Source organism: Dermacentor albipictus, chromosome 1 (genome assembly GCF_038994185.2).
Source record: "Dermacentor albipictus isolate Rhodes 1998 colony chromosome 1, USDA_Dalb.pri_finalv2, whole genome shotgun sequence".
NCBI lineage: Eukaryota > Metazoa > Arthropoda > Arachnida > Ixodida > Ixodidae > Dermacentor > Dermacentor albipictus.
The window spans coordinates 454,471,801-454,615,979 of NC_091821.1; the positions used below are offsets into that span (position 1 = coordinate 454,471,801).

At 47.2% G+C, this 144,179-nt stretch overlaps 2 protein-coding genes, 9 non-coding genes and 1 pseudogene across 11 annotated transcripts; 10 read left to right on the forward strand and 2 right to left on the reverse strand.

Annotated features, from left to right (window-relative positions):
- Positions 1–1,936: 1,936 nt before the first annotated feature.
- On the reverse strand, positions 1,937–2,637 carry LOC139054777 (cytochrome b-c1 complex subunit 6, mitochondrial pseudogene; annotated as a pseudogene).
- A 10,038-nt stretch (positions 2,638–12,675) lies between these two features.
- Positions 12,676–99,712, forward strand: LOC139054774 (transmembrane 9 superfamily member 2-like). The gene is made up of 17 exons (XM_070532373.1): positions 12,676–12,931; positions 65,450–65,517; positions 67,000–67,093; positions 69,079–69,206; positions 72,831–72,963; positions 75,733–75,878; positions 79,281–79,392; positions 83,381–83,460; positions 84,610–84,718; positions 86,442–86,574; positions 87,513–87,574; positions 88,734–88,791; positions 90,048–90,265; positions 92,551–92,702; positions 95,049–95,160; positions 98,340–98,508; positions 99,385–99,712. Exons 1-17 carry the CDS (start codon positions 12,746–12,748, stop codon positions 99,450–99,452), a joined length of 2,028 nt encoding a protein of 675 aa, XP_070388474.1. The 5' UTR covers positions 12,676–12,745; the 3' UTR covers positions 99,453–99,712.
- On the forward strand, positions 19,054–19,125 carry TRNAM-CAU (transfer RNA methionine (anticodon CAU)). The gene has a single exon. It is a non-coding gene; the product is annotated as a tRNA-Met (tRNA).
- On the forward strand, positions 22,645–22,716 carry TRNAM-CAU (transfer RNA methionine (anticodon CAU)). Its single transcript has one exon. It is a non-coding gene; the product is annotated as a tRNA-Met (tRNA).
- On the forward strand, positions 26,678–26,749 carry TRNAM-CAU (transfer RNA methionine (anticodon CAU)). The gene has a single exon. It is a non-coding gene; the product is annotated as a tRNA-Met (tRNA).
- TRNAM-CAU (transfer RNA methionine (anticodon CAU)) lies at positions 33,636–33,707 on the forward strand. The gene has a single exon. It is a non-coding gene; the product is annotated as a tRNA-Met (tRNA).
- Positions 42,432–42,503, forward strand: TRNAM-CAU (transfer RNA methionine (anticodon CAU)). Its single transcript has one exon. It is a non-coding gene; the product is annotated as a tRNA-Met (tRNA).
- Positions 48,172–48,243, forward strand: TRNAM-CAU (transfer RNA methionine (anticodon CAU)). The gene has a single exon. It is a non-coding gene; the product is annotated as a tRNA-Met (tRNA).
- TRNAM-CAU (transfer RNA methionine (anticodon CAU)) lies at positions 50,604–50,675 on the forward strand. The gene has a single exon. It is a non-coding gene; the product is annotated as a tRNA-Met (tRNA).
- Positions 51,362–51,433, forward strand: TRNAM-CAU (transfer RNA methionine (anticodon CAU)). Its single transcript has one exon. It is a non-coding gene; the product is annotated as a tRNA-Met (tRNA).
- On the forward strand, positions 54,572–54,643 carry TRNAM-CAU (transfer RNA methionine (anticodon CAU)). Its single transcript has one exon. It is a non-coding gene; the product is annotated as a tRNA-Met (tRNA).
- A 30,276-nt stretch (positions 99,713–129,988) lies between the features above and the next one.
- On the reverse strand, positions 129,989–135,826 carry LOC139054778 (uncharacterized). The gene is made up of 4 exons (XM_070532375.1): positions 135,667–135,826; positions 133,204–133,336; positions 130,995–131,083; positions 129,989–130,238 (listed from the first exon to the last, which is right to left on the reverse strand). Exons 2-4 carry the CDS (start codon positions 133,330–133,332, stop codon positions 130,097–130,099), a joined length of 360 nt encoding a protein of 119 aa, XP_070388476.1. The 5' UTR covers positions 133,333–133,336; positions 135,667–135,826; the 3' UTR covers positions 129,989–130,096.
- Positions 135,827–144,179: the final 8,353 nt, after the last annotated feature.

Here is a 144,179-nt window from a genome sequence, read left to right on the forward strand (position 1 = left end):
CACGTTTATACGAAGAGGCATTGTGCCTGGTAAGAAAAAAAGGAAGGGAAATGGCAAACAAATATGTTTGTATTGTATCGTACTGCTAGCTTAGCTTGGATTCTGCTCTTGCAAACGGGTAAAGGGGGGTTAGGTTAGGCCTTTTATGGGGGCGGGATCGCGCGTGATGCTGGTCATCCTGCAAGTTCTCTGCCTATACTTCCCATCTTTGACGTCCAGAAGTGGTTCTTGGAGCACCCGGTACAGCGTAGGGAAGAAAAAAAAATCTGTGAGGAAGTTTGTTTTAAGAAAGAGCTAGATTTAAACACTGCCGTGTTCGGGTCTGGATTTTGGCAGCTACACACAGGCTGCCGGTGCATGATGTTTCTGCAAGCAACTGCTGCTGCACCAAAAGCAGCCGTGTTAGCGCCATGAAAAGGTCTATAATGCAACAAACGTGCCCATGATGTTGGGCCAATATGGCGATGAAGATCGGAGCTTGAGGAAACTGTCTGCAGGTGACGTGCGACGCTAACATAATGACTAATCTGAATGACGAGCTCGGTCGCTGTTGCGTCGCTTCGAAGCTCTGGGCGGAGCACCGTGTTCATCTTGGGTATGCGACGGCTACACTTGCACATGCAGCCGCTGGTAACTTTCAGCAGACTTTACGTATGAACCTTTGAGGTATTTTCTATGCTATTTGCTGGGACTGCTGGTTTACTTCTGAAGGGCGCTGATGTTGGTTAGAGCGGCTTCCTCCTTCACTCGCCACAGCCAAATGTAATGTAATACACAGTTTTACGTGCTCGCCTGGAAGTGTTGTGATTAAAAGCACTGCTGCCTCTTAAAGGGGCCCTGACTCACCCCTCAGGCTTAACATAGACAATAGACATAGTAACATAGAGAATTGGTAGCATACGCAGCTGTGAACATCGGCCAAGTTTTGCCAAGGTACGCGGTACATGGAGCTCACAAGTGGAGCATGAAGTCGCCTTTCTTTGAAACCCTCAACAGAAGCCTGCTCCTCATTCACTCCTTGGGAAGTATTCTGTAAGAGCACCTAGTGGACATGTCCAATTCACCTGCTCCTGACATGCCGATTAGCGGTGGCATCTCGCTGCTGCGGATGCGCAGCCCAGCCCAGCCAATTAGAACTTCAACAGCAAACGAAATGGACATATCCACTAGGTGAACGTACCCTTACAGAGTACGACCCCTGGACGCTTTGTTTCGTAAGAAAGCGGATTCCCATACGCGACTGCTATTGGCAGCTGCGGTCGCCTACGTAGCGTAGGTACCGCGGCCGCCGCGGGGTGCCGCCACGAGTCCACTGGATAAGCGCACTGCGGCTCGCTGAGGACAACCGCGTTTGGCTTGCATCTAGCGCGTCATAGGTTAGTCGTGGGCACCAAAGGCGGTAGTCGAGGGGTCTACGTTAACATCCAAAATAAAATGTGAACAAATTCGAAAGTTGTGGGCACGCCCCACTGCGCCGTAGCCTCGGAGTGCAAGGCATTGAAGAAGGAACGGGAGCACAGCGGCGGCTGTGTCGTTGATCGTCAATAACTCCGCTTCTGCTGAACGTATTAGGGTGCTTTTCGCGGCAAAGTATTCCTGAAATAGCCTATTTTCACTTCAAATGGCTTTCTCCACTTCAATTAAAAGTTGTTCAGGGCCCCTTTAATCGATTTTTTTTTTTCAGCGCGCATCTTTCCGCTACACCTCTCCGGTACAAATTGCTTGAAGCGCTAAACGCTTTAAAATTTACATGTTCAGTGAACTACATGCCAGTGACAGCATACCGATCTAGGACTTCTTGTGTCGGGCAGGTCGACACACCGGAGCGCTTCACTGCCGATCGACAGTAGCGCTGTCAACGACAAAAGGCGCAGCAGGAGCACGGTAAGCAACGCGCACTAGTGATTCACCGGCAAATGAATTGACACGTTAAATGTTATTTTCTCTTCCCCCTGTGCGTTTCGGGAGGGGTGTGGCTTTATTGCTCTTCGCAACGCTGCGTCTTGTTGCTTCCGTCACATGCAATCCGGGCGCGAGTCGCAACACGTGGAAGATCTCCAATTCCTCGAGTCGTCTTCATACCGTACGGTAGGCGTCCACGAAACGTGCACGCAGCGACCGAGACACTTCGAAGGCTACTTGAGGTGCTTGAAGACATCCCTGGAGGCACAATGGTCGACGCAGTGCAGGAAATCGAACAGTTCCTCGGTGCACGTCTCCAGCGTCTCTGAGCGACTGCGGACGCGTGCGTTGCACTCGTCCAGCTTCTGGCTGTAGGCGGCACACTTGTCTCTGGCGCGGCACTCGGCTCGTAGCGTCTCCAGCGGGTCCACCAGGCCTTCGTCGGAGGGGGCCGCCTCCTTCTTCTTCGCCTTTTTGTCCATGGTATCCCGTTACAAGGACGCACGTACCGTTTCCGCTAAGGCTAGCGTTCCACGAGACTGGGGTAGTACGTGTTTGCTACAGAGGTGACGTTCGGTGTTCGGGTTAGCTTAAACGACGTCTGCGGCCCAGCTTTGGCAGAGAAAAGAAAATCGACGCAGCGACGATGATGATGATGATGGCCTCAAAGGGCGCCACGTTGGCCACGTGTCCATGAAAGGAAATAGAACTCGCACGCAGTTGGACCGATGACCCAATCGCCAGAACGTTAGTGCGCCGTGCTCGTGAATACGATAGCGAAGTGGATCGAAATAATTTTTCGCGTAATTGCGTCCCCACGAGCAGGCATGCGACGCTGAACAGCGTCCCGTTTGCACTGTGGTCTGCTAGAAGTATATACGCAATTTGTACCGCTCACCCTTTATCTACACTGTACACTTTGGATGCGGATGCTTTGTAGAGTCCTGTACAGCATACAGCAACGCTCTTTCGCTGTTGCGTACGTCACTGCATGATCATTGCTGCTCGGCTACATCCGATGGGCCCAACGCTGTTGCGATCGCCCCGGTCGAACCAGGAAGCGACGATTAAGTGCAATTTAAAAGAAAATGACCATTTAATTGTTTTGTCAACAAAACTATGGTGCCGCAGAATATGCGGCCGCTGATTCCCATATATAGCAACAATGAAAGTAGTCGCAAATAGGTTTGCGAGTATTGGCAGCGAGAACTTAACGGAGTCGCCATCTGTCGCAACGCCGCCTCGCTTGCGCAATATGGAGGATAACGCGGTGCGCTCCTCGTAGGTTTGGCTGTCGGCACTCAGTAAGGACTCCACGCGGGAGCCCTCCTGGAGATTTCCGTAAGTACTCTCTGTTGTGTCGGCAGCGGCAGGCAAGCGGGGGGCCCCGACCAGCGAACGCCCGGCTAACGCCGGCGCAGTAAAGGAGACGCGGAGCGAACTGCTCCCGTTTAAAACCGGAACGAAGACTCCGCCGACCGGCGGCTGTTTATTGCTAATAAAGGGTTCACACGCCAGATGACACCTCCCAATTGGTCCAATGTTCGTCACATGACAGAAGGGGGTGCGCCATCTAGCTAAACAGCTACAAAACATACATGTGCGATGACACATAGATCTGACAGGGGGCGACACTATACTACACTCTCGAAACGACAGAAGTTTTTTTACTGTGAAAATAATCTTGGGCGAACAGAAATCACAGCATGGTTTTCAGACGCTATCTCTTTACCGAATATGCACAGTGAATGCCCACTGCGCGCGGACGCGTCGATGAAGTCCCCCGAACCGGTTTCTAGCGTGAAATGTAGGCAAACGCCGAGAGCAAACTATGTGAAATACGTTCTTATAGTGGGCCGTCTGTATAACCGAATGGAACATAAGAGAATGAGGCCTCAATGCAGCGATCGCACGGGTTCGCAGCGACCTATGCGCGCCTGCATGCATGTCCGCGCACAATGTTTCGTTTTCGCGGCGAGCGTGTTTTCGCACCGTGCCGTGAGCTTTAGGCCGTAGCATATGAGCATTTGACAGTACAAAAGCAACCACTGTTGCGTGGACGCTATATCAGAGTTGTTGAAAAATGTCCCGTTGCGGTGGTTCAATATTTCTTTTTTTTTCAGTTCAACATGAATTCAATATTCACTATCATTATTCCTCAAGTTGCACCGCGCTGTATGTTTATATCGGTCTTCCCTGCGAGCAGTTTCCCGCTGCTTCTTTTGCTATAATCTAGTACATTCATTGTTCCGTGCTAAGACGAGCATGAGCATATGTCATGCCTTTTTCTTAATGTGCTTATACCGTTACCTTTCCGTTGCAGTGAGCTTGCCAGTATCTAGCGTCAACAAATTCATAGATCAACGCTGCCTGACATTAGCCGGTCAGCGCGCGCAGGCGAGCGTCTCAGTGCGCGCTTTCTGCTATTCACTGAACATCGAAGCCTCGACACCGCAGAAGAAACCTTCCTCGCGGAAGTGCTTGCTATACTTACCGAGTAGCCGATGGCTCCTTATCGGTTTCGGAAGTTTCGGAATCCCAGTTTCACGCAGCTTCTTGTCCTGCGGGTACGAGTAAGGCTGACACCGGACTCCGTTGCGTACGTCCGGCACTGGGGTACCGAGTCATGCTCGTCACGTAGCCTACCATGTTGGACGCCTCCAAAGGCAGCCAATACCTTTTATAGTGTTTTCAAGTGTTGTCAAGCAGGCACCCGAAGCGGGAAAACCTCCCCACTCCATCAGAATCGCAGCGCAGGTGGAACTTTTAACTTTCGTTTTCAGCTTGCTTCGGCGCTTCCGAAGCAGCCGACGAAGCCGCTGTGTCCACGTGATCCCTCATGCCACGTCACGCCGACGACGGCTTTTCCAGTGGTGGAGCTCGCCCCCGATATGGAATTGACACGTGTATCACCCATTTTGGCGCATCTCAAGAATAGGCGCAATGAACGTGGCCCGGATAGGCGCAGAAACGCGACACAGCGCTACGGCATGTAGCCTTTAAGACGCGCATATGCCTCCCCCGCGATCAGAGCTGTGTGCGTTCGACAACGAACGGCGTCCCGCAGCTCGGGCTGCCGTTCTGGGCATCGTCAAATTCGCCAGCTTGCGCCAGCTGTGATTCGCCCAGAAGGCTGCGTGCTGCCTCTGTGATTGGCTCAAGATGCCACCATTATCACGGAATTAAACATAATGGCGGAATTTCACGAAGTCGAGAAGGTCACACTCGGTTGCACAAGAGCACGCGTGCACCTTGTACGTCGCCGGCCACCGCCTGCAGGAAAAGGGGCGAAGGAGCCAGAGAAAGGTAGTCGCTGAAGAAAAAAAAGAAAACATGCAGATGCATGCGAGCCGTACATGTACGGCCGCTGGATGGAAATGCCCACCGTTTGCCTTTCTATAATGTGGCCACATCAAATACGGCAAAGCTTACAGTGTAAGAGAGTTTGCACATCCTTCGGAGGTCTGCCACTGCCTGAGATCTACCCGAGACTTTATCAGGCCACGGTCGGTCTAGAGTGCGCGCCTGGTGTTACGTCCTTTATTGCCGGAGGCTGGGTACAGACTGACGGGAAGCCACCGTCACGTGACACAGGATACACACAGGGTTGCTTAGCCCCAAGACTGTCCCGCTATAACACTCCTCCCCCCTACGTCACGTAGTCCTTCAGATACGCAGGACGGTTGCGTTGGCGCTGTGGTCGCTGGACGTGAAGGGGTGCGCTCACTTCACTGTCCTCACCACAGGAAACAGGTTCGGCACTGGGTGTTGCAGCCTCTTCTCGTATTTCTCTCTGGTCCCGGGATGCGCTGACTTCACTGTCCTCACCACAGGAAACAGGTTTGGTACTGGGTGGTGCAGCCTCCTCTCGTACTTCTCTTGGGCTCCGTCTTCCAGGGTACTCTGGGCTTGAAGGAATGCCGCTTTCGGAACACCCTGCCGGGAAAGCAACCAACGATTCCTCCTCCTCGCACATTCCAGTGTCCAATGCGTAGCTGGCAGAACGACTTCTGAGTTGGTCAACATGCCGTCTCCACCGACGTCCATCCTTGGTGACGACCAAGTACGACACTGGTCCAGTGACAGAATCCACAATGCCCGGCAACCACTTGGGCCCATAGAGATAGTTGCGCACAAACACTCGATCCCCCACTTCAAACAGTCGCACTGCCTGGTTACGGCGCTGCATCACCTGCTCCTGTTTCTGCTGCACAGTGGACTGCAGGTCAGGATGCAGACGCTCTAACACAGTTGAAAGTTTTCTGCCCATTAGCAATTCGGCTGGGCTTTTGCCTGTTGTAGCATGAGGCAGGATATGCTGGGTCATTAAAAACCTAGCCAGACGTGTGTCGATATTGCCTCCAACCATGCGCTTGAGTACTTCTTTGGTTTCGCGCACCATCCGCTCTGCTTGACCATTTGAAGAAGGGTGATATGGGGCAACGGTCACATGTCGGATTTGATTTCGGCACATGAAGTCTCTGAATTCCTCCGAACAAAATGCGGTTCCATTATCCGAAACGACAGTCTCTGGAATGCCATGGGTAGCAAACAAAAAACGAAGCTTCGCACAAACTGCAGCTGCCGACATGGAAGTCATTCGGCACACTTCCAACCACTTCGAGTGAGAGTCCACCACAATGAGGAAGACGTTGCCTTGGAATGGCCCAGCAAAATCGATATGTAGTCTTGTCCAAGGACGCTTGGTGAATTCCCAAGGGTGAATTTTTGCAGCTGCTGGCGCAGACCTGGATTCTTGACAACGTGCACAGTCCCTCACCTTCTGCTCCACGTCTCTGTCAATTCCTGGCCACCACACGGCTCCTCTGGCGAGCCCCTTCATCTTGATAATTCCTGGATGAGCTGTGTGAAGAATGTCCATGACATATGGTCGAGCTGGCTCTGGAATGACGACACGACTGCCCCAGAGCAAACAACCTTGATACACTGACAGTTCATGCTTGCGGATCACAAATGCTGCAAACTCTTCCGGTAGCTTGCCCTCTGGCCACCCATGCTGCACCCAATTGCAGACTCTAGCCAACAGCTTGTCCCTTGACGTAAAACTTGCCACCTTCCTAGAGTTCCACGTTACTTCTGGTGCCATTTCTAGCATTCCTACTTCCCAAAGACGCTGCTCCTCTTCCTCCACCTTACTGGCCCTCAGTGGTAAACGACTGAATGCATCAGCATTGGAAAGCTTCTCTGCTGGTCGATACTCAATTTCATAGTCATATGCTGATAACATGAGGGTCCACCGCAGCATCCGTGGTGATAGCACCTGGGGAATAGGCTTGGCATGGTGCAACAGTCCTAAGAGGGGTTTGTGGTCCGTCACAATTTTGAAATGCCTCCCATACAGAAACTGATGGTATTTCTTAACGCCAAAGCCAATGGCGAGCGCTTCTCGGTCTGTTTGGGCGTACTTTCGTTCTGCCGCGCTCATAGTCCTTGATGCATATGCAACCGGTCTCTCGCTACCATCTTCCCCCACATGACTTAACACAGCACCCAGTCCATACGGGGAAGCGTCACAGGCAAGCACTAGGGGCCTGTTGACATCATAGTGCACAAGAACATGCGATGATTGAAGCAGATCCTTCGCCTGGCGAAATGCGTCTGCCTCTGCTCCCGTCCAACGCCACTCGCGACCCTTGTCCAACAGCCGGTACAGTGGCTCCAAGGTATGTGCTGCTCCCTTAAGAAATTTGTTGTAAAAGTTCAGAGCTCCCAAAAAGGCTTGAAGCTCCTTTTTGCATGTTGGCTCCGGGGCCTCGTGAATAGCACGCACCTTGTCTTCTGTCGGCTGCACACCTGCAGAGTTCACGATGAATCCCAAGTAACGCACTTCCTCAACACAAAATTGACATTTGTCAAATTTCAGTCGCAAACCGTCTTCGTGGATTCTTTTGAGCACCTCTTGCAAACGAGCATAATGCTGTGCCTCATCCCTTCCACCGATCAAGATGTCATCCAAGAACACCAGCACACCATCAATTCCATGCAACAGTTCTTCCATGTACCTCTGAAAAATAGCCACTGCCACTGCCACGCCAAATTGAAGACGGGTTACGCGGAAAAGTCCCCGATGTGTTGTCACCGTCAACAAGTCAGCTGTTTCTTCATCAACAGTCTTCTGTTGATACGCTTGTCCGAGGTCTAGCTTTGAAAACTTCGAGCAACCTGCCAGCCTGGCAAACAGCTGCTCTGGTGTTGGCAGAGGATACGTTTCCCACTGCACCACACGATTGACGGTGCTCTTGTAGTCCCCGCAGATCCTTATCGATCCATCTTTTTTGACAACTGGAACGACCGGTGTTGCCCACTTCGAGTGCCGTACAGGCTGGAAAATGCCTTGGCTCACCAACCTGTCCAGTGCTTCGTCGACCTTCGGTCTCAATGCAAACGGTACTTGCCGTGGCTTCAAAAATCGCGGCGGAGCTGCCGGGTTCACCTCTATGTGTACAGGAGGCCCTCTACTTGTCCCAAGTCCAGGCTCAAAGACTGAAGAATACTTCTTGAGCAAGGCCGTTGTTCCTTTACTGCCAGTTCTACTCGGCTCACACACACTGTGAACGCCACTCAGACTTATTCCCAAGGACTTGAACCAGTCTCGACCGATAAGTCCGATACTAGCACCCTTAACCACCACCAATCGCAGGCGATGTTCCTGCCCCCTAAATTCCACCGTCACGGTCAATTCACCCAACACTCGTAGTTCCTTGTTATTGTAAGCTCGGAGGTGAAGGCTACTTGGGCGCAACGCCCTTTTCGATATTCGCAGCTTCCGCATAGTCCGGTTGTTGATGACTGAACACACTGCACCCGAGTCCACCTCCATCTCTAGGGGACTTCCGTTGACGCGCACTTCCACTCTCACGGCTGGCTCCTCACCAGACAGTACGAACACGTCGTATACGTCCGACGCAGCATTCTTGTGACGGCCTCCATTGGCCCGTTTTCCGTTCGGAGAGTTCGGTTCAGCCGAAGCGCGAGCTGTAGCCTTCCTCCTGCATGCTCTTACTATGTGCCCTCGTTGCTTGCAGAAGTGGCACTGCACATTAATGAATGGGCAACTGCTTGGCGAATGCGCACCTTTGCAGCGGAAACATCCACTTGTGCTCCCAGGCGAACCCGCCTGCTTCTGGGTACCCTCCTTGGCTGTCCCCGGCGCCGAGACCTTCGTAACACATGGGTCGAAACGCTTCCCGCTCACGCTGCATACTTCAGACGATGTGGCACTGCCGCGAATTTGCTCAATCTGTCGCTGCGCAGATTCCATGGCAATGGCTTTCTCCCGAGCTGTCGCAAACGTAAGCTCCGGCTCCGCCAGCAACCGACGCTGAAGAGTCTCGCTTCGCACCCCACACACCAGTCGGTCGCGCAACATGTCGTCGAGCGACGCACCGAAATCACAATGTTCCGAGAGACGTCGCAGTTCTGCGATGTAGTCCGCAATTGACTCACCGGGCTGCTGCTGACGCGTGCCAAACTTGAAACGCTGAACTGTCACCGACGGTCGCGGTGAGAAGTGGTTTGAGAGACGCCTGACGATCTCATCGTAGGCCACCGCCGACGGCGCGTCCGGAGAACAAAGGGAACGCACGATGGCATACGTTGCTGGGCCGCAAACGCTGCAGAGCGTTGCTCGCTTCTTCTCGTTACCGTCGATGTCGTTTGCTTGAAAGAAAAATTCGAGGCGCTCCAAATACAAGGGCCAAGACGGCGCCTCCGTCGGAACGAATTCCCCAATCGTGCCCAGTGCAGCTGCCATTTCGGCTAGCCCTACGCCTAATCAGGCCTAACTTTTGATCCTCGTCGCCAATTATGTTACGTCCTTTATCGCCGGAGGCTGGGTACAGACTGACGGGAAGCCACCGTCACGTGACACAGGATACACACAGGGTTGCTTAGCCCCAAGACTGTCCCGCTATAACACCTGGCTTTTGGTGCGCGTCCAGACGCGGGACACGACCCGGCACCGGCCGCTCTATACGGACGCCACCGGTGCCCTGTGACGCACTCCGACGGTCTTCATTGTCCCGTGGTCTGGTCCAGCCTCTTCCTGTGCTCGGGGCGTGTTAAGGGTGTGTGTACAAACCACTCTGGTCCGGTCGTATACGTCCGCTTCAGGGCTGCGAGTTGCTGGTTGTTTCCTGGCTGGCACTGACCACGACCCATGACCACGACGCAGCACGTTGCCGCCGCGGTTCCAACAAACGCCGTTGGCACTTCGAATATGGCAAACTGTGGTTGACTTCTACGCAATGCGAAGCACTCAAGATTTGTGGAGAGCTGTTGTAACTGTTGTGCAGCGAACGGCGTTATGTAGAGGTTGTCTATAGACTGTAGGCCATATGGTTATATATATAATAGGTATAGGACAGAATGTTTGTAATATTAAGATATTAAGATTGAACGTGAACTAAAACCCAGAGTCACAAACCCTGTGGCCTCAGTGCATGTATCTCCCCAGTGCACATGCCGGTCGGCCCTGCGGTACAAAGTTATGGACGGCACAATCACAGGGATCGGCCCAAGAAAACGGCGGCATAGGCTTGCTTGTCAAAAAGTGGCTGGATTTTGAGAAGAATGCTTCGCATTGAAAACCTCTCGACTCTTGATGGTCGGAGCCAGCCCACCTGCGTATTCGCGACGGTGAATAAATGGCCAATAATTGGCCTATGGTGATGGAGGCAGCTCACGCACCATGGTCTCGCTGTGTACGAGTGACTCATCATCAGCATCATCAGCATCATCATCATCAGCCTGGTTACGCCCACTGCAGGGCAAAGGCCTCTCCCATACTTCTTCAACAACCCCGGTCATGTACTAATTGTGGCCATGTCGTCCCTGCAAACTTCTTAATCTCATCCGCCCACCTAACTTTCTGCCGCCCCCTGCTAGCTTCCCTTCCCTTGGAATCCAGTTCGTAACCCTTAATGACCATCGGTTATCTTCCCTCCTCATTACATGTCCTGCCCATGCCCATTTCTTTTTCTTGATTTCAACTAAGATGTCATTAACTCGCGTTTGTTCCCTCACCCAATCTGCTCTTTTCTTATCCTATAACGTTACACCTATCATTCTTCTTTCCATAGCTCGTTGCGTTGTCCTCAATTTGAGTAGAACCCTTTTCGTAAGCCTCCAGGTTTCTGCCCCGTAGGTGAGTACTGGTAAGACACAGCTATTATACACTTTTCTCTCGAGGGATAATGGCAACCTGCTGTTCATGATCTGAGAATGCCTGCCAAACGCACCCCAGCCCATTCTTATTCTTCTGAGTATTTCCGTCTCATGATCCGGCTCCACCGTCACTGCCTGCCCTAAGTAGATGTATTCCCTTACCACTTCCAGTGCCTCGCTACCTATTGTAAATTGCTGTTCTCTTCCGAGACTGTTAAACATTACTTTATATAGTAGTGACTATATAAGTATATTGTGACATTATACCATTGGCGACAGGCATGAAATCGCACTCTCGTGTGCGCTCACAGAGATATTTGCATATTTTAGGGCTTGTACAAATGTTAACCGTCACCTAACGTCATGCCCGTATCAGCGTTCCTGACAGGAAATTTTCGAGCGCGCAGCGCTATAGAAATTAGGCGCATGCAAGATGTATTGGCGATTATTGTTTGGGTACTATACAGGGTGTTTCAGCGAACACTTCCAACAATTTTTAAAGGTTGCCAGTGGTAGATAGCTCAATGCTAGTTTATGAGCCGGTCTACTCGAAGCGGCGGACACTACTTGTACCAAAAATTGAAATTTGAAGTCGTCTAATTCACAAGAATTCACTAATTAACATTTTAACTAATCATCGTATGACCCATATTGCAATTTACAAATTCTAGCAGTGTACTTCTCAAGGCGGATCCACTTGAAAGGAATTCTCAGGACGACGCCAGTTTCGACATATGAATTCCCGAACTTTGCGGAGAAATGCATTGGTGTTCCAGTTACTTGTGTGCTTCAGTGCGTGAAACTACGTTTTTTTTAACAAGTTCACTGGAATGTACAGCATGTTGCACGTAGAGCACCGCACTTTTCTCATTCAGCGAACACGATCATAACAACGTACGTGCATCGCGGTAACATGTGCTGTTCCGTTTCATTTGTGTTATTGCCACGGTATCACAGATAATCGAAGGCTGTTCATTATTTAGAAGCTCCTCAGTTTCCCGGCTGTATAATTGTGAACTATATATGGCATGCGCGCATCAGTAGTACAAGCAGTCGACTTTCCTTTTCTTATTCTTATTATTTTTAACCAAGCGGACTCCGCGCGAACTTCATATATTATGTTGCTTTAAATGTGATAAAAGATTCGGTTATGGGAGGTCGCTTTTCACGCACGTTCGCATTCGATTCGGAAATATCGCTGTTCGAACACCGCTAGATTTAGGTGCGTGTAAAAAGAAAATCTTGGTTGGCCAAAATTGTTCGGGAGCCCTCAGCTATACGGCGTCTCTCGTAATCCACTGCGATGTTTCAGGACTCAGCAATTTTTTAAGGAAAATATTCGGGCGAAATCTTAGACGAGGTAGCTCGTGCAGTTCTCCCTCCTGTGCTGTAGCGTGGCCGTCACGGCGAACAGCACGCTGTCGCAATAAAAAGAAATGCAAATTCACTGCAATGTAGTGTGGCCAATCCCCCTTGTGGGTACGAGCCATGTTTTTGCCAACAACAACTACAATCCACTTCAGAACCACGGCGTACGCGGATTCCCTGGAGGAGGAAGAAGAAGATATCAAAGGGGGCTCGAACCGGAGCGGCGCGCAGCGCTTGACCCCGAAGGAAGAAGAAGAAGAAGAAGAAGGACATTCTCCGAAGACGCTCGATGGGCCTGCGGAGTGCTGTGCGGGCGTGGCCCATGGCGGAGGCCGCCGGGAAGCCGTCGCTGCCGCTGTTGGTGCTGCTGGTGCTGCAGACGGGCTCCTGGGCACCGGGGGCGGTGGCCTTCTACCTCCCGGGACTGGCGCCGGTCAACTACTGCAAGCAGGACGCCACCACCGCCCAGTGCCAGGTACGCGTGTGCGCGCACGGCGGCATATACTACACGCTGGCATGGCATTCTATATAGACTTTGTGTGTGTGTGTTCGGTGAATGGAGGTCCAAGCGATTAAAAAAAATGAAAACAAAAATACAGAGACAAGCCGTCAGAGCGCCCTAGCTTAATCTCCTTTCTTCGAACCAGTAGTTCAAGTATAGCCACGAGGTGGATGCGTCGATCATGACGTCGTGATCGCTGGTCCGCTTCGTTCGTGCGATAATTGTGGCTGCCACACGCGAGAGAAGTGGCAAGAAACACTAACACGCGCAGAACTTTCCTTTGTTTGTTCTTATAAGAAACCTGATCATACCTAGCCAGCATTGCCGCACTACGTCAGCAGATTTAGATGCGTGTCATGACGTCACGATAATGTCATGCCCGCAAGGTCTGCCATTTGGAGACCACATTAAAGTGAAATATTAGAGCGCGGCTCCTAGGCGCTCTTTCCTGCGGCGAGTGTCGGCGTTGTTCCTCGTAACCGAGAGAACGAACACGGCAAAGGATGAAAGCGAACGCGGAGCGAAGCGGAAAATGAAAGACGGTGATAGCGAAGAGAGCGCGTGAAGGAAAGCGGAGCAGAAGGGTGCAGCTGAACCATGAGACGGAAAGCGGAGGAGAGGAGGAAGGTATGGGGAAAGCGTGAGAGGAAAAGCGTAGTGCCGTGCAAGACGGTCTTTGCGGCGACGATGGCTACGAGATGGATCCAGAATAGCGCTCGTCGTCTGTATGGGAACAAAGCGCTGCAAGAGCGGAGGTCTGCGTCGTTTGATGTGAATCGCGCCCACGCGTCAGCCACGCGGTGCCTTTCGCGATCTCCCAATAAGCGAGGCAGTCGATCGTGCCACATTTAGCTCCGTTTGCAACGTGCCGCGCATGAGACAGATTGTCCGCGCCAGCCAATATATCGCGAAATGAAAACACGTATACAGTTGCGTTCAACTTTGGCATTACAGGGTATCGTAATCGTCGGTGAACCTCCGTACGTGCCTATAGTGTGTACGTAGGTGATGCGGCATATATACGTAAACCAACCTCTGATGATATCCTGCAGCATTCGCTAGGGACCGTGGAAATGTGTGGTATCGGTTAAGTGCGTGTTCACGTTGGTCCCGCACAGTCACGCTTGTCATATACGCGTGCGGCACCAAAAAAAATATAAAAATAAAATAAGAGAAGCGCAGAAGATGACTAAATGCCAATCCAAGCAATGCGTACATAAAATACACGTGAAGCACCCTTCGGAAGTACTAGAGGACTGCATTACTACTGCCGGAAATCTACACTGGAATTGTAAACGCTTCACTATCAGTACACCCGAGATTTTTTCTGTGTTTAACATAGCACGCTCGAGAATCTCAGGTGGTCCAGTCGGATCGTGATTCTGGCACGTAATACCCCAAAATTTAACGATTTTTTTTCATTATATCTAAAGTTATGACTGAGACCTGCGTATGTTCTTTAAAAATACATGCATAATAAACTAAAAAGGCTTTCAAAGCAAACTCGGGGCTCCGACGCATGCATGGCTGTGTTGCTGCATGCAGCTGTTCTTTGACATTTGATGCCCACCACGTCACCATGTGCAGCCGAGTGCTGCGGAGCTGCCTTCAGCAGGTTCGTACTCGCTGTAAAATGTTCGCGCACAGTGTTATGAGATATAAGGACAGCAGTATCAACCTAAGAATAAAAAATATTATATGGACGCTGCTAAACTGAAACACAATTTGCGTATATGCTCCAGCCTATTTGCTGATTTCCGTGACTTAGCCGTTTTGTACGTCAGCCGTTTCCAGCGTGCATGCAGATGTGTCTGTGTCACTGTTTTTCGTGTCAAACCTGAACGTCTTGGGCTAATTTTATGGTTGTTACTGATATCAGTGCTCAGCAATATTACTTTAGCTTGAAACAACGAGTCTTTTTTTCTTTATTTCCAATTAACCTTGCATGTACATCAGCCGATTTAACTTGTTAAGCTGTGAGTGGACCCCATCTGATTCGGCTATCTGTCATGGGCGAAAGACAAGTGCACTACGGTTTTCTGGGCGGAGCTTGTTTGTCACAGACGAGCAGACGAGCTGCGCCATGGAAGCGGTGAGCCTTCCGCCCTGAGAAACCGGACTCGTTTGTCTTTTTCCAGTGGAGCTTGCCGAGAACCGAGTGATGTTTTGGCCGTGCGTTGCAGTGTACGGTAACCCCCTCGTTTCGCTTTTCAAGCAAAAGAAAACACGCAGTATACCTCTCCTCGAGTACATGCGTATATAATTTTTCATGTATATTATGGTGAAAGTTGTTCACCTAATTGTGATTTGCTGCAAACAATAAGTGCTGACAATTTTCAGTTACCACAATTAACACATTCCATAGACAGAGTAGTAGCTTGTAGTGACTTCTGTATATAAACTTATTCAAACACTTTTTAGAGTTAGAAAAGAAGCGAGGAAGCACTAATATGCATGCATTCACGATACCCAACAGACTGCCTTTAGTTCTTGTAAGCTTCCAAGACGCGAAAGGCTTCCCACTTTCGACGTTTGCAAGCACAGGCCCTCAAGCCTCCTATCGCCTGCGTTGCTGCGATTTTACCCGCCGACGTACTACCCAGTAAAGAAAAAGCCGCAGTAGTACGCTCACATACAGATCGAAACCAATTCACATTTTCAGCAGTTTGGAGCTAATCTCAATTTTACCGGATTCTTCCGCCGCAAAATGCTCGACAAATTATACATACACGTCCTTGGGCACCCCATGCACGCTTCTTTTAAAACACGCTTCATTCGCTGCGAGCTCGCAAAGTCAAGACCGGAAGTTTCTTGGAAACGGAGGCCATAAAATAAAGAACCAAGGACAGAAGGACAGCTGCCACGGTGCATTGGAAATCATTTGAGCGAGAATAGTCGCAAAAACCAAAAGAATTTGAATCTACTGAAATGGCAAAACGTTCAAAACGGCAAATTTCGACATTGAGCGGTCACCTAGCAGAGTGGCGCAGTGGAAGCGTGCTGTGCCCATAACCCAGAGGTCCGTGGATCGAAACCACGCTCTGCTAAACTTTTTTTTTTTTTTACCTAGCGTTTTTTTTTAGTTTTATTTTTAATGCGGTTATTCAATGTCTTCCCGGCTTCATATTTTTCCGCATCTGAACATGCAAACATGTTGAACACAGCGGCGTGCGGGCATATACGGGGTGTCCCAGCTATCAAGCATCACGTGTTTAAAAAAAAAAACTGGTCATTCTACGCCAACCAAGTCCATATTATTCGCGGTCGTGTAGAGCAGCGGTCAGTAATATTATCTTGGTGTCATTCAATTAATCAATTAATTATTGCAACTAACTACTTTCTAATTACTGCTCTGAAAGCCAATGAAGCATTTGTGGAAAAATGAAATAAACTTAATACTGGCCTACTTCCAGCCAGGCACTTCCTTGCTCGTTTATTTTTTCCTGCTGATAAATAAAGCCCGGGAAAAATGAAAAATGTCGCGTGACTAACCGTTCGCCCGCATCAGAGAGAAGCGCTGTCTCAAATACGCTACTGGACCGCACTCTTTTCACGACGCATCAACCATCAGCTAACGCAAACATGACGACTAAAACACCAGTGTGCATTTCGTTATTGGAATTACTTGCCGCAAGACTGTCTTCGCAACAGACGCGACATATTCGTGCTGAAGAGGCTTTTTAACTTGATCTATATACTGTATATACTGTATACATTGGCCTGTTTATTTTTGTTCTTTTAATTCATATACTTACTTGCTTTATTACTGCTGCTGTTAATGACAACTCAGGTACATATTTCTTTACTGTGCAATAAACACTATTCCATTTGTTTATAATGCCCGAAATGTGCCCTTAGCCTATCCGAAGAAGTTAACAAATCCACAAATTTCACAAATTTATTTCTAATAACGGTGCGCTTCTTCTATAAAAATTAAGCGGAGTCTAACTTATCCGTAAAAGATATATTGCTCCTTGGAATACTCGATTAGGGTAGTCGTGGACGGCAGATGATGATGATGACGATGACAACGACGACGTGGTGCCTTTGCCTTTGTAACTTGTTGCCGCATTTCCAGTGGCTTGGCAATAAAAAAAAGGGAAAGAGAGGGAGAGGGGAAGGGGAGAGGAGGGTCACATTATGGTTTAGCAGCTCACTTTGTGTACTTCCGTAGGCTTCACCCGGATCACCTCCCCACAATTGAAGCTCTCGAAGCGCCGCTTAGTTCGCTCTACGGCACCCTTCGTAATCTCCCCACCATCGCCCTCGAAACCTAGTCCAACATGGACGGGAATGTCTCCTAGACACTGGGGCTCAGTATCCTTGCACTGCATCACAATGTGCTGCACAGCTTCGCCAGCACCACCACATACGCGACACGTCACATCCGGCTGCTCACTTGCAATCCTCCGTTGGCGCGCCAGCGTGCGCAGTGCCCCAGCTCATGCCTCGAAGAGCAGGCGGCTCCTAGGTCTATTGTCAAAGATCGGTACCACGCCAATGGCTCCCTTGTGTCGGCCATATATAGAGTCACTGTGGCCTTTTAGCTAATCGCGTGTAGCCATAGCGCCTCCTCCTTTTCCTTGACGCGGTCGCGCACAGGGCTGTCGTGTAAATTGTGAATGCGCCGCAATGCTGCCGCTGACAGTGGAGTCTAACGGTACCGGGCTCTGCAATCGCCTCGACCTTTTCTTTCTCCTCTTTTTTGTTTGTTCTTTACATTCCCCTCCCCTTCCCCAGGGCGCTGAGTCGTGCTCGCTAAAAGGCTGTAGAAAATACCGCCTCTTCCTCTTCACAATCACACACTCTCTCTCTGCCTGATATATTGATTCACTGAGTCCGCCTGTACGGCTGCCGTGAAGAAGCCACATTTCTTATCAAGGCCGTACATGCGGTCTGTCCATGGTCGGTGCGGTGTCCATAGTTGGCAGCCTTGTCGTAGCCCTTTGGACAACACCACTGATTCCATCATCACCCCAGCAAAGGACGCCGTAACCGTGTTGCTGCTGTACAGCTGTCTTATCGTAGACAGTAGAGCTTCTGGGAGACCCAGGTCACTCAGACAGTTGAAGAGACTAGCCTGTCATACATTATCATACGCTTTCTCCACGTCCAGGAAGCTGCGTAGCAAACCGCGGTTTTCCTTCCCGGCGATCTCGGCACACTGTGTTCGCACGTGAGGTTGTATTCCAACCGCATGCCCTTGCGGAAGCCATCCTGTACCTCTGTGAGGAACTCTCTGGACTCTGCCTAACCATATATCCAGTCCTTTAACACGTCTGTAAAGGCTCTGCACAGTGTGCAGGTGAGTGTCAGTGGTCTGTAGTTGCAGAGATGACCTGCGTTGCCTCCTTTCTTGGGGATCAGCACCACTCTGCCGAGTCGCCATTCTTTTGGTAACTCCGCGTGATCTGACACGGTGGTGAAGAAGCCAGCAAGTTGATCCTTGGAGATCGCACCTAGGCGTTTAATTAGGCGAGCTAGGACCATCTGGCCCTGTGGCTGTGTGCGTTCGAAGGTGGGACAGCGCACGATCGACACTGCTGTGACAGAAAGCCCAGTTTGTTTCCGGGAGGTATGGAAGGGCTGGTACGCTTCCGAGACTTGATGTGTGTAGGGCTGTCACTAGTTTCTGCAGAGCCATACAGGGTCTTTAGGAACCAACTGGTTTTCCGGAAGCAATGCGGGCAGAGACATCTCGTAACGCTTTATTCAACTAGAACGTATTTGAAATTTTTATAATGTTGCGTAAGCGCTCTTGTCTCAGGAAAATCATAAAATAGTTGCTTGTTTACGATTATGCCGCGGCCGACGCTTAAATTTGCATCAGCAGTTAAGTGAAAGCTTTGTGTCGCCTCTTTATTTACTCTACGCTACTAGGTGGCACTACCAGCGGCAGCTAAAAACTCCCTATAATAAAAGAACGAAACGGTATACCCACAGTCGAAGTTTGAGTGAAGCGCATAAATGTGGAACCTGCATGCGAAGTCGTAGTTTCGGTTTTGCCGTGCAGGCTTCATTCGTGTGGAACAGTAAACGCGCTTGCAATGTGTGCACGTGTGCTGCAGACGACAAAATTGGCTTCATTGGCGTCCAGCAGAGTGGCGCAGTGGAAGCGTGCTGGGCCCATAACCCAGAGGTCCGTGGATCGAAACCACGCTCTGCTACACTTCTATTTTTAACTTCTGTTTTCTTTTTAAGCTGTATTTTTAAAACGGTTCTTCGTCAGCGACTTGAATTTCCATTAATATATATATATATATATATATATATATATATATATATATGTATATGTATATGTATATATATATATATATATATATATATATATATATATATGTATATATATATATACACACACACGTTTGCACAGATGCAAACAGTCGCTGGTAAGACGGCACAATGATGATGATGATAAATTGCAGCCCCTTTGAAGCAGGGCGGAGACAAGGAGTCACCTAACCCGCTTCATTTGTTCAGGTTTTACTACATTTATCGTCATGCATCTATAGTCTCTTGCCTATGTGATCTCTATATTAACTTTTGAATTTAAAACCTTTATCGCTACATTGTACCATTACCTACGCATGCCTACTCCGGTTTGATCCATCTCTTCCCCGCATTTTATTCCACCAATACTGTCATCATCTGTCACCTAAACTGCGGCGACGGGCTGCGGTTGTGCTACAGGTAGGGTCACACTAGCATAAACTTTTGTTGCCTCCTGGTTATGGCACCATATCCTGCTGGCAGCTGCAGAAAGTAGCCGTTCGGAGAGGCCCGGGTTGCCGCGTGTTCCAGCGGAGCAGGCGTGATGGCGGGGCAGCACGCGGCAACAACATATTTAGGCACGTGGGAGCAACCCTCACCGAACGGCTGCTTTCGGCCACTTTCTGCAGCGGCCAACAGGTGGCGACATTGGTTTCAATATCAAGAACGTTTACTTTTGCGACGTTTTCATGACGCTTGCACTCATATTTCATACGTAGAATATTGCACGGAGGCTCCCCAGTGTATGTTTAAAGGGAGCCTTAAATCAAAATAATAAATAAATTTAGGAAATATTAACAGTAAGGCTTTACGTGCCAAAACCAAGATCTCATTATTAGGCACGCCGTATTGGAGGACTCCGGATCAATTTTGACCAACTGGGGCTCTTCAACGAGCAGCTAAATCTAAGTATACACGAGTGGTTTTGCATTTCGCCCGCATCAAATAATAAATCAATTTAGACTGATAAAGCATTATTTGAAAACCGTGTTGTAAATTGCATGATAATAGGTGTCCTATTAGAAGAGAAAATGGAGCTCAAAGCTGTTTTTTTTTTCAAATCTTGCGCCGGAATCTCAGCGCCGGTACGCCGGTGTGACGTGAATGATTTCAAAGTATTTTTTTTTTATCTGGGCGGCGATGGCTCAATAAAGGTTCGCGAATCTTTCCATGTTCAGTCTTTGGCTCCTTTAGCACACAGTGTAGTCTATCTTTGCCGCTAACAAATTACGGGCTTTAGCAGACGCTGTAATATCGATGACGTCACGGCCGGTGAGCCGGTGCGGGAACTTCAAGGCGGCGTCACCACACGTCTTTTGTGTTTTTTTTTCTTACACCAACAAGCATCTTCTCGTAGTCAAAATGGTGTTTTTTTGTTGGTATTGTGGAACAGTAATGTACTGATGCAGAAGAAATAATTTTTCTCTTTAGTGTCGCTTTAAACTAAACTATTTTACGCCGTCAAAAATTTCTTTGCATCTGGCCTTTAAAGGGGTGGAGACATCAAAATTTTCGTTCATGCGTTTGTTGATTCAAACGTTGCGTCATGCTTCAGGGAGCACGATATACACAGCGGGATTCATATATATCCGATAAATAATTTAATAATGGCATTATTATACCGAGCGATTTTGGTTTCGGTTTCTGGGCTCCGGGGGATGCTATGACGTCACAGAGGACGGGCCCGGGACCTATTTGTGCGGCAGCCGTACGGCGAAGCGGCCAATCAGCGACCGAGTGGTCACTCTGGCACCGACGGCAGCTTCACCGCCTCTGATCGTTCGGCGCCGCCGATATCGTCCCTAGGCCTTTTCCGGTTCACTTCAAAGCTAAAGCTTACGGCGCTTTGGAATGAATCACCGACTCTCACAAGCCGCAATATTTTCTTACCGTTGTTGTCGCTCTTCGCAATAATTATAATAATCGCGACAGGCACTTCGAATCACCAGTTGACTTCTGCTGGCAGAGCACGCGTATGCGCGAGCAGACGACGCAGCATAGTTTTACGCCAGTATTTTTTGTGGCCCACGTGACCAACCCATGTTGCGTTTCCTCCTCTGTGACGTCATAGCATCCCCCGGAGCCCAGAAACCGAAACCGAAATCGCTCGGTATAATAATGCTATTATTAAATTATTTATCGGATATATATGAATCCCGCTGTGTATATCGTGCTCCCTGAAGCATGACGCAACGTTTGAATCAACAAACGCATGAACGAAAATTTTGATGTCTCCACCCCTTTAAACTGAGGATGAACCGCACTAACAAAAATGGTCAATTAACTGAAACTCAAACATATGATGACTGAAACACCAGTGAGCCTTTCGTAATTGGAATAACTTGCCAAAAGACTGTCTTCGCAATGCACGACACATTCGTGTGTAAGCTGAAGAGGCATTTTTAACTTGGATTTATATAACGTATACATTCGCCTGTTTATTTGTATTGTTTCATTTTATATACTTACTTGCTTTCTTCGCTACTGCTGTTAATGACAACTATGGCGCTTTTTTCTTTCTTTATTGTGCAATAAACACCCTCCTTTATTTATTTGTAATGTAGAATTTTAGTGCGTCCGGTATTTCGTCAAGCGCGGGCGCTTTGCCGGATGAGTGGGGTTGTAAGCGTGAGCGGCCAGATTTGTGGCGCCAGCTGGTGGTTCAGAGCTCATCCACGTAAACACAGAGCCAATTACTATATATTCTTCTTAGCTGCTGGTGTAAATTTTCTACACCGGCGTAATCATGTTCACAATTACGTCGCTGCCGAAAATTTGCACCAGCAGCGAAGCAGAATATATTAGGTTGCTGCAATTTTAGCTCTGTGTTTGTCTGGTTGAGCTCTACGCCATCAGGCGGCTGCACCGCTCCAGCCGCACACTTTTACGCCCCCGCAAATCCAGCAATCCAACAAACCGCCCCTGTTTGCCGGAATAGCGCACACGCTAAAAGTCTTTATAATACTCCTTGGAATACCCGATCACTGGAGTCGTGGACGGCAGAAGCAACGCGGGCAGAGACATCTTGTAAGGCTTTGTTCAACTAGAACGCATTCGAAATAATTTTAATGTTGCGTAAGCGCTCTCGTCACAGGGAAATCATAAAATAATTGCTCGTTTACCATTACGCCGCGGCCAACGCTTTGCATCAACAGTTGATTTAAAGCTTTGTGTCTTCTGTTTATTTAGTCTACGCTGCCAGATGGCACTACCAGCGGCCGTTTTTAACCTCCATAATAAAAGAAAGGAACGGTGTATCCACAATGGAAGTTTGAGTGAAGCGCAGAAATGTGGAACCTGCAAGCGAAGTCGTTGTTTTGGCTTTGCCGTGCAGGCTTCGTTCGTGGGGAAAAGTAAATGCGCTTGCAAAGTGTGCACGTGTGTTGCGGACGACAAAATTTGCTGCGTCGTCGTCCAGCAGAGTGGCGCAGTGGAAGCGTGCTGGGCCCATAACCCAGAGGTCCGTGGATCGAAACCACGCTCTGCTACACTTTTTTTCTTAAGACCTGATGTTTCTTTTTTAAACTTTGTTTTTAATGAGGTTCTTAAATGTCTTCCCGGCGCCATATCTTTGCGCACCTGAAAATGCAAAATGTTAAACACAGAGGCGCGCACGCACACGCAGGATGTTCGGGCTATCACGCATCACGTGTTCAAAAAACATGGGCCATTCTACGCGAAAATAACCAGGTGCATATTGTTCACAGTCGAGTAGAGCAGCGGCCAGTAATTTTTTGTTGCTGCCATACAATTTATTATTTAATTACAAGCAGTTCTTTTTTTAAATTACTGCTCTGAATGGCGCGCTGCCAATGAGGCATTTGTGGAAAAGTGAAACTTATTTTCAGCCAGGTACTTCCTTGCTCATTTATCTTTTCCTGATTTAATATTTTCCTGATTTTGGACTGCTTCCCTGACCCCTTCGCACAGCCTGCACGTAAAGCTAGACTCCTCCGCGTCTGCTAAGCTCTGGAAACTGGTGTCGTCGAGGGAGCACCAGCGTAGGCACTCGTCGCCCTGCACTTGCTCCGCATCCCTCGCGGCCTTCCCTTTGTTTGGTTTCATCGCTAGGCCTACGTGCTTAGGCTCAACGAGCACGTCCGCCAAATCACTTCGAAGAGCTAGCTGAGATAGTTAAATAGGCTTATCAAATAGGTGCCGCCTAGCACCTAGGCCTAACGAGGGAAACCGCCAGACCTAGACAAAGCCGGTACGACAAAGCCGGTACACACAGCAATCGCCTGTCCCGTCTCGCTTGCTGTGTGTTGTGTTTTTTCGGCGCTATAACCCTCTTCTGGAAACGTTTACCACGCTTACCATGAATTCAAAATTTACGCTCCTGCTCCATGCAAAATAAAACACTTCAAAACCATGAGCTAATAAGAAGAAAAAAGAGTACTTAGCTACGAACGAAGTCGCTGAAGCCCCGACACAGGAGCGTCCGCACGCCCAATTACTATCTAAATGCAAAAAAAACCAGCAAATAAAAACAGAAGCAAGCGGAACATGCACAAGAACTTATGATTTCGTCGTCGCCACGGAGCCCCCAAAAGCACGTGCATCCGCCACAAAAAATCCCCGCAGCTTTTCCACTAGCGTAAACTTATGTCGCCTCCTGGTGGCAGCTGCAGGAAAGCAGCCGTTCGGGAATGCTTGCCGCGTGTCCCATGGGAGCAGGCATGATGGCGGGGCAGCACGCGGCAACAACATATTTAGGCACGTGGCGGCAACCCTCACCGAACGGCTGCTTCCTGCCACTTTCTGCAGTTGCCAACAGGTGGCGACATGGGTTTCAAAATATAAGAAACGAAACGTTTACTTCTGCGATGTTATCGTGAGGCTACCACTCGCATTTCAAACGTAGAACATTGCACAGAGTCTCCCCAGTGTATGTTTAAAGGAACACTAAATCAAAACAAGGAATAAATTTAAGAAATCTAAACGATAGTGCTTTACCTGCCAAAACCACGATCTGATTATGAGGCACGCCGTATTGGCGGACTCCGGATCAATTTTGACGAACTGGGGCTCTTCAACGTGCAGCTAAATCTAAGTATACACGGGTGCATTTGCATTTCGCCTGCATCGAATAGTAAATAAATTAAGACTGATAAACTATTCCTTGAAAACTCTGTTGTTAATTGCACGATATAATAGGTGTCTTATTAGAAGAGAAAATGGAGGTCAAAGCGTTCTTTCTTTAATATTTTGCGCCGGAACCACCAACGTTACTAGATTACTTTCAGTTGTCAAACTCCGCCGCGGCACCTGACCCCTTTCTGTCGCGCCCGCGGGGTGGCGCGCGCGACACTGTCAGCCCGAAGGCGGGTGGTGCGAACAACGTTTGCGTGGGTGGACAGAGACGCGGATGCGTGCAGAAGCGTGCCACGTTTTGCTCGTGTTTCTTATTTGTGTGCCAGGAAAATGCTGCTCGCCTTGTGAGCAAACATACCTGCAATGGAACAATGAAACGGCAATGAAACAAGAAAAAACACGAGAAAGAGACGAAGTGATAGCTAGGGAGGGTGCAGCGCTCTTCCTATCACTTTGTCTGTTCTCACTCCTGTTTTTTTGTGTTATTAAATATTTGCGAGCATTCTACGTCAAAATAGTGTACCAGACCACCGCCTTTGAACTTCGTGCGCATTTCCTAAGGGACATAAAATTTTTACACTACTATGTCAGGTCATCAAATATTTTTTGGAAATGCTGAACTTGAGAGAACAGAATGCAATTCAAAAGAACCTGAAGCTTTTTGCATCACAACAAACGACAAAGCCGCTGCGAGTAACTCTGATGTCGACTTTAGACATTGTCGATGATCTGCCGCGTCCAGGTGCGCTCTATGTTTCGACAGCCATGTTACATCAAGATCCACTGGAGGTAAGGCACACTGTTCACATTTGTTGTGACTACATTCACATTGCACTGTTTGCTAGGAAATTCTCTCATGTTTTTTTCAGCAATGCATTAGACTAGTGCGTTCCTTCGGTTGAGATGAGTCCCATCCTACTATACCCAACTTCACGCAGATATTCCGCCTTCTAAGCCTGTATACACCTGTTAAAACAGCGCTACGTGGTAGTGTGGACGGTGTGCCAGGACCAGTGCTCGTCGGCATGAACAACACATTCAAGTAGACGAGAGAAGCCTGCAAGTAAAAAAAAGTAGTCTTCGCAATGCCATTGAGGCGACGTTGATAAGTTGCCTGGAGCGAAGCAGCTCACCAGAATGTGCTTAATTTCGCAATGAGCATAGCAATGAGCAATGAACATAGGGGGCAATGTTGTTTATTATCTGTCTGGATATGTTATTCGTAAAGTCACAAAGGGCGCCCCATGTGATCTATGCATAACGGACATAAGCTTTCAAACCCCAGCAGTTGGCTGCGACAGTTACTTGAGTGCAGAAGTCTCAAGCAAGGTTCCTTAAAGCACCCGACGCCAAAGATGCTGAGCTTTATGAAGACTGCTAACAAAAGTGTGTCGGCTTCCCTGGATGAGGCAGGCCTTTGCGGAGAGATATTTTGGAAACCTTTAGATTATCTAGAGGGGTGCTGCCTGCCTATTCTTGGTTGTGCAGCGCATATGTTCGCGTTCACGTGCGAAGTACTGAATTTCTTCATTGTTATGCGGATGCAGTTTTACTCCAGGGATACAAACTGTCAACTAGAAAGCAGTCACAAGGTAGCTGTAGCAACCAGGAAAGCGCGTCTTTTGTGAATATCGATGCATAATGCTTAGATTCATCAATCCGGCGTTGTACTGGTCCTATTCTTTTTTTCATGTGTGCATAATACATGCCACTAACGAAAAGCCTCACTGTCCTCTTCATTCGCCTATTAGCTGCTTTTTACAGAGTGCACAATGTAAAAAGGCTATTCTTTGAATATTTAGCGCCACGAAGTGCATCAAACAAAAAAAATTGTGGCATTGAGTCGGCGGCGCGCTGCTGCTTTGGGAAAGCTTCCGCAGCCAACCGGGCCAACCTAAGGTCATGGTGGCAGCGCCACCTCGCGAGAGGAGACGGCAGAGGGTCACCTTCTCGCGCCGCTCCCAGGCGGAGTTTTACAACTGAAAAGTATCTAGTAGCGATGGGAACCACAGCGCCGGTACGCCGGTACGTGACGTGACGGATTTCAAGGTATTTACTAGTTTTTGTAGTTAGGCGGTGATGGCTCAGTAAATGTTCGCGAAACTTTCCATGTTCAGTCTTTGGCTCCTTTAGAACACAGCGTTGTCTATCTTTGCCGCTAAAAAATTACGGGCTCTAGCAGATGCTGTCAAAATCGATGACGTCACGGCTGGTGAGCCGGTGCGGGAACTTCAAGGCGGCGTCACCACCCGCCACGCTTCATTCGTGTAGAAATGTAAATGCGCTTGCAATGTAAATGCGCTTGCAATGTGTGCACGTGTGTTGCAGACGACAAAATCGGCTGCGTCTGCGTCCAGCAGAGTGGCGCAGTGGAAGCGTGCTGGGCCCATAACCCAGAGGTCCGTGGATCGAAACCACGCTCTGCTACACTTCTTTTTCTAAGACCTAGTGTTTTCTTTTTAAGCTTTATTTTTAAAGCGGTTCTTCAATGTCTTCGAGCCGCCATGTTTTTGGGCACCTGAAGATGCAAACATTTTGAGATGTTTGCACAGATGCAAGCAGTCGCTGGTAAGAGGGCACAATGACGATGATGTTTAATAGCATCGCCTTTGAAGCAGGGCGGAGGCAAAGCGTCACTAAACCCGCTTGATTTTTTTCATGTTTCACTACATTTATCGCCATGCATCTAGTATTTTGCTGTCTGATCTCGATCTTTCCCATTTAAAACCTCTGTCGCTACATTGTACCATTACCTGCGCTTGCAATGACTCCAGGTTCTATCAATCGCTTCCCTGCAGAATTTTTGCCACCAATATCCCTCACCTGGACTGCGCCGACCGGCTGCGGTTGTGCTACACGTGGGGTCACACTGGATGGATGGATGGATGGATGTTATGAGCGTCCCCTTTGGAACGGGGCGGTGGGTTGCGCCACCAAGCTCTTGCTACTATACTGCCTAATATTCTACCTAGGTTAAACAATGAAAAAGACACAAAAAACACTATGAGCTACCACGCCCAAATTTTCTGATCCCCTATTGCGAACTGTGCTTTCGTACGTCTCCGTCTTTTGTCGTTTCCCTACTTTTCTTCCACCAATCCTCCAGTCGCCTCTTACTAATGTCTATTGCGGGCATGTTTGCTTTACCACTGCCCCTTCTGAACCCAAGGGCTTCAAGGAGGCCAGTGGTGCCTAAATCGACCGCTGGGTAGACGTCTTCACATTCTAATAAAACATGCTCCGTAGTTTCCCTAGCTTTACCACAGCAAGCACATGCTTCTTCTTCCTTCTTATATCTCGTTTTATAGGTGCGTGTTCTAAGGCATCCTGATCTCGCTTCGAAAAGTAATGAGCTTCCCTTTGAGTTATCATAAATGGTTTCCTTCCGGATTTCGTTTTTTCCTCTCAAGTAGTTACTCATGGCAGGTTTCTTTTCCATTGCCGCCACCCACGAGATTAATTCAGCTTCTCTGACTTTCCACTTGACCTTTGTTGTTGTGTTGTCCACCCTACAGGCCGCATACTTGCTGGTAAGCTTCCTAGTTCTTTTCCTCCACTGTGAATGAATGTTTTTCCTGTACAGATACCTGAACACTCTCCCAGTCCATTTACTTTCTTCCATATTCCTCAGCCGTTCTTCATACTCAATTTTACTGCGAGCTTCCCTCACTTCAAAACTAGTCCAGCCCATATCACCCTGCACAGCTTCATTTGTAGTCTTCCCGTGAGCGCCCAATGCGAGGCGACCCACTGACCTTTGGTTCCCGTCGAGTCCTGATTGTACCCCTAAATTATAGCAAACAACCGCATTTCCAAAAGTAAGTCCTGGAACCATTACACCTTTCCACATACCTCGGAGGACCTCGTACCTATTGTATCCCCATAGCGCTCTGTGCTTCATTATGGCTGCATTTCTCTTCCCCTTTACTGTTATGATTTTTTCCTGTGTTTCCATATATCCATTGCCTTCGTTTATCCATATATCAAGGTATTTATATTCTGTTACCCGAGGTATTTCTTGGCCTTGTATCTCCACTGTCTGTTCACTGTTTTCATTGAATAACATAACACCTGATTTTCTAAACACTAGCACAAACTTATGTCGCCGCCTGCTGGCAGCTGCAGAAAGCATCCGTTCGGAGAGGCTTGTCGCGTGTCCCATAGGGGCAGGCGTGATGGAGGGGCAGCACGCGGCAACAACATATTCCATGCACGTGGCGGCAACCGTCACCGAAAGGCTGCTTTCTGCCACTTTCTGCAGTTGCCAACAGGTTGCGGCATAGGTTTCAATAACCACGTCGCATTGCAACCATGCTGCAATGACTCCAGTAAGAGGCGATTGGACGATTGGTGGAAGAAGAGTAGGGAAACGAAAAAAAAAAAAAAAACGGAGACGTACAAAAGCACAGTTCGCAATAGGGGATGAGAAAATTTGGATGCGGGAGTTCATAGTGCTTTTTTTCTGTTTTTGTTTAACCTAGGTAGGGCATTAGGCAGTATAATAGCAAGAGCTTGGTGGCGCAACTCACCGCCCCGTTCCAAAGGGGACGCTCATAACATACATCCATCCATCCAACCATCAGGGAGCCAAAGGGAAAAGAGTAAATTCAAAATGTCACGAGCATCTTTGGTTATCAGGTACAATGAGTGGGAAAAACTTGCCTAAGCGTTGCGGACTTGTGGGCCGCAAATAATTGCACAGAGAAAAAGTAAGCAGTGGAATGCAAAAGGGCTGACATTAAGGAGTTTCGGAAATGATTCCAAAATTATCCTATTAGGTGACATGAATGCCCACATACAGGATTTACATTGCTATACCGACAACAACGGCAAGTGCATGCTAAAACAACATAACCTTGCTATCGTGAATACAACGCCTAAGTGTGAAGTGAAGATCACGTGGGAAGGGAGAAACCGACAATCTACCATTCATTACTGTCTGATGACAGAAGGAATTCATGATAAATTGAGAGAAATGATCATTGGCGAGGAAGGGTTCAGCAGCATAGGGAGTGACCAAAAACGCATCATTTTTGAAAATGAGATATGTAGTTGGGAAAGAGAGCAGAGAGTGCGAAATGGCCAGTCCAAATTTGAACGCTGAAAAAATAACAAATATAGTCACTAGAGTCGAGGAAGAACTTGGCAAATAGCCAAATAAAGAGTGGGAATATAATGAGCCTCTAAGAATAAGAACGACAGAGATACGGAAAGGAAAACAGTTCGTTGGAAGGGAAAAAAGAAACCGAAAAGCTGATGGAACAGAGAGATAAGAGAGGCGATTGCCGAACGACAGAAAGCATCCCGAGAGCATAGGCAGGCAAAGAAGGCTCAGTTGCCGCAGGATTAAGTAGCCAGTAAATCGGAAATACAACGAAAGAAAAAGTCTGTGGTTCAAATACTGGTGCAAGCAAAGATAAAAGGTGAAAGTGAACGTTGGTGGTCAGAAATACGTGAGAAAGAGAAGGCCGCACCTAAAGTATTTTGGAACCACATAACATTATTAGGCAGGAAGTCAACAACAATACAACATCATATCCTAGACGAATAGGGGAAACAAATTGGAAGGAAAAGCGGCAATATATTAGATCCGAAAAATAACAGTTGAATCTTTCCAAGGCAATGACGACGTTGTATTTGAAGAAAAAAAGAGCATGAAAGAGACCCAAGTGGGAAAGGAGCTGGTGCTGACAAATTTCAACTGGAAGAAAGCCGAAGAGAAAATTCCTAAGCGCACAGCCACAGGGCTAGACGAGGCTCCCGTTAGGCTAATTAATGTAGTAATAACAAAAAGTGAGGAAGCTCTAGTGAAAGAAGTGGAAAAAACTTTAAAAGATAGACGAATACTAGACAGTTGGCGACAAAGCAGAATCAATTTAATTTATAAAGGTAAGGACGAGAAACATAGAATTCACTCGTATAGACCGTTAACCATTACATCGGTAATATACAGGCTAACAATGCAGGCAATCAAATTAAAGCTTCAAGCATGGGCAGAGAACAATGGCATTTTGGGAGAACTTCAGAATGCTTCAGAATAGGTAGGCGTTCGGATGACAACTTGTTTGTTCTTACTCAGTGTATTGAAATATCAAGAGTAGAAAGCAGACCGTTATATGTGGCCTTTTTAGACATTTACAGGAGCGTATGACAACGTAGACTGCAACATTTGTGGGATATTATGGAAGGGGAAGGCTTAGGCGAAGATCGTCTACAGCTTTTGACAGAGATTTACCTAGAAAATACAGTTTGCGTTGAATGGGAAGGGATGAGGAGTGAGGAGAAAGTTGATGTCAACAAGGGACTGAGGCAGGGGTGCCTTTTATCTCCACTGCTGTTTATGATGTACATGGTGAGGATGGAGAGGGCGCTAGAAGGAAGTAATATCGGGTTTAATCTCTCATACAAACAGGCGGGTACAGTAATAGAGGAGCGGCTTCCGGGTTTATTTTATGCGGACGACATTGTGTTGCTAGCTAACAAGCAATGGGATTCGAAACGTCTGGCTAATATCTGGGGGCAGGAAGGCAACAATTTAGGTTTCAAGTTTAGTGTTAGAAAATCAGGTGTTATAGTATTCAATGAAAACAGTGAACAGACAGTGGCGATACAGGGCCAGGAAATACCTCGAGTAAAAGAATATAAATACCTTGGCATATGGATAAACGAAGGCGATACATATATGGAAACACAGGAAAAAACAATAACAGTAATGGGAAAGAGAAAGGCAGCAATAATGAAGCACAGAGCTCTATGGGGATACAATAGGTACGGGGTGCCCCGGGGTATGTGGGAAGGTGTAATGGTTCCAGGACTTATTTTTGGAAATGCGGTTGTTTGCTTTAAATCAGGGGTACAAACAGGACTCGACGGCAACCAAAGGTCAGTGGGTCGCCTTGTATTGGGCGCTCACGGGAAGACTACTAATGAAGCTGTGCAAGGTTATATGGGCTGGACTAGTTTTGAAGTGAGGGAAGCTCGCAGTAAAATTGAGTATGAAGAACGGCTGAGGAATATGGAAGAAAGTAAATGGGCTAGGAGAGTGCTGAGGTATCTGTACAGAAGAAAAAACATTCATTCACAGGGGCGGAAAGAACCAGGAAGCTTACCACCAAGTATGCGGCCTGTAGGGTGAGCAACCCAGCAAAAAAAAAACGTCAAGCGGAATGTTAGAGAGGCTGAAATAATCTCATGGGTGGCGGCAATGGAAAAGAAACCTGCCATGAGTAACTACTCAACAGGTAAAAAAAGTAAATGAGGAAAAAAACAATTTGTGATAGCTCAAAGGGAAGCTCATTACTTTTCTAAGCGAAATCAGGATGCCTTAGAAAACGCACCTGTAAAGCGAGATATAAGAAGTAAGAAGCATGTGCGCGCTGCGGTTAAGCTAGTGAAACGACAGAGCATGTTTTATTAGAATGTGAAGACGTCTGCCCATCGGTGGATTTAGGCACCACTGGCCTCCTTGAAGCCCTTGGGTTCAGCGAGAGCAGGGGAAAAGTAAACATGTCCGCAACAGTGATTAGTAAGAGGCGATTGGAAGATTGGTGGAAGAAAAGTAGGGAAACGACAAAAAATGAAATTGTACAAAAGCAGGAAATTTGGTTGTCGGGGCTCATCGGGCTTTTCCTTTTTTTAAACCGAGGTGAGACATTAGGCAGTGTAATAGCAAGAGCTTAGTGACGAAATCCACCGCCCCGTTCCAAAGGGGACGGTTACAATATTCATCCATCTATCCAGGAGAAGGTTCATTTTTTTGCGACCTTATCGTTACGCTTCCACTCGCATTTCAAACGTTGAATATTGCACGGAGGTTCCCCAGAGTATGTTTAAAGGAACACTGAATCAAAACAGTGAATAAATTGAAAAATTAAACAATGTGGATATAACTGCCGAAACCACGATCTGATTATGAGTCACGCCGTAGTGGGGGAGTCCGGATCAATTTTGACCAACTGGGGCTCTTCAAGGTGCAGCTAAATTTAAGTATACACGGGTGCTTTTTCATTTCGTCCGCATCGAATAATAAATCACTTTAGACTGATAAAGCATTACTTGAAAAATCTGTTCTTAATTGCCCGATAATAGGTGTCTTATTAGAAGAGAAAATGGAGCTCCAAGCTTTCTTTTTTTTTTTTAATTTTCGCGCCGGAACCTCAGCGCCGGTACGCCGGTGTGACGTGACGGATTTCAAAGTATTTTCTTTTTTTTTGTATTTAGGCGGCTTTGGCTCAGTAAATGTTCGCGAAACTTGCCATGTTCAGTCGTTGGCTCCTTTAGAACACAGTCCATCTTTGCTGCTAAAGAAACTACGGGCTCTAGCAGACGCTGTCAAAATCAATGATGTCACGGCCGCCGAGCCTGTGCAACAAATTTAAGGCGGCGTGGCGTCACCGCCCACCTTTCGTGTTATTCTTTTTTTTCCCTAACCCTAACAAGCACCTTCTCGTGGTCAGAGTGGTGTTTCTTTTTGTATTGTGGACGAGTAATTTACTGATCCAGAAGAAATAATTTTTCTCTTTAGTGTCGCTTTAAACTAAACGATGTTACGCCGTCAATAATTTCGCTGCATCTGGTTTTTAAACTGAATTAAGATGAACCGCACTAACAAAAATACACAATTAACTGAAATGCAAACTATACGACTGAAACACCATTGGGCCTTTCGTCATTGGAATGACTTGCCACAAGACTTCGCATCAGACACGGCACATTCGCGCGAAAGCTGAAGATGCTTCTTTAACTTCGATTTATATAACGTATACAATTTGCCTGCTTATTTTTATTCTCTTAATTTTCATACTCATTTCCGTTCTTGCTGATGCTGTTAATGATAACTCGGGTACATTTTTCTTTCTTTATTGTGCAATATTCACCCTAACATTTGTTTGTAATGCCCATAAATTGCCCCTAGCGTATCCGAATAAATTAAGAAACCACTAAATTCACAACTTTGTTTGCAGTAACGGTGCGCTTCTTCCCTAAAAAGTAAGCGGAAATTGACCCTAACTGCCATTATCCTATAAAAGCTAACTATTACTGACGCTTTGCATCAGAAGTTGAGATAAAGCTTTGCGTTTCTCTTTATTTACTCTACGCTACTAGATGGCACTACCAGCGGCAGCTATAGATTCCCTAATGAAAGAAAGAATAATCCACAGTCGAAGTTTGAGTGATGCGCAGAAATATGTAACCTGCAAGGGATGTTGTAGTTTCGGCTTTGCCGTGCAGGCTTCGTTCGCGTAGTAATGTGAATGCGCTTGCAATGTGTGCACGTGTGTTGCAGACGACAAAATCGGCTGCGTCGTCGTCCAGCAGAGTGGCGCAGTGGAAGCGTGCTGGGCCCATAACCCAGAGGTCCGTGGATCGAAACCACGCTCTGCTACACTTTCTTTTTTTTTCCGTATGGGTATACTTTTATATCAGTTTGCTTATTGTACCCTTCTTTCATATTTGACGTTACATCTTTAGTAGGGGCATTCTACAATTCCAGCGAACAGTATAAAATCTTGCTAGCCTTTGTTAAACTTTAAGCATCATTACATTCACTGTTAACTGCTTGTACGGTAATAATCAGTAGCCTTGTTGTCCTGCTGTGATGGACCACAGCATAAGCATAGCCTGAACGTTGAAAGGAAGCGTGATGTCAGCCAAATGCACGAAGAGGTTGAAAGTGAACAGAAAGTGTCACGAGCACGCTTCGTGCATGCCTTAATTGACGACGTGAAAGGTCGTTCACGGTGCGACAACCTTTTTTCCCCCTTTTCTTTTTTCTTCCGCCGTGGTTGCTTAGGGGCTATGGTGTTGGGCTGCTAAGCACGGGGTCGCAATATCGCATCCCAGCCACGGCGGCAGCATTTCAGTTGGGGTGAAAAGAGAAAACACCCGCGTACTTAGGTTTAGGTGCACGTTGAAGAACCCCGGGTGGCCCAAATTATTCGGAAGTTCCCCCACCACGGCGAGCCTCATAATGAGATCGTGGTTTTGCCGAGTAAAGACCCATAATTTAATGTTAGCCTTGTTTTTTCGGGATGCCAGGCATTGTAGCGGAAAATTTATTGCAGTCGGGAAATTTTTTTTATGTGATTAACAAAACTCTAAAGCTCAAGCTAGCATGTTCACGCAGCTCGAGCACATATGATTGGTCGCTTCGAACAACAAAGCAAAATCAATCAATCAATCGATTTTATTTTATTTTTTACCTTGAAAAAGAGGAGACAGGACTAAAAGCTCGGGTACAGCTTCACGAGGGTCCTGCCCCTTATACAGTTGACAGCACAGCACTGCCGAACATCACAAAAATGCGACACTTACAAAGAAAATAATGCCTGGAACGAAATGCACTTTCAAGCAAAAGAAACGCGTATATTTTTCTTAAATACCCCTATACATACATACAAATATTTACACACACACACACACTTTCGCAACGATATATATATATATATATATATATATATATATATATATATATATATATATATATATATATATATATATACACAGGTTGTGCACGCATGCATGACTACAATGTTACCGAAACAAACGCCATACACAACACTAGTTGCATATCTCGTGTTACTGACAAAATAGTCTTGTTGTATGGTTGCATGGTCTGGATTCCAAAAGGATCACAGTCTCGCTTTGCGAGTTTATTGAGTAATAAACTCACAAATACGCGACCAATAGTACTTAAATTCGCAGCTTCCCAAAACCAAGGAACCAGTTTTTTCTTAGCGTCCTTTCCTAAAGGGAAGTACTGCGACTGTGAACGAATACTCCTCTAAGATGATGCGAAATATGAGAATGAAGTAAATTAACCAAATACGGTGAAGGCCTAAATGGGCCCTTCAAACTTTGGTACACGATGCTAATCGTCGCGTGGAAAGGTTCTACCGCTACTACCTGTCCAACGAAGCTGTCTGCGAAATAGAGCGGCCACCAACCGAATTCAGAACTCTCGAACTCTTCACTCCGGTCGTGTTTTACAAAACTCGCAATAACAAAACGTGAAGAGAGACGCTTCCAATTACACTAAACTTGTTTCTTCTGTCGCGTTCATTAACATAGCTTGTTCACTAAAAGAGACGAATGGACTTCTCTAATTAAGGGCCTTGACGCTAAAATAATACCGATAACTGAAACTTGGTCGACTAACACAATATCAAATGCTGAACTGTGCTGAAATGTTGTGTAAAGGAACTACCGTCGATTAAATTGGTAGCGTTATATATCGCTTGCCATATTAGCAAAAAAAAAAATCGGAATGTTTTTCTATCCCAGTAATTTCTGAAATAGAATCAGGCTGGTGTCGTTCAAACGTTGACGTCAAGAAAATCATTTAAGGCGTCTGCTACCGGGGCCACCTTCAAATATTTCGTTTTGACTCCGCTTGCGTGACTGCTTCAATCAGGTTACAGTCGGATTCCCGGGACCGTATGCCCAATTCTCATGGGCGACGTTAAATTTACTAACGTTGACCTGGTCGAGTGCATGTTCCTTTTCGGACCCGTCTTGTAATGAACCTAATCAGCTCATCACTATTTGTTCTGGCTTCACCCTATATCTCAGACGGTCACCGTTCCAACGCTTATAACCGGCACTATACGCCATCCTTACTCGATCTTGGGCGAACCTCGGCGACTGATATGATATACCCGATGACGCACTTGCCTGGCATAATTATTCATTTCGCACTCGCCGTTTCGCAACCACTGACGCGTACAAAACGATTTAACCAAATGAAAGATTATCGAAAAAAAGCAGAATTTCCTGCAATAAACAATGAACTTGCCTCATTTCTTGACGCGTTTTTATTCGGGCATCTCGAATGCTCACTCGAAATAAATTAGTGCCTCCTAAAAAAGAAAAAAGAAAACTCACCTAATAAACCGTTATGTCCCTGTCCTAGGCATATATTCAAATAGCAATGCGCCATATAAGCGGCACCTAAACAGGCTATAAGTAACAACTAAACGCCTATCTCGTATCTCTAAACGATCACTAAAACCTGCGCACTGGTTCTCATACAAAACCACTGCGCAACGTGCATACGCCTCTAAACTATTATCATCAACGTTTTATTTTCTACAATATAACTGGAGTTACATTTGCAAGACCTTGCCAAGCTATCGAACCCTAGCAGTGTAAAAGTATGGAGTTATTATTCAGGGAAACAACACTACACGCAACTCGAACTACTGACACTGTTACCGACCACGCATACGTTGAAGTGCTCAAGGACACCTTTTCTCGGGCCTTTTCAGCGTCCTCACTCGTTACTGCTCTTCGCGAAATAAATGCCTGAAAACTACTCTCCGCTGGATCCCATGGTATTTAATTGTAACGGCAATAAAGTAATTGCAAATATATATAGTTACAATATTCATTTGTTGGAGGTTGAATTAACGCTAAGTTTTTACGCAGCACTAATGAATATCGCTAATAAAAGAAATAAACGGTGTACCCACAGTCGAAGTTTGAGTGAAGCGCAGAAATATGTAACCTGCAAGCGAAGTCGTAGTTTCGGTTTTGCCGTGCAGGCTTCATTCGTGTGGAAAAGTAAACGCGCTTGCAAAGTGTGCACGTGTGTTGCAGACGACAAAATCGGCGGCATCGCCGTCCAGCAGAGTGGCGCAGTGGAAGCGTGCTGGGCCCATAACCCAGAGGTCCGTGGATCGAAACCAAGCTCTGCTACATGTTTTTTTTTTAACGTAGTGTTGTCTTTTTAACCTTTATTTGTAAAGCGGGTCTTCAATGTCTTCCCGCCGCCATATTTTTGCGCACCTTAAGATGCAAGCATTTTGAGATGTTTGCACAGATGCGAACAGTCGCTGATAGCACGGCACAATGAGGATAATGTTTAATGTCATCCTCTTTGATGCAGGGCGTAGCGCGGAGGCAAAGAGTCACCTAACCCGCTTGATTTGTTCAGGTTTTACTACAGTTATCGCCATGCCTCTAGTCTTTTGCCTATGTGATCTCGATCTTAACTTTCGCATTTAAAACCTCTGTCGCTACATTTTAGCATTACCTAAGCTTGCAATGACTCCAGGTCCTATCAATCTCTTTTCTCCATTTTATTCTACCAATACTGTTATCATCTCTCACCTAGACTGCGGCGATGGGTGGTGGTTGTGCTACAGAACAGGGTCACACTATAGCGCAAACTTATGTCGGCGCCTGCTGCCAGCCTGCAGAAAGCAGCCGTTCGGAGAGGATTGCCCCGTGTCCTACAGGAGCGGACGTGATGGCGGGACAGCACGCGGCAACAGTATATCGGCCGTGGCGGCAAGCTTCACCGAAAGGCTGCTTTCTGCCATTTTCTGCCGCTGCCAACAGGTGGTGGCATAGGTTTCAATAACCATCAGGGAGCCAGATGGAAAAGAGTAAATTCAAAATGTCAAGAGCATCTTTTGTTATCAGGCGCAATGAGTGGGAAAAAAACTTGGCTGGGCGTTACGTATTTGTGGACTGGAAATAATTGCACAGATAAGAATAAAGAGTTAGTGGAATGCATAAGCGCTGATATTAACCGTTTCGGGAATGGTGCTGAAGTTGTCCTATTAGGTGACAGGAATGTCCGCATACAGGATTTAGATGGCTATACCGACAACTACGGAAAGTCAATGCTACAGCTTTGTGAGCAACATATCCTCGATATTGTGAATACATGGCCTAAGTGTGAAGGGCAGATCACGTGGGAAGTGGGAAACCGGCAACCGACCATTGATTACTGTCTGATGACAGAAGGAATTCATGATAAGTTGAGAGAAATGGTCATCGATGAGGAAGGGTTTAGCAGCATAGGGAGTGACTATAAACGCATCATTTTAAAAACGGGATATGTAGTTGGGAAAGAGAGCAAAAAGCGCACACTGGCCAGTCCAGATTAGAACGCTGAACAAATAGCAAATATAGTCACCAGAGTCGAGGAAGAACTTGGCAAATGGCCAAGTAGAGTGAGAGGATGGTGAGCTTCGAAGTGTAATAACGACAGAAATGTGGAGAGTGAAACATTATGTTTGTTGGAAAGGAAGAAAAAAAAAGGAAACCGAAAAGCTGGTGGAACAGGGAGACACTGGAAGTGATCGCCAAACGATTGAAAGCATCTCGAGAGCACAGGCAGGCAAAGAAGGCGCAGTTGCTGCAGGATGAAGTAACTGGTAAATGGGAAATATACCGGGAGAAAAAGTCTATTGTTCAAACACTGGTGCAAGCAAAATTAAAAGGTGAAAGTGAACGTTGGTTGTCAGAAATACATGAGAAACAGAAGGCCGCACCTAGAATATTTTGGAACCACATAAAATTATTATGCAGGAAGCCAACAACAATACAACAAGATATCCTATAAGAAGATGAAAACAGACTGGAAGCAGAAACGGCAATAAATTACATCCGAAAAATAACAGCCAAATCTTTCCAAGGCAATGACGATGTTGTATTTGAGGAAGAAAAGAGCGTGAAAGAGAACCAGATGGAAAAGGAGCTGGTGCTGACAAACTTTAACTGGAAGAAAGACGAAGAGAAAATTCATAACCGCACAGCCACAGGGCTAGACGAGGTTCCCGTTAGGCTGATTGTTGAACTTGGACCAAAAAGTAAGGAAGCTCTGATGAAAGCAGTGGAAAAAACTTTAAAAGATAGACGAATACCAGACAGTTGGCAGCAAAGTAGAATGAATTTAATTTATGAAGCTAAGGGGGAGACAGATAGAATTCACTCGTATAGACCATTGACCTTTATATCGGTGATATACAGGCTAGCAATGCAGGTAATCAAATTAAAGCTGCAAGCATGGGCAGAGAATAATGGCATTTTGGGAGAACTTCAGAATGGCTTCAGAATGGGTAGGTGTTAGGATTATAACTCATTTGTTCTTACTCAGTGTATTGAAATATCAAGAGTAGAAAGCAGACCGTGATATGTGGCCTTTTTAGACGTTACAAGAGCGTATCACATTGTAGACCGCAACACTTTGCGGGGTATTCTAGAAGGGGAAGCCTTAGGCGGAGGTTGTCTACAGCTTTTAAAAGAGATTTACCTAGAAAATACCGTTTGCGTTGAATGGGAAGGGATGAGGAGTGAGAAGAAAGTTGATGCCAACAGGTACTGAGGTAGGGGTGCCCTTTATCCCCACTGCTATTTATGAGGTACATGATGAGGATGGAGAGGGCACTGGAAGGAAGTAATATGGGGTTTAATCTCTCATACAAACAGCCGGGTACGATAATAGAGCAGCAGCTTCTACTTTTATTTTAGGCGGACGACGTTGTGTTGCTAGCTAACAAGCAAGGTGATTCTCAACGTCTGGCTACTGGAAGGCGAGAATTTAGGTTTTAAATTTAGTGTTCGAAAATCAGCTCTTTCGGTATTCAGTGATCACAGTGAACACATTGTGGCAATACAGGGCCAGGAAATACGTCGAGTAAAAGAATGTAAATGCGGTAGTATATGGATAAACGAAGGCAATATATATATGGAAACACAGGAAAAAACAACAACAACAGTAATGGGAAAGAGAAATGCCGCCATAATGAGGTACATAGCTCTGTGCAGATACAATATGTACGGGGTGCTTCGGGGTATGTGGAAAGGTGTAAGGGTTCCAGTACTTACTTGCGGTTGTTTGCTTTAAATCAGGGGTACAAGCAGGACTCGATGGGAACCACAGGGCAGTGGGTCGCCTCGCATTGGGCGCTCATGGGAAGACTACAAATAAAGCTGTGCAGGGTGATCTGGGCTGGACTAGTTTTGAAGTGAGGGAAGCTCGCAGTAAAATTGATTATGAATAATGATTGAGGAATGTGGAAGGAAGTAAATGGGCTGGGAGAGTTTTGAGGTATCTGTACAGGAAAAACATTGATTCACAGTGGAGGAAAAGAACTAACGGCCTGTAGGGTGAGCAACACAGCAACAAAGAACGTGAGGCGGAAAGTTAGAGAGGCTGAAATAATCTAATGGATGGCGGCAATGGAAAAGAAGCCTGCCATGAGTAACTACTCAAAAGGGAAAAAAACGAAATCAGGAAAGAAACAACTTATGATAACTCAAAGGGAAGCTCATTACTTTTCGAAGAGACATCGGGATGCCTTAGAACACGCACCTATAATGTGAGATATAAGAAGGAAAAAGAAGCATGTGCTTGCTGCGGTAATGTTAGTGAAACGATGGAGCATGTTTTATTTTAATGTGAAGACGTCTACCCAGCGGCCGATTTAGGCACCACTGGCCTCCTTGAAGCCCTTGTGTTCAGCGAGAGCAGGGGAAAAGTAAACATGCCCGCAATAGAAATTACTAAGAGGCGATATGAAGCTTGGTGGAAGAAAAGTAGGGACACGACAAAAAATGAAGACGGAGAAAAGCAAAGTTCACAATAGGGGGTCAGGAAATTTGGTTGTGGGGGCTCATCGGGCTTTTCTTCTTTTTTTAAAACCGAAGTAAGAAATTAGGCAGTATAGTAGCTAGAGCTCCGTGGTGCGACCCACCGCACCGTTTCAAAGGGGTCGCTTACAATATCCATCCATCTGTCCGGTAGAACGTTCATTTTTTTCCGACCTTATCGTGACGCTTCCACTCGTATTTCAAACGAAGAATATTGCATGGAGGCTCCCCAGTGTATGTTTAAAGGGCACCTAAATCAATATAATACATAAATTTAAGAAATGAAGCGATAGGGTTTTACATGCCAGAGCCACGATCTGATTATGAGGCACGCCGTAGTGGGGGACTCCGGATCATTTTTGACCAACTGGGACTCTTCAACGTGCAGCTAAATCTGAGTATACACAGGAGATTTTTCATTTCGTCCGCATCTAATATTAAATCAATTGGGGCTGATAAACATTATTTGAAAAATGTGTTGTTAATTGCACGATAATAGGTGTCTAATTAGCAGAGAAAATAGAGCTCAAAGCTTTCCTTTTTTTAAATTTTTGCGCCGGAACCTCAGCGCCGGTACGCCGGGGTGACGTCACGAATTTCAATGTATTCTCATTTTTTTGTATTTAGATGGCGTTGGCTCAGTAAATGTTCGCGAAACTTGCCATATTCAGTCGTTGGCTCCTTTAGCACACAGTGTAGTCCATCTTTGCTGCTAAAGAAACTACGGGCTCTAGCAGACGCTGTCAAAATCAATGATGTCACGGCCGCCGAGCCTGTGCAACAAATTTAAGGCGGCGTGGCGTCACCGCCCACCTTTCGTGTTATTCTTTTTTTTCCCTAACCCTAACAAGCACCTTCTCGTGGTCAGAGTGGTGTTTCTTTTTGTATTGTGGAAGAGTAATTTACTGATGCAGAAGAAATCATTTTTCTCCTTAGTGTCGCTTTAAACTAAACGATGTTACGCCGTCAATAATTTCGCTGCATCTGGCTTTTAAACTGAATTAAGATGAACCGCACTAACAAAAATACACAATCAACTGAAATGCAAACGTGACGACTTGAACACAATTGGGCCTTTCGTCATTGGAATAACTTGCCACAAGACTTCGCAACAGACACGACACATTCGTGCGAAAGCTGAAGATGCTTCTTTAACTTCGATTTATGTAACGTATAATTTGCCAGCTTATTTTTATGCTTTTCATTTTCATACTCAATTCCTTTCTTGCTGATGCTGTTAATGATAACTCGGGTACATTTTTCTTTCTTTATTGTGCAATATTCACCCTCCTATTTGTTTGTAATGCTCTAAAACTGCCCCTTCCGTATCCGAATAAATAAGGAAAATCACGAATTTCACAAATTTATTCGTAGTAACGGTGCGCTTCTTCCCTAAAAATTAAGTGGAAATTAACCCTAAAACCCATTATCCTATAAAAGCTAACTATTACTGACGCTTTGCATCAGCACTTGAGTTAAAGCTTTGCGTCGCCTCTTCATTTACTCTAGGCTACTTGATGGCACTACCAGCGGCAGCTGTAGATTCCCAAATGAAAGAAAGAATAACCCACAGTCGAAGTTTTGGGTGAATAGCAGAAATATGTAACCTGCAAACGAAGTCGTAGTTTCGGTTTTGCCGTGCAGGCTTCGTTCGCGTAGTAATGTGAATGCGCTTGCAATGTGTGCACGTGTGTTGCAGACGACAAAATCGGCTGCGTCGGCGTCCAGCAGAGTGGCGCAGTGGAAGCGTGCTGGGCCCATAACCCAGAGGTCCGTGGATCGAAACCACGCTCTGCTACGCTTACTTTTTTTCAGTTTTTTTTTCCTTATGGGTATAATTTTATATCATTTCGGTTGTTGTACCCTTCTTTTATATTTGACATTAAATCTTCAGTAGGGGGATTCTACAATTCCAGCGAACGATATGAAATCTTCCTTGCCTTTGTTAAACTCTTAAACTCATCATTATTATTGACTGTTAATGCATTGTACGTTAAAAATGAGACGCCTCGTGTCCTGCTGTGACGGACCACGGCATAAGCATAGCCTGAACGTTGAAAGGAAGCGTGATGTGAGCCAAATGCACGAAGAGGCTGAAAGGGAACAGAAAGTGTCACGAGCACGCTTCGTGCATGCCTTAATTGACGACGTGAAAGGTCGTTGAGGCTGCGACAACCTTTTTTCCCCCTTTTCTTTTTTCTTCCGCCGGGGTTGCTTAGGGGCTTTGTTGTTGGGCTGCTAAGCACGGGGTCGCAATATCGCATCCCAGCCACGGCGGCCGCATTTCAACGGAGGCGAAAACACCCGCGTACTTAGATTTAGGTGCACCTTGAAGAACCCCGGGTGGTCCGAATTATTCTGAAGTTCCCCCACCACGGCGAGCCTCCTAAGTAGATCGTGGCTTTGCCGCGTAAAAACCTATAATGTAATGTCAGTCTTCTTTCTTTCGGGATGCCAGATATTGTAGCGGAAAATTTAATGCAGTCGGAAAAAAATTTGTTGAATGTGATTAACAAAACTCGAAAGTTCAAACTAGCATGTTCACATAGCTCGAGCACATAGGATTGGTCGCTTCAAACAACAAAGACAAGATCAATCAATCAATCAATCAATCAATCAATCAATCAATCAATCAATCAATCAATCAATCAATCAATCAATCAATCAATCAATCAATCAATCAATCAATCAATCAATCAATCAATCAATCAATCGTTCTTATTTTATTTTTCACCTTGAAAAAGAGGAGACAGGACTAAAAGGTGGCGTACAGCTTGACGAGGGTCCTGCCCCTTGTACAGTTGACAGCAGAGCACTGCAGAACTTCACAAAAATGCGACACTTACAAAAAAAATACTGCTTGGAACGAAATGGAACGAAATACGTATATTTTTTAAATACCCGTGTACATAGATACAAATATTTACACGCACGCACGCACGCACGCACACACGCACGCACGCACACACGCACGCACGCACGCACGCACGCACACACACACACACACACACACACACACACACACACACACACACACACACACACACACACACACACACACACACACACACACACACACACAGGTTGTGCGCTAGCACGCATGCAGGACTACAATGTAAGCGTAACAAACATCATACACAACACTAGTTGCATATCTCGAGTAACTGACAAAATAGTCTTGTTGTATGGTTGCATGGTTTAGATTACACAAAGGTTCAAGGTCTCGCTTTGGGAGTTTATTAAGTAATAAACTCACGATATACGCGACCAATAGTACGACTGTGAACGAATACTCCTCTAAGATATGAGAATGAAGTAAATTAACCGAATACGGTGAAGGCCTAAATGGGCCCTTCAAACTTTGGTACACGAAGCTAATCGTCGCGTGGAATGGTTCTACCGCTGCTACGTATCCAACGAAGCTTTCTGCCAAACAGAGCGGCCGCCAGCCGAATTCAGAACTCTCGAACTCTTCACTACGGTCGTGTTTTGCAAAAATCGCAGTAACAAAACGTGAGGAGATACGCTTCCAATTACAGTAAACTTGTTTCTTCTGTCGCGGTCATTAACATAGTTTGTTCACTAAAAGACACGAATTGACTTCGCTAATTAATGACCTTGACGCTAAAATAATGGCGATAACTGAAACTTGGTAGACTAACAAAATATCAAGTGCTGAATAGTTTCATTGCCGTAAAAAAAAGTATGTCGTGTAAGGGAACTACCATCGACAAAATTGGTAGCGTTGTATATCGCTTGCCATCAGAAAAAAAAATCGGAATGTTTTCAATGCCAGTGATTTCTGAAATAGAATCAGGCTGGTGTCGTTCAACCGTTGACTTCAATAAAATCATCTGAGGCGTCTGCTACCGGGGCCAACTTCAAGTATTTCATTTTGAGTCCACTTACATGACTGCCTAAATCAGGTTACAGTTGGGTTCCCGGGATCGTATACCCAATTCTCATGGGTGACGTTAACTTTACTGACGTCGACTGGTCGAGTGCGTGTCCCTTTTCGAACCCATCTTGGAATGAGCCTAATCAGCTCATCGCCATTTGTTCCGGCTTCACCCTATATCTCACACGGTCACCGTTCCAACGCATATAACTGGCACTATACGTCATCCTTACTTAATGTTGTGCGAACCTCGGCGACTGATATGATATACCCGATGACGCACTTGCCTGGCATAATTATTCATTTCGCACTCGCCGTTTCGCAACCACTGACGCGTACAAAACGATTTAACCAAATGAAAGATTATCGAAAAAAAGCAGAATTTCCTGCAATAAACAATGAACTTGCCTCATTTCTTGACGCGTTTTTATTCGGGCATCTCGAATGCTCACTCGAAATAAATTAGTGCCTCCTAAAAAAGAAAAAAGAAAACTCACCTAATAAACCGTTATGTCCCTGTCCTAGGCATATATTCAAATAGCAATGCGCCATATAAGCGGCACCTAAACAGGCTATAAGTAACAACTAAACGCCTATCTCGTATCTCTAAACGATCACTAAAACCTGCACACTGGTTCTCATACAAAACAGCTGCGCAACGTGCATACGCCTCTAAACTATTATCATCAACGTTTTATTTTCTACAATATAACTGGAGTTACATTTGCAAGACCTTGCCAAGCTATCGAACCCTAGCAGTGTAAAAGTATGGAGTTATTATTCAGGGAAACAACACTACACGCAACTCGAACTACTGACACTGTTACCGACCACGCATACGTTGAAGGGCTCAAGGACACCTTCCCTCGGGCCTTTTCAGCGTCCTCACTCGTTACTGCTCTTCGCGAAATAAATACCTGAAAACTACTCTCGGCTGGATCCCATGGTATTTAATTGTAACGGCATTAAAGTAATTGCAAATGTATATAGTTACAATAGTCATGCGTTGGAGGTTGAATTAACGGTTATTTTTTACGCAGTACTAATGAATATCGCTGTATCTTACTGCCCAGCTCGTGCCTCGAAGAGCAGGCGGCTCCCAAGACTATTGTCAAAGGTCGGCACCACGCCAATGGCTCCTTTGTGTCGGCCATATATAGAGACACTGTGGCCTTTTCGCAAATCCCTCGTAGCCATAGCGCCTCCTCCTTTTCCTTGACGTGGTCGCGCACAGGGCTGTCGTGTAAATTGTGAATGCGCCGCAATGCTACCGCTGACAGCAGAGTCTAACGGTACCGGGCTCTGCAATCGCCTGGACCTTTTTTCTCTTCTCTTTTTTCTTTGTTCTTTATGTCGCCCTCCCCTTCCCCAGGGCGCTGAGTCGTGCTCCCTAAAGGGCTGTAGAAAATACCGCCTCTTCATCTTCTCAATCACACATCTCTCTCTCTCCCTGATATATTGATTCACTGAGTCCGCCTGTACGGGTGCCGTGAAGAAGCCACATTTCTTCTCAAGGCCGTACATGCGGTCTGGCCATGGTCAGTGCGCATAAATGTCGCTGTCAAGTAATCGAAGACCTGTCTGGCCGATCGCTCCTTCCGCATAAGATACAGGCGGCCACGGCAGGTAAGCTTGCTTGCCGGCTCACTCGCTTCGAAGGTGGAGCACCCGCGAGGTCTCACTGGACTGCCTCGTTGGCTGCCGCCCCGTGTGATGCCAAAGCAGTGCGGCCGACTTCCCGCTGCCGTCGCTCCAACCACTCCATAGTATCAGGTGACAAACAGACAGTGGCATTGCAAAACGTCAGCCCGGGCACATACATGCACATGCTGTACATACATGTACTTGTACATAATTGTACATACATACTTGTACATACATGTACAAGCTTCCACATGTCGCGGGCCATAAGGTATCGGTTGAAGTCCCAAAGGCCCCTGCGCCGGAGAACACATTGTGCCCGCAGAGCTATCCGCCTTGTGTTGTCCTCGTGCTGTCTATACCTGACGCCACCTGAGCACAGCGTCGCACCCAGGTATTTGTAAGATGAGGCTACTTCTAGCGCATTTTCTGACAGTGTCAATGTTAGCATTTCACTGTCTCGCGTCACATCCTCCAGCTGGACAACAGTTTTCTAGGCATTGTAGCGAAGCTCCAGCTTTGCGATTTCTCATGCATATATCTTCAGCAGCGCTTGCATGTCTCTTGGAGTTTCTGCTATTAGAACCGTGAAGTCCACAAAAGCGATAGAGACCCGGTATCCTGTGATTTTCATCCATCCCTATGGTGCTGAATTTCAGGCCGAAGCCAAGCGAAGACATTACTATAGCTCGCTCGAGGTCAGACACTTATAGTAGGCATAGGATTGGTGATAGTTGGCAGCCTTGTCGTAGCCCTTTGGACAACACCACTGATCCCATCATCACCCCAGCAAAGGACGCCGTCACCGTGTTGCTGCTGTACAGCTGTCTTATCGTAGACAGTAGTGCTTCTGGTAGACCCAGGTCACTCAGACAGTTGAAGAGACTAGCATGTCATACATTATCATACGCTTTCTCCACGTCCAGGAAGCTGCGAAGCAAACCGCGATTTTCCTTCCCGGCGATCTCGGCACACTGTGTTCGCACGTACAGATTGTATTCCAACCGCATGCCCTTGCGGAAGCCATCCTGTACCTCTGTGAGGAACTCTCTGGACTCTGCCTAACCATATATCCAGCCCTTAACACGTCTGTAAAGGCTCTGCACAGTGTGCAGGTGAGTGTCAGTGGTCTGTAGTTGCAGAGATGACCTGCGTTGCCTCCTTTCTTGGGGATCAGCACCACTCTGCCGAGTCGCCATTCTTTTGGTAACTCCGCGTGATCTGACACGGTGGTGAAGAAGCCAGCAAGTTGATCCTTGGAGATCGCACCTAGGCGTTTAATTAGGCGAGCTAGGACCATCTGGCCCTGTGGCTGTGTGCGTTCGAAGGTGGGACAGCGCACGATCGACACTGTTGTAACAGAAAGCCCAGTTTGTTTCCGTGAGGTATGGAAGGGTCGGCACACTTCCGAGACTTGATGTGTGTAGGGCTGTCACTAGGTTCTGCATAGCCATACAGGGTCTTTAGGTATGTTGTGACATATACTCTCTCAGGTCACCGACTGGTTTTCCAGAAGCAATGCGGGCAGACACATCTCGTAACGCTTTGTTCAACCAGAATGTATCTGAAGTGTCTTTAATGTAGCGTAAGCGCTCTCGTCACAGGAAAATAATAAAACAATTGCTTGTTATCCATTACGCCGCGGCCAACGGTTAGGTCAGCAGTTAAGTTAAAGCTTTGTGTCTTCTCTTTATTTACTCTACGCTGCCAGATGGCACTACCAGCGGCCGTTTTTAACCTCCATAATAAAAGAAAGAAACGATGTATCCACAATCGAAGTTTGAGTGAAGCGCAGAAATGTGGAACCTGCAAGCGAACTCGTTGTTTCGGCTTTGCCGTGCAGGCTTCATTCGTGTAAAAAAAAGTAAATGCGCCTGCAATGTGTGCACGTGTGTTGCGGACGACACACTCGGCTGCGTCGGCGTCCAGCAGAGTGGCGCAGTGGAAGCGTGCTGGGCCCATAACCCAGAGGTCCGTGGATCGAAACCACGCTCTGCTACACTTTTTATGTTTTTAGACCTAGTGTTTCTTTTTTAAACTTTATTTTTAATAAGGTTCTTAAACGTCTTCCCGGCGCCATATTTTTGCGAACCTGAATATGCAAACATATCAAAAGCAGCGGCACGCACGCACACACAGAATGTTCGGGCTGTCACGCATCACGTGGATGTTTGTGACTGCCATACAAATTATTATTTAATTCAAAACAGCTTTTTTTTTAATTACTGCTCTGAATGGCGCGCTGCGAATGAAGCATTTATGGAAAAGCGAAAGAAACTTAAAACTGGCGTGTTTTGAGCCAGGTACTTCTTTGCTCGTTTATTTTTTCCTGCTGTTAAAAAAAAAAAGCCCATGGAAAATTAAAGATGTCACGTGACTACGTAACCGCTCGCCCGCATCAAAAACCTGTGCTCTTAAAAACACGCTCCACTGAAGTTAGCGAGCGCACGCTTTCCTTGACGCCTCAACCATCAGTTACCTGCTGAAAAAAAAAAAACAAGAAAAAATGGGCAAACATTACCTGGCTGAATACGCGGCAGCGTTATGTTTCTTTCAATTTCCTACAAATTCATTTAAAGTACAGCATTCAGATCAGTAATTAGGAAATAGCTAATTGCAATTAATTAATACGTTGAATGACATAAACAACAAAAATTACTGGCGGCTATTCTAGTCGACCGTTACCAATGTGCATTTGGTTATCAATTCGCATAGAATGGTCCTTCTTAAAAAAAGACCCGCCGTGGTTGCTCAGTGGCTATGGTGTTGGGCTGCTGAGCACGAGGTCGCGGGATCGAATCCCGGCCACGGCGGCCGCATTTCGATGGGGGTGAAATGCGAAAACACCCGTGTACTTAGATTTAGGTGCACGTTGAAGAACCCCGGGCGGTCGAAATTTCCGGAGTCCTCCACTACGGCGTGCTTCATAATCAGAAAGTGGTTTTGGCACGTAAAACCCCATAATTTAATTTTTCTTAGAAAAGAGAAAAAAAAACGCGATGCATGATAGCTAGGACAGAAATCTCCAGGGACCTGCATATTTAGCTCAAGATTTCCGAAAAAAAAAAAGTTCTGCGCCTGCTGCTGCACTGTTGTGCTCAAAATATCACATTTTGAAGTCTATCTCGTTCAATGCAATACTTACCTTCCGTATACAATTTCTGTCTTATATGAAATTCGAACTTGCTTTCTTTATGGAAATACAAATCGCTGATAAGACCGCACAATGATGATGAGAGTCCATATCAGAAACGTTTCGTTCTGCGACGTTATCGTGACGCTTCCATTCGCATTTCAAACGTAGAATATTGCACAGAGTCTCCGCAGTGTAGGTTTAAAGAGACGCTAAGTCAAGACAATAAATATATTTTAAGAAACATAAACGATCGGGCTTTACGTGCCAAAACCACGATCTGATTATGAGGAGGCCGTATTGGGGGACTCCGGATCAATTTTGACCAACTGGGGCTCTTCAACGTGCAACTGAATCTAAGTATACATGGGTGCTTTTGCATTTCTCCCACATCGAATAATAAATCACTTTAGACTGATGAAGTATTCTTCGAAAATTCTGTTGTTAATTGCACGATATAAAAGGTTTCTTATTGGAAGAGAAAATCGATCTCAAAGCGTTCTTTTTTTTTTAACTTTGCGCCCGAACCTCAGCGCCGGTACGCGGGTGTGACGTGACCGATTTCAACGTATTTTCTTTTTTTGTTTGTAGTTAGGCGCCGATGGCTCAGTAAATGGTCGCGAAACTTGCCATATTCAGTCTTTGGCTCCTTTAGAACACAGTGTAGTCTATCTTTGCCGCTAAAAAATTACGGGCTCTAGCAGACGCTGTAAAATCGATGACGTCACGGCCGGTGAGCCGGTGCGGGAACCTCAAGGCGTCACCACCCGCCTTTTGTGTTTTTTGTTTTTTGTTTCTTTTTCTAACCCTGACAAGCATCTTCTCGTGGTCAGAGTGGTGTTTTTTTTGTTGGTATTGTGGAAGAGTAACGTACTGATGCAGAATAAATAATTTTTCTCTTTAGTGTCGCATTAAACCAACGTTTCTAGAACCAATCTAAAAACATTGCATTAAACTAAACTGTTTTACGCCGTCAAAAATTTCGTTGCAACTGGCCTTTAATGTGACGATGAACCGCACTAACAAAAACGGACAATTAACTGAAACGCAAACATGACTACTGAAACACCATTGTGCCTTTTGTCATTGGAATAACTTGCCATAAGACTTCGCAACAGACACGACACATTTGTGCCAATGCTGAAGAGGCTTTTCAAACTTATGTAAAAGCGCTTGCAATGTGTAGACCTGTGTTGCGGATGACGAAATCGGCTGCCTCGGCGTCTAGCAGAGTGGCGCAGTGGAAGCGTGCTGGGCCCATAACCCAGAGGTCCGTGGATCGAAACCACGCTCTGCTACGTTCTTCTTTTTAAACCTAGTGTTTTCTTTTTAAAGTTTATTTTTAACCCGGTTTTTCAATGTCGTCCCGGCGCCATATCTTTGCGCACCTGAAAATGCGAACATATTGAGATGTTTGCACAGATGCAAACAGTCGCTGATTGGACGGCACAATTATGATGTTTACTGTCATCCTCTTTGAAGCAGGGCGGAGGCAAAGAGTCACCTAACCCGCTCGATTTATTCAGGTTTTACTGCATTTATCGCCATGCCTCTAGTCTTTTGCCTATGTGATCTCGATCTTAACTTTCGCATTTTAAACCTGTATCGCTATATTGTACCATTACCTACGCTTGTAATGACTCCATGTTCTATCAATCTCTTTTCTGCATTTTATTCTACCAATACTGCTATCATCTCTCACCTAGACTGCGGCGATGGGCGGTGGTTGTGCTACAGAATAGGGTCACACTAGCATAAACCTATGTTGCCGCCTGCTGGCAGCTGCAGAAAGCAGCCATAAAAACTATAAAAACTCCATAAAAACTACTACTGACGCTTTGCATCAGCCGTTTCCTATATGTCCCCTGCAAGCGCAATCCAGGTTTCAATTTTGCCGCGCAGGCTTCATTCGTGTAAAAAAGTGAATGCGCTTGCAATGTGTGCACGTGTGTTGCGGACGACAAAATCGGCTGCGTCGTCGTCCAGCAGAGTGGCGCAGTGGAAGCGTGCTGGGCCCATAACCCAGAGGTCCGTGGATCGAAACCACGCTCTGCTACACTTCTTTTTTTTCAAACCTAGTGTTTTCTTTTTTAAACGTTATTTTTAAAGAGGTTCTTCAATGTCTTCCCGCGGTGCCATATTTCTCTGCACCTGAATATGCAAACATTTTGAAATGTTTGCAGTGATGATGATGATGATGTTTAATGTCATCCTCTTTGAAGCAGGGTGGAGGGTGGAGCCAAAGAAGCACCTAACCCACTTGATTTCTTCAGGCTTTACTATATTTATAGCCATGCATCTAGTCTTTGCCCTATCTGATCTCGATCTTAACTTTAGCATTTAAAACATCTATCGCTACGTTGTACCATTACATACGCTTCCAATGACTCCCGTTCTATCAATCTTTTCCCTGCATTTTCCCCCCACCAATACTGTTATCATCTCTCAGCTAGACGGCGGTGACGGGCTGTGGTTGTGCTACAGGTAGAGTCATGCTAGCATAAACTTATGTTGCCGCCTGCTGGCAGCTGCAGAAAGCAGCCGTTCGGGGAGGCTTGCCGCGTGTCCCATAGGAGCAGGCATGCTGGCGGGGCAGCACGCGGCAACAGTATATCGGCCCTGGCAGCAGCCTTCACCGAACGGCTGTTTTCCGCCACATTCTGCAGCTGCTAACTGGTGGCGAAATAGGTTTGAATAACAATTCAGTGGGTCGTCGGTGGGTTGCCTTAAAGCCCCTCTATCCACGCGCCAGCGCCGCTTTCTTGTAGGCGGAAACGTGTCTGGAGGGGCTTTAGGTCGTCTCGCATTGGGCGCTCACGGGAAGACTACAAATGAAGCTGTGCAGGGTGATATGGGCTGGACTAGTTTTGAAGTGAGGGACGCTCACAGTAAAATTGATTATGAATAACGACTGAGGAAGATGGAAGAAAGTAAATGGGTTAGGAGAGTGTTCAGGTATCTGTACAGGAAAAACATTCATTCACAGTGGAGGAAAAGAACTAGGAAGCTTACCAGCAAGTATGCGGCCTGTAGGGTGAGCAACACAGCAACAAAGACGGTCAAGCGGAAAGTTAGAGAGGCTGAAATAATCTCATGGGTGGCGGCAATGGAAAAGAAACCTGCCATGAGTAACAACTTAAGAGGAAAAAATGAAATGAGGAAAGAAACAATTTATGTTAACTCTAAGGGAAGCTCATTACTTTTCTAAGCGAGATCAAGTGGCCTTAGAACACGCACCTATAAAGTGAGATACAAGAATGAAGAAGCATGTGCTCTCGGCGGTGATGCTGGGGAAACGATGGAGCACGTTTTATTAGAAGCTGAATGTATCTGCCCAGCAGTCGATTTAAGCACTTCTTGGCTCCTTGAAGCTCTTGTGTTCAGCGAGAGTAGGGGGTAAGTAAATATGTCCGGAACAGACAGTAAGAGGCGATAGGAGGATTGGTGGAATAAAAGTAGGGAAACGACAAAAAACGGAGACGTACAAAAGCGCAGTTCACAATAGAGGATCAGAAAATTTGGTTGTGGGAGTCTATCGAGGGGTTTTCTTTTTCCTTTTCTTTGTTAACATAAGTAGGAAATTGGGCAACATAATAACAAGAGATTGGTGGCGCAACCAACCACCCCGTTCCAAAACGGACGCTCATAGCATGCATCCATCTCTCCACGAAGACATTTATTTTTTCGACCTTATCGTGACGCTTCCACTCATATTTCAAACGTAGAATATTGCACGGCGGCTCCCCAATGTATGTTTAAAGGGACACTAAATCAAAACAATAAATAATTTTAAAATATTAAACAATATGGTCTGACGTGCCAGAACCACGATCTGATTAAGGTGGACGCCGTAGTGGGTGACTCCGGATCAATGTTGACCACCTGGGGCTCTTCAACGTGCACCTAAATCTAAGTACACGGGTGTTTTGGATTTCGCCCGCATCGAATAATAAATCAATTGAGACTGACAAAGCATTCTTTGAAAACTGTGTTGCTACTTACACCATAATAGGTCTCTTATTAGAAGAGAAAATGTAGCTCAAAGCTTTTTTTTAAATTTTGCGCCCAAAACTCCGCGCTGGTACGCCGGTGTGACGTCATAGGTATCAAAGTATCTTTTATTTTGTCTTTGGGCGGCGTTGGCTCAGTAAATGTTCGCGAAACTTTCCATATTCAGTCTTTAGCTCTTTTAGAACACAGTGTAGTCACGCTGTCAAAATCGATGACGTCACGGCCGGGGAGCCGGTGCGGGACTTTCAAGGCGGCGTCGCCACCCACCTTTGGGTTTTTTGTTTCTTTGTCTAACCCCAACAAGCACCTTTTTGTGGTCAGAACGGTGTTTTTTTGTTGGTATTGTGGAAGAGTAATGTATTGATGCAGAAGAAATAATTTTTCTCTTTAGTATCGTTTTAAGCTATTTTACGCCGTCAAAAATTTCCTTGCATCTGGCCTTTGAACTGAGGATGAACCGCACTAACAAAAACAGACAATTAACTGAAACGCAAACATGACGACTGAAACACAATTGTGCCTTTCGTCATTGGAATAATTAAATTGCCACAAGACTGTCTTCGCAATACACACGTCACATTCGTGCGGAAGCAGAAGATGCTTTCTTTAACTTCGATTTATATAACGTATGCATTTACCTGCTTATTTTTATTCTTTTAATTTTAATGCTAATTTCCTTTCTTGATGATGCTGTTAATGACAACTCGGGTAGATTTCTTCTTTACTTCTTGTTCAATAAACACCCTCCCATTTGTTTGTAATACACGAAAAGTGGCCCTAGCATATCCGAATAAATTAAGAAATTAACGAATTTCACAACTCTATTTGTAGTAATTGTGCGCTTCTTCCCTAAAAATTAAGCCGGAATTAACCTTTAAAGTCATTACCCTATAAAAGCTAACTATTACTGACGCTTTGCATCAGCAGTTGAGTTAAAGCTTTGCGTCATCTCTTTATTTAGTCTACGCTACTCGATGGCACTACCAGCGGCAGCTAAAAACTCCCAAATAAAAGAAAGAATAATCCACAGTCGAAGTTTTGAGTAAAGCGCAGAAATATGTCCACTGCAAGCGCAGTCCTCGTTTCAGTTTTGCCGTGCATGCTTCATTCGTGTAGAAATGTAAACGCGCTTGCATTGTGTGCACGTGGGTTGAGGACGACAAAATCGGCTGCGTCGGCGTCCAGCAGAGTGGCGCAGTGGAAGCGTGCTGGGCCCATAACCGAGAGGTCCGTGGATCGAAACCACGCTCTGCTACACTATTTTTTCGTATTTGTATACTTTTAGATCATTTTGCTTATTGTACCCTTCTTTCATATTTCACGTTACGTCATTGGGGGTGGGGGGGGGGGGTCAGTTCTACAATTCCAGCGAACGATATGAAATCTTCCTAGCCTTTGTTAAACTCTTAAAGCTCATCATTATGACTGACTGTTAACGGCTTGTGCGTTAAAAATGAGACGCCTCGTGTCCTGTTGTGACGGACAACAGCGTAAGCATGGTCCGAACGTTGAAAGGAAGCGTGATGTCAGCCAAATGCACGAAGAGGTTGAAAGGGAACAGGAAGTGTCACGATCACGCTTCGTGCATGCCTTGATTGACGACGTGAAAGGTCGTTCACGCTGCGACAACCTCATTTTGTATTATTTCTTCTGCCATCATCGTTGCTTAGTTTCAATGGTGTTGGGCTGCTAAGCACGGAGTCGCGAGATTGAATCCCGGCCACGACGGCCCCATTTAAAATAGAGGCGAAAACACCCGTGTACTCAGATTTAGGTGCGCCTTGAAGAACCCCGGATGGTCCAAATTATTCTGAAGTTCCCCCACTACGGCGTGCCTCCTAACTAGATCGTGGTTTTGCCGCGTAAAAACCTATAATGTAATGTTAACTTTTTTTTTCGGGATGCCAGACATTGTAGCGGAAAATTTAATGCATTCGGGAAAAAAATTGTTTAATGTGATTAACAAAACTCTAAAGCTCAACCTAGCATGTGATCACATAGCCCGAGCACATAAGATTGATCGCTTCAAACAACAAATATCGCCACTAATAATAGTTAAATTCGCAGCTTCCCGAAACCAAAGAACAAGTTTTTTTCTAAGCGTGCTTTCCTAAAAGGAAGCAGTACGACTGTGAACGAATACTTCTCTAAGACAACGCCAAATATGAGAACTAAGTAAATTAACAGAATACGGTGAAGGCCCAAATGGGCCCTTCAAACTTTGGTACACGAAGCTAATCGTCGCGTGGAGAAGTGCTACCGCTACTACCTGTCCAACGAAGCTTTCTGCCAAATAGAGTGGCCACCAACAGAATTCAGAATTCTCGAACACTTCACTCCGGTCGCGTTTTGCACAACTCGCAATAACAAAACGTGAAGAGAGACGCTTCCAATTACACAAAGCGTGCTTCTTCCGTCGCGTTCACTGACGTAGTTTGTTCTGTAAAAGGGACGAATTGACTTCTCTAATTAATGACCTTGACGCTAACATAATAGCGATAACCGAAACTTGGTCGACTAACAAAATATCAAGTGCTGAATTGTTTCATTGCTGTAAAAAAGAATGTATATCGTGTATACCGGAACTACCGTTGGCAAAATTGGTAGCGTTGTATATTGCTTGCCATTAGCAAAAAAAAAAAAAATCGGAATGTTTTTAGCTCTGAAATAGAATCAGGCTGGCGTCGTTCAACCGTCCATGTCGAGAAAATTATCTGAGGCGTCTGCTACCGGGGCCACCATCCAATAGTTCGTTTTGCGTCCACTTTTTTTAAGCAAGACTGCTTAAATGAGGTCAGACAGTCGGGTCCCCCGGACCGTATACCCAATTCTCATGGGCGACGTTAACATTACTAACGTCTACTGCTCGAATGAGTGTCTTTTTTCTAACCCACCTTCCGATGAGGCTAATCAGCTCATCGTCATTTGTTCGGGCTTCACCTTATAGCTCAAACGGTCGCCTTTACAAAGCGTATAACGAGCACTGCGTCATCGTTAATTGATCTTGGGCGAACCTCGGTGACTGATATTATACACCCGATGATGCACTTGCCTGGTATGATATGCGGCTTGGTACGTTCCATTTCACACTCGCGGTTTCGCAACCGCTGACACATACTAAACGATTTAACCAAATGAATTATTGTTCTATAAAGCAAAATTTCCAGCAATAAACAAGGAACTTGCTGCATTTCATGACACGTTTTTAATCGGTCATCTCGAACGCTCAGTCCAAACGAATTAGTGCCTCTTTAAAAAAAAAGTCGCCTAATGAACCGTTATATCCCTGTCTGAGGCATATATTCAAACAGCAATGCGCCATAGTATAACCGGCACCTAAACAGGCTATAAGTAACAAATAAACGCCTGTTTCGTATCTCTAAACGGTCACTAAAGCCTGCACACTGCTTCTCATACAAAACCGTTAACGCAACCTGCATATACGCCTCTAAGCTAATATCAGCAAGTTTTTCTACAATGTAACTCTTGCCAAGGTATTAAATCCTGGCAGTATAAAATACTGCAATACTATTCAGGGAAACAACACTACACACAGCTCGCACTACTGAAATTGTTACCGACCACGCATACGCTGAAGTGCTCAAGGACACTTTTTCACGGGACTTCTTAGCGTCCTCACTCGTTACGGTTCTTCCCGAAATAAGACCTGAAAAGTACTGTCGGCTGCATTCCATAGAATTTAATTGTAACTGCATTAAAGTAACTATAAATAAATATAATTACAATCGCCATGTGTTGGAGATGGAATTAACGCTAAGGTTTTATGCAGTACTAATGAATATCGCTTTATCTTACTGGAAGAAGAAGAAGAAACTTTATTAAAGAATGGTCCGGCAGTTTTTGTTGTGGTGGCCTCAGGTGGCGGCTCGATATCCTTGGACTCGGGCGGCATCTTCGGCTTGCCGGACTGCCCAGAGCTGGTCTGCTAGCTCTGAACTTTTGAGAGCCGCCTTCCGCGGCAGCGACGGAATAAATTTTTTCTCAGTAGCTTAACTGCGGCATGCAGTGCCTCTAGATTGTAGAATTACCAAGATAATTCCAATTAATAAATCTGCCGAGACCCACAACCCTTCAGATTATAGACATATCTCCTTAACATCAGTTCCCTCTAAAATAATGGAGGGTGTTATTTACTCCCAGGTAAGTCACCTCGAATATAACCGCTTCTTTACTCCCAGGCAATGCGGTTTTCGCAAAATGTTCTCCTGTGACACCCAACTACATTGTTTTACTAATTATTTGCATTCCGATCTAGATGCATAACTTTTGCAGAATTTCAGATTTGCAGATTTGCAGAATTTCTGCAGATCTAGATGCAGAATTCCTTGATTTTGCTGAAACGTTCGACAAAGTACACCACCACGTTACTGCTGCATATAAACTCACTGCACTAAATATTGACCCTGATGTCTTTAAATGGCTAAAGGCCTTCCTAACGTTCTCAGTGCTATTCGCAAATGCTAAAGAATTCAACCTTAACAGCCGTTAAATGCGGCGTCCCACTTGAGTCAGTACTTTGGCCCCTCTTATTCATAATATACATTGATGACCGGCCTGATGACATCTCATCTGGACTTCGTCTTTTTTGAAGGTGACCACCTAGATAAAATTACTAATGATTCTGACGTGTTCTCCCTTCAGGAGGCATTAAACAGATCGCTTAAGTGGTCTCGTAAATGACAAATGGATTAACTTAACGTTAAGATATGTAAATTTATGCGAATCTCCCGGGAGATTCGCATAGATTTCATTCATTCCCAAGCTTCATTCCCATGGCCGTGGGAATGAAGCTTGCCCTATGCACCTACTTTGAAACCCGCCTTTAGCGAACGTAAGGATCTGCAAATGCCTTGGCATTCATATAACCAATAATCTGTGCTTAAAGCAATGTATTAATATTTTACAACGTCAACAGCTAATCGCACCCTATAGGGTACCTTCGCAAGAACTTCCCGCTTGCACCATTAGCGCTTAAACTTCTGTTAAACACAACATACGTTCGCCCCAGCAAGAATATGCATCATCCGCTTGAAATGTGTGTCCGTTTGTACGTTTGAAATGTACGTTTGAAATGCGTGTCCTTGTTAAATCGCCTTTGCTAATAATTCAGTTTCCACGTGCTTTGGCTAATTAGGCGGCCATACTTGCTGTTACATTGAAATGCGTTGTACTGCGCTGGGTGTTGTCAATGCATGTGGCGCAAACACTCCGCATGCGATCGATGGGTCCTCGGTCCGACATTAACTCAAGCTAACTCCTGCCAAGGGCCAGCACTCGGGACTAAAAACATATAGTATATTCGTTGGAGGTCATGCGGAAGCAAACTTAAACACCATCAGACTCACGCTAGCTCGAGTTTGCTGACGTTCACTCAGAGTCAGATTCACTATCACTCCGCCTGCAGCCCCAACTCGCTTAGACTCAGGTTCGCATACTTGCACGCTATTCGACTTACTAAAACTGGTGCTTACTCGGACTCAGCTCGACTCACTCAAACGCAAACACGCACCAACTCGAAACGGGCTCGACTCACCTAGGGTGCGATCTTGTACGCGTTCCAAAATAGAACTGAGGCAGTCCGTTCCACCGAGCCGCACACGATTGGTCAATTTGAACCGTGACGATCGCCATGACGTCAATTCTGACGTGATATCTGCTCTCAATCATTCCGCGCCGGCTGCTATCGGACGAACGCAACGGAACGGACCGCCTATTTCGTGACATAAAGAACGGACCGCCTCCGTTAGAGTTTGGAACCGCGTACAAGATCGCACCCCTAGACTCGCTCACACCTACTAGAACTCGACATATATCTCTGAATCACGTCGACTGGCCCGGAGTCTGACTCACACCTACTCAACTCATTTCGACTCACTCAGCCTCAAACCAACGCCCAGGTGGACTCAGCTCGACTGCTGAAACTAGAAGCACTCCTTGCACTGATGCGGGCTCACCTGGACTCAAAGGTCACTCATGAGCAATTTTGCCGGCATTTGTCTGCAAATGCCACATAAATTTTCTTACGGCCAGTCTCTGCTTTCTTTTTCTTTTTCCTTAAGGCACCTTATTAACTTTTCAAGTTAAGCGGTCGCATTTCTGGTGACATATGAAACGGACGTTCTGTTTGAAGAGGATTTTTTTCGCACAAGCAATACGAATAGGCAGTGGGCAAATGTTTCTTCAACTGGGCTAATCGATACAAAGAATTAACGATTTCCTGACTAACTTTGATCGCCAAAGGCCCTTTACTACGTACTATATACGTTGTACAGTGTCGATTGTTTATTCCGCTCGCATATCAAGCCACGGCTACCGCAACAGGGAATCGAATATGTAACTCTGTGGCGGCCGTTGATTCACCGACGATGGACAACGCAGTCTAGCAGTGATATGCAGTTTGGGTGCGATATAGATGTTGCCGTTGCGTACTTTGTATGGGCCAGTAATGGTGCCCTTTTCACCGATCATGCTTGTAGGCCACTGCACAGCTCCGGCTGAAGTGTTGTCATAAGTGTTACTACTGCACCAAGCAGCATTGCGAAATGAGTCTACCTTTCAGTTTACAAGCGACACTATTTTTGTCTCTTCCCCGGGTTGGCTTTCTGAGTAAGGCGCATTTTATGGCTGCTCTATTCATTGGGATACACCTTTGCTGCTTTAAACTCTCACCTCAAGTTCGCGGCGTCTTACCGCAAATAGGTCTGGAAAGAGGAGTAACGACTCAAATGAAACAGATATGCCGACACCGGATTTCATGACGACGTCGGAGTTGGAAAGTGTGACGACAACCGCTACTGCCGACGCGATGTGTACGTTTACTTACGAAATACTTTAGTCAATATCGTCAGCGAGCAGCGCCATGAATGCACAGAGTATGCGGTGCTCTTCGATGAACCTCTCGCCAACTTGGATCACTGAGTATGTGCCACTGTGCGTGCTGCTAGTGAAGGAACAATTCTCGGAGCCGGCGTGCCACGCGTCTCGGAAGCCACGCGCGGACTTCTAAGCAGTGCCACTAGATGGCGCAGCGTGTCCAGAAAGAAGCTCGAGCGGGGAACCTGGTTGTCGCATGGAGCGTTTCTCAGCGTTCGCACGCACCGACGCGAAATGTATTTGGGAGGAAACGAGCAGGCTTCGCGGCGGCGGGACTGGACGACGCCGTGTGTTCTCTGGGAAGCGCGAAATAGGTATTCCACCGCGCTACACGCACGCACACACTACTCGCACGCCTCACACATAACTCGTTTCGACGGTGGCAATACGTTTTATCGCTATATTGATTCTATGCTAAACGCATTACCGACGACAGTCATAGTGAGATGTGTACCTAGGCATTTTTTTGTCGCTGTAGAGCGGCACATTCGCTGTGGCACACACCTATTTACCCAAGCAGGAATCAAATACTTTCAGTGAAAAGTGGCACACGCCTACTCGCACGTATCGAATGACCCAAGTTGGCATCAAAGAGGTCCATTGAAGACTAGCCTAGACCGAGCAGCATATACCCAATGCTCCGAGACGGCGTAAAAGAGTTTGAGCAGTGGCTCCTGTGGCTCCTGTGATCCTGTGGCTCCTGTGGCTCCTGTGGCTCCTTTGAGCAGTGGCTCCTGTGATCGAAAAGCAATCGTTCGGCCAACTTGAGACCAATTCGAAACTTGAAAGACAGTGAAAGGACACGAGAGCAAGTGGATTACGTTATTGAACAGCTGATAAAACGTATGACGAATAAAAATTGAAAAGAAAAATGTATAGCATAGATTATGAAGTTTTACAAATAGCGCAAGCAAGCGTGTTTGCGTACCCAAAAGGCCTCACCCTGCTTGCGCTGTTGCATAAATTTCTTGCGTTGTTTTCTAAGCCAAGTGGTTTGCTTGAAGCTTGCCTCACTTGTCTGGAGCTTCCCTCACTGCCTCCTCGCCTTGTATTAACGCCTGATAATTTTTGCTAACTGAATACTTTATGTAAGCCTTACTGTATAAGGAGAACTCCGTAAAACTGGCGCCCTGGTACAGAACGGGTCATAGCTATGCGATAGCGCTCAACTTTCTTTTATCAATACTTATCGCCACGCAGCGTTCTTGAAGGTGCACCCCTCCATTAGAACGAGAGGGAACAACTTTTCGAATCACTCAGTTACGCGGAGTCAAGCAGTCAAGCGCGTTTTCTCCTAGTTTGTAGTGACTACGCTTGGCTGTCCGTGCGCCTGAAGAGTACTACATATGCGGGTCGCGCGCTTTAATTTGAAGGTAATCGGTGCCGGATACAAGCTTTGCAATCCGACATGCCTGGTCCCTTCGCGTGCGCTGTGTCATGTTACCGCTGGTGCTCGTACGGTGGAACGCACGCTTCCTCCTCAGCGTTAGAGGGGTTCGGGCGAAGTACCGATAAGCGGCGTGCCCAGTGTTGTCTTTGTCGTTGGTGCTCATGCTGTGCTGATAGCCGGTGCACACTGCGACGTCCGCAGCCGCGGTAGAAGCAAGCTCGATGCATGTTTTCTCGTTTTATTTCTCGCCGTTGCCGTGATGTCCCGTATGAAGTCCAAAAGCGATATGAATGAGCAACCCATACATCTTGGATGTGAGAAAAAGGACGTAACAGTGAGCCAAGAAGGACGGCCGCTTGATGGGCATTACCTTCCCACGCGCTCAATATTTTGGTTAGCTGGAGGTCACCCCATCAAGCGCGCGCTTGGCGAGGAGAGCACGCGTCTTCTCGTCTATCCCTGCCGTAGCTGCGTATGTCTGTGCGCGGCTGATGTTTACGCGGCCCGCGGGTCGTATCTAATTGTTGGTAATTCTTGGTGGGTGCAACCATAAAGGGCGATCAGGGATGGCTCCTAACTTCATGCGCGCTGTCTTTCCGCGCCCTTAGTGTTGCAGATCGTGTAGTCCATGGGAGAGTGGAAATTGGAGTCGTCGCTGACACAGACCGTCTAAAAAATAGGCTGATGATGATGAATTTAAATTGCCGAGTCATGGTGAGTCGGTGAGTGGCAGCTGTACGTACCGTTCGCTCCTGCTGCCGGCGTTCTTCACAACGTCAGCGTTGTGACAGCAAGTGATCGTGGTCATCCAGTGAGATATTTACAGGTTTACAAGGTCCACGCATGAGACTATGGTTGTTATTTTAATTAGTAAGTGAATGTTTACTACACTTTATATGGTCGATATAACTAACGTATAGACTCTTGTAAGGGCCGCACTTTTTTACATGGGACCGGGCAATGTGACCTAATTTATTCAGGTACGTGTACGAAATCCGCCGTAAGTCTCCGCGATCGCCTCCTCTCGCCATCTAGCAGCGACGCACGAAAGTACGCTGCGCACGAAGATTCGCTGTTGAGCGTGATCGGAATCAGCGCACCGAACGGTATTGTTGCTCGATTGGATTTCAAAAAAAAATGGCTGTGAAGTTGGGAGTGTGGCCCTTACATGCTCTTACACGAATTTATAGGGTAAGAATTTTCCTTGATGTAATTGTTTTATACTTCGCTATCACTAATACTGCTTCGCCTTTCCGGCGAAAAGGCCGCCTCTTTTTTTTTTCTTCTGTGAGCCCGAGTATAAGCGCTGCTTCGCATGACTGCCATTGAACCTGATTTTGAGTGAATCCGGCTTGGCCTCATTTCGGTCACTGAGTGAATTATATATATTTATGACCCCTGCCTGCAAGTGGCGATGTTTCCATCCCTAATAAATGCTGTAAATTATTAGAAGTTTTTTTCAGGAGTCGTTAGCATTGTCTGCTGGAAAGAGAATACTGTATCATTCACCTGCATTTCACACGCCGTTGATAAAACACTTTAACGAAGGGGTCACTGAAGTCTGCAGATTTTTTTTCATTATCAAAGAAGCATGCAAAGCAATTTGAAGAGAAGTGAAAATACAGCAACGTATCCATTCTCTATGCATAGGCTATTCACACCGTTAGAAATCATTGTTAGTTGGCTACATCTCCTCTTGAAAAAAATATAATATATATAATATACTTTGTCCTGTGTGTATATTTCAATTTATTCGGCTTATACATGGTGTTCACAGTGGAAATTAGAAAAAACTGTTTAAGTTAAAAAATATCTTCGAGGTAGCCGCCGCTGGTGCTTCTTATGCGCTTGTGTCCGTATTGTGAAAATTTGCAGAAATAATGCAAAAGTATGAATTGAAAGCTGCGCATGTCCACACCGACAATGATGCAAAAAGCTTTTAGCCACAATAAGCCTAAGTGAAAAGGTAGAGCCAACTCATAAGGAATCTCAAATGATCTGGGTTACGGAACTCCGGTCATGACCCTTCAGGGGGGGGGGGGGGGGGGGTGTAGGGGAGTGCTAGGCTTCGGCATCACCGGGGAGGCGGGGTTCTGCCTTCCAGGGAAATTCCGGGGTGGGGGGGCTCCTCCGGGGCGGGCGGCGGAGCCACCCCCCCCCCCCCCCCCCCCCGTAGTCGGCGCCTATGCGCGGGCAGGTAAATTCGCAGTACTCCCACATGTCCGCAGGTTGGCTCATAACTCGAAAAAAATGTGACATCCCATTATGGTGTAAGAGTGATGTCCTCGGCGATGAATAAAAGTGGGTGGTATCTGTGCTAAAGTAAACAAAAATAAGGAGAAAGAGCGTCAAAAAGGAAGTTCCAGGGCAAGGCTAAGCACAGAGACACTTTTATTTCTTGCGTGACTAATGTGGTATGTCAGCTTCCCTTGTCGTGCGGGAATTCATACGTTGTAGGCAGACGGGTCGCTGCTACAATGCTAGGTCAATACAGCACTAGAGAAAGGTAGGAAGCAAGGACCATTATTCACAATTCGACGGCTCATTGTGCATCATGTGTATCTGCACGAATATACGACAGGATCATTTATGCTGAAAAAGCATAAAAACGAAGAGAAAGGAATTATACTCGAAGCCTGCGTTATGATGAATATGATGAAAGGGAACAGGTTTGCGTCAGTCAACCATTTCTGCGACCATCAGTGATAAAGAAACTGAGTTTTTTTCTTAGTATGTGCCAGGTCATGTAGGGAGGCCGCAAGTTTTATTGCGATAGCAAATATGCGGATACTCCAGGTGCTTTTCCGCCGTCGCCGTTATGCTATGTTTGGTACAAGTGAGATAACATCGTCGATGCGCGCCATATACGGTGTGTGCGACTGCAAGCGCGCGAGGGTGAGTGGAGAATGGTGGCTCGATCTCTCGCGCAAGGCAGCGGGGCAGGGGGCGGAGGCGTGAAAGCGATCAGCGATGGTGACAGAGTCTATGTGTGCCAAGGACTGGCAGCTACGTGTGCGCTGTGCTTTCGCCGTTTAGTTTGCACTGGAGCGAAAGGCAGTACGAAGGTCACTGCGCTCGCTGCTGCTGCCGCACTTCCTCACGCCAGCGTTTTGATAGCGAGTGTCCGCGGCCATTGAGTGAGGTGTGGTCATGGTTGCCTGTGCGTGCGTGACACAATGTTTGTTAATTTAATTAATAAGCCAATGTTTAAAAGTTTATAGCGCTGATAAAACTATTATCCTTACTTCGTACAGGTGTCAAATAATTTGCTATGGCAATGGATGCTTCGCCTTTCAGGTGGAACTGCCACTTTTTTTCAGTCACGCTTATAAAACGAACAGAAAAAGAAAGACGAAAAATAAATCGAAAGCAGGCGTAATCACAGGAAGATTCGCATTGTAGTTACGTACCATGTGACAACTCGCGCGAGTTCAGTACGGAGGGTAGACTAGAGTCGCCACATTATGTGCGTTTACGGAGTGACATTTGATGAGCATCAGCTTTTGGGTGGCTGTCGATTGTGTTCTTCCCTTCTGCTTTTGTGCGTGTTCTGGCCGTTCATTCGCATGCGCGCATTGCAAGGTTCAGCTGCGCTGTGTGGGCCCAGTTGTGAGTTTGCGCCCGTCCTGTTTTTCTTGTCGTGTCGTGCGCTCCCGTACTCATAATGAATGCTTATCAACCAGCCCGGTTGTCTGTTCTAATGCCAAAAGATGCCGCATCATTCGTGGGTGTACGAAGAGGAATACTCAGTTTGTTTTAATTTTTCTCCTTACACAGTCGAACGTCAGCTTGTACGTGAACCGGCTGACATCGGACGAGTCGGTGCTGCCCTACGAGTACCACCAGTAAGTGTTCCACCAGAGATAAGTGCCTGCTGAAACTTGATGCGTAGTTTTTTATCTTGGTTAGTTGCTTTCAGTGGCGTAGCCAGAACTTCTTTTCGGGAAATGGGCGGGGGCGCCCACTAGACCGGGGAGGGGGATTGGAAAGGCCGCATACTGAAACATCAATTTCGAGAGGCTTGAGCCCACTGTGCCCCACCCCCTGGCTACGCCACTGGTTGCTTTGCATGCAAACTGGCTAATCGAGCTTATTAGAGCGCAGCTCTTAGACGCCCGTTCCTGACAGCGATAGCGAAGGGTGTGCGAGGAGGAACGCGGAGGAGGAGGAAGTGAGCGCGGAAGACTGCGATAACGAGGAAAGCGCGAGAAGGAAAGCGGAGACGGAAGGTACAGCGGAAGCATGAGGAGAAAAGCGAATGAGGAGAGTCTGGCGAAAGGGTGAGGAGAACGGAGTGCCAGACGGCACATGCTCCACGCCGATGACGTCATTACTAAGTCATGCGGCGAATTCGTCCACCGGTTCAAAGCGCTGGCGTGGGCTTCGGACCCACTACGCATGCGCTACTTCGCCTACGCCACCGCCGCAGCTAGAGAATGTGCTCCGCGCAAGCCAAGCTTTCCCATGTTTACGCTTTCTTTCTGAACAATGAGCGATGCACACGATGGAAGAGCTTCGTCTGCTGCTGCTTCCAAACGAGTTTCTGAACAGAGGCTCAGAACCACCGCTGAGTGGACCCTGCCGTTGAAATTCAAATTATTTGCGCCAATATATCGCGAATTCAAAACACCTAAACAGCTGCTCTCAACTTTCGCATTCGGGATTATCGTAATCTTCGGTCAATTTTTTTTTGTTCGCGTGCTTTTGTCTTCGAATTAACTTTGACCCCCCGACATTCATTAACGTGCGGATCTCAATCAGAATATGGCCGCCATGACCAGGAGTCAAACTCTCGATCTTGTTCTTAGCAGCAAAATGCCATAGCTTCTGAATCAACCCGGCTGGTTCCAATACACCTTCGTACGTTACCCTAATGTATCAGGGGTAGCCGAGCCTAGTCTTTCACATCCTAAGTTGTGTTAAACGCTGCTTCAACAAAATCAGAATAGGTTGGAGAACAGCCACTTTATGATGTTTAGGATGTTTGCACCTAGAAACAACTGCTGTCCAGCTCCGTACGCTATTTAGAGTTAGGGCTCGTGTTCCTGATTTTGTGTGACACTTCCACTTTTATGTGACGCAATTTCTAGTGAGGCGTTTAGTTAGAATGAAGAGCATCCCATCGGTGCACTCGACGACTATGAGATGTGAAAACAACGCTGGTGGAAAAAGGGCGTTGGTGGTACACCACTTCTTTCGTCATGTCCTACTCCGCTGGCTCAGCCAATCAAGGTGCTATGACGATCATAGTCCCGAAAGCAACAAAACGAGAAAACCGCCTCTGCAGTGACAGCGACCTGTCTGCCCTCTTGCGTTCCTTCCTGCAGCTTCGATTTCTGCAAGACCAAGGAGCTAGTGTCACCGGTCGAGAACCTTGGGCAGGTCGTCTTTGGTGAACGCATTCGCTTGTCACCTTACAAGGTAAGGTCGCAGCCTGCACAGCTTAGTGCCGGTTACGTCTTTCCGTCTACCCATTCCTTTGGCTTTCTGATCAATATATGCACATTATGTAACAAGCGTGAGCCGCCTAAATAAACCTAATTACGAACCCACGTATCCTGCGTGTGAATTAAGTTCCTCGGAGTTTCAACTAAAATAAAATTCCCAGTACGCCTAGTTCAACGTGCTTGTAAATATGCAGAAAAGGTTCCCAATACCGAAGAATGCACCGGGACAATAAATTGTCGTACCATGGTTATCCTTCCTTTCAGGCTCATTGATAGCACGAAACTGTTGCACCTTCAATACTTTCTTATATAGAAGTACTTACACGCTCAGGCTCCGATAATAAAGATAAAGAAAAGGAATAGGTGAATATTAGAGTGAAATCAGCAGATTATCTGGAGTGGCCTCAGATCCGTGAATCTTGAGAAAAATTTGCCCGTGTAGCACTAAGAAAGACTGTCGGCGTTTTTCGAATAAATCTGTAAGACATGATCTGTAGCCATTCCGTCAATTATACCAGTGTGTATAAAAATGGATATAGTGGGATGATTTCGTACCAAGTTGTTTGTGCAGCCTAAATATTTTGTGTTCTTAGACCTTAATGCATTCAACTTATTTAGAATTGTATTGAATCGACAAGTGAAGAGTAAAGGATCATTAACAATTTTTTGTCTGCGCTCTAAATATTTCCCACATCAACAAGTGCATGCAGTATACAGTGTACAGGTTCCATAGTATTGTAGCGAAGTAGACTGGCGTGTGGTCTAACACAAGCATGCTTTCTTTGAGCGAGGCGTAAATGACGCCTCGCTCAAGAGGAGAGTTCTCGTTCTCAGGCTACAATGAACTCTTGGTCAACGGACATTTCCACGATTTGCTATCGTGTGGTCATTCGGACCATGCTACGATGTACAAGAGAACTAGCCTGTATAAAGACGTATTTGTCCATCTAGACTTATATAGACAGGCTGTAGGCTGTGCAGACTCAGTTTGCAAGGGCAGTTTGAGGAATCGCGCAGTGACGCGTACCAAGAGTGATCAGCGTGTAAGCGTTCTAGGGGTACGCGATTATTCTAAATTTCGAATACGAATCTAGCAGTCTGACACTGGATTCGAACTCGATTCGAAATTTCACTATTCGAAGTTGCCGTTTTCCTGTTTAGATTTAAACAGGTCTAGCAAAACTTATTGGAGTCTCTAAAGACAGAGAGAGACCTGTGATTACTGTTTCTGATGGTTCTGCTGCACCGAGAGCAGGGATTGTAGCGCAGACGCACCAAACTCTTGAGGTAACTTATGCTCAAAATTTCGTGTCATTCAGTGGTGCTTCCTGCATAAATGCAAATATATTATACTGCCAACCAAAGTGGTTCAAGCAGGGATAGCAACACAAATAACAAAATAACGGCGTTATAAAGAAAGCATGCTAGTGTTAGAAAAAAGAAACAAAAATGATCAACATCTGTTCATGCAGTGCGCCATAATGTTCCGGGCAAGGCAGGCGCGCCGCGCATACGTACACAAAATTGTTTTCTCGATTTAAACAAAACAATTTATCATTTGGCTAAGGTAACCGTCATGCCGTCCCTTTAAAACAGCGTGTGGCGCTGCGTTATCACAGTTTCCACAGAGCACACTGTACATGCGTGTGGAGACTTGCTGTCCCCTCGCTTCATTATACTCTTATTGTCGTATTCCACCGTAGGACTGAAGGCGGCTGGTCGTTTACAAGCTCCTCAAATGACTGAATGTCCAGTTGCGGTAGGACATAAACCTTGTTGTTCTTTAACCAGATGAACAGTATGTTTCAATTTGTGGAGGTCGCTCTTCTCGAATATTCGCATTCGATTCGATTATGAAATTACCCTATTCGAACGCCTAACCTTGCGCGTACACACTGCACAGCGATTCGCGTTGTCGCGCGGCGTGCCCGCCTTAGTCGCCTCAATCTGAACGCGCAGATCCGCTTCCTGGAGAACGCCACGTGCGTGCCGCTGTGCAACAGGACGTACAGCTCCGAGGACCCCTCCTCCGTGAAGAGGCTCGAGAAGCTCAAGAAGGGCATGCTCAGGCAGTACATGCACCACTGGTGAGCAGCACGAAGTATCTTTGTTTGTTCCCGAGTATCATTCCCGAGCTTATATGCACCACTGGTGAGCAACACGAAGTATCTTTCTTCGTTTCCGACTATCGTTCCCGAGCTTACATTCACCACTGGTGAGCAGCACGAAGTATCTTTCTTCGTTTCCGACTATCGTTCCCGAGGTTCATAGGAATTCTGATACTGGCACCTGATAGCTTCGACGCATCCGTTCCTAAGATGTGCGATAAGATTCATTGGTGTTCCAGTTAAATTTATGCTGCGTCATTTAAAACGGCGTTTCGTGAAAACAGTGACCAAAATAGTTTCCCCGCAGGTTTAGTGGTTTTTTTTTCAGAACTAGTGCTAATTTCAATATTTCTTCCACCTGGACGGGCTTTGAGAAATCACCGATTTCATTTATCAATTGCAGCAGGCGCTCGAAATTTATTAAGTGAAATGCTAATAATTCAAGTTTTGCTGCACAGAAGTCTTATATGCAAATAAGGCCCGCCTAATCGGGTAATGTGCCTCACACAGTGGAAGTATGCTATCTCTCGCAAATTATAGAAAAACGTTTCATTAGGAATGATAAACACATGTTATAATACTACTGAATGCGCCTACTACAAACTATACCGGGTGTTTCTTTTTCTTTTCTTACTTTTTTTCCCAAGATCGTGCGGGAAGTGTAGCGTGATTCGGGCTGTTCAGGCCAATTACTTCATGAGGCGGGTACCACTATTCTACCAAAAAGGAATGTTCACTTGGATAACTAAAAACAATAATTCATTATCATTCTAATTCGTCAGTTTATTGCACTTGGCACCGTTACATAATTAAGCCAAGCCGTAGTCAAGTCACGTCTGCTTGAAAAAGATAATAAGTCTAGCAATACTTCTGAAATATCGCTCTCTAAATCTGCTAAACAATGCGTTGGTGTAATGGCTTCCCACTTAAGATAATCCCCAACTGCATCATGCACGTTTTTTTTTTCCGAAAGTTACAACGTCGATGTATTTCAGAGCGCATTTTCGGCACGGACATCTCAAACGTGGCGCTAGCCTTAGGCCTGATTCGCACAGCCGTCATCCGCCGCATCCTGTCACCGTCACGCCACCGGTTTCCTTCGGGGGAAAATGTTTTCTCGCACGTTTCTCTTCAAAAGTGAGGCGCCTGCGACGCTGGCCGTGTCGCCGGGTCCCGTTTTCTTTTTTTTTTCGGGAGGCGGGCGAGGAAGCGATCTCTCCTGGCGAATGCCGGTGACGTGACAGTGACGAAGATGACGGCTGTACGAACCAGGCTTTACAATTTCTGCAAAGCACTGCTGCTTGGCCCTAATTTCACAATAGTAACATGTGCTCTAAAAAGTTAACTAGAAAGTTGTTTAGCGAATGGCGAATGTTTCATTTACTCCGCATTAAACTGAAATAATTCCAGATGGGAGTAAACGCTTTGTTGCCAAGCGCATTCCATAATGAGAGTGTAATATACGTATACGTATATGTATATGTATATGTATATACGTATAGTATATGGAGTTTTAGCTGACTCCATCTCTCAGAAGAGTTTTTATTTTGTTCCGGCGGGAGCAAATATTACTTCATTTTTTGCAGGAGTTTTTTAGGTGTTCTAATGGAAGTGAATATTCATTTCCGGAAGCGGTTTGTGAGTATCCGAATCGATGTGAATATTACTTCATTTTTCAGGGGGTTCTTAATTGTTCGAACAGGAGTGAATATTACTTCGTTGCTTTCAAGGATTTAGGGGTTTCATATAGAGCAAGTATTACTTCATTTCTGGAAAGTGTTCCTGAGCTGTTACAAGTAAGTGAATACTATTAATGCATTTTTGAAGAACATTTTTCAGTACCTTCTACAATATTTATATTTTTTTCCTGCAATGGAATGAAGGCGCAGGTTTGAGGACCCTTATTATTGAGCGGTGAAGTACTACTCCAGGCACAATGTTCTGTGCCAGTAACAATATTTACCTGTAAATTTTGTGTGTTTCCCACCTTTTTAGTTTCATTTTCTTCGGTATTGAATTTATTTATAGTACTACACTGGTGGGGGGGGGGGGGAGGGATTATTATAGAATTGAAGCGTAGTAAAAGCATTTATCCACCCATCTAGTCTACCGCACTTTCTCGGACAGACAACTTTGTTGAATAACATAAATCGGCACGCCAACTGAGCACAAACGTGAAGGCGCCTGAAATTGCGCCTTCAGGTTTAATATAGTTGAAGTTTGCACGACGAATTTGTTCTTGACATCATTAGCGAACTGAAACCTTGACAGCGGTAAATTTTCGCTTATGTATTTCTTGTTAGCATTTCAACTTAATTTCTGATTTATTGAAGGAAATAAAACTGGCAGTTCGGATAGCTGTATGATGCGTATTTAGGGGGCAATACAACATCGCACGGGGGACAAAACATAGAGGCAAACGCAGCATTCAAGAAAAATTACGCTCAGTAAGAGCATGATATTGGTAATAATACATATCACTTAGCAATAATATAAAGTATATACCATACGTCCACAAGACCAAAAGTCTAAAATACCGCATATTCTATAAACACACGCGCACGAAAGCAACACAATGCAGATGTGCTGATAAAATGAGGCACTGACTACATTGAACAACGCAACGACGCGTAGTCAACTCTAACACGTCTTTAAATACATGAGTGGACCATATAAAGTACGGCTGCTCCAAATTTGGGCGCAACCACATTTACAGCAAGAAATGTCATCTGTGGACGAGAGTTCTTTCTTCAAAAAAAAAAAAAACAGCGTAGCATGGCAGTTGACCTACAAACTTCTGCAAGTGGCTTTTTACTCAATGTGCGGCATAGTGAAATGTCCGTAGGTCGTACCACAATTTCAAAAATGTATGGAGCTGGAGCCTTCATCCATTATTGACGACAGAAGTCCCGTAACTGCAGCAAGTGAACAGTCTCAAATGACACGTACAGAAAATGTGACTGTCTAACCGATGTTCGTGTTTATGAACAGCGTCCATTGAGCATGTTGCTTTGAGGGTGCTTGGATGCTCTCCTCCTTGCCGGGAGAGGGAGAACACGCAGGCACCCTGGCGACATTGGCCACGCAACATTCCGGTGTGGTCAGATTGACTGCATGCGATTTCATCGGGCAGGTAATTTAGGCTGTTTTCCAGAATGCACCTACAAGGGCGACACAACGCTATCTTTCACTGGCACCTTAAAATCTTGTAACACATGCGATACAAACACGCGCACGTATCACGAAGATGAAGGCAGAAATACTGGAGGAGTTTCATAAGTTATCGTGCTGAAGAAAATTGTGAAGCACGTGTTGCTTTAAGGAACTCTTTTTGTATCCGAAGGCATTGAATAAAAAAAGAAAGGCTCCTAAATACACGCATAGCTCCTTGCTGCAGGTAGGTTAAAACCTGAAATGCGTCCATGTAGCTGTCGTATACAACAGACGGTCGAAAAAAATAGCGGCTGCAACTTCTATTTTAAAATGTGTCCAACTGATTCGTTGTCTCTGGTCTATTTCCCTGTCTCCGTGTCCGCGCTTGTCATTTCGTATCGTCATAGGTTGTGCAGTCAAGTGTATATAGAGCCCTGTGCATGCACGCAGGATCGTGGACAACATGCCGGTCACGTGGTGCCGCTCGACGAGCGATCTGAGTGGCCAGGTGTGCAGCATGGGCTTCCCCATGGGCTGCTACACGTTCCGCAACAGCGTTCCTCGGGGAATGTGCGGCGTCTACGTGAGTCAGGCGCACTCTGCCGATAAAAAAAAAGAAGAAAAAGAAAACTTCCATGTCATATTAGGCCACGGTGCACACGTGTCCGTACGCGACATCTTTTTTTTTCTTTTTTGCCAATATGTGTTCAGTGGTGGCAAGGAGAAAAATGAACTTTCAGCATTGAGCTGCTGGGAAATGGAACCCCCTCCGCACACCCAACGTGGTTGCAGATTTAGAGCTGGTTGTACATGTTGGAGTAAGGGCGCATGAGACAGAACAAAGGGAGCGAACGCAGAAAAAGAAGCGATGGACTGCGATTCGTTCGTACACTTTTTCTGTCCTGTCCCAATGCGCTGTCGTTCTGCCTCAGCGGAACATCTGAATGCGCTCAACTTCAACGCACTGAGTATATCGGTATAATCACTTCGATGAAAGCAGTATGGCATATTTGACAGGACGTTGGAGGGGTTGCGTTCCGTTAGCGATAGAGAAATAAACGCTTTCCGGTCCTTTTGATCAACAACAACAACAACAACAACAAAAGCGCGACATAAATGACTGTGCACTCAATCAATATAGCTGCGTTGTCATTATGAGTATTTACTAAGACACGTACGAAGCGTCTTCCTATACTGCCTTGATTTTACTTTTACAGTCTGTTGCAACGCCTTCCAGTAAAGTTATATACCAGTGACGCATTTATCGGCATTCCACCATAATTCATGAGCGAAGGAGACGCATTGAAGCAGCAACACCGCGAGCAAGGGCACAGTGCTTATTCAAAACTTTGCCTTCCAAGAATGAAATTCCGACATTGAGTGTGCGCGCGAATATTCCGGCCTTTTCACCAAATGCGCTCGTAATTCTTTATTGTTAGGGAAGCTGACATAATCACATGGTTTCTCCTGGATTACTATTCTCACAGAAGCGCAAACTTGAATATGATGCGCATTGTACATAATTATGCAAATTAGAATAATTAACCCCTTAAACCGACGACCATTGCTATCGGTCCCCATGGAACAATTGGAATGAGTCATCCAAGGTGCTTATAACCGTTCTTAGACTCTTAGAAAGGAAAAAAAAAAGAAAACGTTGACTTTGCTAATCTTCACAGTGTGATTACTTCCGGCCGATTACACTGAAAAACGCGAAACTGAACAACCGAAAAGCACAACTGTCACGCCCCTAATAGACACTCATGAGTGACATGACTACGTTTCCTCATGCCGCCAGGTGAACATGAAGCTATAGCGATCGCGGCTTGATCAAGACGGTCGCTTGATGCCTTTTCAAGCCGCCATCCCACCTTTTGTTTTGCTTTCTTTCGTTTAAGAAGTCAATAAATCTACTTCGAATAATTACTTTTCCATCACATGAAGCATTTTCTAGATGTGGGCCTCTGTTGTAAATGCAATCCACAGGAAATCACTCAATTATTCCAGCTTCCCTTATTTAAGAAATTTCGAAAGGATTTCAGCAACCGTTTAGTGCCACCAGAAACTTTGTAAATTGGGCACGCGGGGCCATACTTTTGCATTTGCTTACTGTGGTGGCCCTGGGCATCTCTCACAGCTCCAGGTTGCTTTGTGACATCAAACACCGCAATCAATCAATCAATCAATCAATCAATCAATCAATCAATCAATCAATCAATCAATCAATCAATCAATCAATCAATCAATCAATCAATCAATCAATCAATCAATCAATCAATCAATCAGGTCAAGGTAAAAGTCAAGGTCAGGTCAAGTCATACTTTACTTATTAATAACGTCTCCTTATATAATATATAACTAATCAATCAATCAATCAATCAATCAATCAATCAATCAATCAATCAATCAATCAATCAATCAATCAATCAATCAATCAATCAATCAATCAACCAGGTCAAGGTAAAAGTCAAGGTCAGGTCAAGTCATACTTATTATTAACGTCTCCTTATATAATACGTATTCACAAAACTTTCTTATTCTATAGAACAACTTCGGTTCTCTATGAGCACAGTTCGTAAAAACAGAAGCTCACAAATCGTGTTGTTGGACGTACTGTATGTACAGCGAATCCGGCTGGTCATTGCAAGCAGCAGAAACGAAAAACTTAGTGAAATCGGCCCATCATATCTGTATTCTCTTTCCTACTTTGACCACTTCTGTGCCACCAACCCCTTGAAGGCTAGACATTTCCATCTGGCAAAGGCCAGCTGGAAAGCTCCGCGCTGCAGATCTCCCTCGTAGGTTTCTTTTTATTGCGACAGACGAGTGCCGTGTCGTATATATATGATGTTTCCTCGCAGGGTTTTTTCCCCTCCTAAACGTGGTTTGTTTTCATAGCGCAGGCTCACCCTAGACGAAGTGTAATAAACGCTATAATACGGAACGTTTCGTACTTCCTACGCTCTCTTCAGTACCTCGAAAAATCTGATTTAAGCACTGGAAACTTAGCGCATCGCTTATATCAGGGTTTTTTTTTTTTCATTTCTTTCTTTGCGTAGTTCTGAAAAAAAAAACTAAGAACGAAGTGCTAGTGCATTAAGTTTTCTACTAAGTTTTAAATGAAATAACATCTAATTTTTAGAAATAAGAAATAATGGCCGGAAGTAAAAGCGCACAAGTTGTTCTAACTTTTGTTGATGTGTGCTAATTTTCGTTAAACCGTATTCGGTATTATAGGGTCAAAGGTACGCGTGCACCGATCCGGATAATGCACTACATTTGCTCAGTCGAATCATACGAGGACTTGCGAGTTTTTCTTTTTTTCCCCCTATATCGATAACGACACGTGCAGTCGGCCTACTCCAAGCCGGAGACGTTCTACTTCTTCAACCACGTCGACCTGACCATCTCGTACCACAAGAGCGAGAAGGAGTCCTGGGGTAGTTCCTTCATCGAGGAAGGAGGGCGCATCCTCTCCGTCAAGGTGCAGCCCCGGAGGTCAGTGCATTCGATTGGGGTGGCGTAGTGCTCTCACATCGCGTGTCTCATGCGACACCCCGCGTCGTTTGTTCAAGCGGCGCACGTTCCAGCAAACACAGAACGTGGCTTAGCAGCGTCCCTCACGATCCGTACGCAAAACCGCTGTCGTCGTCGCAGCGGTCAGAGATCGACCCTCGGGAAATATTAACGCCATTGGCTGCGAGATCGGGCTGTAGGTGGCAGCACCGTTCGCCGCGTCGGTGTGGACGGGCGGTCGGCGGCGTGCATTGAATTGTACACGGCGGCGGTTCGCTGTGAGCGATTTGGGCCAATTGTTTGGAAATGAAACGCGCTGACTGCAGTGAACGGATACGGAACGTTCCTACTATGCATGAAAGGAGCGCACAACGCAGTTTCAGTCCCGGTACATAAAACATTGAACTTGCGTTCATCCTATTCCGTTGGCGCTGCTGTTGCGGGACTCAACTCTCTTCTGTTCTCGCACTGGTTATAAGAATGCGTGTATTCCTGATACAGTGAAGTTAAAGCAGCCAGTTCAAGCGGCTTTACTTCACCGCTTGCATACATAACGCATCATAAGTACTTACTACTTCTTTTTCGATTGTTTGTTAAATACATGAGAGTTGCCTATTTTAGTACAACGAGGTACGGCACTATGGATGACAGCGCAGCGGCAGGATTGCCGTGTGGTTCCACACGCGTTTTTCTTTTTCGTGGTAGCAGCAGGAACAGCATTCTATGACAAGGGTGTCTTGCATATTACATCGAAGCACGAGAATGGTGCGAGGGCACTAGTCACGTGGCCTCACATTCATAAGAATGGTGCGAATAAATTTATATTATTTTAGGAACCAACCATATGGCGTTCTTTTCTTTTTTGTGGAAATAACTGCTGCTCCCTCACGTCAAGCAAACAACACCACACTAAAGAGCGCATTATATTAGCCGCCAGCAACTCAGCTTTACTACGTCCTGTGTCTAATGATTGCAATTTTATACATGATGCTCTTGCAATACTTTATTTGCGCTTCTATATTGTAGCAGATACTAAAAGTACCAAAGCGCGAGAATGGACTTGCGAGGCAAAATTATTTCTGCATGGCGGCACATCCACATAATAAAACGGCACATCAGAAACAACTAAGGATAGTTGCGTAACAGCTAACCTCAGTAACAATCCCAGTGATGCAATTATACGCAAAAGATCAGTTGTATAGTGCGGCATCATATGAACCCTTCAGATTTATTTTTCAACTGCTGCGTGATCTCACACAACGTCGTTGATATTTCATGCTATCACAAAGATTGCGAAATGATCAATGCATGAAGTAACGCAGCGACCACTTCATTTGGTTAAAACTATGCCAAATGATCTTTGTGGAATGCTTGAGTTACAAAGCAAGCATAGCATTTTGATGGCTGTGACGAATGGAGGGCGCGACGACCACGCGTGTGGTCACCGATATTATTGCAGCGCAAAGACTACAGCGCAAAGCCAAATGAGTCTCTACATTGTCAAGAAAAATGCATACTGCCATTTATGAAGGATCGACAACCACTGAACAACCATAATTTAAAGGACGTGTGCACAGCACCCGCACATGTAAACAAGTAGCGGCTAGCAGATGACGCGCCGCGCCGTCGACACTATCGGGCTTCAGCCAGTGTCCGCCAGAGGGCGACTCCAGTCGTTTTCACGGCCAATGGCGTTGGGGGCCTCGTGTCGCACAAAAACCGGGGTCGGCGTCGGCGTCGGCGTCCTGTGAGCGAAAATTGCCGTATATATTTAGGTACATGAATATGGCATGTCTTGCTATGTGACCGGCGGTATATGCAGGTTATATTGCCAGACCTGTAAATCACTAAAGTTGCACATACTTTTTACATTCTTGACCAACTTATTCCTCGCTATGTTCAGTGTGACAGCCCACAAACAAATGCAATGAAACAATACACTCACAGCGCATGTCTTTTATGGTAAATCTTCTCAGACTGAAATATTGAAAGGGCGAAACAATAACAGAAAGATAAAAAAATGTTGTAAATATGTTGGCGCGGCTGCGCACTTTCTCCGGGATCGGTCCACTCGAGAGACCGGCTTCGTACCAGAAAGCTCGCCTCCGTGCATAGCGTTCGCAGTCAGCGTTTCTCGGCAACTACCGGTTTCTCGGTAGTTGCCTAGATGCGTGAGTACCAGTCAGGGATCTTTGAATGCTATCGTGTTGCACTCTTAAAGGCGAAGCTTAAGCGTCCTCCAATTTTTTTTAGGCACCGTGCAGAGAATGGAGAAAGTTTCTGAGCGTGACGTCACGAACACAGCGGCCACGCTACTGCACAGTCCCGGCAAGGAAAAAAATAAGAAAAGAAAAAAGTGAAAAACTCGACTGGTATCAATTTTCTTGAAAGTCGACGTCCATACATATGGCCAAGCTCGGCCAGGAACTTTGGCTACACTGCATTACACAAATAACATGCCAAACAATACAGGGTAAAACGAAAGTGGTGGTTTTTCACGTGGTCACATTACACTGCTAAGCAGAAACGCACCGAAAGGCCTCCGGTTCCACCAGGCAAAGTCGTACGTGACTTATTGCAGACTTCAGCCACACACGTTTGTCAAAGGCGATCAAGCAAATGGTCCGCAACGTTAATGTGCGAAATGCAAAAACGCCCGTGTACCGCGCACTGGGTACACGTTAAAGACACCCAGGTGGTCAAAAGTAATCCGGAGTACCCCACTATGGCGTGTCGCATAATCAGATCGCGGTTTTGGCACGTAAAAACAATGTGATTGAAAAAAAAAAACCGTGGATGGCAAGTGTATGGCGTGGGAGGTGGGGGTTGAATTTCTGTTGCATACTTGACTTATCACGGACACACTTGTCGACTTGCGCTGCCTGAAGGCCGTTATCGCTGGGTTTTGCTACACGGTCTGCGATATTTTACTGCACTGTCACTGCCATTTTTGTGATGCCAGTTTTCATTGATATCCGAAATTATGGCTTGTGATGTAATTACTGCAAATGCATTTTTGCTGACTCAGAATGACGCTGCTGTCGCTTCACACACACACACGCACACACACACACACGCACACACACACACACACACACACACACACGCACGCACACACGCACACACACGCGCACGCACACGCACGCACACACGCACGCACACACACACAAACACACACACACGCACGCACACACGCACACACACGCGCACGCACACGCACGCACACACGCACGCACACACACACAAACACACACACACGCACACACACACACACACACACACACACACACACACACACACACACACACACACACACCGGGGACAGCAATGGACGTACACCACGTGATTTCTTTCTTCTTCTTTGCACGCCCATCGCTGGTTCAGCATTTCGCACAAGCACGGCTTGAACTGTGACTCCGGCGAGCCCATGGAGCTGAGCTCGAGAGAGTTCAAAGGCCAGCTGACAATTCCCTACTCCTACAGCGTCACATTCGTCGTGAGTACATTCGTTGGCTAACTGTACCACCGTGTGGCAAAGGAATGGAAACGGTCCATGGTTGTGTGACGGTTTTTTTCGTAAACCTCATTGTCTTCTTTCTTTTTTTGTATTGTTGTCATTTCTGGCTGTGTAACGACCACTTTACTATATTCGACAATAGATGCTAACAAGTCTGTTTTCTTTAGGACTACAGCAGGTGGTTTTGTTGTAGCTGCATTAAATTTTTCGAAATTGCCTGCGGCAGATAGCACAATACTAATGAGTGTGTCCGAATGGAACGAAAACAAAAACAGAAATGAAAAAAAACATTTCTAACCAGAATGAGAACGTAACCAAAACATCATTTATTATTTTATTTCGGAGTGAAACCGAAATATTGGCTATCGGTTTTCGATTCAAGGGGAAAGTCGGCAATCCGAAACAACCGACGTCAGGCAACGTCAGAAGTAGCGCTTATCTCAGGCAGGGATAGTGCGAGCGATAGCCGGTGGAGCACTTCACTATTCTAAGCCTGTCGCTCCGTGCACTAGTAGATCGGCATCGTAGCAAAACTTAGGGCTTGCGCGCTGAAGAGCTTATAGTTTAGTTGTCTACGGGTACAACGCCTTTTCACCGAAATTCGATCTTTCGTTTATGTTCGTTGAAGTCCTTTTTATCGTAACAGTGGTCTCTCATTTCGGCGAGTACACTCGATGACGCTGTTCCTGAGACTATGCTCAGCGCCTTGACTCAAGGCACTGAGCCTGATCTCAGATATAATTCACTTATTGAGAAAAATAAATGTATACATGTTTTTGTCGTTACTTTGCTTCAAAAATTTTTGCATGCGAACCAAAACCGCTTTGAACCATTACGCATCACTTCTTTTTTTTTCGTTCCGGAGAAGAATCGCACGGAACGTTTTTCGCTGGGACGAAACTAAAACCAGAACGAAAAACGTTTCGTTCCGACACCTCGATCCTAACCCTTCAACTAAATTACACGATGAAGCGGTCGTTACATCTACGAGAAATCAGAATGCTTAATTTATTAATTAACATAATTCAAATAATAAATTTTAAGTTAATTATTTTACGGAGACATTTCATTCGACGCATTAGAGCCGGTGAGTTCGCAAGGCGTATCCACTTGAAACGAACCCCCTACCCTAAATAAAGGTTCCCAATTGTCGGGAGCTATACCCTAGCACTTAATTTCTGGAGTAAGAGTAACGCATACGGCTAGTGCTAGCCTAAACGTCCATAACTCGAAGCATAACAGAGAAACTAGAGAATAAGCTAAGGATGGCATAAAAAAAAAAGAACGGTGGAACGGAAAATGACAGACAGTTCGTAGTCGCGAAGACGGAAATTGTAGAGCGGACAGGCACGGAAGAATTGAAGCCGGGGATGGTCAGTTAGTGATGCACAAGAACTGGAAACCGATGCTTCGTTAGAGCAACGGAATTAATGGACGCCCAGGGGGAAGGGAAGCACAGTCGAAGACGGCAGGTGATTATCTGCTGCGATGAAATTGTGAAATTTGCAGGCATAGGATGGAGTCGGCTGAAGGGCGATGCCTTCCCCACGGCAATGTATACGTGAATAGGCTGATCACCATGACGATGGTCAGCTACAGTCGGATGCCGGGTTAGTTTTGTTAGACTTCCTATATACAGGGGATGGAGCTAATGGACGGGTGAGTCACTTAGGTGGCAACGCGTACGCACACGTACTACATAAAAGCAATAGACACGCACGCTGCTAGGGGTAATAAAACGCACAATGAGCGCTGCATATATGTGTATGCGCATTGCTCCTTGCAGGTCCTCTCCGTTAGTGTTCGCCGATGCAAATATGACGGCGATGAATAGACACGTGGTTTGCAAATGTGTTGTCGTGGCTGGGGGAGGGGCCCGTCTCCTGCCGATAAGAACGGGCTGCAACCGAGGTGCACGACAAGCATTTGGCTTGTCAAACGGAGAGTGCGCTCAAAGCTGGTCTGCCTCCCACGCAGCGATTGATTTGGCCGTTTCTTTTACCCAGATAATTGACGAGAGCCGGCACAATTCAACGTCCCGGCTCTTCTTTTGTACTCGCTATCATTCTGTAGTGTGGCGCATGGTATTCAGATAACAATCTAGATGTTAAAGATCGTGTGCCACAAAGTGCCGGCCCAGTTCACGACAAACCCTTGTAAACGAGCATAGTGCACCGTTACGATGACCAACTCGCAAGTAATTAACTCTCAATAGTTGCGTACGCAATTATTGAGTGTTAGTTACTTGTTAGTTGTTGTCCATAACGGTGCACTGTGCTCGCTGACAGGGGTTTGTAGTGAACTGGGCCGGTACTTTGTGGCAGACAATTTTGATATTTAGTTGAAACATGGTTGGTATTATTAACGTTTTGCGGCAGACAGTGGAAATACCGTGACGTTAGATATACTACTTAAAGCTCGTACGAGCTTTAAGTAGTAAAACCACGAAGTTCGTACGACGAATCACAGTGGTTTGCTGGCTAGCTACGGTGGAGGCTTGGGCACGTTGGCGATGAAAGGCACCAAACAAAAAAGGCACGCGAACGCAGCGCTCTTACCTAATTAATTGAGTATTACTGATTACACTTATAATTATTCACTTTACGGCACAACTGCCAAACTGAAGCTCAGCAGCGATGAAGTCGCATCCGTTTAGCGGAAATCCCGTGCTTAGCTCTGTGCAATTCTTGTTCAATTTCTGCGGTGGCATGCACCGGTATTCTAATTAACATATACTTACCAACCCGATGGAAGAAAGGAAGTGTTGATACGTGATTACCGACTTGCTCACGCGCTCCGACCCGCGGTAAGATAAGCCATGTACTCGCAATCTTATTAACATGACCTACTAATCTATCGCTTGGGAGTATATATCTTTTCGCTGAATGGCATAGTAGGCGCCGTTCTTCAACGCCTATCTTGCAGATAGAAATGCGAATGGTCGAAAAAAAAAGAACAATTGAATACTGTGAAAAAGGCATATCATTTTTTTTGCATGAGTACCCTAAAAAGTGGCCAGTGCTGCCTGCCCCCCAAAGTAATAACGCAGTTTTAACAAAATTTTGTGGAGGAAACAGATCTTTTGGTACCCTCTCTGTGAGAGAAGTAGCCGAGTGATAGCAGTGTGATACCGACTAGGAAGGGTTAGAGCGCTGACTTTTGGTTTTACGTATCTGTATCTACAAGCATTGACGCTTTATTTGTAGAGTTTTTGTTTTTATGTCACTCTCACGGCATGAGATCTGCTTAATCTTGTATTTCTAGTTAACCGAATAAAATACATTGACAGTCTGTTTGTATTATTTACTTGTACGCAATGTACATGATCGGCCTGCTACAAATATTTGTACTAGACTGCGTGAATTATAGTTTTCAAATTAAAAAACAAGATACCAAAAAATCGGTAATTGTACTGATAGAAATAGGCGCTATTACTTTTCCGAGTATGGCAACAAATCACGAGGACCAAAAATTATGACAGAGCACGTCTCACGATGGCCGCGTCTTCGTTTTCAGCGCGTCAACCCTTTGAGCGTCAGGGACGTACCAGTATACATTTTCGCGTTTCTGTCCCGCCGCGTTCCTTTTGGCATTCCTTTTGCCAGAGAGGAATGCGAGGATCACAGCAACAGAGCATAAGCCGCTAACCGTGTTTCTTTTTTTTTTCATTTTTACACGACGCGATGCAAAAAACCCGCCAGGGAAAGGTTTAAACATTTCCAGATATTTTTCACCTGGGCCGTCCAGCAGGTCTCGGCGGCTCATGAAAGACAAAGGCCGAGCGAAACCGACTGAACGTTGCCCCTCAGGGCGACCGACCGCGGGAGTAACACGCGCTGGAGTTGAGTAAAGACCACCCGCTGAGAAGACGTCAGGGCCCGCGTCACGGCGCCATTTAGTCATGGTGTCGTTCTGCAGGCGACTACATGAAGTTGTCTCTCTCTCTCTCTCTCATCTTGACTTGCAGAGGAACGACCGCATCCGTTGGTCATCTCGGTGGGACTACATCCTCGAGTCGATGCCCCAGACCGAAATCCACTGGTTCAGGTGGGTGCGCGAAGCCGAAAAAGGCAGGGCGCTCTGCAATGCGTGTCAAGCAAGTTCGAAATTGATACTACGAAGATTTTGCAAAAAGAAACAATAACTGTAGCAGTCAAGCTAGCCGTATTAATGCATGAACGTATCAAACGGTAGTTTTCTAAGTGATGGCAGAACAGAAAAAAAAAAAAGAATGCGAGGTGATCATTTATTTTGCTGCGCTCTCGGCAGGCACGTCTTGCACTGCGATGAAATTCTGTGGCCGTTAAGTATTGCTTTCTCATTTTAAAACTGTGTCCGATATTGATTGTCCTTGTCTACCATAGTGTACATGCGGACAGGAAGGTACTTAAAATAGGTTATTTGCGGCGTACGTTTACTGAAGCTTCACGCAATACTAAGCTGTTTTTGTATAGCATATTCATTCGCCCCGTTGTTTAATATGCATCCGCCTCCTGGTACCTATAGAAACAGCGCGAAATAACTTGAATCTATACAAAGAAAATCTGTTCTTTTCATCTGCCGTAGCTACAGTGGCATTTTTCACCGATACAGACACTGCAATACATGAACCGTTAAATGCTCTTGTTGGGTTATAACATCGAATCTCTAAAATTTCTCCATGTCAAAATTAACTGCGTGTCTGGCTTTTGTTACTGCAGTCACACCATAATTGGCAAGAATGAAAGGTGTAATCATAGTTGTCACGCTTTAAACGTCCGAATGTCTTTGTTTGACACGTTTGCCAATTTGATTATCCTTTTTTTTTACAACGCACAATAGAACCTTGGAATTCACTGTCAGGCACAGTTTGTACCTCACCGTGAAATGTTCTTGAACGCCACAGGGGGGGTACTTTTCGAACACGTAGTTTACTTAACCTGTGCAAATAAAAAAAAAAATGCTCGCGTTCCATTGCCCCGTGTTAATTGCTTCAATTATTTGCTTGGCTTCTTATGGTAGGGCTAGAGTACGTAAAGCTAACTAACAAAATAAATAAATATGGCCACCTGGAAAATCATATGCACACACTGGCCCATTGGAGAACTCAATAACGACTATCGGCGTAAAAAGGAAATAATAATAAGAAAAAAAGGATGCATTATCAAATGTCACGTGGCGACAGGCTTTCAGCGCTTCACCTGTTTTGCCTTTCAGCATCGTGAACAGCGTGGTCATTGTGCTGTTCCTCACCGGCATGGTGGGCATGATCCTGCTGCGCACTCTGCACAGGGACATCGCGCGCTACAACGAGCCCGTCTCCGGGGTGAGCAGCCACCAGCAGCGATTCGCTCGCTTCCTGTAATTCGCATTTCTGCGGGGTGGCTTGAGCATGCAAGCTTATTTCTGAAAAAAAGAAAAGAAAAGACGAACCGCAAACAGGGGCAAAACAACAAGTGTCGTCGTTTTTTGCTCCTGTTTGTGTTTCGTCGGCTGGTGTCAGAACTGCTGCCCTTGGCGTGGCCGGGGCGGTCCCGGCTCCGATGCGCTTGCTCGGAGCTCCCAGATGTCAAGGCTACAGCCTGGCCTCGCCTGAGGAAGGGGAAAAAAGCTTTGGTGTCTTTGTCTTTCAAGCCCGGTTATGAGCGAAGCCTGAGACAGGCTCGTGAGTTCGAGCCCCGTAGGGCGCCTGGGTGGGTTCCCGGACTCGGCCGTGGTCCTCAAGAGATACGCGGAGACTGTGAATGGCCGAGGATTTTTGCGTGCGAGGGCAGCCGACGATCGCTGCTTAATATCACGCGCGCAAGGGGAGGAAAAGCGGGTAGGAAGCGCGCCGTCTTCAGTCGCGCGCAAGCCTCTGGGGGGAAGGGAGGGAAGGGGGCGGCGTTGTACTATGGGAGTAACTGCGTGTTTACCATTTGCGGCGTTGTACTACGGGAGTAACTGCGATTTTACCATTTGTGTATTGCTGTAAGGACGTAGAACAAGGAGCAAAGGGGAATTCGGATCAAAACGGGTCGCCTTGGCGCTGTTATGTTATTGCAGAATCGGGGCAACCGGCGGTATCCGCCGTGTTAGTCGGCGATATAGGGCGCAGCAGGTGCACAGACGCTCTCTCACGGTAACTTACAGTGCAGTTTATCTGATATTATGGAAAGCCAAAACTGTATTTATCGTTACATGCTGCTTCTCTTCAGGCAGTGCGCAATTAGGACCTTTTGCGAAAAAAAGTCATACTTGGAATGCCAGCACTATGCTACATGTATTTTGATGCACATTTAGGGGGCGATATCTCGGGCAGAACTGTAGACTTACGGTTCCTGCCGAATCAAAACAGTTCGAACCAAATTATATCAACTTGGTTATATTAATCCTGTCTCACAGGCCAAACTGTTGGTTTCAGGTGTTTCACCACATCAAGACATCTATAATAATCACGCTGCGAAAACCAATGTAACATTTTCTCGTTCTCCTTCCGCGGACAGTAGTTGTACGAAATCACTTTACTGAAACCTATTTATCAAATTCCAATAGCGTTGTTATTTCCTTGTTTTCACCTGCTATATTGCTTTGGCTTGTTTGCTGTAGCGCCATCGTTTTCATTTTGTACTTTTATATAACTTGTTCGCACCGATTTGACTCTCTTGTGGTACGGAGCAGCATGTACACAATAAACAGACTATTTTTGAAGGCGTCTGGGGCGCTGTCTAGCCAAGCTTTGTTATAGGCATGATAATCTAGTTGGCAAGCTTGCCATGAATTTAAAAGCGAGGTTGGCATATCAAAAAGGCCGTTGCAAGTGGCCACGATAAAAGGCTGGACCGGCCTATGGACGCGATGTGGTGGCCTAAGGTGGTGGTGGTTAATTAAGGAGCCGTTGTGGGGATTCCTCCGTTTCCACCTGGCTGGAATGCATGCGTTGAAGTTTTGCTTTGTGTACGCTTATTTGCCTCCTGAGCGCCATTCGTTTGGCTCGCACCACGGACCCACGCTTCGCCCTCAGCCACCTCTCATGTATGGACCTTCTATAACCTCTCCCGGTCGTGCAGGAGGAGGCCCAGGAGGAGACCGGCTGGAAGCTGGTGCACGGAGACGTGTTCCGTACGCCGGGCAACAGCATGCTCCTCTCGGTGTTCGTGGGCAGCGGCATTCAGATCTTCTTCATGACCTTCATCACTCTGCGTGAGTGTCGTCGGGACCATCTAGATAGCCTTCGTTAATAAACACGCTCGAGGTAGGCGTGTCTATGAAGGCGCCCAACGACCATCGTTGGAAAAGCGCCGCCGGCGTAAGCAACCGAACCTGACCGATCGGTGGAGATACACCCCACGGCCTCCCACCTTAAGCGCGTGCGCGCCAGCTTGCAGAGAGACACCGATCGCATTGCCCCGATGCGGCGATTTTGTGTACTTCGTAGACAGGACGTGACGAAAGAGAGTGCCGCTATGATCAGTGGCTAAAAATGTAGTGCGCGACTTACGTTCGCACACACACACACAAAAAAAGCTATTTGGCCTTACGTTTTACAGCCATTTTAAGTACCACTGAGCAGTGGACGAGATGTCGCAACTGCGGGAACGACGCATCACGTGCCGAGCACTGTGGCGTGCAACGGCTGCCTCGCGGAAGCTGTTTGAACCGTAAAAGTGACGCCATGGTCTCCGAGCTTAGACCACTCGCAGCCGTTCGCGGAGGCCGTGGGGACACAGTGGAACGCCGTCAACAGGCTGAGGAGGCTTGGCAACCGTGGCACGCCGACTTCCACTAATGCCTCGCCGCTATTGGGTGGTACCACGTGAAGCCAGGGGAGAGAGAAATGCGCACGTTAAAGCCTCGAAAATTCGAAGTGGAGGGCAACGCTCAGTTTGCTTGTATTTTTCTCTGGCCGATAACTAGTGTTTTTGTTCGTCAATTTTTATACTTTCTTGCTCTGTGTTTTCTGAAATGCTGAGAATTTACCTTGCTTTTGACGACTGTAATTGTTGTCAATGTCGCTGCAGCGACGGTCGCGCCGTCGCAATGTCTAATCACTAACGCAGATCTCGGTTACAGGCGAGGCTTTTCAGCCACGAACAGCTGCGACCCCAATTCTTTTCCTTACGCTCTCTAACCTTGCGCAGTGTTCGCCTGCTTTGGCTTTCTGTCGCCGGCTAACCGTGGGGCCCTGATGACGTGCGCCATGGTGAGTGTTTCTCGCTGTAACGAGATGCCTAAGAGAGGCTGCAGAGAGAAAAAAAGAACCAGTTGAGCTGCCTTAGTAAATTACACAACAACGACAACAAAAAAGGCCATTGTTGCCTTAAGGCAAGTCTTTACAATCATGCACGCGAATACTCAGGTCACTGGACAGCTCAGGTATGCACATTATAGTCACGCTCCCCAATACGTTCATGTATGCAGCGACCAGTTGCCCGAAAGTCAAAGGGACAACACACACCAGTAATTTCACGCCATCCGGTCATAAACTTGTTCTTGCGTTTAACCGTGCAACTGTCTGCCCATGTGCTTCCTCTGTCTCATTCCTGCTTGTGTTTGTTGCACTGAAAGCTACCATGGTTTCGAGAACAATTGTGGGACCAGAATGATCTAACGTGGGAGAATACTTAATTTGCATGACGTCACTATCACGTACCAGTGCTGAGTCGTCGCCGAGGACGTCAATAAATATGACTCTGACCTTCATTCTTTCTAGGAATCAACGTCTTACAAAAAAAAAAAAGAGGAAAGAGAACATCGAAAATGAAGCGCTTAGAAGAGCTTATGCTAAACTGATATCTATATAATTACTGTTTGGTGTATTGACTAAGTCGAGAGGCTATCTGCGCGTTGGTGTCGAAACATAGCTTCACAGAGTCTCGCTCTCAATATAGATACTTAGATAGCGTAAACGTGTCATGTTAGACGCTAGCAGCACGAATAGTGGCGCCATACCGCGTTGTGCTCGGCCAAAGAGCAGAGAACGATTACTACATACGTCGACGGTGTTTTTTTCTTCTGGCTACTGACTTGATGCTGTCGGTAGTGACTTGTGCCAACCTTCTTCATGCGAGAATCATTGGTTTTATTAGAATTTTCGACGATAATCAATTGTGCAGTATAAGCATTCTCACCATTCAGACATAGCTTCACAAGATCCCGACACCAAGGTTAGAGGCTTTGTTATTGGGCTTTCGTTGTATCAGTAACATGCTTACACCAAAGTGCTATTTGCATTTTCTCCGCGTGTTTACACCGTTGTGATGCTTGTGATGTCGCTCGCACCAATGTGAATTTAAGCAGCTTCGACTGGAAGCTGCGATGCGTCGGCCTGATGCGTGTGAGCAGTGCTTGTTACCTCGCAGGTGCTGTTCGTGTGCCTAGGGACTCCGGCTGGATACGTATCGGCGGTCATTTACAAGAGTAAGAACAACTGCTTCATTTGCGGTGACAACGCTGAACGCAAACCATTTTCTTTCTAAATGCCGTGTGCCAACTAGCCCTACAGGAAAGGCACTTAAAGTAAAAATTGTAATGTCTTATATCGGTTCTGTGACAGTTATAAAAAGTGCCAGCCTTCTTCACGGGAATTTTTCGGCGTATTATGTGACAAATTTACGTGTTGAAACCGTATATAGATGTTATAGAAAATCTTCGAAGGAAATGGCTTGAGTGGAGACATCGGCAGTCGGATTTTAAAGCTGCTTCGCCTTAGTGGCCTTATTTACATATAGTTTGTGCTGCGCTAGAGGGTTGGCCTGGCCTCCACATTGGTCTGGCTTCCAAAATCAATCGGTTGTGGCTCCAGATCTCGAAGGCCGTCATTGGCACCACAGTTATCATTCTCCGCACAACCAGCTAGCGCAACCATGTTATTATAATATTCTTTCGCTTTTGGTTGCTTGAACCTCATTCGGTCATAGGAATTTTGCCATTAACCATTAGTGTATGAATAGATTTCCTGCCGCTATGCCAACCACTTCGCCGCCAATGGGACGCCGTACACGGCCTTTTAGACCTTGAGCGACCATCGCACCCTCGGCCGACGCCATCCTTGGCTAATCGTCTACGGCCTCCAATGACCTCGCTGTGATTACTACAGGCCACCGCTGCCCTGTCAAAACGCCTTCATAACATCACGTTACCGAAGCCTTCGCGCTTTGTGCGTTGTATTCGCCCTTCTACCCTGGAATTTCTAGAACCTCTAGGATTGTTCTCTTTGTTTACAGACTGATAGTATTTACACGCCTTACCTGAAAAAGTCCCAAGATGTCATTTGCTGAATGTCGATCCCATGATGCCGCCAAGGCGTGACACTGATACGGCGGTTGAGCGTTCTGGTGAGGATGGTGTTCGTCACTGCTTTTTGGCGGCCACACAGTGTCTACGATTGCCAATTCAAACGCATGCCCCCGTGCCGGGAAGAGTCCAATCGAAGGCGTCACTCACTAAGTGTACGAACAACTCAAGCTTCGCGAAAACTGGAGAGGATTCGAAGGTGCTGAAGAGAAGTGCAGGCACTCTTTTGAGAAAAATTGCAGGTTCCCCGACGCGCTTATGAGAAAAAAAATATTTGGCTCAGTCATTCATGAAAGCGTTGCCTAAAGATTAGAGTTAGCGAGCTGAAAAGGTTTTTCAGGGCCGCTTTATGTTGACGGTGTTGCCTTCATCTGTCGCAGCATTCGGCGAGTATCGGTGGAGGCTCAACATGTTGCTGACGGCGCTGGTGTGTCCCGGCGTCGTGTTCTCCGTGTTCTTCGTGCTGAACCTTCTGCTCTGGGCCAAGGAGAGCTCTGCCGCCATCCCCTTCACGACCCTGATCGCGCTGCTCGCGCTGTGGTTTGGCATCTCGCTGCCGCTCTGCTTCGTGGGCGGCTACTTCGGCTTCAAGCGCAAGGTGGGCGTTTTGAGTCTTTCTGACCCATTTCTTACGTTACAGGCTCTTGGGATCCAAGACAGCTAGATTGATCATGGCCGCTTTTAATTTAAGTTAATAGTGCCGACAAACGGGAAAAATATATTATGCGAAGCATATTACTAGAGCTCACCCCAGCTCCTCAGGCGCGGCGGTGTCGCCTTCAATACCACGTGACACCGTGACGTCACGACAGAGGAGAAACGGGGCTCCAACTCGCGCCGTCGCTCGCGGCGTCGCCTTCAAGGCTGACCACGTGACACCGTGACGTCACGACAGAGGAGAAACGGGGCTCCAACTCGCGCCATCGCTCGTGGCGTCGCGGCGGTATATAAGCAGCTGCGCTTGCCTCTGCCAGACACTCACGAGGTGAGATGCCTCCTGGAGACAGAGCTGCTCGTTGGAATGAGAAGCGAAGGTTGCCGCGTGCTACAGAGACTGTTTCTAGGTGGCTTTGCTACGGCGCAGCGAATACGCGCCCCGCATAGGACGCGGTGAGTGTCGAGCAACGCAGCGTTCGGCGCGACAACGAAATGTGCGCCTGAGCAAGCGCCGCACGCCTGAGCCGACGACACCGGCTTTTCTGCGACACGAGCTCCTTAACGCTGTCGCGTTAAAATAAAGGCTAGTATGCTTCGCATCCTGGGCTTAACCTTAGCTAAGCCACAGCCAGTTTTTTTTGTTTTATTTATATATAGTTATCTCAGAGGTGTCAAGATCAAGAATGGGGACAATACGTGAGGACTAGTGTCCCGATCACATACTCGGTAACTCCAAGCAAAAATTTTTCGCCTGATGTTACTAGTTATAGGAGCTTGAAAAGTAGTGCAGATCCATGGCAAGAAACGCACAAGCTGATGAGATTTAAAAAAAATTAATTACGTGGTTTTATATGCCAAGATCAACACCTGATTATGGGGCACGCCGTAGTGGTGGACTCTGGAAACTAGGACCACCTGGGGTTCTTTAACGTGCGTCTAAATCTAAGTACACAAGTGTTTTCGCATTTCGTACTCATCGAAATGTGGCCGCCGCGGCCGGGATGTCAAGATTTGAGGTGGTCAACACATATAGTAACCGTGCTGAAATAGTCTGAATTTTTCAGACAGTTTTGAAAAACAGGTCTTGTTTTCCCAAACAAAGAGTGGGAGAAAGAGAGAGAGTATTATTACAGCTGCTGCACGCGCGTGCTGCTTTTGGTGGTGATTCTTTTTCGAACGTTTTTCACACCAAGTTGGCATTGAAGACCGTGAGAGGCTCACTGTCTTTCGCCAAGCCACTCAAAGAGATTCTTAAATTAAAATTTAATTGTAGGGTTTTGCGTGCCAAAACCACTTTCTGATTATCAGGGACGCCGTCGCAGGGGACTCCGGAAATTTCGACCACCCGGGGTTCTTCAACGTGCACCTAAATCTAAGTAAATGGGTGTTTTCGCATTTCGCCCCCATCGAAATGCGGCCGCCGTGGCAGGGATTCGATCCCGCGACCTCGTGCTCAGCAGCCCAACACCATAGCCACTAAGCAGCCACGTCGGATTAAATAGATTCTTACCATTACAAATTGAATATAAGCAGCAGCTACAGGCTGGGACTACGCCCCTGTCTGTAGTGGCTGCTTATTTTTAATTTGTTGCCAGACCAAAGCGTATAAAGCAAAAACTTGTTTTGACAAGAAATGCAGAGAAATAGTTAGTCCCTGTTTACCTAACCAGTTATTGTTGAGAAAAAAGTAAACTTAAATAAATAAATAAATAAATAAATAAATAAATAAATAAATAAATAAATAAATAAATAAATAAATAAATAAATAAACATTAGTTTATGATGCCAGTTTTCTTGAATAAACACTGCACAAGTAAATCCAGTGTATGCTTAGATAACAAGTATCCAATTTAAGCGTCACTTTGTAAATGCACAATGCGTTTTGATCGTGTGGTCATAACAAATGTTAGCGTACATATTTCGCAGTTTATGCGCAAATTTTTCTTTTTGCCATTGTTTTATTATTACTATATTTACCTTCATTCATTTACGATTTAAACTGCCATCTCGTGCTTGATAACACGTTGTCGTGCCGTGCTTATGTAGGGGGCCGCAGGTACACTCAAGCTACAATGGTGTAGCTTTTCGCCCGCCGTCACTTTACCCTTTATAAAAAGTGGAATAAGGTTTTATTGCTGGATTGAATAATTGGTTCATTCATTCATACAGGCATGCCTTCTATTTACTTCGTGTATGCGCGCTTATCGCTTGCTTGCACCTCGCCAGGCCATCGAGTATCCCGTGCGGACAAACCAGATACCGAGGCAGATTCCGGCGCGCAGCTTTTTCACGGATCCCTTTCCGGCCATTTTCATGGGCGGCGTCCTGCCGTTTGGCTGCATCTTCATCCAGCTCTTCTTCATCCTCAACTCTATCTGGTAAGTGCGTGACCCTCGCTGTCGTGGGCATAACTTTAAGACGGCGGCATTGGGCCTTGTGGAAATAGTAGTTGCGAGACGTGGCTGGCAATAATGTCGTCCGTGGACGAGCACTGCGGCTGCACAACGAGGTCAACCGCGACCGAATTTCACTTCGGCTTAACCGAATATGAATGAGTAGTATATAGTAATAACGCAACCTTATCAAAGCTGCAGGGCTGGTTACTGTGGAATTTTCCCATTGGACAGCCTTTAAGTATTGCACATGAGCTGACGAGGCAAATCCCACACCACGACCTTCAATGTTTTCAGCAGACTACGGGTGACGGCTGCCCATAGAGTTTCTGGCAAAATTTGCTCGAGGAAACTCGTGGGCGCAAGTGCCTGGAACAGCTGCAAGCTCACCGTTCGTGGGAATGGCTTAAAGCGGCTTTTGACACTTGGCAGATTAAATATTTTAAACAAAACGTCGTATATAAGTGCAACAAGCCGCTATGAATACTCATGTGCGCAGAAGCCTTGCTTTTGAATGAAACTATGAGCGCAAATAGGTAACGTCTGAAGATCGCTTGAAGCCACAAGCACGAATGTGAAATAGATCCAAGTACCAAGCATCATTACTGTGGTAGCTAAAGGGTGGCATCACCATAGTTACCTCTAGTAATTTTTTTAGAAAACTAAATATGGTTGGAGTCATCCCTGTGTTTACGGATTACAGTGCTTCTTTCGTACTGCTGTAATGGAACTTGTTGGAACCACTGGAGCGCTCGAAATTCGTCCCGTTTACGTCCGTATGGCTTCATTTGTGTGTTTCACTTACTAAAATGAATCAGCCACTAGGCCAACTAGCCAATAAGGTATTAGAAATAAGTTTATAGAGGCAGTCTTTTGGGGCCGATTAACATTTTTGCAGAAAGTCGAAAGCGAAAGTGCGGGTCATCTGCGACAATGGCAGAAGCGAAAAGAGCAGGCTATGGCTGCAGTTGGAATGGTCGCTGCAAATGGCGCGACAGCTTTGCCAAATAACGTGGCAACAAAGCGTATCGAGCGTTACACTGAAAAGAACACCCATGTGTAGCATGCGCAACCGAAAAAAAAATTGACTCGCCATCCCGGTCAGCAAAGCCGTTGAAAACGACCAGTACAACTACTGAACGGGGTATGCAATGCTTTATTGCTTTAGAGTAATGGTATTAATGAGAGCAATGGTAATATTGACGGCACGCCACCGCCCATAGCGGTGCTGAAACAACACTGAAATAAGTTGCTAGGCTGTTTATTTTATACAGGAAAGGCTAGGGACGTCACTGCCCACGCGTCAAGCTGCCGTCGCCGTGACAGCTTGCGCAACAGTAATCTCTGCGGGGAAACGTATGCGGGGAGCGCTACGGACTTCGCATTGTTATCAGGAGCGCCTTATCATCAATCATATGGTTCAGATGATTATTTTGTGCTTGTTGTTTGATGAAACTTTGTTGAAGCTGTTGGAAATGCTGTTGAGTTTCTCGTGTGCGCGATTCCAAAGAATGTATGCACTGTTCGCTTCACTTTGCTGACTGCTTGAAGCTTCTGCCTTACGGGGGCATGCACCACTGCTCCTGGCCCGGCACTGTCACCGAGATCGGCCCACATTTTAGTTGACGGACGCGGTCACGAGATATGCCGACCAACTAAAAGCTAACAGCTTCGCCGAAAAAAAAAATATGGTTCCCTGAGTGACAGAGCATGTTCCATTACGTAACTTCTCAATATTTGTGGCCGTGATAGAAGCGGAACGTAAGTTTTATTTACAAATCTAGATATTCGAGCCCGGCGTCTTTTTAGTTGCCGCATTTATGCTTCAGTTCCACGTTTAATGCTTCAGCTTTATATTTGATCGCACACAGATGACCATGGGAAGTATTCGAGAACTATTCTAATTTGAGAATGGTGACTATTTGATCCCGAGGCCGAGTCAAATAGGGCGATATCCAACTCGGTGTTGCAATACTTCGAATATACTTCGAACAGCGAGAAGTAACCTTCATCGCTACTTCACCACACAACCTTATATTTTGGCGAACAAAGGGGCCGTGTCGCTAGTATGTAACCACTGCATGTTTCGATCCGATGTCCGATGCGTTGGCCACGACATAATTGGCCTTCTTTGTTTTTGTTTTTTCAAATGGAGGTCACCGAAAATTTTCGCGTGTTTGGGATACGTCAATAACCGGCCTAGTTGACGCACCTGTATCGCCGATGCTGTTGTCACTGGTGGTAGCAGTGGTTCGTTGTATTCCATTTGTTGACCACGTGTGTTCTCCATCATCTCTTGTATATGTACACATGCGACTCGTGCTTCTCCAGGTCCAGCCAGATGTACTACATGTTCGGCCTTCTTTTTCTTGTCTTCATCATCCTCATCATCACCTGTTCCGAGACCACGGTGCTGCTCTGCTACTTCCACCTATGCAATGAGGTAAGTCACCTGCAGTGTTCGTTCTCAAGGGCATATATTCTGGACATTGAAGACATCCTGGCACACGCATTTTTAGAAGTGCGGAAACTCTACCACACGTTTGTGCGCAGGTGAAAAGGATCACATTTAGTAAGCATATGAGGGTCGGGGAAGCATTTGTATTCAAACTTGACGCATTTTATTTAGATACTAAAGTCGTCCCACAGTGCTGCACCAATTGGTGGGTTAATCGCAGCGTTTAACAAAGGACAGAATTCGCTGGCGTCGTGTATAGCGACAAGGCTATGAATGGTGGAATTTCTTGTAAAAAAAATACAACAAAATGCAGGTCCAACGCACATCTTTGAATCTATGTGCAGGGAAGATTTCGGAAAGCGGGTAAATCAAACGTTTATTATGAACGTACGCGCGATGTGCACAAATGTATTTATTGTCTTCCTATGCAATGTGTGTAATCTCACACAATGTACTGCTCCTCCCTTTGCAGTGGGAGTGACACATTCGGCATTATGAACATGTAATTTATTAACACAGTTCAACATACTATTCCTCTTTAGGTTACTTTAGGTTACTTGTCAAACGGACCGAGATTTAGTGCGACTGCTGTGCCATAGTTACCAGCGCGAACGAAGCTAACGGGAAAAAGTTGGGAGAGGAAAGGGCGCTAGACTTCAACTGACAGAATTTTATTCGGATAATATGCAAGGAGGTTTGGAATCTAAGTACTGGTGCCGACTGCGTAAGCGTACCTCACATCTCTGGCACTCACTCATAAAGAAGTGTTGTACCTTGAGAAGAGCCTTCTTATCAATGATTTGTAATGACACGTTGTGGGCGGCTGTCCGCTTCGCTGCGCTCTTGGTTATCTCCTTTGTGGCACTTTCCTCTATGCGTTTGTCTGCGCATTTATTTAAGCATCAGGTGGTCTCTGCATGTTATCCAAATAAAATTCTGTCAGTTATAGCGATCTGCCCTGTCCCATGTCCCCCTCCCCCCCTCCCCCAAGCTAGCTGTGTTCACGCTGTAACTACGCTACAGCAATTGCGTCAACACGAACTAGCACAACTCGCTTCGTTAATGGAGCGCGACCTTCCACTCTTCCTTTCGTGACGTTAGGTTAGGTTAGGTTGTACGCATTTGACACAATAAATGTACAGAGTTTGTATAAATTGTGTCAAGGCGGGTGGAAAGCAAACTAAATCCACAGCAGCTCGACTAGTCGTACTCGTCATTCACCCAGCAGCAGATAGTACAGTATTGTGCACAATTACAAGGAAACAAACACGCGAATAAAGAAGACACATGCTAGAAACTCGATACAGCATAGTGTATCAGAGTGGGAGATCGCTATACAAAATCAACGATAATAAAATATGAGATCTCATTAACAAGCGTTCTGTAAGGCAAAGAGTGCCTTACGAAACACGGTACCCTACATTTCCCCCTACGGCTTATATTGTGTTTTGTGTGGCCCGCACGCGAGCTCTATTTGAGTTCTACAGCATTCATCGTAGACTCAAGGCGTATTGTAATCGAGTAGAGATATTAGTTGAGTGACAACTACGATAAGAGGCCGAAAGTCATGAAAAAAAGAAAGCAGTGATAGTTCAGAGCTCGACGGAAAGCCGTCTGGCGAGGGCGGGACATAATAGAAATAAATCATGAACTGGCCAATTAAAAATAAAATAGCGTCAATCTACGTTTTGGGACCCATACGAGTCCCTTGTTCGCCAGATGAATCCAGCTGAAAAGCTATTGCAGTTGATAATCTACGAAGCGGATGGTGCAGTATAATGTAGTGAGTAAAATTTTATATCTTTGAAAGACTTTAAAACCATTGTTTCCATTGGATATATCAAAGATGTTTCAGACCTATGTACGACTTGAGTATAAAAAAGGACAGATGAATGTACGATGGGTCTACGTCGTTTTTGTATTGTAATATTCATGGTTGCTTGATAGTCGTTCGTCAACACAAGGTATGGCGAAAGCAGTTTAAGAGCTCCCATCTGGTCGGTCAGTGCACCTGCGCCATCTTGCGACTTAATTTCCGGCGAGACGCTCGACTCTAGTACCACAAATACGGTTCAAGGCTTAACCACTTAATAATATCTTCGAAGGTTAATTACCCGAGAATACAGCCACAGCCTATTCATCGCTCCGCTGTGAGGCGAAAGCTGCTTTTTGTTGTCAGCGGCTGTGAAGGATGCGCAAGTTGCATATTTGGACTAGTTGGTTGGAGGTGCTAAAGATAACAGCGGTGAAGGAGGAGGAGGAATGAACGTTTATTGTAAGAAACAGCGAGGAAGTGTCCTTTGTTCGCCCTAGGTGGGCGGCTCTCCTAGTCCAGAAAGCCGTTGGCTAATGCTGCAGCCCGGGCCCGGTCCACCAGACTTCGCCGATCTTCCAGGCTCTGTGCCTTTAACATTGCCTCCCACGTTTCTTCGATCGCTTGTAGCGGTTCTGAGGCATCATCTTCACTGTTTTTCTCGCGGTGCGGGCACACCAACACCATGTGAAGGTATAAATTTTACTAAAGACAGAGGGAAATACAGTGTTCGTTTTTCATTGCTTATTTTGTACAAGCTCTATTCTAGCGACGTTACGCTTCGACTAAGCTACGCCTAGGATATTCTAGCTAGGAATCTATTGACCAACGACACCATTCTCCGAGGAAGAAAACAAAAAAAGAAAATTGTGGCAGACACCATCGAAAGTGATCGTCAGTGTCAGCGATAGCCTTCTTGTGTGACCTGCTGCATATCCTCGTGCCATCCGGGAATCACGAAACCTTATTGGGTACATCAGCTGGGGCACGAAGTGGCAGTCTCACCCCCATCGAAAAGCGGCCGCTGGGCTTGGACCCCGCGACCCCGAGCTTAACCGCGCAGCGCCACGGCCACTGGTCGACCGCAGCGGGTGCCGAGAAAACCAATGCCATTGCTACAACACTGAAGCGACCACGTCTCAATATATGCTGAATTACGACGCAATTATAGTCATTTGTCCGGACGGGTACTTGGGCCGTGGGACGACTGCTAACTGGGACACTGTGGGGCAGTTTTCAGTCCCTGCCAAGTTTTGGCACGTGAGTCAGCTACAAGCATGCGGAGTGAATGCAGTGTACACTCGCTCCTCGTTAGACGGTCCTCGCCTTGAATGTGCGTGCGCATGCGCAGGACTACCGCTGGTGGTGGCGTTCGTTCCTGTCGAGCGGCAGCTCGGCGCTGTACCTGTTCTTTTACTGCGTCTACTACTTCAAGCGCCTGAGCATCACAGACACCGCGTCCACCTTGCTCTACTTTGGATACACCTTCATCATCGTCTTCCTCTTCTTCCTGCTCACCGGTGAGTGTACGCCTTCCTCACCGGGAACAACAGCAAAAAAAAAAAAAACAAACTTCGCAATTGCATGTATGGCAATCTGAGCGACTAATGTACACCATGGACAACGAAGCTGCACGAGTGATTTCTTACACCGTTCCGAAGTGCGGGGTCCTATATCCCGGTTGTTATAGTGACGTTTCATCACCGACGTGCTGACATTATGCCAGGCAGACTGCATTGCTGACTGCTCTGCTTTGCCACCGTAGCCATACAAGCTCCAGGCTGAGCACCAACGTGAAAGCAGTGAATGTACACGTGAGAAACAAGAATTGCTACAATAAGCGTGCAAGAAAAGGAGTTAGGTATTCGCATGAGGTGTACGCGAGGTAATGCATATTTTACAGTCAACTACAATCACGTTTCGAAGCGAAAAACTAAGGATTGCAGCAAGAACTAGGGACTCCGGCGGCTCAATGCGGCACTGCTGATTTATACCGAGCTGATGCCGAGCACGCCGGCGTTCGCCTGGAGGAAACGGCACGGAAACGTTCTTTGCCAACCTGGTTGCAAAATTGTTCAGAAAGGCAAACTATATCGACCTGCTCTGCGCGCCATGTTCTTCGCAAAGCGCTCCGATATATGCTGTCTTGGTTGAAGAAAAGTGAATTTGTTGACGGTATCAGTATAACGTCAATAAATTTGAGTCGTCTTTTGAGTTATTCCTTAAGAATATCCACTCATTATTCACGAATTCGAAGTGACCTTGTGTCGGGGGCTTCCCGATGTGCAGCCACCAAGAAAACTAATGGCTGTACTCTTAATAGGAGTTGAGAATCCTGATGTAACTATACCGCTTTTAAAGTGAAGCTGCCATTGTACGTTTGTTTCTCTTCGCAGGAATGGTGGGATTCATATCTTGTTTCTTGTTCGTCCACAAGATTTACGGAGTCGTCAAGGTCGACTAGGACTTGTCACGCAATGCGGACCGTGCCTCTCTCTCGGCCGTTGATCAGACTCTGTGCGGTCATTGTGGCCCAGCGTTGCGACAACCGTGGTCACAAAACAAACTATATCACGTGTTCTTGACGTTTGGGAAAGTGGAGAGGACAAGTTCTTCAGTGTGTTGTTGTGCTTTCTTTCTTTGAGTGCAGTCTTCTTTTATTTTGCCAAAACAATGTTTTATGTCAGTGAAAAAAATAAAAATAAAGAAAGATACGGGCCTTCAGTGTGGTTCATTGCCATCTTGTCTTGGAGAGACTGTTAATCTTTATTGTGATGACTCTAATGCGTTAGAAGTCACTATACACATTTTGTTGGAATGTTCGGCTTACAGGGACTAACGGGCTTGCTATTTCAATACAACGGGTTCTACTTCCCTAAAACCACCGGAGCTAGAAAGCATATTAGGTCTAACGCCTCCTTAAAGCAACGTCAATTTTTAATAGCTTTGCATTCTTAGGGGGTACTCTACACGCTATCCGGGGGTTATATATATTTGTATCTAACCGCTTTCCGTAGCCGCAATTGTGAAAACGAGGTTTTAAACAGTGTTGATCACTGTAGTGAAACTTGTGACAATTTCAGAAAATGGGCAGTTGCAAGTGAAAGTCGAAGCGTTAGAACAATATACCCGTGCTAACAACCTTGAAGTGAAGGGCGCACCTGATGAGGGAGAGTCACTTGACATTGTGAAAGAAGCATGTGCTGCTATTCGGGAGCCAGTTACCGAATCTGACATTGATACTTGCCATAGGATGTGTACAAGTAAGCAAGGAAATAGAAGTATTGTACGTTTTGTGCGTCGTGACAAATGAAATGCTGTTTCATGAAAGCCAGGGAAGAAAGGCCCTCGGCTAAAACAATTGGTCCTGGCGCTTCAGCTCCCATCTTTGTAAACGAAAACTTAACGCAGCAAGGTAAACAATTACTTGGTGCAGCGGTGACAAAGAAACGAGAAGTTGGCTGGAAATTCGTGTGGACGCCGGGAGGAAAAATCTTTGCAAGGAAATCGGAAGCATCAGAGAAGTTTAGAACCTGTGGTCGGGAAGATGTTGACAAGATGCGTCAATAGTTAATTTCATGATATTTCGGGTTTTGCAAGCTGCCTCAAGATGGCTAAGAAGCCTGGTTGCCAATATTAAGATCAATATAGGCTCTGTCATACCTTGAACGAGTTGTCTAAACAGTTCTAGGCATTTAATCTAAATGTTCGTAGTATTAAAAATAAAACAGATAGCCTCAGTTTGTTCTTTGAGCGTCTTGACATCAAATTTTATGCTTTGTTATTTACCGAATCGGGGGAGGGGGGTTTAATTCCTAGTGACAGACCACAAATTTTCGTAGGATATGTTTATAATGGCATTGTCCGTCCTTCAAACCGAGGCGGTAGAATTTGTCCGCATGTTAGATTCCCTCACTCATGATGTTGCTGACGAAATGACCTCTATGACGCCTAGTATCGAATGTGTCACAGTGCGTGTGCAAAATGTTATCGTTGCAGCTGTTTATCGACCTCCCGCCGGGTATAAGTATGAATTTTTTAAATTTTATAGCAACGTTACTGCGAAAAATTCGTTTGATGCATAGTCCATTTCTTATCATCGGCGATGTAAACATTGGCATGCTCAGTGGCGATGCATCTTGTGAACAGTTGGAAACTATTCTTGATTCATTTGCATGCTCAAATGTCATTACACAGCCTACTCGTCTTACTGACCACAGTGCCAGCTTACTAGACATCGGTATCACAAAAACCCCAAAACAAAATTGCACCAGTGGTATATTATCACTCGACAATAGTGATCACCTTCCTATCTTTGCATTTTTGCCACTCGCCAGCGACAGGCTCGACTCTCATGAAAAGTCGTATTATTGTAAGATAAATTCACATCTGCTACGCCAATTTTATTATGCGCTGGAAGATACAAACTGGAACCTGGTTTACGCAAAAAATGACCCTGACAAATCGTACCACCTTTTCTTTTCACACGCTTAGGTCTATCTGTGATAGATGTTTCCGGCTTGTTCAGTGTTCCCCGAGGCAAAAAAAAAAAAAATCGCAAACCCTCGATTAGTCAATGCTTGTACAAAAGGATCAAAACTAAAAATAAAATGTATCACGCATTTGTACAGACGCGTGACGCTGCTCTACTCAACGAATACAGAAAGTACCGGAAAAAATTAAATGCCAATCTGAATAAATCTCTTAAGACTTGCCATTATCCATGTCTTTTCGCTAGGATATTTAATGATCCTAGAAAGCTTTGGAACGAGGTCAACAATCTGTAACAATTCGAAAGTGAAGCGTTCTATTACCATTGCAGCTTTTGCTCGTGGTAAAACAGAGGTTGAAGCACTCGCAGATATGAACGAATACTTCACTAACATCGGTGGTTTTCAGATTTCCAGCAAGAGGGACCTTACTGCCGAAATTTGTCTTGATTCAGTGCAGAAACGCGTAAGCTTGATACACTCAATTTCTTTGTTTCCGACAAGTCCACAAGAGGTGGAAAATTTATTGGGTAAAATAAAGAACAGCACCTCGGCAGGAATTGATGACCTGTGTGTTGTGCCTAATAAATATGTTGCGTCTGTTATATCTCTACCGCCAACGCATATAATTAATTGAGTACTGGAGAATAGAATATCCCCCTTCGATCTTAAGCTCGCCCGCATATGCCCAATACACAAGTGTGGGGCCCTTAGTGACATATGTAATTACAGGCGATTCTCGGTGCTGCCCATGCTTTCCAATGTATTTGAAAATGGTATTGCCACACGTCTCGTAAATTTTCTAACTAAACACCACGTAATAAATAACGCACAGTACAGCTTTCAGAAACATAAAACAACTAGCGTTATTACGTGTTAAAGATAAAATAATCAATGACATTAAAAATAAGCTTTATACTGTTGGTCTCTTGATTGATCTTATGAAAGCATTTATGTTAACCATGAGATTTCATTAGTTAAACTTCATGACTATGGCATTGGTGGATCTTTTAAAAAATTATCTTTCACAGAAAACTGTATACAGATTGGTGATATTGTTACGTAGGATGACGCACACGAAAAGCTATGTACAAATATATTTACAAGGAAAATACGCTGCGCTAGGCCAAGAGGCAACAGCCCGCGCTAGCATCTAATCGTCGTCGTCGTCTTCACACTGCTGGCCTTTCGTGATCGCACATATTGTGCCGTAGCACTACCCCCGGCTGCAAAAGCGCCGTCCAGGAGCGACTAAAGATCGGACTCGGAAGCAGTGTAGTAGGCCTTGAGCCTACTGACGTGTAGGACATCACTAGATGCCACAGGAGAGGACGAGGTTGAGCCCACAGGAGCAATTTCGTAAGTCACAGGCGTCACCTGGCGCAGCACGCGGTAGGGCCCTGTGTATCGCGAAAGAAGTTTCTCTGAAAGTCCGACGTGACGAGAGGGCGACCACAGGAGCACGAGCGCACCAGGTGAAAACTGTACGTCACGATGGCGGGCGTTGTACTGACACTGCTGAGTGGTCTGTGAGGCCGTAAGTCGAGCACGGGCAAGCTGGCGTGCATGGTCAGCGAGGGCGATGGCGTCGCGCGCATACTCGCTTGTTGAGACCGCAGCAGGAGGAAGTGCCGTGTCTAGGGGCAAGGTAGGTTCGCGACCGTACAGGAGATAAAAGGGAGAAAATCCGGCGGTGTCGTGCCGGGAAGAATTGTACGCAAATGTTACGTAAGGAAGGGCAATGTCCCAGTCGTGGTGGTCCTTGGAAACGTACTTGGCCAGCATATCGGTAAGAGTACGGTTTAACCGCTCTGTCAGGCCATTGGTTTGAGGATGGTATGAAGTAGTCAGTTTGTGTTGAATGGAGCAGGAACGTACAATGTCAGCGATAACTTTCGAGAGGAAGTTTCGACCACGGTCAGTAAGCAGCTGTCGCGGGGCGCCATGAAGCAAGATAATGTCACGCAAGAGAAAGTCCGCGACGTCAGTGGCGCAGCTGGTAGGGAGAGCCCGAGTGATAGCGTATCGGGTGGCGTAATCAGTCGCGACGGCTACCCATTTGTTCCCAGAGGATGACGTGGGAAAGGGACCGAGCAGGTCTAATCCAACACGAAAGAACGGTTCCACAGGGACGGTGATCGGCTGGAGATGACCGGCAGGTAGCACCTGAGGTGTCTTCCGACGCTGGCAGGGATCACAGGCAGCAACATAGCGTCGAACGGAGCGAGCGAGACCAGGCCAATAGAAGCGGCGGCGGACGCGGTCGTACGTGCGGGTTACCCCAAGATGTCCTGCAGTGGGTGCGTCATGCATCTCAAAGAGCACAGCCTGTCGTCGTCGTCGTCGTCTTCACACTGCTCGCCTTTCGTGATCGCACATATTGTGCCGTAGCAATATTATTACTACAGTAAATTGGTGATGTTATTATGGTGACGTTATTAGTACAGGATGTTATATACTACAGTAAAACCAGGAGTGCCTCAGGGGTCCATTCTAGGGCCCTTGTTATTTATACTTTACATAAACGATGTATTTGATATACCTAACTCACCAGGGTTAGTAATTTACGCGGATGATACCAATATATTTCTTTTCTGCGCATACACTTAATGACTTTCAGAACACAGTTAACGACTACCTAATGCAGCTTGTTAGTTGGCCTCATGCAACTAAATTAACGCTGAACCTAAAAAAAAGAAAACTAGCTACGCCTAGTTCAAACCCACTAACAAAACATGTGACAGTGAACTCACGCTGACATTCCAGGACAATGTCACAGCACGCGTACAATGTCAAAAATTTCTAGGTGTGTGGTTTGAAGAAAGTATATCGTAGAACACACACCTAAACAAACTAACCTCACAACTAAGCAGAACAGTTGGTTTATTATTCAAGTTGTCAGATCTAATTCTTGTGCAGCTAAAGGGAACGATATACTATGCCCACTTCTACTCACGTTTATCCTACTGCACACTAGTTTGCGGTACTACAATGACTACGAATTATAACTGGAGGTAGTGCAGAAGAAAGTGCTGAGGATTCTTGAGAATTATCATGGCGAACCGAAAGATCTACCAACTCATCATTTGTTTATTGAACACAATTTGCTAAAAGCGAGTAAATATGACTACAAACTCTTGCTGCACATACATAGACATAACCTGTTACATTCAGCACACACGTCAGCACGTTGTGCACTGCGTAACGAACGGATAACACCACCACGAACACGTACAAATTATGAAAGGGTTGTCCTCGCTTATCAAATACCCGCACTAATAAAGCATGTGAACTCACAAATAAATTACAACATGCAACTCTATAGATTCAAGTCGCAAATAAGATGTGTTTCATTGAATGAGTGAAGAACCCTTTAACACAAGTGCATATTGCCACATCTTATATGGTCGCCGCGGGTATGTGCCAGGCGATTAAAACGACGCTGAAGTAGCGCGCGAGTAGAAAAACAGAGATGACAACGACGTCGCGTTGACTGCTCTGATAAACTGCTTTCATACGTCCTTTACACGGGCTTTCCCGTCTCTTACTAGGCTGTGACACTGGTGGATGTGCGGGGTATAACGAGCCGGAGAATGGGAACGCGATCAAGGCGTCGCTGAAACTTCTGGTCGAAAGTTTGTAGAATTTTCGTCGCAGGTACGTGCAGCATCGAACACAGGGTAATTGCAGCATCGATAAGTGGCCCGATTCTTCCTTGCTGCCCTTTGACTGCTTATGTAACTGCAGCTAGATTTCGCAGGAGTATCATTCTACAGTCAATATCAGGCTCCGCAATTACTAATTCTGTGGATTACGGACATCTCCTGCACCCTTGGAACAGAAATTTTTGCCGAACGCGGAAAATTGAAGTGTCCATCACGAAGCTGCGCTGCCGTATACCTGCATTGAACTTCTACCTTTACAGGTCTGGTCTGGTCCCCTCACCATTATGCTCATTATGTGGCGAAGCGGAGACAATCGATCATTTCTTGTTGTCTTGCAGACGTTTTTCTATTATAAGAAAACGACTACTCGAAATCCCGCTTCGCTCTATTGGTCTGACTTTATCAGTGCCTGTGATCCTATCTTTTGGAGCCTCCATTGTTGGGTTCAGCCACAGAAATGTTTGCTTGGCGATCCAAAATTACCTCATCGAAACTAATCGATTTCCATGTTAGATTGATCGTTCTCCCTCCCAACCATAGCTTTCTTTTGTTTCTTATCTTTTATTAATTATTATTGTTATTATTATTATTATTTTATACCCGGTTTTCATCTGATTATTTCCTTTTTTTCTCCAAACACAAAACGTTTACTTTTAAACTCACACGCCCAAATTGTTAACTCCCTTGTTATCATTGTTATTTTAGGCACCTAATTAAACCGCCCGATTCTTGGCCAATCCCCCACTGTGGGTATGTGCCACGGCCACTCAGGACAACAACAACAACAACAATTGCAGTTGGGAAACCTTGGATACACAGCTGCGTGGTAGTGGCACGCGCGGTAAACATGTCCTGCTTCGCCGCAATGAAAGCATAGCGGCCGGCGGTCAGCGGTGCGTCAGCGGGCGGCCATTGGTGCGGTCAGCGGTGCGATCGGCTGGCGGCGATACGGCATAGCTGGCGGCGGCTGTGACTGTCGAAAATAGGGCGTCGGGGGTGGCGGTGATGGGTGTGTCGTAGCGGTTGAGTGTCAGCAGCATCGAAGTGGCAGGAGGCGGACGACAGACAGCTTCCGCGTAGGTTAATCGTCGCGGCACCGCCTGCTCGTCGGGAGTCGAAAAGGCCTGTCGAACTTCGATCCTCCCGAACGATATCAGCGTCAGAAGCCACCGCTGGTGCCATGGGAGAGATCCAGAGCTGCCGGATCTCCTCTCGCACAATCTCTCAGATGACTTCACGCAGAGACGTGCCGCAGCTCTCAGGTAGAATTGAAGCATTCACCGGTGAGTTCTTGCGATCATATTGGCGGTACCGTTTGCTGTAGTGCCCGTTCTATAGCGGTAGCCTCCATGGTGAATTCGGCCACTGTCGTCGGTGGGTTCCTCACGAGTCCGGCAAACAGTTCCTCCTTCACTCCGCGCAAGGGATAGCGTAATGTCTTTTCTTCGGCCATCTCAGGGTCTGCTCTGCGGAAAAGGCGGGTCATATCCTCTGCAAACATGGCAAAGCTCTCGTTTGGTTTTTGAATGCGGGATTCGAGCAGGCGCTGCGCGTTGTCTCTTCTGTCGCTACTAGTGAACGTGTCTAGCAACTGGGTGCGGAAGGGATCCCATGTGGTGAAACTTCTCTCCCGGTTCACAAACCACGTCCGCGCACTGTCTTGAAGCGCAAAATGGACATTAGGCAGCTTTTGCTGGTTGCCCTATTCATTATAACTGGCGATACGCTCAAATTGGTCCAGCCAATCATGGACATCTTCAAAAGCGTTGCCATGGAAACTTTCTGGGATCTTAGAATTCTGCAGCGTCACCTGCAAAGCGTCGAACTCGGGCGTCAGGACGACGCTCCTACGATTCTTCATACTGACGCTAGTAATGTCGGCATTGGCGCAGTGCTTGTACAGCGGCAGGACGGCACCGAAATAGTGATTGCTTACGCCAGCAGGACGTTATCAAGGACGGAGGCCAACTACTGCACTACAGAAAAAGAATGTCCCGCACTGGTGTGGGCCGTCCTGAAATTTCGGCCATATTTGTATGGTCGGTGTTTCACCGTTGTCAGTGATCATCATGCACTTTGCTGGCTGACTAATTTAAAGGATCCAGCTGATCGGCTTGCGCGCTGGAGTCTTCGGCTCCAAGAGTTCGACTTCATGGTTGTTTACAAATCAGGTAAACGACACACCGACGCCGACTGCGTTTCTCGGTCTTTTGTTAAGACTGCAGTGCACGACGATGGTGAAGCAGCTTTTCTAGGCGTGCTAGATACTGTCGCCGTTTCACGCCACCAACGCGAGGACGCAGAACTGGTTCCTCTTTTCAATTACTTAGAGGGGAAAACAAGCAGCGTGCCGAGGTTATTCGCGAGAGGGCGGCCTTCGTTTTGCTTGCGCCACGACGTTCTTTATAATAAGAAATTTTCACCTACTGGCAGCAGCTACCCACTAGTCATTCCCGCATCTCTTCGCGACGAAGTCCTATACGCCTGTCACAACGAGCCGACCGCTGGTCACTTGGGCTACGCCCGCAAATTGGCAAAAATTAGATTAAAGTACTATTGGCCAAGACTTGCGTCGATCGTGAAACTTTACATACAGACATGCCTGGATTGCCAGCGCCGCTAGCCCTACCCGGCAAGCCAGCTGGACTGCTGCATCCTGCTCAGATACCGCAAGCACCGTTCGAACAAATTGGCATGGATCTTTTAGGTCCATTTCCACTGTCTACTGCCGGAAATAGATGGATAATCATCGTCACAGATTATCTTACTCGATACGCCGAAACAGGTGCTATCCAATGTGGAGCCGAAAATCACGCAGCCGAAGCAGCGCGGTTTTTCATCGAAGCCTTCGTCCTAAGGCATGGCGCTCCCGCAGTGTTCATAGCAGACAGAGGATCTGCGTTCACGGCTGCGCTTCTGGACATCGTTTTGCGACTAAGTGGTACCACTCCCCGAAAGGCCACAGTTTATCATCCCCAAACCAATTGGCTGACAGAACGTTTGAATAATACTCTGGCAGACATGTTGACTATGTACATCGAAGTCGACCACAAGAACTGGGACGAAATTTTACCACATGTTACGTTTGCGTATAACACGGCTCGCCAAGAGGCAACATGCGTGACGCCTTTCAACCTCCTTTACGGCAGGGAAGTGACAACAATGTTGGACGCAATGCTGCCACACGAGTGCGGTGACGATGAGACTGGTGCCGAGGAGTTTATGCAACGTGCAGAGGTAGCCAGGCAACTTGCGCGTTTCCGAATCCAAGAACAACAGGAATACGATGTCCGATACTACAATATTCGGCACAGACCCTTCGCATACAACATCGGTGACGAGGTGTGGGTCTGGACTCCGATTCGTCGGCGGGGGCTGTCTGAGAAGCTGGGTTCCTCACTTGGCGGAAGTGAAAAACCCAGAGGTTGTGCACGTGTTTCTTATGAAGCCATACTTTTTCTCATGACCCTAACTTTGCACCGTCTGTGCACAGCCTTCGGACGTTCATGCATCGGGACGATGCCTTTTTTTCAGTGGAGGGGCAAATGCCACATCCTATAAGGTCGCCACGGGTATGTGCCAGGCGATGAAAACGACGCCGAAGTAGCGCGTGAATAGAAAAACAGAGACGAGAACGATGTCGCGTTGACTGCTCTGAGAAAGTGCTTTCATACGTCCTCTACACGGGCTTTCCCGTCTCTTACTAGGCTGTGACAATATTTATTTTTTTCACGTTTCTATGTTTTCATTGTATGTTCGTAGTTGCCATATCTGTATTTGATTTTATCTTGCAATGTATGTTATTTTCACTATTTCAAAATACCCTGTGATGTAAAGTCTTTCAAATTGTTCTTTTGTGAATGTATCACTTTGCCTGCTGTCTATGACAACTTTTTTGCCTGGAGGAGCCCCAACATTGTGTTGGAAATAAACTGAAACTGAAACCATCTAACCTACTTGAATGAATGAAACCACGTTTATTCCACTATAAAATGCGCCGAAGACGCTGCAGTGGAAAAGGGAGGGGTGTTATTGCAAAAGGGGAAGGGTAAGGCTGCCTCCGTTTTATTAACGAACGTCCTGGAGGCAGCTAAGTGGGGGCCGCATGACGCTTGTGGCTGTTGCGGAGCCGATCGCCGACGGGTGGTGCCGCCGGGTCCTGGAGGAACAACAGCAGTGCTCGCCAGATCTCGATGGCATGGTCCGGAGACGTGGTATCCGGGCAAGCCCAAGTCCGGAGAGAAGAAAGCCAGGGTCCCCGCTGTGTGGTGGCCAGGGCACGAAGCCTTGGTGGGGTGTAGAGGGGGCACTCCCAATAAAGGTGGTTGCGATCATCACGACATTTGCACATGGAACAGAACCCACTTACGGGTGGTGGTGTACATGCGGGCCGCTCTTCAGCGAACCTCTTTGACATCGAAATGGGGCACCGAAGATGCGGGACTGCGTAGGTGCCGGCTTGCAAAGAAGCTCTTTGACTCCGGTTTGTAGCTGTAGGTGTGCGCCACCTTGGTCTGTGCCAGGCACGTACCCAGGACATTTTTCGGGGGAGGGGGGCCCAACCCAAGGTAACTTTTCTATGCGAATGAGGAGGGGGTACCTTTGCTAATACAAATGTGAATAACGCCCACTATTCGCAATAAAAACGCGTAAACCCACAAAAGAGAAATGAAAGAAGATGCATTTTGCGGGTACACCTGTGCGATACACGTCTCCTTTAGTTCACAAACAAAGAACCACATCAAATGGACTCGCGCAGGAAAGAAGCGCAGGAAGAACACTGCCAAGAACAAGTAAACAAGCGAAAGTGTAAAAATTAATAATGATTACTTTAGTAGAACAGAACTTAAAAAGAAGCAGTTGGCAACAACGGTACACAGACCACAGGGAGTTGTGTTACTCCGCCAGCCAATCACATAAGCAAACAAAAACATCGTCATGCGGCCTTTTTAAAATTGCGTCGTACTTGATACCTCCGGAGCGTCCGCTGATCTTGAGGAGTCTCTTCATCGGCGGAAGCGATGAGGTATGCAACAGGCATGGACAAAATGTATGGAATCTGAGCATTTCACTCTTCAAAAGGCTGCGGTGCAGTTCACTGCTGAATCCGTTTTACTCACGAAAGATCCCTGCCAACTGAAGTGTAACTCTACAACAAATAGTTGTAGCGAAGCAGACATGTTATTCAATGAAGAATTAGACATTCGCCATTCCACTATAATTGGCGAGGGAAACAGCATAAAATTACGCGCTAATAATTTTATTTCTCTAGTTACCGCCTTATTTGGGTAACAGAAAAAGTTTGAAGTACGAATGATTTGCAGCCTCGCGGAGGAACAGTGGCTGGCGGTTATGAGGGCATGGGCGGGGCTTCATTGCACACTTAAGTTGTATCCCACTATAGTAGCGTTTTTTGAATTACCTCTGGAAGAATGATGCAGAAATATATATTTCCGGAACAACCACGGTTCTTTTGGAACAACCGACTCGTATTGTTATTTGGGAAGTTACGTAACGATGCATGGCCGCCAGTCGCGTACAACCGCGTATGACGCAGGAAGCTGTGATTCTACACGCACTTCGCCCACCTCGAAAGGTTAGAAAAACACCTACATAAGCACAGCAGAGAAGTGGCTACGTTAGGCGGCTCGAATGATAACTGTAGAAGCGTCATTCACAACTCATGGAATTGTACTCCACTTCCGGCGGCGTTTTCTCTACTTCCTTTTTAAATAAAAAGACGTTGATCAATATTTTCATATACAACGGTTAAATTGTTAATTTTCGCTTTTCCTTCCTGTTTGGCTGTTGCTTTGGCTCTCTCCCTTAGTAGATCGCTTAATTTCTCAAATCCTTGCGACTCTTGTTTCCAGTTGGCAATATTGCACGAAAAGAGCTGTACAATTAGGGAAAAAACAGACGAGTTAACGGGCGACACTGTGACAGTCATATTGCCTATGAGTTTAAGGGTTATTGCAGACTTTGATGATGGACGCTGTCTCGCATTATTTTATTTTCCATCTTATCTAACCCACATCACGGGTATATGGTTCCGAGGATCTGTCAGCGTCGCGGCGAGCCGTAACTCGAGGAAATAATGAAACAAAAAGAAACGTTAAACGCAAAGGGCATTTTCTCTGGCCGCAACTCGTTACACGTGCATACATACCAGCTGATCACGAACTGAATCCCTTTCCTGGTCCCTGGATCAGTCTAAATGAAGAACGTTTAACTAACGAAGCAACAACGATGTGCTTGACCGTTGAATAGACGGTGACAATTGAATGCATCTCGAGCTAATTGCGCGGACACCGAATTGATGAGGAAACTGGCCTTCACATCCCAGGAGACGCCGATAACTGCCGCCACCCAAAACGAGTGTAAAAGGCAGCAAAATGTTGACCGCCGAATATCTGTGAAGTCTCAAAATTGATTTGGCGGCGCTTTAGGAATGTGTGTCAGAAATGGTGGCGTGGGTGGGAAGGGGGGGGGGGGGGTGTATGCGTCCTAATTTCGGAGGGGGGGGGGGGCGGGCCCACCCGGGCCCCCACTTGGGTACGTGCCTGGTCTGTGCTCGTCTTCAGTGAACCTCTCTGATGCCAACTTGGGTCACATGGGGATGTGCCAGTAGGTGTGCGCCGCTGTACAGTGAACGTCTTTGACACCAGCGTGGGCAGTTGGGTATGTGCAACTGGGAATGTGCCACTTCTACGATGACCAAAAAGATCCCTTAAATTTCGTCAATGCTGAGAGAAATCGAATCCATCACAAGGGTTCCCCAAGGAAATCAACCGGACGCATTAGTAGGCTGCGCCACAAATGCACTGGGTACGTGCCGCTTTTCAAAGAACGCCTTCAAGAACAACGCTTTAGCGAGCTGCACCATCGCAAGCCGAAGCCCAAGCCCAAAACGCAACTACGACAACACATCGAGAGACAGGAGCAGCTCCAGAAGCCGTCCAGGGGCCGCAGCCGCTCCAGAGGCAGGAGCCGATCCAGGGGCCGCAGCCGATCTAGGGGCTGCAACCATTCCAGGGGCCGGGACCACTTCGGGGGCCGGAGCCAGTCCGGCAGCAATGGCCAGTCCGGGAGCGGCGGCCAGCCTGGGTACTGCACCCGGCCCGGAGGTGGCAGCCAGTCTCCGGATCACAACCATTCCTGAGGCCAACAAGAAGAGCAACCCGCAAACCAGCGAAACGTGAGTCAGTCACCTGGCACCTCACCTTACCCCCCCTCCCCCCCCCCCGTGACCTTTGCATCTAAAGTTCAAACACGAGCTCAAAAAGTAGCCAAGGATTGTAAGAACGCTCTACTTCAAACTCACACACCTAATCAAATGTCAACGCTATCGTCACAGTAACTAGAGCCTACCGAAGACATGCACTTGCAAGCAGAGGCACACGCACCTGAAGCCACATCATTAGGTGATATAATGCAACCCTTAGGCCCAAACAATGAAACGTTCCTTTCCTTCGAGCGCTTCCTAACCTTACGTGAGGCCTCCTTACAGCGAAGGAGCGATGGAGGAAGCAAGCATACTCTGAAAGCTCCCTTCACCCGTCCTCACGTAAGGAGCGGTTGCCGCCATGCCTGGGTTCGAGATTATCTCTTAAAAGCTTTAGGCGAACACCAGAACACCACTATTCAATAAAAAACGTTGTATCGTCGCACAATCTCTAAGTTGATGAGCTAATATAGAGAAGCGTGGACGCTATTTTTTAGTTTTGTTTACTAAATCTAAAGAAGCAGTGCATTACAGTGCGAAACTTGATGTGCTCCAGCAACGCTGGCACGCCGGCGTCGTGCAACGCCTAGCAACGCCTAGCAACGCTTCCATGCCGCACGCGTGACTGAAACGAACGTGCCTGGCGAAACGTACCGTGCTCGCGCTTCTCCGAAGGTGGGCGACAGCACGCACGCGCAAGCAAACGTCACGTGGTTAAGCAGTGAGGCGAAGCGCTTGTTCAGGGCCAGGAGCGGCGTAAGGACGCATGAAGGTAGCTTGGCCCAAACAATAAAACGTTCCTTTTAGGGGTGTGCGAATATTGAAATTTTCGATTACGAATCGAATACGAATAAGGCGAAGAACTCTCTTCGAATATCGAATCGAATATCGAATACATGTGTAGTATTAAAAAATTGCAAGAGAGGTAACAATAGCTTTATTACCCTTTTAAAAATAACATTGCATTTTACAAGGTTGCTTCAAATTAAAGAGGTACTCAATTATAGATAATGGACTCAGGTAATGCCCTCAGTCAGGTAAAACGCTTGTTACAGATTGTCGTGAAGGAAAATTAGCTGCTCAATATGGCCAGAAAGTGAACGCTCTCTATGCACTGTCACATTTCTACCGGTAGAAAAGACTCTTCCACTAGGAACTGAAGTGGCAGGGATCGCCAAGTACTTCTGGGCGAGTGCACTTAAAAGCGGGTACCTGAAGCGGCCAATGGACTGCCACCGCTCACAAGGATTCATGCTCCTTTCCAGAAGAGGCTTTTGCGCGTAGTCTGTGACTTCCCTCTCAGGGGCAGATGCCAAATGTGTCTTCTCTTTGTTCATCACTAGATCGTCAAAAGCATTCCATACACTCGATGCCACCAGTGTACACGAAGTCGACGCTGGCACGGCGGTGTCCCCACGGTGTTCCACGATGGCTTCCTGGAGCTCCCTTGTCACAAGGTTTTTCAGCCAGATCATCTGACCAGATGCCTGATGAACTGTGGCCATAAAGCGCGGATCAAGAAACATGCCTAGGCTGGCCACTTCATCAAATTTCCACTCCGCACAAAGAGCCTTGATACATTTTGCAACAATGTTAGCAAACCCTGAGTTGCCTTTGCAACCTTCAAGGCAATGGGGCATTCCAAAAATGGAATTATAAAGCTTGGTGAAAAAGAAACCGAAACTGATCATGTCTCAAATGCCTGAAGCAGATAGACTGAAACAGAGCATACAGATAATGAGCGGATCATGCGAAGTTCTCAGTTATTAAACATGTTCTTAGGAGAATGCGGAGCAAGCATACAATTGGTTAATTGCTCAATTATTCGCAGTCTATCCGAATATTCGCCGTTTCCACCGTTATTCGGCCGTCCTCGGATATTCGTGAATTTCCGAACATGCATTTCTCGAATCGAATACGCTTCGAATATGGAAAATATTCGATTCGTATTCGAAATTCCGAATATTCGCACACCCCTAGTTCCTTTCCTTCGAGCGCTTCCTAACCTTACGTGAGGCCTCCTTACAGCGTAGGACCGATGGAGGAAGCAAGCGTACTCTGAAAGCTCCCTTCACCCGTCCTCACCTAAGGAGCGGTTGCCGCGTGCCTGGGTTCGAGATTATCTCTTCAAATCTTTCCGCGAACACCATTATTCTATTAAAAAATGTTGTATCGTCGCACAATCTTTAAATTGAATAGCTAATATAGAGAAGCGTGGACGCTTTCTTCTAGTTTCGTTTACTAAAGTTAAAAAAAAGTTGCGCATTACAGTGCAAAACTTGATGTGCTCCAGCAACGCTGGCACGCCGGCGTCTTGCAACGCCTAGCAACGCCTAGCAATGCTTGCATGCCGCACGCGTGACTGAAACGAACATGCCTGGCAAGACGTACCGTGCTCGCGCTTCTCCGCAGGTGGGCGACAGTGCGCATGCGCAAGCGAATGCCACGTGGTTAAGCAGTGAGGTGAAGCGCTCGTTCAGGGCCAGGAGCGGCGTAAGTACGCATGAAGGTAGCTTTGGAGCTACCTTATGCTGAGGAAGCACCAAGGAAGCCTTCACCGAGGGCCCCTCAGTAAGCAAGCTTTCAGAGTGACATAAGGTAGCCTCACCCCAATGAAGGCTTCCTTAGTGAGGTAAGGAAGATTTCATTGTTTGGCTTCTTATGCTGAGGAAGTACCAAGGAAGCACCAAGGAAGCCTTCACCGAGGGCGCCTCAGTAAGGAACCTTTCAGAGTGACATAAGGTAGCCTCACTGCAATGAAGGCTTCCTTATTGAGGTAAGGAAGGTTTCATTGTCTGGCCCTTAGTACAAGAAGTAGAACCAGCGTCATTGCAACCGGCAATGAAAAAGGCAAGATACCACACCACAGCCCTACAAAACCTTGGAACAGATTTTCAGCAACTAAGAGACGAAATGAAAGAAATTCAAACGAGTCTACAAGCCAAGATAGCTCAACAGGTGGCTGCTCAAGTTGAGGCGCTAAAAACATACACTCAACAAATAATGAGCCAAATGCGCTTCCTGATCAACAAGCTACAACAATAGGCTGCGATGGCCGCATTAGCACGCCAGGAAGAGTGCGATCGACCACGGTTGATCGCACACGGTTGATGCCACGTCAATCTACCAGCGTAACGCGACCCACTCCTTACCCTACAGCGGGCGCTCCGCAAAATCATCAGTAGAACAACGGCGAGTAATCTGGTGGTGTGACAGTGGAACTTTAGAGGGATTGCTTGAAAATGGGGCCTTCTCACGCAGTAGATTGCAGCTCAAGATCGTCGACCCGACATTCTCCTACTCCAGGAAACTAACCAAACACCTCATCTTGCAGGCTATACGGCGTATAGCCATAATTCGGCACTGGCCATTCTTATTCGTAAAGATATAGCGGCAAATGATGTCCACAGCACGGAGCAGAGCCTCACTGTACGCATCTTTCCAACTAAAGCTGTCAAGAGCAAGGCACAGCCCCACTTATTCATCACAACTGGTTATAGCCCGCCAAAACAGAAAGTAGACTTGTTCAAGGAGGTTGTGAATCTGCGGCCAACGAAGTATTTTGATCATGTAATAGCAGGCGACTTCAACGCGCCACATACTTCACGGGTATACACAAAAAGCGCCTCCAAAGGATCCGCTCTACTACATCATATGCAACGGGCCCAGCTAACTGTCCTTAACGAGACCGACTTCCCGACGCGGCAGGGAAACTCCGTAGAAAGAGATACCACGCCCAATCTTGCCTTCATTAAAGGACGATTGTGCGCGCAATGGGTTTACACGCACGATACTTTAACGAGTGACCACACTGTCATACAGATATTTCTGCAAATCAAAGGATTCCCAAAGCGCCAGCGCAAGCAGCGCCTCACGGATTGGAATGAGTTCCGCAAGACTCATGTAGGAGATTTCCAAAACATGCTCCTGAAAGATTGGGTAGAGATGGTCAGGCAACGAATCCAGTCACACACGAAGGAAATAATAGAGAAGTGGGAGCAACCAAGCACGGACAAGCTTCTTCATCTCTGGGAGGCACGACATGCCCTCATTAAGAGATGGAAAAGAAATAAGCTCAATCGAAAACTACGCTCACGCGTCAACACGCTCAACGAGCAGATCGTCCACTACACTGAACATCTCCCTCGTGAGCAGTGGTACGATACGTGCAATAAGTTCAATGACACATTGAATATGAGCTCCACGTGGAATCTCATCAGATCACTCATTGACCCAACCCAGGCAAAGACGGAAACGTCCCATAAGCTCCGAAAGCTGCTGGAAACATTTGAGCATGCCGACGACCTTTTCAACGAGCTTATAACAACACACATTGTGGATCCAACGCAACCACAGTATGCCGACTACAAAAGCACAGAGCCAGAAAATGAGAGTCTCATCGGCCCAATCACATTAGTGGAACAACAGCGTGCCTTAGCAGAAGCAAAGCCGAATAAAGCGCCACGACCAGACCAAATTACGACAACACAGCTCCGCAACCTTACAGAAGCCGATCATGCATTCTTACTTTAGCAAATTAACAATGTGCGGAACACGGGCAGCCTGCCAAAAGAGTGGAAGACAGCCAGCATCATTTTCATTCCGAAGCCTGGCAAGCCCAAAGCCATAGCGAATCAGCGTTCAATATCGCTAACATATATCACGCGTCGGTAAGCTAATGGAGCGCATCGTGCTTAACAGACTTCTTAGTCACCTTGAGTAATCCCAAAACCTATCCCATAATTTGATTGGATACAGACATCACTTATCTACTCAAGACGTTCTGCTGCAGCTACATGAAGAAATCACGAAGCGAACAAGCAGCGCTCAGCTTAAAGATATTCTTGCCATCGACCTCAAGAAATTGGCTATGTTTACCACGAAGCTATGCTGCAAGACCTCGAAGCTACTGGCTGCGGAACCAAGCTTTATAACTATATCAGGGACTTCTTACGGAGTCGTACGTACACGCTACGAGTAGGCGACATCACCTCACAACAGCATCCCGAGAGAGGTATCCCGCAGGGTTCCGTGATCTCGCCCACACTCTTTAATCTTGCCATGTGCGTAGTCCATAGAGCGCTACGAGACAAGCCCGACATAAAATATGCGATCTACGCAGATGATATCGCCATCTGGATCAACACGGGTTCACCAGGGCATATCCAAGAAACTCTCCAACAGGCTATGAACAGGATGAATGAGGCTGCTCAAACTATTGGCCTTAGATGTGCGTCGGAAAAGTCTGAGTTGCTACTGGTCCAACAGAAAAGACGGAGGCTGCCCACCACACAAATTGTAAACGAAGGCGTGCCGGTTTCCCAACCAAAATGCATTAAGATACTCGGCCTCCATATCCAGAAAGATGGAGGTCCCGCTGCGACGGTGCAGCACCTGCTCAGGCAAAGAGAACAGGTGCTGCACATGATGCGTAGGGTCTCTAACCGAGAAAATGGAGTGAAAGAGGTGGATATGCTTCAACTAAGGAACGCACTTATGCCGCGCTTGCGCTATCATCTGCCCTATGCCAATTTACGACAGTAAGATATCAATCGCGTTGATGCGCTCATCCGGAAGGCGACAAAGCTGGCCATCGGTATCCCGTTTAGTGCCAGCACTAATCTCCTCCTTGACATCGGTTGCCACAGCACGGTGGCGGAACTAGTCAGTATTCATCGTCGTCGCCAAGAGCTGCGCTTGCAGCGCACGTGTCAAGGCACGCACATCCTCCATAGCACCGGTCATCATCCAGAAGCTGCGCCCCTTGTGAACACGAGCCCACTACCTCCGAAACAGCGCGAACTCCTAACCATAGCTCCACTGCCACGCCACATGAATCCAGAACGAGGCAAGGAGAGGCGACTACAGTGAGTTTCCTACTTCAAGAGGTACATGGCAAGACACCCTGACGGCATATACTTCTACGCTCATGCTAGCGCTGGTGCACGGAGCTCCGCTATAGCAGTCTTGACTAACGACCTGCAAACTGTACATGCGGAGACAGATCCACCCAGAGACAGATCCGACCTTAGCGGAACTGACAGCCATCGCAACCGCGATCAAACACATGCCCCCTAGTAACTCGGCCTCCCCAAGAATCATATTTGCCGACTCCATGGCGGCTCGCAGGAAATTGTTGCACAACGATCTCCCTGCCCCACATTTCGACATTTATTCAAGAGCACCTTCAGGGTCCTTTGGAAATCATCTGGATACCTGGTCACGAAGGGCTGCCGGGAAATGAAAGAGCTAGTCAGCTCTCCTTCGAGACCTTGAACCAGGCAACCTATATTCCGCGACCAGCCGAGACGAAAAGGTAGGCTCCCCTGCTTCTGAGGCCATATCAATAGGCAAGGCACAAGTTCCCCAAGCTCAGTGAAGTGCTCACCCGTGAACAGGGTGTACTGATTCGTTAGACCCAGACCGAAACACTCCCTACACCAGCGCGAATGCCCCTCCTCCGCGGCCTCTTACCTGAAGATCCTCCACCCTGCCGATACTGTGGCGAACACCCAAACACATCCCATATCCTCTGGTCCTGTGGAGCATCCCCATTTCCCCTGCCTGTCCCTACAAATCTTTCTGCGAAGCCCTATGCCGGGTGGCTGACAGAAGCAGCCAGCGCCGACGACCAAAGGTACCTTGCGGCGTTTATCAGTGCTTTACTGAAGAATGACGCAAGCGAGGCTCTTGACTGAGCGCCTTTCCATCACACCACCCAACAAGTTATTTTTCTCTCTCTCTCTCTTAGCGAGCTGCGCCATGAATGCACAGAGTATGCACAGCTCTTCAATGAACCTGTCGCCAAGTTGGGTCACTGAGCATGCGCCACTGTGTGTGCTGCTAGGGAGGGAACAATTCTCGGGGATTGCAGGAACCGGCGCGCCACGCGTCTCGTCTCGTCTCGGAGGCCACGCGCCGACTTCAAAGCATGGCCACTGGATGGCTCAGCGTGTCCAGAAAGAAGCGCGAGAGAGGAACCTGGTTGTCGCATGAAGCGTTTCTCAGCGTTCACACGCACCGACGCGCCATGAAGTTTGGAGGAAACGCGCATATTTCTTGGTGGTGGCGCCAGATGGCTCCGACTGTTCTCAGGGAAGCTTCGAAAGAGGTATTCCACTGCAGTACACGCCTCATACATAACTCGTTTCGACGGTGCTAATACGTTGTGTCACTCTAATGATCCAATCCTAAACGCATTACCATCGGCAGTCATCATGAGATCTGTACCCAGTGAAATGGGATTTATTGCAGCTCGTTCGAGGGATCGCAGGTAGCTCTTGATCACGAGTCCTAGCGCTTCGCATTAGCAGCCCGAGCTCGGGTCTCGCGCCGCAGCGGTGGCAGTCCGCACAGTGCCACATGCAATTGCCCCCGAGGCGAAGAGGAGCCATCCTGGCGCCCTAAGGGGATGATACGATAAGGGGGTCGTGGTATGGCTTCAGGTGGCTGACGTGAACCGTTTCGCGGCCACGGCTGCGTTTGTCCGAAGATGGCGTCACCGGTTTGACCACATAATTCACACGCGATGTACACGCGACGATCCGGTATGGACTCTGATATTTCGGAGCAAGCTTCGGGCTAAGGCCTCGAGCTTGGAAGGGCAGCCTAAGCCAGACGTGAGAGGCCACGACGGAGGACTGTGTGGGCTGATCGTTGTCGTGGCGATCTTTGTGGATTCCTTGGGTATCCGACGTTAACCAGAGAGCCAGTTGGCGGCACTCTTCAGCATGGCCAGCAACTTCGGAAAGAGGGGTGAATTCAGAGGCATCCGGTGATATAGTACGGTGTCGAGGGTTGCGGATGGTTCACGTGCATAAAGAAGGAAAAATGGTGAGAAACCTGTGGTAGCCTGATAGGCGGTATTGTATGCGTATGTCACAAAAGGGAGGACATCGTCCCAGTTGGAATGATCAGACGCAACATACATGGTGAGCATGTCACCAAGAGTGCGGTTCAATCGTTCCGTTAGGCCATTAGTCTGTGGGTTATACGCCGTAGTGGTGCGGTGAATAGTGCGGCGCGCGGCGAGTAGCTCATTAATAACTTCGGACAAGAACACACAGCCTCGGTCGCTGAGCAGTTCTCGCGGTGCGCCGTGCCGTAAGACGAAATGCCGTAAGATGAATGCGGCGATGTCGCGAGCAGCAGCCGAAGCAAGTGCAGCAGTTTCAGCATATCTTGTGAAGTGGTCTACTGCGACAGGAAAACGAAGAACGTGCTTGCGGTCCCGGGCGGCAGAAAGGCCACTCTCGCGCTCCCTTTCGTGGCCTAAACTAACAGTTCGTTCATCCGTAAGGGTGATAAACGGTCTCCTGCGCGCGTAACAATATGACACGTGCATACCGAGTAACAAGTTGGCGTTAAAGGGATTAATGATGAACGGCACATTTGCAGTGTCAAACAACCGTGACCCAAGTTGTCCCACCGATTGGCCGTTTGAACTACCCAGTGAGGTAAGCTAGCGGATGAACAGTAGAGAGATAGGCAGCCACGCTGGAAGCCAGACGGGTGGAAACCACCGCAAAGTGCGTGGAATATACTAACGCTAATTGTAATAAACTGACGATGGAACTGAAACAAGAACACGTTGTGTCCAGCATCGTGATTCAACAATCACTATAATGATTGCGCAGGTGCAGCTCGGCGGTTGTGCTGGCACGGTCAGGGATCGCTGCTATTGCCGCATCCACGTTGTCGCTATTGGCAGTGCAGCGACGCATCGAAGATACGTATATCACTGCATATTGTGGAATGATCACCAGCCTCGTGGCAGGACGTGATGAACGCTCTTCCCTTCGAAGCTGGGAGGTGGTGGGTGCAGAAACCAACTACCGATACTACCTACCGCAGGCAGGCAGGCAGGCAGGCAGGCAGGCAGGCAGGCAGGCAGGCAGGCAGGCAGGCAGGCAGGCAGGCAGGCAGGCAGGCAGGCAGGCAGGCAGGCAGGCAGGCAGGCAGGCAGGCAGGCAGGCAGGCAGGCAGGCAGGCAGGCAGGCAGGCAGGCAGGCAGGCAGGCAGGCAGGCAGGCAGGCAGGCAGGCAGGCAGGCAGGCAGGCAGGCAGGCAGGCAGGCAGGCAGGCAGGCAGGCAGGCAGGCAGGCAGGCAGGCAGGCAGGCAGGCAGGCAGGCAGGCAGGCAGGCAGGCAGGCAGGCAGGCAGGCAGGCAGGCAGGCAGGCAGGCAGGCAGGCAGGCAGGCAGGCAGGCAGGCAGGCAGGCAGGCAGGCAGGCAGGCAGGCAGGCAGGCAGGCAGGCAGGCAGGCAGGCAGGCAGGCAGGCAGGCAGGCAGGCAGGCAGGCAGGCAGGCAGGCAGGCAGGCAGGCAGGCAGGCAGGCAGGCAGGCAGGCAGGCAGGCAGGCAGGCAGGCAGGCAGGCAGGCAGGCAGGCAGGCAGGCAGGCAGGCAGGCAGGCAGGCAGGCAGGCAGGCAGGCAGGCAGGCAGGCAGGCAGGCAGGCAGGCAGGCAGGCAGGCAGGCAGGCAGGCAGGCAGGCAGGCAGGCAGGCAGGCAGGCAGGCAGGCAGGCAGGCAGGCAGGCAGGCAGGCAGGCAGGCAGGCAGGCAGGCAGGCAGGCAGGCAGGCAGGCAGGCAGGCAGGCAGGCAGGCAGGCAGGCAGGCAGGCAGGCAGGCAGGCAGGCAGGCAGGCAGGCAGGCAGGCAGGCAGGCAGGCAGGCAGGCAGGCAGGCAGGCAGGCAGGCAGGCAGGCAGGCAGGCAGGCAGGCAGGCAGGCAGGCAGGCAGGCAGGCAGGCAGGCAGGCAGGCAGGCAGGCAGGCAGGCAGGCAGGCAGGCAGGCAGGCAGGCAGGCAGGCAGGCAGGCAGGCAGGCAGGCAGGCAGGCAGGCAGGCAGGCAGGCAGGCAGGCAGGCAGGCAGGCAGGCAGGCAGGCAGGCAGGCAGGCAGGCAGGCAGGCAGGCAGGCAGGCAGGCAGGCAGGCAGGCAGGCAGGCAGGCAGGCAGGCAGGCAGGCAGGCAGGCAGGCAGGCAGGCAGGCAGGCAGGCAGGCAGGCAGGCAGGCAGGCAGGCAGGCAGGCAGGCAGGCAGGCAGGCAGGCAGGCAGGCAGGCAGGCAGGCAGGCAGGCAGGCAGGCAGGCAGGCAGGCAGGCAGGCAGGCAGGCAGGCAGGCAGGCAGGCAGGCAGGCAGGCAGGCAGGCAGGCAGGCAGGCAGGCAGGCAGGCAGGCAGGCAGGCAGGCAGGCAGGCAGGCAGGCAGGCAGGCAGGCAGGCAGGCAGGCAGGCAGGCAGGCAGGCAGGCAGGCAGGCAGGCAGGCAGGCAGGCAGGCAGGCAGGCAGGCAGGCAGGCAGGCAGGCAGGCAGGCAGGCAGGCAGGCAGGCAGGCAGGCAGGCAGGCAGGCAGGCAGGCAGGCAGGCAGGCAGGCAGGCAGGCAGGCAGGCAGGCAGGCAGGCAGGCAGGCAGGCAGGCAGGCAGGCAGGCAGGCAGGCAGGCAGGCAGGCAGGCAGGCAGGCAGGCAGGCAGGCAGGCAGGCAGGCAGGCAGGCAGGCAGGCAGGCAGGCAGGCAGGCAGGCAGGCAGGCAGGCAGGCAGGCAGGCAGGCAGGCAGGCAGGCAGGCAGGCAGGCAGGCAGGCAGGCAGGCAGGCAGGCAGGCAGGCAGGCAGGCAGGCAGGCAGGCAGGCAGGCAGGCAGGCAGGCAGGCAGGCAGGCAGGCAGGCAGGCAGGCAGGCAGGCAGGCAGGCAGGCAGGCAGGCAGGCAGGCAGGCAGGCAGGCAGGCAGGCAGGCAGGCAGGCAGGCAGGCAGGCAGGCAGGCAGGCAGGCAGGCAGGCAGGCAATGCCTGCCTCGGTCAATGCTGCATAACATCAGCTTGAAGCAGTAGTTTTCACACATTTTTTACACATGGTACGCGTCGGTTCTTTTCGGATTTACTCTGCGACACATTTCAAATTGTGCCAACATTTCATCACAATTTTTTCAAAGCGGCATTTAGTTCATCGAGTACACCGACAAAACATGCGTGGAAACGCTTTCGAGCACCTGTCTCAGCAATCCCCTCCGCCCCCCACTTTTTCTTTTATACCGCCGCTAATTAATGCACGTATGAGTTAATCTCCGCTCCACTCCACTCCCGAAATTGCATCACATATACCGGAAGGCGTAAGGATGTCGAGCACCTGTCTCAGCAATCCCCTCCGCCCCCCACTTTTTCTTTTATACCGCCGCTAATTAATGCACGTATGAGTTAATCTCCGCTCCACTCCACTCCCGAAATTGCATCACATATACCGGAAGGCGTAAGGATGTCGCCGATACGAAGTTTTTGGTGATGCAAATCCCGGTTCTTCCGAAATCGAAGACCATCGCCTGCACTTCGACTCGCCACGCTAACCCTAACAGCTGGCGCGGAGAGCGCGACTCCAGGAGCCCGTACGCGGTCTAACCGCTACGTGGCGAGCAGCACTCCACCCGATATGGACCCTGACCCCAAAAGCGCCCTAGAATACAGTCGGTCGAAACACTCCAGACACAAATCCAACAGACTTTCGAACAACTATTACCCTCAATAGCGCAACAGATCACCCAACAGGTGTCAGCCCAAATACCACAACAACTAACGCAACAAATGACTGAGTTTGAAGTGAAGTTCGACAAAAAACTCCAAGCTCTGCAAATTGAAATCATGAAAACGGTGCGTAAGCAAATTACCAGAGCTAACATTAGATAGAGAGAGCCGAGAAGCCATACGCCAGGCCAGGGCTGGCAGCCATTGCACAAGAAAGCAACCATGCCTAAACATAAACCAACTATAACAGAAAATTGCGAAATCTGGCAGTGAAACTGTCGTGGATACCGGCGGAAAAGGGGACTTTTAACACAGCTGGTGAGCTCACAGAGCGAGCCACCACCTGTCATAGCCCTTCAGGAAGTCGGATCCCCTCCAACCCTTCAGGGATACGAGGTGTTCACATACCCGGATTCGGAGATAGCAATAGCAACATTGGTAGCGAAATCGATTACCGCAATAAAACACGATCCTTTTACCGATACGGATATTAACCATTTACTAATAGAAATCATATATAAAGGCCTGAACAAAAAGAGTGCCTTTATACTAAACATTTACAGAGAAAGACAAAGTTTGACAGACTCTTGCAGGAAACTGCCCGCCTGGTAAAGGGAAGACCACTGGTGATAGTAGGTGATTTTAATGCAAAAGATCCTAGTTGGGGATACCCGAAACAGGACGCTAAGGGCAGAAACATCCTGGAACAAACAGAACAACTAGACATGACAATAATAACGGATCCTGGAGTGCCCACTAGACAGGGCAACAGTGTGAGCATGGACACCAGCCCTGACCTCACGATAGTGCAGAATTGTGAAGATGCGCAATGGATAAACACCCTAAATGATTTAGGCAGCGACCATTACATCATCAGCACCACACTTTGGATTGGGAAAATCAAACGCCACATAGGAATAGCCAAAATTACCGACTGGGTGAAATACCGCCGGATGCAGAGCCAGCAAAGCACCACAATCGATGATTTAAGTAAATGGTGTGAAAGTTTAAGAACACAAAAGGATAAAGTCACAAAAAAAAACAGCCTGCACATGTGACATACCTGAGATAGACCCTCACTTACTGCATCTCTGGGAGACACGCAGAGGACTAACAAAAAGATTGAAGCGACAGACACAGAACCGGCAGCTAAAAGTACGCATTGCAGAAATCACCCGCAAAGCGGAAGAGTACGCAACGCAACTAACTACGTCCAATTGGGAACGCTTCTGTGACTCCCTTAATGACACACTGAGTACCGCAAAAACTTGGCGCATACTAAGAACAATTATGGAACCAACAAAAACCAAGAACGAGGGCTGTAAAGCGGTGGAACGGCTAATCCATACGTACCCAGGGACGGAACAAGAACTCAAAGAAGAATTATATAACAAGTGCTTCGGAACAGACCCATCTCCCCCACCCTGTGGGACCAAATACGGGGGGGGGGGCGCCTCACCCTGAACTCGATGAACCCATCTCCATCGAAGAAGTTAGAGCTGCCATAGCGAAAATGACCCGAAACACAGCGGCAGGCAAAGACCGGATAACTAATCCCATGATTAGAAACCTAAGCGATGAGGCGTTACAGGCCTATACTACCTTTATAAATGAACATTGGCAACAGGGTACTATTCCAAAGGAGTGGAAGCACGCTCAAATAGTTTTAATTCCAAAGCCTGGCAAGAAATTAGCAATTAGTAACCTTCGACCAATCTCCCTAACTTCCTGTCTGGGGAAACTGTTTGAAAGAATAGTAAACTCTAGATTACAAAACTACTTGGAGGACAATGAAATCATTCCAGACACTATGTTTGGATTCAGACCCAAACTCTCAACTCAAGACATCCTCCTACAGTTGAAGGAAGAGGTTTTGACAAATATACCAAAATCAAGCGAACACGTTGTCATGGCCATCGACATAAAAGGAGCTTTTGATAACGTAAGCCACCAAGGAATACTCGATGGCCTGGCTGAAATAAACTGTGGAGAGCGGATATACAACTATGTTCGCAGCTTTTTAAACCAACGAACCGCTGAGATTAAATTTGGCGCAGTAGAAATAAAGACTTTCGAGGCACCAAGCAAGGGTACTCCCCAGGGCGCAGTGATCTCGCCAACGCTATTTAACATTGCGATGATAGGCCTCGCAAGAAAACTACAAGCCATCCCGGGTATCCAGCACGCCCTATACGCGGATGACATTGCAGTCTGGTGTGTCACCGGGTCGCTACGTGAAAAAGAAGAACGATTACAAGCAGCTGCCTGTGAAATCGAGACATACGTGCGAGCCAGAGGGCTGCAATGTGCGTCAGAGAAATCTGAGATAATACGAGTCTGGAAAGGCAAAGGGAATCGTAACGTCCCGATGCACCCTGCCCTTAAATTGGAAATCAGACTTGGCAATGATGCAATACCTGAGAAGACCACAATCCGGGTACTAGGCATGTGGCTACAATCAAATCAACACTGCCAACACGGGCTTAACCTCATCAAGACGGCAACACAACAAGTCGCGAGAATGATAAAGCGGGTAGCCACGAATAGGACGGGGATGAAGGAATCAGACACCCTTTGCCTAATCAGAAGTCTGGTGGTTAGCCGCTTCATTTACAGCTTGCCGTATTACCAGCTAACGAAAACAGAGAGGGATGCGATGAATTCGTGCTTAAGGAAAGCCTACAAGATCGCCCTACAAATTCCGCAGTGCGCTCCAACCGAAAAACTCATGTCTCTAGGAATTCATAATACATTCGAGGAACTGGCAGAAGCTCAGCTGATCACTCAAAGGAACAGACTCGCACAAACGACCACGGGTAGGAAACTCCTTGGCAGACTCGGGTATCACGAGCTCCTTGAAAAACACAACCGAACTAAGCCCATCCCCACAATAATCAGAAACTGCATCAAAGTGGCGCCAATACCCAGAAATATGGACCCAACTCTACATGCAGGCAGAAGAGAAGCCAGAGCTGCATACATTGAAAAAACGCACGGCGACAAACCAAACTCCCGCTTCGTGGACGCGGCAAGATACCCAGGCAGGCAGAAAAGAACGGTAGCTGCTGTCACTGACTACATGGGCAGAGAAATTATCAGCGCCTCCACTCACAACACCACTATCGTGGAAGCAGAAGAAATCGCAATAGCCCTTGCTATCAAAGCAACGGAATCAAACCAACAACAAATAACCATCCTATCAGACTCTCAAGCGGCATGCAGAAGCTACCTCAGGGGACGAGTATGCACCGCAGCCTATAGGATTATACAAGATATAAAACCCCGAGCCAGATTTCACCTTTTATGGATACGCGGTCATGAGGGAATCAGGGGAAACGAAGAGGCTGACAGAGTAGCCCGTGCGATTGCTACGCCCCACGGGTGCTCACAGGAAGCCTCTGACGACCCGATCCCGATTGACCAGAACTACTCTGCAATTTTAAACTATCACCGAGGAAATAGAATGAAGCTACCACCCCCAGATAAGAATCTCACTAAGGAAGAACAGGTTATACGGAGAAAGCTGCAAACCTATACATATAACAACCTGCACATTCTCCATAAAATTCATCCGGAAAGATATACGGACACATGCCCATGGTGCGGAGCCACGCCAACCTTAGACCACATCTCATGGGCATGCACGGCATATCCACAAAAGACAAAGAAAGAAATTACGGAGCATACACAATGGGAGGCGGCGCTGTCCAGCTCACAGGAAGAGGTCCAAAGGGCCATCATCCGACAAGCAAGACGGCGCGCGGAAGCCAGTGGGGCCTTTGTCTAGGGGCTCCACCCATTGAGCGTTTCATTCTACAATAAAGTTGTTCTTCTTCTTAGGGGACCTGCTCTGGGACGGAGTAGGGTGTTTTCCAATTCTGTCAAGCGGGTGTTGTGATATTGAGCCAGAGTCGCGACCATGTCTTGAAACACTGCGCGTGTCGTCCATGTTTTCCTGTCGCTGTTGTTCTCTTGCCACAAAGGTTTGCTCAATTCTTGGCAGTAGTAGCGTTTCTAGTTTCGCAGTAAGGAGGTTGTCCATTGCGCTTTCGAGAGCCTTTGCAATGGAGGCGTCGAGCAATGTGGCAAGCTTACAGTCTATTGCTTCGTTCAGATTGCGTTCTATCCGCTGTTGCAGCTCAGTGAGGGCCTCGCAGTTGACATTTCCTTCTGAAGTGTATGCTGTATGCTGTATTCTGAGGTCGAAGAAGCGAAACTCGATGGACGTTTTTGTTGTGTTCAGTCGGTTCTTGTTGACGGGCACAGGTTCGCCCAAAATAAATTAGTTCTCATACAAACGGCCGTCGTAACTGTTGGTTACAATATTGCGGTGCCCTTTTACACCGCATTCTCTGCGAACCATGCCCCGGTTTAAAAAAGTATGTATTCCTGCACAACGAAGGCAAAACAGCAAGGCAATTGCACTCTACCTCACCAATCGATGCGCACTCTACAGCTTTTCGTTTTTATTCTATGTGAAAAGCAAACAGTTAATGACTTCAGTTGGGCAAGCTAGGCTTCTGCTACATTACGTTAGCATAAAATCAACACGTTACTTAAGACGAGGTTATTTTTATCGTCCTTGCACGGTTACCCGCACGACAGCGATGCAACAAAGTTGTAATTATTTGAGGGGCTAAAATTATTAGGCAGTTTTACTTCAGCTAATAGCGGCGACTGTTCTATATCAAGCCGGTAACACCACAATGATGAGGGAAAGGAAATTGTAACAGCCGCTTCAGAACTCAGTGTTATGAGACTGCCATGTCACAAATGATATCCACACAGTGCCACATTTTAGCTTCCCTATTGTAGCAGATAAAGCACAAAAGCGCACGACTTAATTGGGAGGCGAAATTAGTTCACCGTTGTGGCATCGAACCATCACATTAAAAGAACATCTCTGGTTGCGTAACCAATAAGCGAGATTCATGCGATTATCGGAGTTATCATAATGCAGTCATCGTAATATAAAATGCTTGATGTGAGTGATATGAGCACACGCTAACAAGTCTTTCTATTGCTGAGTGATGATCACGCTAGTCCATTTATGTTTTCTAGTATCTGAGTGATCAACGCACCGAGACGAGTCACTAACGTGTATTAATTTATTTAATTAAGTCTAAATAATTTATTTAAAGCCAGGTAAAATGCTTTGTCATGTTCTCGAAACACGAATCAATAATCGAATTGCCATGATTGCGGCGACCGGAAGGCGAGAGAATCACACATCGTGCGCTCGACACGGGCGCCTCGTTACAGCGCAAAGCTATGACGACAGCTCAACGTTAAATGTTTTTGCCTGCCTGCCTGCCGTTAAAAGCTATGACCACAGCTCAACGTTAAACGCTTTTGTAGTCAGCTAGAAAATGTAGACCTTCGTTTATGACTGCTACAGCCACGGAAAAAGCCGCCTTTAAAGCTATTCGCGCTTGTGCATCCTGTGCTCACGACTGCAACATAACCGTTTGTTTTAGTTGTGCGGCTGCGCTGGCCGGCGGGTTTGGCGTCCGACGGTGCGACCAGCACTGTACGCTCAAAGCCTTCGCCGGCCTGCAAAGAGACCGTGCCCGTGCAGGCGTGGGATTTCGACACCCCTACGGCTCACCTCTTGCTGCACCGCTTGTCGCGATGGAAGCTCGAAACGCCCATAGAGTAGAATTGCGTGTGATTTGAAAATACACCTCTAATAGCAGAGCACTAAAAACAAATTTCTCAGCTTTGAAAGAGTTACGTTATTCTTGCTTTTAGCGGATATGGAATCGCCCTTTTTCTTTCGCAGGAAGGTGTTCCTCGTCACCCAGATGGCACCAAGTCCCACGAACTGCCGATCAACAGCCATGTTTTAAACGTATGGGCTTATGTGAAAGGTCCGCTATACCAAGTGTATTTACCTTGCATCGACACCCAAGAGCGAAAGCTATAGACCGATGTACACTCATATTTACTTTGAAGGGTCTAAATCACGGAGCAGTGCGCAAGCAGCGCTTGGCCGCCCCACTCGTAGCGGGTATGTTGGGCCGACACTCCACGGCCATTCGCATTTCGAGGGAAGCTCGATCGGCAGCCTCGGAAGTAACTCAAGAAAAGGACAGACGAGACTTCAGACATCGGTATAAAAGCGTTTTTTTACGTTTCTTTTATGTACATGTGGTGCCTAAAAACTACCGCGACAGCCGATGAATTGGCATGGCCGTCTAGGCGCTGTCGTATCCGAGTTAGAGCGTGTTTGGCGTAGAGGCCTCTTCAAGCTTCTCTTCGGTGCTGACGAGCTCCGTGGCGGTGGTTGCAGGTTCCTCCGGTGCAGCTGTGGTGGGCACCGTGGCGTTGGAGACCGTGTTGCGCCCCCAGTAGGGATCGCTGTTGAACCACCACCAAGCACCGCAAATGAGATATGCCAGCATGTAGATAGACGCCGCGAACGGCGTTGGCGGTTAGTCGCGGGCAGATGTGAAAGTGCATGCGGCTGAACTAGCTGTTGGTACAAACGAACCCGAATAACAGGACCTACTTACACAGCTGGTACTGCGATATTAGAGTTATAAGATCGGCGATTACACAATAAAGACATACATTCAAATACATATTAAAAATTACGCATGAACGGAAGTGAAATCCATGGAAAGCATGTTAGTAATATAGAATGAGTGCCATTACCGAAATGTAGTGTAGCCGAGGACATGCCAGTTCGGTATTCGTTGCCTACTATGAGGGTGCGATACAGCGAGAAAATGTGCAAATTATACTCAGTGTCGTGAAGATTACGCATATTTTGAACTATGCTGGAGGTGCTTGAATTATAGAGGGTAGGCCGGGCCTTCGTCAGGTGTTGCGAAGAAACTTTAGCCCAACCATTCTCAAGTACAAGGGACTGAAATGGAAATGTTTTTGAAAAAGACAGCGCCAGAAAGAAAAAACCTGCTTGTGGTACACGCAGGGCAGAACATGCAGTAAGAGGCTCCCACATCAGAACCATGTAGATGCAGACTGAAAGCTATGCCCCGTCGTCGCGAGACGCGCCCACACCGAATGCTACCGCTGCCATGCCAGCGAGCGTGCTCAAATGCGGTTGAAACAGCCACAGCTCAGCCATGCAAGAGGGAAGGGAAGCATTACTAGTAATCGAACGGGCAGGTTCCCAGGTACTCGTCGCAGCACACGGCGTTCACGCATTGGCCCGAACAGCAGTCCAGGGGGCCGAGACACTGCAAACAGAAGGATGTCCATCAGCTGAGGGTTAATTATACAGGGCGTCCAATATCCACCGTGTAAAAAAAGAACGTAACAGTTTTGCGGAGACCCGCAAGGTGGAGAGAATTCATTACAGGAAAATGAGACATCCACCCAAGTGTACGTAGCAATTGCTACAGAGGGAACCCATACGGCTGCCTCGAAAGAAACATGCACATACTTTCATACTAGGTATTAAAATAAAAAAGGCATTAAAAGAATGCATGTTCCATTGAGCGGTTCTTATCTCTTTGAAGAGAAGGCCCACGAAAACTACGAAAGGAAAGCTGATCCTGTATCACCCTCGCACGTCACAGCAGCGGCGGGCTCAAACATCCGGTAAGGAAACTAAACGTACTCGCGTGCCTAACCGGGCAGGTGCACAGCTTTGACAGGGCGGTTATCTTGGCTCGGCCACGAAATCCCTGCTAGCGGCGAGCCTCGCGTCAGAGCAAACGAGCGTTTATTATAGCTGTGCAAGCCGTTTGCGAAAGTAGAATTACGAAAAATTGCAGCGCAAGTTGTCCATTTGCTGTGCCAGGCCAACCCAAGCACTGGCATGAATGTACGAGTGCCCGCAAATAAATTTGGCTTGTACGCGGGACCGAAATATTCCATTACAAGAATGACATTAAACGCCGCGTGCTCTAGAGTGACAGTTGCGCGGAGCAAAAGCGGGAAACCGGGTCAGGCGCAGTAAACGCTCGTTCACGCAGACAGTCTGTGTGAAGGGAGGCGCGTAATCGAAATCGGTGGCGGCAAATTCGGCCCAAAGGCTCCGTACGAGCCAATCGGTTTTGGATGAATTCTTGCCGCCGCTACCGCCGGAATACCTCGCCATGGACCAGCCGGCTATTAAGCGAGCCAGGCACCGAGAGAGGAACTCGAGAATGCACACAGACTGGTGTGGCGGCCGGGACACGCAGGCCTGGAGGGGAACAAGAGGGCTGAGGCTCTAGCTCGAGAGCCCACGAACCGAGCAACCATCGCCCTCCCATTCACAACCCGCGACTTCGCAGGAAGCCGTCGCAAGAAGTATAACGATCCGGCACGTATGACACCACGAGGTATTCTTGCTCACCGGTGCGGCAAAGATACGGCGCCCCCCCCCCCCCCCTTATCTTTGGAAAGGGAAGACGCAATAGATCTCCGCCGGGTTCGAACGGGGTCTACTCAAATTTATGAACAGTAAGCAATATTTTCCTAACATTGTATAGGCATGCCCGTCTGGTGTAGGGACTCGCCACCGTCTTTGTAGATCCTATGGGGAGGCAAAAAGAGACCGCCAAGTCTAAATGCCTACTTAGGTATAATCTAACTAAGAAAGTGGATGAATGGGGCGCACAACTCGCCAGCTCAGACCTGAAAGTGCAGAAGGCTCTTCTGGGTGACCGATCGGCTGGCGGCAAAAGCCAGTGGAGCACTGGACTTGGCGCCCCGCCCATCAAGCTCTTAATCCCCTATCCCCCTTACCCCAATTCAATTCAGTAATGTTGTTCTCTCTCCCATTTGCCAAAGGCGCGGACCGTATCCGAGCTCCGTATGTCGCAATAGTCTCCAGACGGTATGGATGACCGCGACAGCGGGGGTGCTAACGGAGGGGCAGAAATTACCAGGTTCTGTACGAGAGCGCCGCACGAAGCACAAGAAACGTACGTCGTGGAAGCCTATGGTCACGCGAAAACTAAACGCGCGCAAACTCTACGCAAGCGGGAAAGTACATAAAAAATTTAAAAGGCAATACAACGTGCAGGTGCGTAAATTGGTGCGCTCTCGACAAGTGACGCTAAGATATCGCGCGCTCTGTTTCCACGGTATTTCAAGAGCTGATTGGTCGTATATAGGCAGGTTTTCGCAAAGAATGCTCTTGAGAGTGCGTAAACAACCACTATCGTAACACGCAACCGGTTCGAAAGGCTAAAAGTAATGACACGCTTCGGTAATGAGGTGTTAGTGTTGAACGTACTGTGCAGGGTGGCTTTAGAACGTCATTGGCATATGTTTAAAGACGTAACGGCGCTTAATTTAATCTCTTGCAGCCCGGACGGCACCCCTTGAATATAGGAATGCGCAATTGTAGGCCCGCGAAACGTACCACGTCTCCGTTGGGCGAGCAGAACTGCCTGGCTGCGGCTTCAGCTGCAAGCGGGGCCGCCACGAGGAGCACGGCGGCAAAGGCGGCCGCAAGTATCAGCAGACGGGTCACAGCAACTGTGGGCTGCATGGCTCTGGAGGAGCAAACAAAACGAAGTGTTAAACTGGGAAGGACAGCGCAGGCACGACTCGGCCATCATCACGTGTGATAATGAAGCGTGAGCTGTGGCCAGAGACACTTAATAGGAGAAAAGAAAGAAAAGCAGGATTATGCAGTACGATGGAGTACGTAGCAGACGATGATGAAGACAAAACACAGCGTGGAAGCGCATTTGTAAACACTCGGATCGGAAGCTGAGCCGGGCGTGGGTGAGGGACGAATAAGGAAATGTAAACGAGTGCAAATGCAATTGAATTTCCTTTCGGGCGAAGTTACTGCACCACGTTGCCTGGGAATTCGAGTGGTAAAGCTTGGTTGGCAGTTACCGTGCACGCCTCAATGAACGGCTGTGTCCTTTAAAAAAAACTGAAGAAAATTAACATTTCGCTGTGCCCAGCCTCACCTATGCGCACGACGTTGTTGAAACTTGACGGCGAAGTGAGATGGTAAACATACCAATATTTACACGAATGATCTGGTCATTTACATCGACCAGAGGCATACCTTAGCTCACGCACTGTCAGCTGATTGCGATAATGCAGCTTGTAAACGCGTGCACCCTTAGCGAGAGCTCACGCTTGAATTTCGCCATCCAATGACGTTACTGGCCCCGTGACATTTGAGCGTCATGTTATCGTGCATTTACCGCCGACGCTAGGGGAGCGCCGCTGTCGCTCGATGGAAAACTCGCGTCTTATCCCCCCGTGGCTTGCTACAATCACGACACGCGCTGAAGAACGACGTATGGATGACTGCTTCCTGTGTCGCGCTTACGACACCCGCAAAGTGGTGAAGCAACTTGGCTTAGCCGATGCTTTGAACACCAAAGACCTCGCAGGCTTGAAGTTCACTGGGCTCCTGCGATGAATTTGTAACATGTAAAATACAGGCTACTTGAAAAACGATTGAAATTGACCGAGCTTAAAGCAAACGCGGGGCAAGATCATTTGTCCGGTTCAGTGCAACTACGGACAGTTGAGGTGTTTCTATTGTTAGCAAAGGGGCACAGAAAAACCACACAGACAAGATGCGTAAAGCGTCACGCGAACACAACTATCGTTTAACTGGTTGTGTCAGTGTGCAGTAACGGGGAATGCTATGCATCTAAAGTTATCGCACTTGCGATGTGTAAGCACGGCTTTGGAATTTTCGGGTGAAGAATGTGCACTAAATGTCTAGCTGTGTAATATCTGGAGCGTGAAGAATATTGATCCTTGACGAACAAAAGCATGCATCGTATGCGGAAACTACCCAAAGGTGAGCTATATCGCGTGTATGCGCGCTGTTAAAAGCAGTAAAATGACAGCACATTTTTCTAATGAGACGCGATAAAACACAGGAAGTCACTCCAAGATTTCTTTGGTCATGTCTATAAAAGGCTCGATTATGCGAGCAGTTCCGCGCGCATAGGGCCCTACAAGTTTGGTAGCAAGGGGACAGGAGAGCAGCAGAATAGGCACCAATGGCAACCTCATTGGCGGGAATTCTCTGCTTGGTCCTACAGCATTGGTTAACGTGCACATTTGCTCGTTGCGAAATTGCAGAAACCTGCCATGTATATATTCACAGAAAGCCAGGTATATGTCACAGAACGTTCCACGACCATTCCGGCAGTCTGCACAGCTCATAGAACGTGATAATGTAGAGCGGTCTAAACGTACTTCGGTTTCGCATAGTATTAACACGTTAGTACGGTAATTATCTTGCTTGTATCGTCCTCTACACTTCTGTCTAGAGCAGCGAGTAGGCGCGAAGTCAGGAAGTCGATGTGTGTGTGTGTGTGTGTGTGTGCGTTCCTGGCTACAGATCAAGAGACAATGCTCGAGAACCGTGGAAGGAACGGGGGCGACTGAGCAGCACAATGTATTGCGTTAACTGGAATCTAGCGGCCGCAGAAGTAGTACTCTTGAGGTGCTCTACAGCCGCATGCTTTGCACAGAAGTATGGATGGCCCTATCTGCTCCACTTTGTCTGCCCGAAAGGTTTATGGACCAGTAATGTGTCACGGATAAATATGTTCAAATGAGGTGCTATAAAAACACGAGGCTGCGCTGGTTGGTAGGGATTACTCAAAGGGCAGGCATGCAAAATGGCACAGCTATAGGAACAGAAAAAGGGGCATTTGTCTGTTCGTACCTATACTAGCGTCCATCGTGTTTGTACTACGCCTGCCTTTTGAGTAACACGAATACCGTACATGAATACTTCAGCCATCTGCAGATGAAAACTTATTTCTAACGTTGATACTGCGAGCCGAACGTTTACCACTCCAGGAGCTACACGGTCGCGTCTTCTTAAACTTACGTTTCTTGAGGTGGCGAAGTCCGGTAGACGAAAAAGGAATTCGGGCGTGTAGATCCGAGAGGCGTCCTTCTGTTGCTGTAGCTGTGAGTGTAGCCGTGCCTTTCAACGAAGTGGCGCGGCAGGGTTTTCGGCTCGCATTTATATCCGCGGCGAATGGAAGGAGAGATGGCTTTCTTTTTTTTGGGGGGGGGGGGGGGGGCACGCTTTTGGGGGCAAAGCCGATCGGGGCATTGAGCTGGCCCGCGTCACCCGGCTTCTGCGGCATGCGCTTGATAAGCGTTCCTCGACTATTCACGGTCAGCGTCCTTGATAGGAGGGACGCGCTTTCCAATTGCTCATCGTAAAAGAGAGGGTGGGGGGGAGGGCGTATCTATGTTCAAGGCTAATAATGTAGTTTTATTCGTATAAGCCACCTAAACGAAAAAGAGGGGGGGGGGTGCTATCATCTTCGAGTGAAACACGCAGAATTTTGAGGCTTCATTGAAAGAAACAAAAGAAAAAAATACTAATCGGTTCTCGTCGAAAACATTCTTGCACGCTGAGTGACCACGGGTCGGAAATGACGTCGGAATCACTGCAGTAAAGCGAGTGAGGTCTTGGGCGCGACGACGCTCGTCTTTCGTGCATCAAAGCTACAAACACTTGCCACGTCAAACGTGTTCCGTAATTCTCTGGACGCGGCGAGGGAAACGAGTTGACGGGAAGCACATGTTCTTTGTTCCACGTGGATAAGCGCTTGAGAGTTGCAGCACATGAATGGGGAAACGACAGAGTCGTGAAAAGCTTGCTCGAGATGAGCAGTCTGTATATCTACATATTTGTTTCACGGCATTGAGACACCCAGTCTGTATATATAGCTTAAACTCGTTATTTCTGCTAGGTCTGAGCAAGTGGGAATTGATCTGTGGATGTTCAGAGCACTTCGCTATCTTATCGGCCCTCGCGAAAATTAGACTTCCCATCGTTCACACATGTAGGAGATTAGATGCTCATAATATGAAGATGTGGGCACGCCGCGAAAAGTCCTGGGCCGAGAGAAAAAGATAAGAAAAAGAGGACACGCTTAGATTACTGCCTGAATATATGAATACTGATCAAGAAGGACAAAAAACTACATTATCATGTGGGCGCGCATGATTCACCGTTCATTGGATGCTTGCATTTGGCGCTTGACTGGTGTGTGCCAGAACTGGCGCGAGCGTGAGCTCGGTACCATCAATATAGTTTTTGTGTATATGAATTCGGTCATTGCATGTTTGACCTTCCATAACTTCAGAGAGGGAGAGGTTGATAAAAGTAAGGCAGGGATGTTAACCAGTCAAGAGTCCGGTTGGCTACCCTGCGCTAGGGGAAGGAAGACGATGAATGGAAAGAAGGGATACAAAGAGAGAGATGGAGGTAGATAAACGTGCACTACAGAGTCAAAGGCGCTCGCACAAGCCAGACGTTATCAGAAAGCACAAAAGTGCCTCTATTGCCTTCTGAGTCGATGATCGGTGGGAATGGTGTTCTAGTATTGTCTGTTGACTCAGAAGACGATCATGCAGTTTTCTGAATGCGTTGGACATATATTGTCTTTGTGCTTCAAACTGAGGACAGTGGCACAATAGGTAGTCAATGTTCTCCTCGCAGCCGCAGACATAACATGCAGGACTGTCAGTCATTGCAATTATTGTTGAATAAGCTTTCGTGAAGGCAACTCCCAACCACAACCGACACAGAAAAGACGCTTCGCCTCGGTGCAGTCCGGTTGGAGGTTTGAGTGGCAGCGAAGGGTTGAGTCTGCGCAGTTTGGTACACCTTGTGTATGCGGTGTTCCACTCAGCTAACGAGAGTGTGAGTGCTAGAACACGAAGCTGTCTCACAGCATCTGTCGTTGGAGAGGACTGGGGACGCAGCGGTCTTGTTGGTTCGACGTCCGATCTGTCTCATCTGCGTCATCATTTCCTATGATACCGCAATGGCCTGGTATCCAGTGAAAAGTGATATTGCGTCCTTTTTTATCAAGTGATGGATGAGTTCCACGATTTCACATGTCAGTTTATCGTGAGTTACATGTAGGAGAATTGACTGTATACATTGTAAGGTAGGCCTTGAATCGCAGAAGACTGCCCATTTTTCAGGACTCTCTTCGTTGATCACATGAAGAGCGCCGCGGAGAGCGGCGAGCCCTTCGCTGTCGACGTAGTGATATGGGAAATCTGGAACAGTTGAGTTATTCCCCTTGTTGGTGTAACTACAGCGGCAGCGGAACTGGTTGATATATATATATATATATATATATATATATATATATATATATATATATATATATATATATATATATATATATATATATATATATATATATATATATATATATATATCTTTCTGATGTCCTGGGATTGTGAGCTTCACTTGAGTACTGCTCACACACCGTGGAGCAATCGAAGGTCTTGCAACAGCTGCGTATCCTGACGTTACAGAGGCAGGGTGCGCGAAGACAGTTGCACTGAATGTCGTGAGGGGCCTTTCTACAGGGAGACTTGCGAGGTGGTGGGTAGGGGCCCGGGCGAAGTGTCTTATGAGCATACGCATTGTTTCAATGGTAATGTGCGTTCTGATAGTGTAATCATGAGCGATTGCAATAACTTCTGTCATTCACGCACTCCGCGGTAGACCAAGGCATATCCTGAGGGCTTGGGCTTGGATAACTCGGATTGCATTCAGGTTAGGTTTGCAGCTGTTGGAGATGACCGGTAATTTCAGGAATGGAAGTGGCCAAAGGCGTTTGATACTGCTCTGCAGACCCACTGCGCATGCGCTACTTGGCCTGCGGCACACCGCCGCTAGAGGATTCGCTCCGCGCGAGCCATGCGTTCCCGTGTTCATGCTTTCTTTATGAACAATGACCGACGCAACCGGTGGAAATGCTTCGTCTGCCGCTGCTGCTTAGCGAGCTGTCCGAGCAGAGGCTCAGCGCCGCCGCTGAGAGCCCCTTGTCCTTCACAATCAAATTCTTTGCCATGCAGTATATCGCGAATTCAAAACAGCTGCGCTCGAACTTCTCATTAAGGAGCATCGTAATCGTCGATGAAATTCTTTTCTTCCGCTTTTCTTCTTCCAAAAATATCAGTGTTTTTCCTTGCAACGAATGTGGAAAACGGTCAAACATGCAATGACCAAATCAGTTCACATATATTTTGCGGCGTATTAACCGGCCCTTCGCGTAAAATGTAGCCAAGAATAAAAAGTAATGGGCGGCTTTATACGAATGACACTGACTCTATGTTCATGGGCGTTCATTCTTGTGACCGATTTGTTAATTGTGCACGAATGGTTATTTAGGCATAATCAGCTATAATTGACCTAGTTAACGATATGGTATCAATGCAGAAGTTGTGAAAGATGCCGAGAAATGAGCGACAATGACACTTAACGTAACCTGTAGGTTTTGCGCGGTTTTTTAGTTTTTTTTTTCTGGCGACAAAGAACTGCTGCGAAAATTTGAAAAGCAAATGAAAAGATACGCAATCACAACCTCACAACATGTTCGAGATGCCCGGCACTGCAGTAGTCTCAAAGTACAAACATGGTATAAAGAATGTCGACAAACTGATTTAGTTCATTGCATTGCGAACTAGCAGCCATGCCGTTTCCCTGACGCATCAGTTACTTTCGGTGCGTATTAAAGGCGAAGTGTAGTTTGGACGGCCCTGAAATGCGCTGCTTACTAGATAACGAGATTTACGTTTAAGACCACTGATATCGCTCGTCCGGGGCCGCATTGTCACGCGGTATTGTCAAACTTTTTGCGGGTTTGTGTTTCTTTAGTGATAAAGCTTACCACAAAAAACCTAGGTTGCTTCAAACGCTGTTATAGGTCATTTCTTGACATCGTTCCTCACCTTTTACGATGTCACATTATCGATTAAGTAAGTTAATACAACGCAGTTAATGAAACCTGGATATATATAATTTGCTGTATTTTTTTGCACAGAAAGCACTTATGACTAGCATGAACAAGGCCATCAACCTAGAGACAGCGCCGTTCCCCTGAAGCACTGCGTTATCTTTTATTTTTTGGCTGTGTTTAATTTGTCCACACAATATCTAACTTAATACTATTGTGAAAAGTAAAAAAAAAACACGCTTGAACAAAAACAGCGCTACAAAGACCCGACTAAAAGAAGAACGTCCCGCAGCCGTTTACACTGAGCAAACGGGACGGTTTTACAATGAAAGGGCGCGAGAGCACGATTGGGCCGTAAGTAACAATACGGGGGCTCATCTGGCTGAACATTGTAAACGTCACAAATGCCGTCCGTATCTTCGTGACAACAAGTTTCTGGCACGCTCTAGAGATAGGCTAGAAAGAGAGATATTAGAAGCGTTTTAAATTGCTAGGGACGAGGGCACGTGCATTAGCTGCCCGTCAGTGGCACTTGCCGAAAAAGAGATTGCTTTATCTGATGCGATAGATTGGCCGTGATGTCATGATGGTGCTATTCATGTGTCTTTCTCTATAAATCCTGCTTCTTCAAATAAAGATTTAGTAGGAATTCAGTGCCTGTCCGTCTTGCATGTTTTTCTTTTAGTCCGCGTCTTCCTAGCGCTGTTTTTCTTCAAGTATATTAAACGAACTCGCCTGCATCAAACTTCTGCTGCATCGAAAAATATAAAAAAAGACCTTTTCCTAATCTGCCAGTGTTTCACTGATGTTGATATTATCAGGTAGCTCCAAAACGTGCATCTTATACTTCGAAATTAGCAATTCCCGTTTCAAACATGCTACAAACTGACAAATATTCTGCTCGAAGCCCACGCGAGCGCTTCGTTTCTGCGCTCGCCGCATGCCTGGCCGTTCCGGCACTCCGATTTCCTCCTCACCCCTTTCACCATACCCTTCACCGCTTTCCACCTCCTGGTTGCGCTGAACCCTCCTCTCCGCTTTCCGCCTGGTGTCTTTCATACCCCAGCTGCGCTCCGCGTTCACTTTCATATTTCGCTGCGCTCGTTCTCTCGGTTACACCGACGCCGAGACTGACGCTCGCCGGAGGAACGGGCGCTTAAAAGCTGCGTTCTAAAGAATCATTGGCTTTTCGCTTTGCATACATACGAAATATCACGGGCTATGTCGAGTCCCGGACCAATTTTTCTTTTTTTGTATACGCTGATTTTTTCGCTACTCCATCATGGGCGACACAGACCCAATGTTATCCAAGGGGCACGTATATTTTGGACACCGAACGACAGTTTATTGAACTCTTTCAGGCTCGCATCCGCTAGCATCGCCGTGAACATCCTTGCCGCGAGTGCATTATTTGGCGTTCAGGTTTTCTCCGGCTTGTTACGGCTGCCATCTGGCCGCTGAAGTTGAATAAAACCGAAACTTCATATTCATGACTTGCGTTCTTCGGCGGTAGGAAGTCCGATTTCGCACCGTGAGGTTGTCCATCAAGTGAAGTAGACGTAGAATTCAAATTTTAGCGGCAATCACTGTTGCACGTTGAGATCCGTGGTCGAGAAGTTTCACGCTAGCAAGCAGGTTTCTTTCTCGCCATGCCACACTGTCAAATCAACTACAGGACGAAGTACATGGGTGAAGCGTATTAGAGGCGCGGTGTCTTTATCATTAATTGGCATAGATCTACCGAAAAGGCATACAAGAGAGCACTAAAGTGTATCAGTATAACTAAAACGAGCTATAGCTACACGATGAACAGGCCGCATATGACTCATTCATTCAAGCGAAAGTGTCATGACAGCATTTTGAGCCAATAAGAGGCCGTAGCAGCTCTCTCGGCTAATCAGAGATGACATGTAGAAATGCGACGATGTCCGGAATAGCACCAACTCACGCCTATGGCTGTGCGGTTGCCAGGGAAAGCGCGTACCCCGCTGAATTTAACTGCTACATTCCAAGTTTGTCATTTTAGAACAGACTGGCACAGCTCGGAAGCTTGGCGCAGGATGGAGCAATTGTCCCAGCAATTCTATTCCTGTAATTTCAGCAAATTTAACTGACTAGGAGAATTCAAAGGGTGATTTGAAATAGACGAAACCCAGTTCACCCGAGCTATAGGTTTGACCGGCTGAAATTCTACGAAAGAAACATAATGGTGGAATGGAGAATACACTGCCGCATCTCGCAAATGTTATGTGACAATAACAACCGAAGCCGAAAACCGAGCTATCTCACAAGCCGTCACAGGATTAAGAAAGGCCGTGCGACCCTTGCATAAGGAACTGACCTATGAACCCCCACACGTAGTACTGTCCCAGTGATGACTCCGCGGCCTCATTCTCCCACAATTCCTACACACTGCCAAGCATTGTTATGGAGAAAACAAAGTTTCAAAAATTCATGCGTGCGAAAACCATCTAATTAAGAATATCAATTAGCTTCTAAAATAAAGAATCTGAACAAAGCTCAGAAATTGTTTATCGCAACGATCTCTCGATCTCAAAACGTCTAACCTAACACTAAAATTAAAGAAACAATCAGTTTTCACAAAACATGTATGCCGCTTTTCATTCTGGATAGCTTACGGTTGCGTGATATCTTGTAGCCGTACTCTAGACGGGCATGGTCTAAAAGCTCCTGTCAACCTTGTCAACCAGGGAATACAAAGGGCACATATAGACCATTACCCTTGCTGGTAATACCTTCTAGGCACAGCACAATGAATTCACCGTCTGGTATTACCTCCTCGCGTTCGTTGGCTTACTAGTGTGCTCTCCCATGTCGTGCAATTTGCAGCTCGAAAAGAACCGAACGAGGGGGAACATGATCGCCCCCCCCCTGGCTTTTGTCCACCCTCATGCCGAACTTTTCTTTCTTTCCTCCTTCGTTTCGAGGCTCGGACACGCTCTGGCTGGAAACATCCCAAAGGACAATCGCGTCTTTCTAAATTTTTCATTGCGCTCCCCGCTGGCTTTTGGCCTCGAGCTCCACCACTGGAAAAGCTGGAGCCACCGTCGGCGTGACGTGCTAGGAGGGATCACGTGGACATAGCGGCCGCGTCGGCTGCTTCGGGCGCGCCGAAGCGAGCTGAAAACGGGTTTAAATTCCCTCGTACGCTGCGGTTTTCATTTAGTGGCGAAATTTTCCCGCTTCGAGTGTCTCCTTTACAACGCTTGAAAGCACTACAATAGGTTGTGGCTGCCTTTGAAGGCGCGCGACATGGTAGGCTACTGCTCGGTGCCGCAGGACCGGACGCACGTAACGGGGGCCGGTGTCAGCCTTATTCACACGTAGCCGCAGGACAAGAAGCTGTGTGAAGCTTGGCTCGCGAAACATAAAACCGGCAAACAGTCATCGGCTACAACTCGGGTATGCAGCAAGCACAGACACGGGGAAGATTTCTGCTACGGCGCCCGGTCTGCGATGTTCTGAAAACGCGCACTGAGACGCACGCCCGAGTCTGCTGCCCGACTAATGACATGACGGTTTGGTCTATCAACTTGTGGATACTATAGATAGTGGCAAGTTCAGTGGAGTGGAAAGGCAGCGGTAAGAAGCACATTTGAAGAAAGCATGGCATATGGTCATGTTCGTGTTATGAATTATTGCACTGGATTACAAAAAAGGAGCAGCGGGAAATTGCACGCTGAGAACGCCGATAAACATACAGTGCGACGCAACTCGAGAAATAGTAGCGAATGGTGAAAGAATTTTGAAGAAAAAAAAAAAGATTGAATCGTCGCGACGGCACATCACAGTCCCCGTAGGCGTCGAAGTCTCTACAATGAAATTATTTTTGAACAGCTCTGATAGCGCCCACGCAACAATGGATGCTTGTATACTGTCAAATGCTCATGTTCTGCGGCCTAAAGCTCATGGCACGGTGCGAAAACGCGCGCGCGGAGAAAGCGAAACAGTGCGCGGACAAGCATGCAGACGCGCAGTCGGTCGCTGCGAATCTGCGCGATCGCTGCATTGAGGCTTCATTCTATTACGCTCCATTTAGTTATACAAACACTATAAGAACATATTTCACATAGTTTGCTCTCAGCGTTCACCTACCTTTCACACAAGAAGCCGGCTCGGCAGACTCCATCGCGGCGACCGCGCGCAGTGGCGTTCACTGTACGTATTCAGTAAAGAGATAGCGACTGTAAACGATTGTGTGCTTTCAGTTTGACCAAGATTATTATTTAGACAGTAAGAAACTTCTCTCGTTTCGAAAGTGCTTACAGAAATGTCCGGGAAAGCTCGCGCGTGGTGTTTTCACTGAGCGCTGACAGCAAAAGCTATGAGGAGCGCGCCACGTGATCCCTCATACTACGCCAGCCAGGCGCTTGCGATAGAGGGTGACTCCGTAACTCCTCGCCGCCATTAGTGGCTTTCACTTTATTCGGCCGTGTTGCCTTATCTGCCGCATTCCTAAATTTGCGGCGCTTTTTTCTCTTAGCACTCTTTCTGGTGCTCGTTGCCGAGTGACTTTCTTTCCTTCCCGTTGGGGGCTCCTCAGCCTGCCTCTCTTTGTGAATTTTCATCGGGTAAATCAGCAAGATTCCTTCCTCCGGCT

What these genes read in the sequence shown, in the direction of transcription:
- LOC139054774 (XM_070532373.1), top strand. Translation starts at nt 12,746, where the DNA reads ATGGGCCTGCGGAGTGCTGTGCGGGCGTGGCCCATGGCGGAGGCCGCC. An exon ending in CCACCACCGCCCAGTGCCAG is followed by an intron (nt 12,932 to 65,449) that starts GTACGCGTGTGC and finishes CTCCTTACACAG; the next exon opens with TCGAACGTCAGCTTGTACGT. An exon ending in CATGACCTTCATCACTCTGC is followed by an intron (nt 86,575 to 87,512) that starts GTGAGTGTCGTC and finishes AACCTTGCGCAG; the next exon opens with TGTTCGCCTGCTTTGGCTTT.
- LOC139054778 (XM_070532375.1), bottom strand. Translation starts at nt 133,332, where the DNA reads ATGCAGCCCACAGTTGCTGTGACCCGTCTGCTGATACTTGCGGCCGCC. An exon ending in GCTCGCCCAACGGAGACGTG is followed by an intron (nt 131,084 to 133,203) that starts GTACGTTTCGCG and finishes TTCTGTTTGCAG; the next exon opens with TGTCTCGGCCCCCTGGACTG. An exon ending in ACCTGCCCGTTCGATTACTA is followed by an intron (nt 130,239 to 130,994) that starts GTAATGCTTCCC and finishes GTGGTTCAACAG; the next exon opens with CGATCCCTACTGGGGGCGCA.